The 144,179-nt window shown below is 37.1% G+C and overlaps 1 protein-coding gene and 1 long non-coding RNA gene across 2 annotated transcripts; one reads left to right on the forward strand and one right to left on the reverse strand.

The window, feature by feature from the left end:
- Positions 1 to 21,597: 21,597 nt before the first annotated feature.
- LOC129010674 (uncharacterized) lies at positions 21,598 to 110,671 on the forward strand. Its single transcript, XM_054445207.1, has 3 exons — positions 21,598 to 21,938; positions 26,474 to 26,538; positions 110,464 to 110,671. Exons 1-3 carry the CDS (start codon positions 21,861 to 21,863, stop codon positions 110,669 to 110,671), a joined length of 351 nt encoding a protein of 116 aa, XP_054301182.1. The 5' UTR covers positions 21,598 to 21,860.
- A 5,660-nt stretch (positions 110,672 to 116,331) lies between these two features.
- LOC129010673 (uncharacterized) lies at positions 116,332 to 121,863 on the reverse strand. The gene is made up of 3 exons (XR_008493052.2): positions 121,790 to 121,863; positions 117,362 to 117,530; positions 116,332 to 116,476 (listed from the first exon to the last, which is right to left on the reverse strand). It is a non-coding gene; the product is annotated as an uncharacterized LOC129010673 (long non-coding RNA).
- Positions 121,864 to 144,179: the final 22,316 nt, after the last annotated feature.

Genomic DNA, 144,179 nt, shown 5'->3' on the forward strand with positions numbered 1-144,179 from the left:
ATCCAGTAGAGGGAGATGGCATGTTAACTATTACATTGCAATTTATACGTCCATATTTTTAATAATTTCTTACAGAATCCTAATAGGTAAAATCTGGGATAAGCAAATATTTTGATCTCTAAAAGGCTTTGGAAGTGATATGAACTTAGTTCTCATAGGGAGTTAAATGTAACTCACTTTATTTAATTGTAATAAAGTTATAATACAATATTTCAGATTTACTTGTGGATAAATGGAGAGAGTCTAAAATAATTTCATAGGGAGGTTAGAAAAGGTTTCCGTTACTAGTTAATAACTTTAAACAATTTCACCGCATCCATCTTATGTTATCATAAACAATTTGGAAGGCTCTACTTTAGGTGTAAATCACAGGTATGGCAGCTGTGTGGTGCTCATTGGTGACTGGCATGATTTCTCCTTACAATGTGGAAAATAGTCACCCTCAGTCAGGATTCTTTTATCCTTGAAATCAACGATCAAATGAAATCAAATGGTAGACCTTTGGCTAATAGTATTTCTTTATCTTCATAAAAATTTAAATATCTTATGAAAATTGTAATTGTTCTTGACACAAATCAATACTGAAGTGAAAGTGCCAGAACTTAGACATGTAGAAAAAGACACCAGTATGCAGGAGTTGGAAAAAAAAGAAAATAAAACTTTCAATGAAGTGAAAATACCAGAAGTAGAGTCCTGGTATGCAGTAGCTGATATATATATATATATATTTTTTTTGACCAGTTGAAGAATTTTTTTAAAATCATTTTCTTGGTTCCTTCTTTAATAGAATGATTTTTAAATATAAAGTTGAGATGAATAATTTAAATGTTTTCTTAAATGGCAGTAGAAATATAAATGAGTCATTTAAGAACTCTAGACCTCATCAACCCAATTACAGCCATTTAAGCATTCAGTTCACAGTCTGAAGTAAATTTTCTTCTATCTTCCCCTCTTCTTTCTGGTAAGTGCTCTGCCACCCTCTTCACCTCCCCAAATGCGGCAAAACAAATACTATCAATGAATAACTTTCATTGTTGCTCTCCAACTGAACTTAGTGCAGATTGTATCTGAATAGGATACCTGTACAACTTCTAGAACATTCTAGAAAAATATTGGTAAGGCTACAGGGCCTGGGTGATACCTATGAAGAGTACTCAAAGGCACAGTTTGACTAATTCACCATATCTCACCTGGGGCTACAACTAGAACATTTTATTATTCTTGATTTTATGTTTTTGTTTCTGCATGAAGCTGCTACATAGAGAAGTGATTCTTGCATTGGAGAGCACTGACTCCCAGAATTTTACCATGATACTAAGATGTTTTTAACATGATCTGCATGGATGCTGTTTCTTTGCCTTCCGAGGCTGATTTTACTTTGGCTTTGGGTTAACTTCCAAAAGCATCCACAAAAGACTGGATCACCTTAAGCCTGTTGTGACATTTTTAGTTTTAATAAAAATTTTGTGGGTCACTGAAAGTGTTTATGTCATATAGCAGATAGGATGTCATTCAAGCATGCTCATCAAATATTCTTTTTCCAAAATCTTTTTTCTCTTTTATTTCAACAATCAGAAATTTTCTCTCATTCCCATCTACCCCAAGTGTGCTTCCTATGTATCAAGGGCAAATTAATTTATTACTTTCTTCTTGAAGAACTTTATTATTTTAATACCTTTATTTAACTTATGCTTTCTAGTATGTGTGAGTGTTCCTTGTACTTCCTGGTTTTAACCAATAGTCCGGTATGAAAAGTATGACTGAATATATAAACATGATCTCCTTGGCCTTACACTTGTCTTGGCCTATGAATGACTAGAATTAACTAGGAAGTTTTAAATCAATATTCAGACAAAGCAAAATAAAACAAACCCACTAATTTCGGATGGGAATCATTTTTGTAAAACTAGTTAAATTCCCTTCATGTGTGAATTTCAATTATTTCCCCACTTTCTATTAAATTTTGCATTACGTAAATCATGCCCTAAATGACACAACTCACTTTACCAATTTAAAAAGTGAATTGGGGCTGGGCACGGTGGCTCACGGCTGTAATCCCAGCACTTTGGGAGGCCGAGGTGTGTGGATCACCTGTGATCAAGGAGTTTGAGACAAGCCTGGCCAATATGGCAAAATCCTGTCTCTACTAAAAATACAAAACTTAGCAGGGTGTGGTGGCGGGTGCTTGCAATCCCAGCTACTCAGGAGGCTGAGGCAGGAGAATCACTTGAACCTGGGAGGCAGAGGTTGCAGTGAGCCAAGATTGCACCACTGCACTGCAGCCTGAGTGATAAGAGTGAAATTCTGTCTCAAAAAAAAAAAAAAGGAATTGGAATTTTTAAAACCTTAACAGTACACATAGTTTTAGCAAATTTGATTTATGACATGTAATACAAAAAATCTGGGGAGATATATCTACATTATTCTGAAAGATAATCTGTAACAAACAGCGTGGCATATGAAAGGGGACTTCTGAGAATGCGTAGGCATGAGATTCAAACCTTGATTAAACCCTTTGGTTGTAAATGGTTTTTGGTCTTTTAATGACTTAAGAATTTCTCGTCCTCTTTCTTGTTTCATACTCTTTGCAGTCACATTGTGTCACATAGCATGGAATGGAATGATTTTATTACAATGCTTGTTAGTATAATTGATTGTGCTAGACTTAATTAATGAACAATGCTCTCAGTGGATATTTCAAGTTGATTTATAGTGCTTTTTCTTTTTAAGCAAACATGGAACAAAGTCCATGGAGTTTCCTCTCATTGCTCATAAACGTGGCCTGCTTAACATGTAGTGGAAAGAGCATATAAGTGGAACTGAAAAGACCCAGGCCCAGGATTTATTTATTCCACTGGGTCCTAATTGTGTGGCATTGGCTATACCACTCTGCCAATCAGAAATTCAACTTCCTTTTCTGTAAAATGTGAATAACAATTGCTTGATCTGTTGTCTTAAGTTAGGCTCACATGGAACAGTTCTTGATACACTCTAAAATGCTTTATTATCCTAACTTCAAATTAAGAGAAGCATATTATTCCTGCTTCACTGATGATCAAGATAAACTTACACAATAATTTTATATTCTTGATAAAAGTCACAATTTTTCACCCTGCATACTTAAAACAATTTCCTGTGAGCTGTTAAATTTGAACCATTTAAGGAGTTTTGCTATTATACTCCATCTGGAAGCACTATAGGATTCTTAAATTTGCAAGCAGACATGCCTCGTTTCAAATTCTGGCTCTACCACTCATTAGGTATAAGACTTTGAGCAAATTTCTTAATCTTGTTTTAAGTCTCCATTTTTCTTGGAAAGGTGATCCTAGTACCCCCTTGATGAAGCTGTTATGAGAATTAAGTGACATAGATTTTTAAAAGCACCCAGCACACAGCCAGCATCAGTGAAAGGTGGCTATTTTATGATACTAGGGAGGACAATGCATAATATGACGAAGGCAGATGACTGTTGACACCTGACCAAGGCCATCCAATTATTAGAACCCATCTGAACCACTTCACGGGATGCAGTGGAGACAGATAAGGTCTTAGTAATTGGCAGTTAACTATGTTATCAGTTATTACAGATTTTTTTATGCCAAATATATATAAATCAACAAATATATTCTTTTGTTGGCAAAGACAGCTTTCAAAATGAGCGTGAATATAATAGAATTGTTTTCTGACTTCTTTAAAAAGGAGTTTGACAATGTTTTACCAGTTTAGATTTTAAACTTGGTATTATATAATGTTTAAAACCTCAATTTTATTCACAAATTGCTACATCTGTGGTCATTCCTAAGTAAAGTTAACCTAGTGAGGAAGGTGTTAATCATTAAAAATTGAAATAAGTGGCAAGTGATATCATGATCAGAGTATCTCATTCTTATGGTCAAAGGTTATCTCTCCTCCTCCTTGCCCCTGACCCGCTGGAGATTTTCATAATGCTCAAACATTTATAAACTAACCCAGTGTAATTTTTCTCAAATATGTGTAATATTTGCTCATTTGGAAACTCTCAATCCTCTGGCTCTTGTCTTTGTTTTCCCATTTGCCAGTCTTTTGGAGCATTTAACAGTCATTAGTGTGACGTGACAGGGTGGGGAAAAAACCATAAGAGATCAAAATTAAAATCAGTCTGACAGTCTCATACATCAGCCTGACAATGTGAGTCACCACAAGGGCTTTGTAGGAAAATGTAAAAACTCCCAGACTCTTCGTTTAAATTCTGCTTCTAGTTCTGGCCATAAAGGAGATATTTTACAGGGTGTATGTTCGTTTGGCATAGGAGGAGAAATAAATCAGAGGATGGTCTATTTACTAGGGAGAGGCGCCCTCCCATGAAATCAGTCTTTTCCAGGCTAAACCATGGGATTTCCTGAAGTAGAGGAGCAGAGAACCAAGCAAAACAGGAGTAAGATGGGTGGTGTAAAAGCACTCTGGAGGAGTAGATAGGGAAAAGCAGGAGAAGATCCACAGTGTAGCACTACTCACGGTGCCAGCCTACCATGCTTCATAACTGTGTGCAACTCCAACGAGACTGCATAGAAAAGAGAGAGAGGAAAGAGAGAGAGAGAGAGAGAGAGATAGACAGAAAGAGAGACCACAGAAGACGCACTAACAAGTCCAGAAGAAAATGGATTCAGGAGAATGCAAGACACACAAATCAGCAACATAACCTTAAAAATATAATAGTGCAGCAGCAGCATTGCTGGAAATGGAGAGGGCTAGGAACAGACTGAGATTCACATTTAACCATCTAGGATTAAAAGGTGATCCTGAGCATGCTATGGAAGGATGTGTCAGTGGTCATAGGTTAGGTCGTATTCATTAGAAGGCACTTGGAAGTAGTTGTAATGTTTAAATTAAATGTTTAGTAAATTCACATATTGCTTTTTTCCCATAATATGTACTTAAGTAATAATAAGAAAGTCTTTTATTCAAATTTTAGTCTAAGGATGAGTGAATACATCAAAAATAGGGAGACAGTAGTGTATCCATTTTCTAGTTCTCTGCACCTACTTTCTGTTGCAGTGTTTTTTCAGTGTAAGGTATTCAAATATTTGTTGAACTAAATTGAAGGAGAAATTTCTGAGCTTTGTCGTTTTACCTTTTTGGCATCTGTATAAGTTTTAATTTCATTCTCAGTTGCCTACTGGCTCACTCAGTGTTAGGGTCATCTGGGTCAGATGCTCCTTGTGGGAAGTTACGTAGTTTGGAAGCCTGGAATGTGTTGTTTATGCTAATGAACACGCAGCTATCTTCTCCTCTACGGTGAGATTGTCATTCAACTGTCAAATAGTGCTTATCCTAGAGCTGTTTTTTATGTATTTAAAGTCTAAAGAGATAGCCTAAGCTCCTCTATAAGGACTCCTGAGATGTAATTATGAGTCAGTTAAATTTGTTTTTTGTTTTAAATCATATTTCCCCATATTTTATTTATCTAAGACCAAGCACAATGTTTTCTTTATTCCCTATCTCTTAGATAGAGTTCACTTGCTTGCCAACAGTAAGTCATCAGAGCCCAGTAAACAATATCCGTATTTAGCTTCCTCTCATTAGTTTGTCTGTTTTCTGTCAGTCAAAGAGGTGTCATGTTGCAGACAGATCAACATTGCTACAAGATTCTTTTTACCTTTGATTGCTAAGAGGGGCAGAATAGGGTAATTCAGCAGGGTGTGCTTTTAAAATTATTTACATGGGTAGTTTAAAAGCATTTTAAGAATCTGTTAATAAAGGCTATCAGTGCAACTAGGTGAATAGTAAGTGTATTTATATGTTAGACATGGTGGGTCTTTATTACTATGCTCTTTCTTGTAGACTAGGATTATTTCTGCTATATTCACTCAAGAAACATTTATTAAGTAGCTACTATGAACTAGTTTTGGGCTAAGCCATAAAGATTAAAAAATGAACACAGAAATTCAGAAGATACCTTCCACATACTTCTATAACCAAGTCAAGGGATCTATCTGCATTTTTACATGAATATTCTAATTTTCTTCCAGTTACAATAAATGAATTATATATAATTCTGTCTAAGTCTATCTTGATCTAATCCTCTTTCTTTTTTCAAGAACTTTGTTCCTGCTATTGCCCCTTCTATCATAAATTTTCCTTCTTTATTGCATCCTATCTATTAGAAAACAAACATGCTGTAATATATTTCATGTTTAGAAAACCCACTCCAGACCACTTGTTCTACTTTATAGCTTGTTAAAAGAGAATTTTCAAAAAAGACAAAGGTATGGCTCTTCTACAGATATAAAAGAGCAAATGTTAAACATTTTATTTAATATATTATTATGGGAGGATCAGGAAGATATTACAAGCAGTCATAGAAGAATCCAACCACATCACACTCATTAGTATGGTCACTATCAAAACAAACAAACCAGAAAATGAGAAGCGTTGGTGAGGATGTGGAGCAATTGGAATCCTTGTGTGATGTTGGTGGGGATGTAAAATGGTGCAGCTGTTATGAAAAACAGTATGGTGATTCCTCAAAAAATTAAAGTAGAATTATTGTATCATTCAGCAATTCTACTTCAGGCCATATACCCAAAAGAATTAAAAGCAGGGTCTTTAAGAGATATTTGTATACTTGTGTTCATAGCAGTATTATTCACAATAGTCAAAAGGTAGAAGTGTCCACTGATGAATGAATAAACAAAATATGGTGCATATACACACAATGGAATATTATTCAGCCTTGAAAAAGAAGGCAACTCTGACATATGCTTCATTGTGGATGAATCTTAGGCCATTTTGCTCAGTGAAGTAAGCCATTCACGAAAAGCCCAATACTGTATGATTTCATCTCTGTGAGGTACTTAGGGTAGTGAACTTCATAGAAAGATAGTAGAATGGTGGTTACCAGGAGCTATAGGGAAGGGGAATGGGGAGTTATTGTTTAATGAGTACAGTGTTTCCATTTTGCAAGATGAAAAGGGTTCTGGAAAGGGATGGTGGTGGTGATGGTTGCATAACAGTGTGCATGTACTTAACACTACTGAGCTATATATGTACTTAAAAATGATTAAGACGGTAAATTTTATGTATATGTTACCACAATAAAAAATAAATTTAAAAATAAAAGAAAAAGGAAAGAGGAAGGCAAAAAAAAGTTAAGGAAAAAAAGATGTTAAGGGGAAAAATAAAATGAACAAAGGCATATATAGGGATTAGGAATTTTTTTAACTTTTGAAACTAATTCTTTTAAAAATTGACAGATGACATCATATTTTTAAAACATGTACAACATGATGTTTTGAAGCATGCATACATTGTGGAATGGTTAAACAACTGCATTACCTCACATAGTTAACAATTGCATTACCTCACATCCATCCAGCATACCATTTTTGTGGTGAGAGCATGTAACACCTGCTCTCTTTACATTTTTCAAGAATACAACATATCATCCTTAACTATAGTGACCTTGCTGAACAATAGATCTCTTAAATTTATTTCTCCTATCTAACTGTAATTATGTATCCTTTGATCAACATCTCCTTATTCCCCTTTCTCCCCATAGTCATTCAGCCTCTGGTAACTACTGTTCTACTCTACTTCTATGAGATCAACTTTTTCAGATTCCACATATGAGTGAGATGGTGAGCTATTTGTCTGTATTAAGGACACTTAACATCCATATTGTTGCAAATCGCAGGATTTCATTCTTATGGCTGAATAGTACTTCACTGTGTATATGTACCACATTTTCTTTAGGTCTCCATTTATTGATGGACATGTAGGTTGATTCCATGTCTTGGCTATTGTGAATAGTGCGGCAATAAACATGGGAATGCAGATATCTTTTTGACATACCGATATCATTTCCTTTGGGTAAATACCCAGTATTGGGATTGCTATATCATATAATAGTTCTAAATTTTAATTTTTGAAGCATCTCCATACCGTTTTTCATAATGACTGTGCTCGTTTATATTCCAACCAACAGTGTACAAGCGTTTTCTTTGACCTACATCCTCGCCAACACTTGTTATCTTTAGTTTTTTTGATAATAGCCATTCTGGGGTGAGTTGATATCTCATTGTGGTTTTAGTTTGCATTTCCATGATGCTTAGTAATACTGAGCATTTTTTGTCATATACCTATTGGGCATTTGTAGGTCTTCTTTTAATAGACATTTAATAAGTGTGCAAATAGAGGCAAAAATGGCTTCTTCTGCAGTGAGAGAAGAAAGTCAATAGATCCTCTAAGGGACAGAATTTGTTTCCATCTCCGCAGACAAGAACAATTTTTTGCACTGCCATCATTTATATATAAGAGACGAAGTTGTAAAATAGCCCCCATAGAATCAGAATTAGAGAACCTGGAAGAGTGTGCTCTAACCAATGCAACATTTTCCAGCAAAGCACATTTTTTTCTCTACAAACGAAACTCTTAGAACGAGTAGACTACACTTTCTGTCATTCCCATGTAGGGAAGAATAAAAATGGCCACAAGTTATTTGCAGCTCCTTACGTCAAGAGATGGAGTCCATTGGCCGGGTGTGGTGACTCACGCCTATAATCCCACGACTTTGGGAGGCTGAGGCAGGTGGATCATGAGGTCAGGAGTTTCAGACCAGCCTGGCCAACATAGTGAAGCCCTGTCTCTGCTAAAAATACAAAAAATTAGCTGGGCGTGATGGCGGGTGCCTGTAATCCCAGCTACTTGGGAGGCTGAGGCAGAAGAATCACTTGAACCTGGGAGGCGGAGGTTGCAGTGAGCCAAGATTGTGCTACTGCACTCCAGCCCGGGCGACAGTGCAAGACTCTGTCTCAAAAAAAAAAATAAATAAATAAATAAAAAAAAACCACAATAAGATGGAGTCCATTTTCTTACTCCTTAAATCTAGACTGGCCTTGTGGTTGTTTTGATTAATAAAATGTGGCAGAAGTGGCCTTGTGCAACTTCTGAAGATAGGCCCCAGGAGGCCCTGCAGCTTCCACTCTTGCTGTCTTAGAAAGCTGCTGCCCTGTGAATAAGCCTAAGCTGCCCTACTGGAAAGACCACATAGGGAGGACCAAGGTGCTCCAGCCAACACTCTGCCAACCACCAGATATGTCAATAAGGCCATCTTATACCATTCAGTCCTGTCCAAGCTGTCAACTGACTATAGCCAATAAGTGAGTCTAAGTTAGAGCAACAGAGGAGATGTCTCCCTAAACCTAAGTGAAATTATCAACCCACAAAATTATGAATGAATAAATCACTTTTAAGCCACTAAGTTCTGGGGCAATTTGTTATTCAGCAAATGTGGTAACTGATACAGATTTCACTAAATGGTACCTTAATTTTTCCAGTTCTTCATACCCCAAACTTTAGAGTTACCTTACCTATTCTCCTTTTTTAATATCCAGCATCTGACTTATTAGCAAGTACTCTCAGCTCTTCCTTCAAAATATATCCCAAACCTGACTATTCTTTTTGCTACTTTGGTTTGTTCTAACGGTTTTTTTTTAAATAAAAACTTTTTTTTACAGTACCACCAACAGTGTAAAAGTGTTCCTATTTCTGCACATCCTCTCCAGCACCTGTTGTTTCCTGACTTTTTAATGATTGCCATTCTAACTGGTGTGAGATGGTATCTCACTGTGGTTTTGATTTGCATTTCTCTGATGGCCAGTGATGGTGAGCATTTTTTCATGTGTTTTTTGGCTGCATAAATGTCTTCTTTTGAGAAGTGTCTGTTCATGTCCTTTGCCCACTTTTTGAGGGGGTTATTTGTTTTTTTCTTGTAAATTTGTTTGAGTTCATTGTAGATTCTGGATATCAGCCCTTTGTCAGATGAGTAGGTTGCAAAAATTTTCTCCCATTCTGTAGGTTGCCTGTTCACTCTGATGGTAGTTTCTTTTGCTGTGCAGAAGCTCTTCAGTTTAATGAGATCCCATTTGTCAGTTTTGGTTTTTGTTGCCATTGCTTTTGGTGTTTTAGACATGAAGTCCTTGCCCATGCCTATGTCCTGAATGGTAATGCCTAGGTTTTCTTCTAGGGTTTTTATGGTTTTAGGTCTAACGTTTAAGTCTTTAATCCATCTTGAATTCATTTTTGTATAAGGTGTAAGGAAGGGATCCAGTTTCAGCTTTCTACATATGGCTAGCCAGTTTTCCCAGCACCATTTATTAAACAGAGAATCCTTTCCCCATTTCTTGTTTTTGTCAGGTTTGTCAAAGATGAGATAGTTGTAGATATGCGGCGTTATTTCTGAGGGCTCTGTTCTGTTCCATTGATCTATATCTCTGTTTTGGTACCAGTACCATGCTGTTTTGGTTACTGTAGGCTTGTAGTATAGTTTGAAGTCAGGTGGTGTGATGCCTCCAGCTTTGTTCTTTTGGCTTAGGATTGACTTGGCAATGCGGGCTCTTTTTTGGTTCCATATGAACTTTAAAGTAGTTTTTTCCAATTCTGTGAAGAAAGTCATTGGTAGCTTGATGGGGATGGCATTGAATCTATAAATTACCTTGGGCAGTATGGCCATTTTCATGATATTGATTCTTCCTTATCCATGAGCATGGAATGTTCTTCCATTTGTTTGTATCCTCTTTTATTTCCTACTAATTCAACCCTTGTGGAAGTCAGTGTGGCGATTCCTCAGGGATCTGGAACTAGAAATACCATTTGACCCAGCCATCCCATTACTGGGTATATACCCAAAGGACTATAAATCATGCTGCTATAAAGACACATGCACACGTATGTTTATTGCAGCACTATTCACAATAGCAAAGACTTGGAACCAACCTAAATGTCCAACAATGATAGACTGGATTAAGAAAATGTGGCACATATACACCATGGAATACTATGCAGCCATAAAAAATGATGAGTTCATGTCCTTTGTAGGGACATGGATGAAATTGGAAATCATCATTCTCAGTAAACTATTGCAAGAACAAAAAACCAAACACCGCATATTCTCACTCATAGGTGGGAATTGAACAATGAGAACACATGGACACAGGAAGGGGAACATCACACTCTGGGGACTGTTGTGGGGTGGGGGGAGGGGGGAGGGATAGCATTAGGAGGTATACCTAATGCTAAATGATGAGTTAATGGGTGCAGCACACCAGCATGGCACATGTATACATATGTAACTAACCTGCACATTGTGCACATGTACCCTAAAACTTAAAGTATAATAATAATAAAAAAAACTTTTATAAAATAGAAACAGAAATACTATCATTTTAGCTTTAAATATATACATTTTAGTTATGTTTATAATGCTTACAATATTGTACTATAATTAATTGTATAAATGTACTTTCCCCAAGTCTATAAGCAGTTTGAGGGCAGTAGCCACACCGTCCTCTTTCAAGCACATCACACATTATTTTTGTAGTGGTAGTATTATGCTAGGCACATAGTAGGCTCTCAAGGAATCTCTGCTAAATAAATGAGTGGAAATGAAAGATAATAACATAGCAATTAAAGGTCTTATTGACCCATTTATTCTGGAGGTTGCAGTTTTTTGAATTTTTGCATGAGTGAAAAACGAGACCTTGGCGATGAGCTTGAGCAGTGGGATATAAATAACCCATACATGCGTAGTGTTCCAGTGTTTTGTGCATTTTCTTGACATTGATTTTCCTAAGACTAATAGTGTTATCCTATTCCTAGAAAGCCTCTGCATACCCTTAGGCATATTCTTAGTTCCTCTTGTAGCTTTTGATGGTTTTTTGAGTATATATTTCTCTGCTACACAGATTCCATACTCCTTGAATGATTCACGCTTGTATCTCCTATGTCACTGGGTATAGTACTTTATACAGAGTAGGTGTTAATAAATATTTCCTGAATATCACTGAACTCTGTAAACTCAGTATTAAAGTGGAAAGCTTCACTGAAAGGATGAAAAATATTTTCCAAAGACTTGAATGTCCTTATTAAAAATATGAGACACCAGCCAAATACATACGTTTATATACATGCCAAAAAAAAAAACAAGAAAGCAAGCAAACCAACCAACAAAATACAAAAAAGCAAATGATTTTTTTTTAAATCAGGGAAAAATAAACTTTTTAGAACAGCAGCCTTTTTAAAAGCATGCCAAATACATGTTCTTGAATAGTGTGTTTTGTCTTCTCATCTTGTTTCCTCAACTTCTAAAATATTAGTGTTAAGAATTCATTTCACTATTATTGGAATGTTAGACTTTTGCACTTTAGGAAATATCTAGTAAATTCTGAAAATTGGAGATATGAATTAATTTACTCTTTGCACAGCATGATTACCTCTTCTTAAGAAAGATATGAGTATAAAAATTCTTTAAAAAAGCCTGGTCAATACCAAACTTTCTTGTGATAGAGACAGAATCACATATAGTTTATATTTTTAAGAGTGCATTGGTATCTCTGAAATGTAATTTCCTCAAATCACAAAACTTATAGTTTCAATTATCTTGGAAGTACCCATCTTTTAACTATGTGAGCTTCTGCAAAGCACCACAATGTCTGTAGAAGTGGAATTCCTACCCAAATATCTGTTCTCCTGAAAGGCTGAAGAGGCTTTCCAAGGACTATACTAATACAGAATTTAAGACAATCAATATGTTGATTCTCAGCTTCCAAGTGCACTCTTTGCTATAATTAATAAAAAAAAAATTATGACTCTTCTGTGATGGAGTACAAGCTTTCTCATCTTACCTCGGGTATAAAATCCAACTCAGGGACAAAGGAACATTACACTTACTGGGATTGATGTTGAGAATGTCGATGACTCTGTCGACCCAGTAACAGACACATCCTTTTGTAAGATGTGGCAGTTTCCAATTCTTTGCTTTCAAAAAGTAAGTAAATAAATAAAAGGAGCTCCCACTCCAACTGTTAACTGATTGATCTGTATAAGTTTTGTCAGCTGACTCAGAAAGACTTGACATTGCTCTCACAAAAGGTCTTCTGTTACCAACTTCCATGTGAATAAGTTTTTCAGTGCTTAGATTCAGAAAATAGGAATAAAATTGTTGTATTCTAGCTGTAAGAAATTTTTGTTCAGATACATGAGCTAATCTTTTTTTTAAATGATCACCTATTTGAATAAGATAAGCATATTAACACAATTTTATTTTTAGGTTTAAAAATAGTCTATAATATATGTTATTTTGATTGCATACTATTAATAACTACAGTAACTCAATTCAGAAAAAATATTTTAACCCTTACAGCCTCATGGCTGTTACATATTGTTACGTATGGCTGATATAAACTGTTAAATTTGATATACACATATGATAGGGTTATAAGTAAAATAATTTTAAGCTTAAAACATATTAAAGAAAATAAAATTTGTTGAAGTTGAACAGAAGTATCAAGAACTAGTTTAAGAACCAAAGGAAAAATGCAACACTTCTGACTGTTAAAGAAAAATTATTCATGTGTTTTTAAGTGGATAATTGGTATCAAATCTCTGTGAAATAATTCAGAGGAAACAAGAAATCAGTTGTGTGGAAACAACACATGCTTTGGGACTTCAGTAAAAATTTGAGAGTTCCTTAGCACAAGGACTGCCTCTTACTCAACTTTATGTTCTCATACCTAGCAAAGGGTCTGATGCAAATTGTAGAAAACATTTAAAAAACCTCTCCTCATGAGCATCATCTGTTTCCTACCACTGAAGTCTGGTCAGCCTGCCAGTGCTAGACAACTGTGTCAGGAGACCACTGCCATGCCTGAGCTCAATCTGTTCCTTCAACCTGCAGCCCTGGAAACTTGATCTTCTATGAACCTTGTCACTGATTTTTTTATTTCTTTGATTTTTCTCCAATAGCATTGTTTGCAATGTTGTGCAAAACCCAAAACCAAACCCAAACCCTCACTTTAAGTGCTTGCTAGATAAGTGAAAATGGATAAATAAAAATAAAAAGTGCATGAAGGAATAAATAAATGACAAACATAAGAATCTTTAAAGGAACGTATTAAAATGATATTTTCATAACTCAGCCTTAAGCTGGTTTGTGAAACATATAAGTCATCCCAGAGCCGGCTTTTTAAAAATCCTGTGGTTTTATGTTGCATGGATTCCATCATGTCTCACTGTTGTAAAGACTGCATTTCAGAAGAGGCTAGATCACGCAACTCCAATTTGGCTTTACAAAATTAATGCAATTAGGGTGAGGAGAGAGATGCTGAGGCTATAAAATGAATTTAAAATGTTTTTTTAACTAGGAAAAAATTTCTGAGATCTGTTTAACAACTACAGCAAAAATCACATAAGAGGTGGGAGAGTGAAAATAATCACTAGTTTATATTTTATCATTCAGTGGTTGATTAAAACCATGTTTTGCTGAAATTTGTATTTGCTTAACAGAGAACCATGCACGTTGTGGTAATAAATAAGTTTGTTTTTACTTGCTACCAAAATATTAGTATTAATTTGGAAAAAAAATTTAAAAATATTTCTTTAAGTGTACCATATACTACAGTACAGCACATACAATAGTCACAGAAATGAGATGAAGGAAATCAGTCTCTTGTAGCAATCAGGGAAATCAAGACTAATCAGGTGGAACTACTTTATTTCATTTACTTTTTCAGGACTATTATATTAGAAAATAAATGGCAAGAGAAGAATTGATAGGACCATCAAGATTAGCCAATGTTCTTAGTAAAATAATTGTACACAGAATGATCCATAAATTTAAGAATAAATATATAGGAATTTTAAAATTAAAAAACTATGCCCTATGAGGTTATTATAATAAAATCTGTAATCTTTGGGAAATCTAAAGAAGAAAAAGTACCTCAATCTGGAACAAGAGAAAAGGAAATGTTGGCTTTGGGTACTCTGTGCAAATTGAATGCAAAACCATTAACTTATCAGTAGAAGATTCTATTTCACTATATTTCACTGGGATCAAAGGTATATGCAAACCTTAGTTATTTGTGTCAAAGATGGCTTGTGAGAAGATTTTAAATGTAATGATGATGCTCGTCAAACTTAGAAGCCTTGGAAAAATTGTTAAGTCAGTGATATTTATTTTTGGGAGCTGGTCCCAATCCCAAAAGACACAATCCTGAATGCCATAATTCCAAATTTTCAAATCCTGAAAGATCAAAATGCTGAAAATATAATTCTGGAAAAAATAATTTAAAAATTCCTTAAAAGAGACTGACTTAACTTTTTTTTTCTTTAGAGACAGGGTCTTCCTCTTTGCCTAAGCTGGAGTGCATTGGTGTGATCATAGCTCACTGCAGCCTCAAACTCCTGGGCTCATGCGACCCTCCCACCTCAGCCTCCTGACTAGCTGGGACTACAGGTGTGTGCCACTACATTGACTAGCTGTTTACTTACATTTTTCAAAGGACATTTATATAAGAAACATATGAAAACACAATAGAACATTTAAATAGGCTACTTGACACAACGAAATAGGCACTAATAATATGTGTATTTTTGTAAGCATAAACAGGTAAACTAATGACAGTCACACAGGTATAACATTTATGAACAGACAAACCATATTTATAAATACATAGGTCAAAAACTGAAATGTATAATTGCATATCACAATGGTTGGTAATTGTGTGCACTCAGCTTTGTAACTGCAAGTCATCTGAAATACTGCGATGGACACCTGAGACTTTTGACAAGATTGATCAAAAACCACTATGGGTTACAACTACATTATCACCACACCAGTTGCTTAAAGAGCCAAGATCTTGAGAAATTTTATCTTTTACAAATGCAGATGTACAAAAAGGACATCTCTTCATTTATTATGGAAATTTTAATCTTTTTATGTACATGCACAATGCTTACACACAGTCAAGATTGTGATAATGCATTTTTATTGAGGCAAATTTCTAAAAAAAGTACATAAATCAGAACTCTATAAAAGTCTACACAATTTATACCTCCAGTATTGGAAATGATGCAAAGATGAAATACATAGCATAGTAAATTATAAAAAAATAATGCTGACAATTTAAATAGTGGGGAAAAACTAAAAAAAGAAAAAAACTGAAAAGAAATTTTGACATATGAAAAGTATATTACAGTGACAGATTGCATAGAGATAGTCCGTAGGAGCTGGCCAACTTTCACCTAGTTAGCAGTTAACTATATTTTGAAGTCTTACATAACAATGAATATCTGCTTTTTTCTCTTAGGACATGGTTCTCCTTGGATAATATGTTCACATTCATTTTCTATGTGGTGCTGCTCTTTTTGTAACTCTTCTGATTTGATATACATTGATATTGTGTCCAGAATTGATTCCTTCCAGTGAGTTCTTCGTCTCGCTGACTTCAAGAATGAAGCCGCGGACCTTTGTGTTGAGTGTTACAGCTCTTAAAGATGGTGTGTCCGGAGTTTGTTCCTTCAGATGTTCAGATGTGTCCGGAGTTTCTTCCTTCCGGTGGGTTCATCGTCTCGCTAACTTCCAAGAATGAAGCCGTGGACCTTCACAGTTGAGTGTTAGAGCTCCTAAAGTTAGTTAGGACCCAAAGAGTGAGCTGCAGCAAGATTTATTAAGAGCGAAAGAACAAAGCTTCCACAGCATGGAGAGGGACCCAAGCTGGTTGCCTCTGCTGGCTCAGGTGGCCAGGTTTTATTCCCTTATTTGGCCCCACCCACATCCCACGGATTGGTCCGTTTTACGCAGTGCTGATTGGTCCATTTTACAGAGTGCTGATTGGTGCATTTTTACAGAGTGCTGATTGGGGCATTTACAATCCTTTAGCTAGACACAGAGTGCTGATTGGTGTGTTTACAGTCCTTTAGCTAGACACAGAGTGCTGATTGGTGTGTTTTTACAGAGTGCTGATTGGTACATTTACAATCCTTTAGCTAGACTCAGAGTGCTGATTGGTGCGTTTTTACAGAGTGCTGACTGGTGCGTTTACAATCCTTTAGTTAGACACAGAGTGCTGATTGGTGCATTTACAATCCTTTAGCTAGACACAGAGCACTGATTGGTGCGTTTACAATCCTTTAGCTAGACAGAAAAGTTGTCTAAGTCCCCACTCTACCCAGGAAGTCCAGCTGGCTTCACTTCTTAATATAAGCATTCCCTATTTAATTTTCCCATTTTGTTGCGATGCTTCTGTGTTTTGGCTTTGTGGAAATCCATTCTGCATGCAATACAGAACACAAATTTGGCAATAACAGTACTGGTGATCAAAGAGCAACACTGTTGCATAAGTGTCTTCTTATCCTACTATGCACATAATTATTTTCAAACTAGTCAGCAACTTAGCTGGCTTCCTCAGGTAAATGCAGCTTTAATTTATTAAAAGCTCTGGAATATCATCAGCTGGAAGGAATGCCAACACAGGTAAATGAGGCATTTTTAAACTGACGTTTTCATTCTTGCCGTGTTGTGCAGGCAATCTACTCATTTGATTTTTTCTCCAAATGCATTGAGCTGAATGGAAAAAAGCAAACTTTATTGGTAACACCCTGAAATTCACTCTTGGAAATCTTGATTGCACCTAATTCCAAATCTGTCACTATAGTTGGGGATTCAACTGAAATCCATTTTCTTCTCTATAAAGACAATAACAAGGTAGTAGTTCTGCCTAACATGATGTGACTTTCCTGCGATGGTGATTTTCCAAATTTTAAATGTTTAGAATTTTAGATGATAGGGATTTAGATTTTAGAGATTTTGATCTTTTAGGATTTCAACATTCAGGATTATGGCACTCAGTATTGCGTCTTTTGATATTATGATCCAAACCCTTTAGCTTCATAAAAAACCGAAACAGCTTTTTCTATGCATTAAAGTTTCAAGGTGGAGTTTCTTACATTAAGAGAATCTTTTTAAAGAAAATGTGTGGTGGAGAAATTTTTGAGGAGGACATCTTTATCTAATCATTTCTAGTAAGCAAACTTTCTCTGCTAGGTCAAGATCTAAGCAAACACACAAATGTGAACAACAGGGAAAGAACCCATTGACCTACCAAGACAGGCTGCCAACAGAATTTTGAAGGCTTGCCAAGATGCTTTTATGGAGGTAGAGCGAATGAGATTCCGTAAGTGCAAAATAATACTTTTAAGACTACCCAGAAAGTAATATAAGTGAAATAGTTATATAAGATTGAGTGAGGACTACCAAAACATTGGGAAGAAATGTAGATTTTATCATTCAAGGAAATATAATTTTATTGTAAGATATAATCCTTGTTTTTATAGTCAAATAGAAACATTCATGCCTTAATACAACGTTTGGTAAAAAGAACTAAAGAAGACACCATAGAAGATCTTAACAAACAATGAACTCATTAGGTAAAATATTTGTCATGAAATAATGATTGATTTAGTTGTTTTCTAAAATATTTCTAGTGCCTAATAGATGTTGAAGGAGACTTTGATCATGAAGTGTGTTCTCTGAGGAGCTGCTATTTTTATTTTTATATTTGTTTGAAGTGAATTGTCCTGCTAATTCTTTAACATAAAATATCTTCAATTACATGATTCAACATTTTAAAAAGTGATTAAGACAGAAGAATATGTACTGGGATTTATTTTTGGATCTTTGAAGTAGCAAAGGGTAGCGGAACTCCTTAATCCATAGAGTGGTTATTTTGCTGTATGATGACTCTTGTATTTACTCCCTGAATTACCCTTTCCACTAAACAGTATTAATGAGACATTAGTAGGCTACAGAAAAAAATACTTCTGATCTACTTAGAAATATTCATGAGGTTTTCTCCTGGTGGATTCACATCAAATTTTATTTTTTAAAACCCCAAGTATTTTTATTTGATGATTCATAAGTAAGATGGAAGCTGGCAGGTGGAAATCGCCAGCAGGAAAATAAAATGCTTTGGCTACGCCGACAACTGCTACTGTCCTCCTTTGTACAGACTCTCCTGCTGAAGACTCATGGAGGCTTATTTCAAGTCTTCTTTAGTTCATTGCCTGCATGTTCAAATGGAGCTTGTACTGTGATGCACAGCTTTCTGTCCAAGAATGAGATTTGTACCTCTACAAATCTTCTACACCTTCTTCATCTAGTAAACACTTACGCTACAGGTCTCATCTCAAATCTATTACTATATGCAACTATTGTACATAAGCAAGCCATTTAAAAATGTTAAAGGAAGATATACATTGATATGGTTTGGCTGTGTTCCCACCCAAATCTCATCTTGAATCATAGCTCCCATAATCCACACATGTCGTGGGAGGGACCCAATGGAAGGTAATTAAATAATCGGGGTGGGTTTTTCCCATGCCGCTCTCATGATAGTAAATAAGTCTCATGAGATCTGGTGGATTCATAATATAAAGGGCAGTTCCCCTGCGCATGCTCTCTTGCCTGCCACCGTGTACAGATGGGCTTTTGCTCCTCCTTCGCCTTCTGCCATGATTGTGAGGCCTCTCCAGCCATCTGGAACTGTGAGTCCATTAAATCTCTTTTTCTTTATAAATTACCCAGTCTTGGATATTTCTTCATAGGAGTATGAAAATGGACTAATAGATACATAGAGATACACACACATGTATACATAAAGCCATTTCAAGAGACTTTGCTTCCTAAAGTTTGTAAATGTAAATAAATTTATTGTACCATCATTTAGGTTACTACATTCCTCACTAACATAGAAACAATGTCTAAAATGGGCAGTTATGGGGTTATTAAAATATAATATGAATATGGCTACTGGAAAAAAGTCAAAGATATATTTTGAGGCCACTACTCTACGTCTCTTGCTGTTCTCTTGTACACATTTGATATTGCACAAAAGCCAAAACTTTGGACTCCTTTGATTAAAGGCAAGGTCAAGTAATCCTGCTGGTTCTACCTCTCCTCCCATTTCTTAAGTGAAAGGATGTAGTCATATAAGATGCTGTTTAGTAAAATGGTGCCGTGAATTCAGCATGAAATGTCTGGGCAAGTGTTTTTCAAGTTCTCACATATATACTATATTTCTCTTCCTCCCTTTCCCTCTTCAACCTCAATCCCCATCACCCAGTGTTTCATAAGGTTTTACTTTCTGTAGCTTATACTGTAAAACCAGGAGTTCCCTTCCTCCTCTCCCAAGTATAACCTTGTCTAATAATATTAATTGCACTTTCCCTAACTATACATACCTCCCTGGAGATTTTGATCTGTAATTCTTTGTCTCCTCCATCTTCCTTGAGCATTTTTCATCTAGTGGAATATTTGGTGGCAAAGCTCCATTCTGGAAAAAGTTTAGCCATGCAAGCATAGAAGAAATAAGCCAACAATGGTAAACACAGTTAATGCATGTAGTTAAGTCTTCTAAACATGTCTCTTGAATGATGTCACGTTTTGCTTTTTCAAACTAGGAATCAACAAAATGGAGGAACATTTGAGGTTTGTTAAGAAATTTTGCTTGTTAGCCATAGAACTAAGATATTTTTAAATAAAGAAGGTCATAGTGGGCCATAAATGATGTGCCTTTCTAGGATCCCAAAATGTTTTATTGATTGAATTATATAGAGAGATTTAATGGAACCGTGGTTGAAAAATGCTTTTAAAGTCTTTGATCACTGGGATATCAGTGGAACAAATGAGTTAAAACATTTTCAGAATTTAATCATTTACCTAGGTAACAGGGTTAGGGGTAAATGGCGGGAGAGAAGGGGAGGGCCAGGGCATTAATGAATAGTACTCCCTGTAAAAAGAAGAATTGACTAATAACATCTGTACTATTTAAATTAACAGGCTGGCATATATTGTTGTGCGGGTTTTGCATTGCTCAATTCTTGGGAGGGGGGGCATTCACATTTGTAGTCATTATGGGTCCCTCTATTTATAATGCCAATTTTCTTTTTTTTTTTTTTTTTTGTTTGGGGCTTATTTTATTTTATTTTATTTTTCTTTTATTATTATTATTATTATTATTATTATTATTATTATTATTATACTTTAGGTTTTATGGTACATGTGCCCAATGTGCAGGTAAGTTACATATGTATACATGTGCCATGCTGGTGCGCTGCACCCACCAACTCGTCATCTAGCATTAGGTATATCTCCCAATGCTATCCCTCTCCCCTCCCCGCACCCCACAACAGTCCCAGAAGTGTGATGTTCCCCTTCCTGTGTCCATGTGTTCTCATTGTTCAATTCCCACCTATGAGTGAGAATATGCGGTGTTTGATTTTTTGTTCTTGCGATAGTTTACTATAATGCCAATTTTGTAGCAGATGTTGGTATATTGCCTTAAGAAACTGTTAGATTCCTCTAATTTTTGCAAAGATGCCTTTGGAAAGTTGAAAGATTACCCGATTACTATTAGAAAGTCCTGCTACCAATCAATACATACTTGTCTTGTATAATTTGGACAAAATATAATATTCCTGAACCTTAGATTCCTTGTTTGTAAAATGTTTAAAATATATCTAAATGTAAGAATTGTTGTAGCATATATATGTGAGTATATGAATGTGGCTATCACAGCAGCTGTAAGTGGAAGATATTATAAATATTGCTAAAACATTCTGATGTTTTATTTTAAGCTGATAGTTTTTCTTTATGCTGACTTTACAATGAGTTTTAAACATATACTTGAGTTTATCATTTGTATATAACTACTGATGGAAATCTGATGAAAAGCACTAATAGTAGTTTATAAAAGATTTTTTCAATATGAACGTTTTGTTTCCATTGTGAGAAATTAAATTTCAAAATGTAATTATTAAATGTATGACTGAGTTTCAAATGTTTTTCTATATCCAGCTAATTAAAAATATTATAACGTAATAATAGTTAAATGTCACGTTCACCTTATTAGAAAGAATGCCTTCAAATCAATATTATCATGATTACCATTTATAATATCTTCAGTATACAGGGCATTTATAAAATCTGTAGAAATTAATTTTCTCTAAATGCAACAAGTTTTATGACCAACACTCACTGTCTATAAAAGATGACTTGGTTGGCAGAAGAGGAAACAGTTTCTTCAGACCTTCCAGCCCCAGTCAGCCCTGGTGACATTGCATATCAGGTAAACCCCCAATCCCTGGCCACATTTGATTGGTCCAAGATGGAATGTGACCCAAGCTGAGACAATCAGACTCAGTCTCTTGATAATTAAACTCAAGAGCCCCCGTGACTGAATTAGACAGTAATGGATATTCTACCTATAAGTTAGAGAGAGTTGGAGACAGGAAACTAAACTCACTTGAAAGCTGCTATTATGGAGAAACGAAAAAAACTGCTTTGTAGAAGCTAGCCTGGAAAAGTAGAGAAGTTGCCTGAGAGAGGGACAAATCAGCTTTAAGAGTTTTTCATTTTTTTGTTAGGGCCTAAATATACTTTCTGTATTTGGTAACTCTGAGATAACCTTGTATTCTCTTGTAAATTCCCCCTTCCATTTGAACTTGAATGGTGGATTTCTATTACTTTCAAATGAAAAATACTTGATAGTTGTCTTGTTTCAGGGAAGATTTAATAAGGTTATATCCTGAACAACAACAACAAAAGCCTTTTGTTGAGCTACTGTCCTTCCAGTGAGACACACACACACACACACACACACACACAATCTTTCCAGATCAGTTGAAGAGGATCATGGAGGCAGGTACCGCTTTCTTTTTCTTTTCTTTTTTTTTTTTTTTTGAGGCGGAGTCTCACTGCGTCGCCCAGGCTGGAGTGCAGTGGCGCAATCTTGGCTCACTGCAACCTCCGCCTCCCGCCTTCACACCATTCTCCTGCCTCGGCCTCCTGAGTAGCTGGGACTACAGGCGCCCGCCACCATGCCTGGCTAATTTTTTGTATTTTTAGTAGAAAAGGGGCGTGTTATCCAGGATGGTCTCGATTTCCTGACCTCGTGATCCACCCGCCTCGGCCTCCCAAAGTGCTGGGATTTACAGGCCTGAGCCACCATGCCCGGCCCTGGCAGGTACCACTTTCTTTCCTCTTTCTTGCATACGAATATGAATGAAACTGATTCCATCATTTAGGAGATGAACGCTCAGTGAATATCCTTCTAGTGGCTTCTGGTTCTTCCCAATATGCAGTTTGGAAGACCATTAGGAATAATTTCTAGCCATTTTAGATGCATGTGATTTCCACTGGATAAGGAACTAGAAAATAGGATGATGGTGCCATTTTCCCAGAGGTACCTAGAATAGGTCTTGTGTGGCAGTCTTTATAAGGCACATGATAAAGCTTCATAATTTTGCTGAGTAGAAAAATTAGTATGAAGAATGTCTTTTACATCCATAACAATGGAAAATTTAGAACTGGTAATTCTCTTCTGGATTATATTATATTTTGTGGGATTCATTATGTTTTTTCCTTTATTAATTAATGAGGCAATTGGTCAAATCTGGTAGTATAACACTGAGCATTCCAGCATCCTATGGAACCTACCTTGCTATCCTTGTGGGAAATTTCTTAAGGTTAAAAATTTGATTATGGGAATAATAAAATTAGGCAGACTTTGAATAACAAAATTGTAGACAACGGTTCTAGAAGGCTGAATCCTACAAATAAAATAGATCTTGGCACTTCTTGGAATTCATAGAGAAAAACACTGGCTGCCATGATAAATAGTGTAAGATGGTGATTTCATTGTGTACGATCTCTGATCAAAACCATACACTATAAAGGCCATATACTGGGTGATCATTTGATTATCCTGTGTCTGAGGATACTCCTTTGTCCCCTGTAAAACGAAATACGAATTGTGTATGTGGGCATGTGGCGGTCATTTAACCTATCACTAAATGCAGCTAATTCTGGATAAAAGCAGCTGTTTGACATATGCCCCCCAGACTTACTGAGGCAGGAAGCAGGACTTGGGTTATCCAACTGATGGTTTGGGTTGTAATATGCTGTGCCTTTATTTCCACAAAACAGCCTCATTGTGTTGAGATTGTTTGCCAATTCCTTTCTAGTAAGCCTCATGGTAATGGCATATTACTTTTAATGGGACTTTCAGGACACCAGTCAAATTTTGTAAATTATATTTTAATACTTTGGGTTTCTTTGCCTTCACGAAAAGAGAGAGAACCTAAGGAAAGTTGGGGAAAAAGTAAAATTTTTCCATTACAAAGACTATTGAAAGATGAATAAATTTATAAAATGGTTTGAGGAGGTAAAAAATAACTGATTTAACAACGTTATAACACAAGAAAATGTTGAAGAAAGAAACAAGTATGGAACAATTGAGAGGGATTCTGTGTACTTCATGAAAACAACAATGAGAATGTAACTCGGTTTTATAAACAAAAATTAATGCTTTATAGCCATGACCACATAACATCATTGGGTTCCCTAAAAATATTTCAGCATCCCTACCTTGTTAATTCACATTACAAACTATTACTAACTTAACTATGTTGGGGTAAAATATTGAAATTATAGAGGAATTTTAACAAAAGGCAATATTATATCTTCCAAATACAGAATAATTCACATTCCTGTAACAGGGCCCCTAATAACTAGAAGTCCTGACAGACCTTCAGTAAAGACCAAGAAATGATCAACCATAGTAAGAATCATATTTATAGGCAAACAATGCTTCTTAAAGTACTTGATCACAATTTGTCTATTTAAGTAGTTTAATCAACACCCTATATTTATGCAGTCTTGTTCAAAACTGTGATTTGTATAATCAAACATTGTATGGAGTATAAAGTTAAGCATAAATTCATACCATATAAAGTTTCAATTAGTGGAGGTAAATTATTGGGGCATTGCATTAGTTCAGTCCAAGCCAACAGGCAGAAGAAATAATTGTCAAGGAGAAAGAAAAAAGATAACTTGTTGATTTGTTCAAGGTCATTGAGTAGGTTGGTAATTAAGGTTATTCTTGATCTCTGCTTCTGGTTCTCCAAGAGTACTGTTCTGACCCATCATCACCATAAAGCCACCCTATAGTTGACCTCACCCTACTGTTGAGCAGTCCTTTTGCTCTCCATAAATATAGAATGCTGATTGTAATTTGCTGCTAGATATATTAAGAGGTCAATTTTATTTCAGTTTTTCTAGCTCCACAAGTATATTTGAATACTACAGAGGTATATTCCTCCTGATAATCACTAGGGGTAGATAATATATCAAATTACAATAATTAAAGATTTAGATGTTAAAAGTTGGGGGTATTGATAAGAGGCAGAGAATATACTCTGATTTTTAAAAAGAGAAAAAATGAAAGAGATATAAGGAAAGGAAAAAAGAGAGAAAGCAAGCAAATAATCAAGCACAAAGTCATGACAAAGAGTGAAAATAAATTTATTTTGCTGGTTAAAAATTAACAGGTATCATAAAACCAATGACAGTCTTCTTTGATAATGTATCAACTCAAACCCAATAAAAGTAGTTGAACAGGTCATGCTTCTGCCTTTTTTTTTTTTTTTTTTGCCCTTTTATGTAATGCCATTCTTTCATTGTGATGGTGTTACCCAAAGTCGAAAAAAATTTATGGCTAAATAAAGTAATTAATGTTAACCACCATTTTGTCATGTGAAGGGTGAGGATTGTAAATAAACATCAAAAGGAGTAATTGTTCTTTAGATGACGTCTGTTTATAATAGGAGGCATGAGTTATGCAATGCATCTCAAATAAAAGATGTTTTATTACCATCATTGCACGTTACCTGAGTTAATTATATGATCAATGTAAAGTTAGATAAGTGGAGAGAAATAGTCCACACTGGGGATGGGTACGCTGGCTCACTCCTATAATCCTAGCACTTTGGGAAGCTGAGGCAGGTAGATCACTTGAGGTCGGGAGTTCAAGACCAGCTTGGCCAACATGGTGAAACCCCATCTCTACTAAAAATACAAAAATTAGCCAGGCGTGGTAGCGGGTACCTGTAATCCCAGCTACTTGGGAGGCTGAGGCAGGAGAATTACTTGAACCCAGAAGGCGAAGGTTGCAGTGAGCCAAGATCACTCCGCTGCACTCCAGTCTGGACAACAGAGTGAGACTCCATCTCAAAAACAGACAAACAAAAACAGAGATAGTCCATAGTCCACAATGGGTCTTAGAGGATAATGCATTCTGAGCTACCATTTCAAATTAAAAAAAAATTGTTAACCTGTTTCCAAAGACATTGATCCGTGTTTGACTACAGCCAATAATGCCAACATAATGCCAGGTATAACCAGGATTTAGAATAAAACTAAAAACATATGTACACACACACTCGTAACGAGGGAATTATATGGAAAGTTCATATAGTCACTTCTAACTTGAGTATTGTATGACATTGCTAAAATTTTAAAGAATATGTTACTTATTTTTTACTGTTAATCTTGCTAGATAATTGGCAAGATAATAATATTTTTAATTTGAATATATGTCATTAAACATAACATTTCCAGAAACTTGTTAAGGAAAGAAGATGAGTATAAATGTTTATGGCATGTAAGACAGTGACTCTAAGGTTAATAGGCAAATCAAGTTGCTGTAGGAAAGGAGAATATTACATTTGTTTTGTTTAAACCACTAAATTGGTGGTAATTTGTTACAGCAGCAAAGATAACTAATATTTATCTCATAACATTCTTCATCCTCACTTTTTCCAGCTTCTACAGGGCCTCCCACATTCCTTGGCTTGTGATGTCCCTTCCCCATCATCAAAGACAGCAACGTGGGTTAAGTCCTTATCATATCACATAACCCTGAACTTACTTCTGTCATTACATCTATTTCTCTGACTCTGTTCTTCTGCCTCTCTCTTCTACTTTTGAGCGTCCTTGTGACTACATACCCAGAATAATCTCCCTATTTTAAGGAGAAATCTTGATTCCATCTGCTACCTTAATTTCCCTTTGCCATATACTATAACATATTCACAAGTCCTGGGTATTAGAATGTGGACATCTTTAGGAAGTCATTGTTCTGCCTACCACAGATATATTGGGCAAATAGTTACCAAAGAAAGCTGGTATAGTAATAGTGATACCTGGCAAAATTGTGTTTAAATCAAAATATATTAGTAAGGAAAGGGAGAAACTACAAAATGATAAAATCTACCAAGAAGATATACAATGTGATTGTCAATAAGAAGTAAAGCCAAGACTTGGAGCTAGGTTTGTGTCTACCGGTCCATGTTCCTACCAAGAAAAACCTCTAAAGAACACAGACCTATAAAAACCTCTACTTGAAGCCCACTGTGCAAGTACTGGTAAATTTCTTGCCCAAAATGGAAATAATAATTATAACCTACACCACAGGGCTATTGTAAAGAATACCTTAGGATTGAGACACACTGCAGCTATCATATAAATGTTAAATAAAAATAATGCTTTCTGTATCCTTATTGGGGTTGGGCAAATCCAGATGTATATTATACTTTTCACATATTTCAAAATATTTTCAAATGTTTTGGTTTGGGTTCAACAAAAACCTCAAGTACAAAAAAAAAAAAAATAGAAAGGAGAATATTTTTTCAGACGGAGTCTTGCTCTGTCACCCAGGCTAGAGTGCAGTGGCGCGATCTCCGCTCACTGCAAGCTCCATCTCTGGGGTTCATGCCATTCTCCTGCCTCAGCCTCCCAAGTAGCTGGGATTACAGGTGCCCGCCACCATGCCCGGCCAATTTTTTGTATTTTTAGTAGAGACAGGGTTTCACCGTGTTAGCCAGGATGGTCTTGATTTCCTGACCTCGTGATCTGCCCACCTCGGCCTCCCAAAGTGCTGGGATTACAGGCATGAGCCACCGCGCCTGGCTGAAACTATGCATATATTTTTAAAGAACTAGAAAAACAAGCTGAAGCTAGCCACTGTATTTAAAGCTATTTATTCCTTTCATTGGTGACTATCACATTATTTACATTTTTCCCTTTGTTGCAAACTTACAAATTCATATTGTTCCCTTTTTTAGTATATTTTATGTACTAACTTTCTTAGTCATTTAAAAAGTTTTTTTCTGATAATATAATAGTGATATCTTTATTATCAATTAATGAACTATATCATACTAATTGATTTTTCAGGCAGTTGACAGAACAGCAAGTTATAAATATTTTAACCATTTGAGGAGTATTCTTCCTAAAATATAGTACATAGTTCCCTACTGAAAAGGATATACTGATAAAATATAACTTTTGTTATGTGGGTCAAAAAGATTATGAAGTTGAAATAGTCTATTTTGTTGTCATTTGACTTTTGGAGTTTTATTTAGCTTTCAGTTTTGTGTCATATCTACATACATAGGTGGATATTCCATCAAGGGCAGGGATTAGTACTCTCTGAGTTCAGCATGGTGCTCTGCACACAGTAAGTGGGTGGTAAATGTTTGTGAGTTATATATTATGAGCTAAATTGTGTCTCCTGAAATTCATATATTGAAATCTTAACCCCTAGTACCACAAAATGTGACTGTATTTGGAAATAGGGTCTTTAAAAGAGGTAATTAAGTTAAAAAGAGGTCGTTAAAGTGGGCTCTAATCCAGTATGACTGGTGCCCTCATAAAAAGAGGAAATTTGGACACAGACACATACAGAAGGAAGATGATCTGAAGACTCAGGGAAAAGGTGGTCATTGCTCTTTGATCTCAACCTTCTAGCCTCCAGAACCAGGAGAACAAAATTTCTGTTGTTTAAATCAATCACCCAATCTGTGATACTTTGTTATGACAACCCCCTAGAAAGTACTGATAAATGATAATCCTATGTTGCCCTATGAGAGAACAAAGTTTGCCAACAGAACCTTATGCTTTTATTATTCTTATGTCTTCCTTCCTTCCTTCCTTCCTTCCTTCCTACCTTCCTTCCTTTGTTCCTTTTCTTTTTTTGTCTTGTGCCTTCTTCGTAGGTCTCAAAGTATCAACTATGACCTATTACTTAAAAGTGCTTGAATACTAGAATATTCACTTGATACAAATAATTAAAACTCTCAAAGCCTTTGTGGTTGTTTTTATTTCTGCATTTCAAGTTGTATTCTGAGCTTTTCTTTGGAAAGATTCTAAGTAACTGGAGTTATAGCAGCAGAGTTCTATTTGAAACTCTTTTCTGTACTAACGTTATGACTTTGTCACTTTACTTCTCTGTCAAAGGAGACTGGTGATAATACTTTATTAGGGAGCAGTGGGATTCAAATGAAATACTGCATGTGAAAAATTACTTTGCAGACTTAGAAGTGTAACACAAACACTCATCATCATAACTAGAATTCTGGCCTCCTGACAAATATCTGTTGACAAGTAAGGATTTGTTGTACCAGTCAGTTTATTGTTAACCAATAATAGATTATTTAAAACACTGATAGCTGTAGCCCTATGTTGAATCGGGACATACATCAAATGTATCTAGTCATTTCTTTGAAAATAGAGGATGATGAGGAAAAGTTCTAAATTCATGTTGTGAAAGGATCGTCTGTAGTTTCTTTGGAATTTTTTTAAAAGTTAAAGAGATAAAATTTTTTCTTTTCTCTTTTAATAGTTTTGAATTATATTTTTCCCCTCATTTAAACTTACGTTTTATATATTTTTGATTAGTTAGCATGACATGCCTTTTTGTTGTTTTGTTTTTTTGAGTCTTGCTCTTGTCACCCAGGCTGGAGTGCAGTGGCTCAATCTCGGCTCACTGCAACCTCGGCCGCCCTGGTTCAAGCTTCTCCTGCCTCAGCCTCCTGAGTAGCTGGGATTACAGGTGCCTGCCACCACACCTGGCTAATTTTTGTACTTTTAGTAGAAATGGGGTTTTGCCATGTTGGCCAGGCTGGTCTTGAGCTCCTGACCTCAGGTGATCTGCCCACCTCAGCCTCCCAAAGTGCTGGGATTACAGGCGTGAGCCACTGCGCTCGGCCAGCATGACATATCTTTAAAAAAATTTTTTTTGCTCTCAGCCCAGACTGGAGCGCGGTGGCATCATCACGGGTCACTGAATCCTTGAAATCCTGGGCTCAAGAGATCCTCCCGCCTCAGCCACCTGAGTCGTTGGGATCACAGGTGTGCACCAGCACCACCACGCCTGTCTAATTTTCTTTTTCTTTTTTAGAGGCTGAGTCCAACTGTCTTGCCCAAGCTGGTCTCAAACTCCTGGACTCAAGCAGTCCTCCTGCCTCGGTGCCACCACGTGCTGGGATTACAGTTGTGAGCCACTGCACTTGACCTGATATATCATTTTTTTAATCCTCTTAATTTTTAAAAAAAGTTTTTTATTTTTAAATTGTGGATAAAATTGTGTACATTTATCATGTACAACATGATGTTTTGAAGTACATATACATTGTGGAATAATCAAGTTACATTCTACAGTGGTTCATATGACCACAAATTTATAAAAGTTCAAATGGAATTTTTATTAACAATGGTTAGTTTAGATTTTATTTAATTTGTTGACATACAAGTATTAAATGTGACTCAAATGTGAGTATGTTGCCTAATGTATCTATTTTCTCTTTTATCAGTTATGTTTTATGAAGCAATTTGAAAATAAATAAATTAGCCCCAAACTATATAACCAGTGATACCCAGTTTTAAATGCAATTATTTTCAAATGTGTGGTGGGTGACACCCAACAGTTGTCGGTTAGCAGCAGCCTCATGGTAATTAATGCACCTAGTTTATTTGCCAGATTTGTCTGGCCACTTCATTATTGTCTACTTGTAAAATTCAGTATGGTGCTTTGAAAAGAGGTACAGTATTTATTTTTAGATTAGTTTATGTTCCAATAGCTTTTCAACATATTCCTATCTCTTCTTTTTCATGCTAGGTTCATGTACATGTCACACCTGATGTTAGATCCTCACACCTCTGGGTATGTTCTAAACCCTCTCAGTGAACATAGGCTTGATAGGATGAGAGGATGGCCCTTTTAAAGGACCAAAACCTTAAAAATGACATTAGTCTTTACAGAAACAAAAGGCCTCTTAGTAAAAGTTGAGGATGCAAATTTATAGCAAAAGTCTCCTTCAAGTTAGATTTACTTTGGTAATATTCAGATTTGGGGTTTTTAACACCTGTTTTAGAATCTGAAATGTGAGGTGTAGGATGTGTCTTGTTTTTTTTCTTTTATCTTTCTTACTTTTTTGTGATAAAATATACATAATGTAAAATTTACTGTTTTAGCCATATCCTTTTATTAAGTGCCGTTTTTCTCAAATTTTCTGTACTATTAAAAAAACTTTATCTGAAAAAACTTTATCTAAATGGAAAACACAGCCTATTCTTTAATCCAGTTAGGTCCCAGGAGATGCTCCTATAAAGACCAATTTTCCTTTCCTTGTGATCTGGTGAGACCTGCAGAATTGTATAGAGGATTTCAGCTGCAATCTTTGTATTGTGAACTCGGCCAATAAATTGCTCCATGCTCCAAACACGTTTCCCTTTTAGGTTATTGCACCACTTGTGGACTGTTTTCCTTCCCTAGAGGAAATATCAGTATGGTCGTAAACGAGAAAGTTTCTTCTGAGCATCCAAGAACAGGAGTGGCAGCAGCAGTAGCAGGGAGTGAACGTGGAAAAGTGGAGATACGTGTTTTCATGAATTTGCAACCCATCCCGCATTTTCATTTTCCTCTTTTTTATGCCTTTTCTTATTTCAGAGGTCACTTGATATATTATGAGAGTGAATATTTTTATTTTTATCTTTAAAAATACTTCTTTGCTGATTTATTTAACATGTTTAATACAACAGAGCTTGAGACAAGCGCCAGGAGAGCTTGAGACAAGGGCCAGAAGCCTCCCCGATTTACAGCATAGCATATTTTGAAGAGTCCCTCCTAAACTGTGCTAGAAGACAGACATTTTAGATTCTGACTCTTAAAAAGTTAGACTTTTCATGATAGAGAAAGAGGTACTTACTAAGAGACTTATTCTCTGAAAAAGAACAAAGATCTGCTAATTCATTGAAAGAGTAAAAAGTCAAAAAAAAATCTTACATTTCCTTTGTAGTGTTACGCTTTCCATGAAAAATGATTAAACGAGTCCTCTTTCTGTAGAAGATAAGTCACGGCCTAATACAAATGTGAGTTCCTATTTGCAGATGGTGGTATATTTTTATGGCATGTGCGATCACAGTTGCAGGCACATTTTATTTCCTTCCAAGCATGATGTTGCCGTACCTATGCCTTGAAAACATAACGTCTCTATCTTCACTGACTGAGGTGACTACCACGAAAACTTTACATGCCAGTGTGAATGGGGAGGGAGGGTTGTGAAGGAGGGGAGGGGCAAAATGTGGGAAATGGAAAGGCATTTTACCAAAATTTACCAAAATATGACCATGAGTACATTCTTTTTTAAGGCATCATTTGTATCTCCTTCAGAAAACTGTCCCAAGACTGAAAAATCAAAGAATTTTATTATATTATCTTTTATAATATAAATTTAACTTTAATAAAATTTAATAATCTATTTAAATGTTATTTTTTATAATATACATTTTATTATTTAGTTTTGTTTTTTGGTCAACTGAAGGAAAGTTTACAAATTTTTCATTCAATTTGTGATAATTTTTTGGAATGCCACCAATATTCAAGACTCTAGATTTATTTACAGGCCTACCTGGTGACTGAAAACCCAGTTTAAATTGTTAGTGCAGCCTGGGCAACATGGCGAAACCCTGTCTCTACAAAAAAAAAGGCAAAAAAAAAAAAAAAAAAAAAGCAAAAATTAGCCAAATGCGATGGTACATGCCTGTAGCCCCAGCTACTTGGGGATCCTGAGGTGGGCAGAACCATGAGCCTGGGAGATTGAGGCTGCAATGAGTTGAGATCGCGCCATTGCACTCCAGCCTGCGCAACAGACTGAGGCCATGTCTCAAAAAAAAAAAAAAGTTAGTGAACAAAAATGAATCAGAAATTCAATAATTCAGAATTATATTCTTCTTTTTCTTTTTTCTTTCTATTTTTTTCATTAAAAAACCGAAGCATGGTTTTTAGAGGAAGGAAGGGAGTCAGACACAATAAAACATATTTTAGATCTTATTTGGGAGAAAGAAAGAGTGAGGTTCCTGAAACTGTAATTTTTCTGTGCAATGAACAGTCTAAAAGGATGATGGTATGATTAAATGGATGAAATTCTTTATGTATTAGACTTGCCTTATCCTTATGTTTTCTAAAATTGCTGCCAGGTGTGATTGTTGTCTTCAACTATGTAGTATGTACAAGGCTCACATTAAACCATTTATGGATGTTTTCTCCTCCAAGCCTCAATACCATATCATGAAGAAAGGATTATTGAGCCATTTCATAAATAAGGAGCTTGAGCTTAGCTCAAGTTAGAGCAGGTAATAGGTAGCTAAGCTAAGTTTTTACTACAGTCTAGCTGTCTTAACTTTAAAACCTCAGGTTCGTTTTACACCACCTTTGTCTCATTATCTAAAGAAGTGAATTACTAAGCCTTATTGATAAGATGTCTTCAGAGAGGCAGCATAATGTCATGGTTAACATAACATGTACAGGCTCCAAGGTTTGCTTACTGGGTCAAATTCATGCTTTTCTATTTTAGGGCTGTGGCCAAGTTATTGAACTTTCTATTCCTCTCTTTCCTGTTCAATAGAATGGGAGTGTTAATAATGTCTACTTCTGTGAATGGGAATAATAATTGAATAAGGAGTAAATAAGTTAATAGTTAAGAACACATATTTTGGAGTTAGATGCTGGGGTTTTCATTCCAAGCTCTATCACCAATTAGCTAGGTGACCACAAAAGTCACTTTAATCTCTGAGTATTAATGTGTCAATATATTGCTAAGCATATAGTGCTGCAAGTGTAAGTTATTTTACAGATGTATATATATGCTGTGGTTTGAATGGTCCCCCGGATTCAAGTGTTGAAACTCAATCCTTATTGAAAGGTGGGGCCTTTTTGGGAAGTGATTAATGGACTAGTGCCGTATTAAAAAACCTGGAGGGGACTAGCTTAGGCCCTTTTTGCTCTTCTGCTCTTCTGCCATGTGAGGGCACAGTGTTTGTCCTTCCATTTTTCTGCCTTGTGAGGACACAGCAAGAATGTCCCCACTGGACACCAATGCTGGCGCCTTGATCTTGAACTTCCCAGCCTCCAGAACTGTAAGAAATAAGATTCTGTTATGTATAAATTACCCAGTCTGTGGTATTTTGTCATGGTGGCACAAATGGACTAAGACAATATATAATTTTAAAAATATTATGTTTAAAAGATTAGGGTGGGGTGGCCAGCTTCTTCATGCACTATGCTAATGGCACACCTGATCCAACCAATCTTTCATACCCTATGTAAAACACCACCTCCTCAAGCTCATCTATAAAACCTCCTGCACTTCACTGTGGAAGCAGCAACCCATTTTCTCTTTTCCTTTTATTTATTTATTTATTTATTTATTTTTTGAGATGAGTCATGCACTGTCACCCAGGCTGGAGCGCAGTGGCATCATCTCAACTCACTGCAACCTCCACCTTCCAGGTTCAAGTGATTCTCCTGCCTCGGCCTCCTGCGTAGCTGGGATTGCAGGTACGTACCACTATACCCAGTCAATTTTTGTATTTTTAGTGGAGATGGGGTTTCACCATGTTGGCCAAGCTGGTCTTGAACTCCTGACCTCAGGTGATCCACCCACCTCAGCCTCCCAAAGTGCTGGGATTACAGGGGTGAGCCACCGTGCCTGGCCAGCAGCCCATTTCTCCAGGACTCCTCTCTGTGCAGAGAGCTCTTCTCTTTCTTTTGCCTGTTAAACTTCCCCTCTGAACCCGAAAAAAAAATGTTATTCTTCAACTTACTTTTAATCTTCTTGTAGAACACCCATTTTTTCAGTTTAGGACTTTTTTTTTTTTCATTTTAGGACATAGATTAAGATTAACCTTTTGTTTTAACAGTCTCCTATTTTTTCTATATTTGTGCTCTGATTTCTATTATCATACTACTATTCTAGGTTGAACTTTTAATCAACTCTTGCATAAACTGTTGAAATAGGCTGGTCTCCTGCCTTGAGTTTTTCTTCCCCTGAATCTATCCAGCATACTACTGCCAAATGAGTCTTTTCAAACACCACTTTCATCATTAATAAGCTAAACAGAACTACTCACATGAGTCATGCTTTCCCATATCATGGAGCTACTTTTCCTTTTACCACTTCTTTGAATTTCTTTGAATCTCTACCTCTGTAATTGTAGAGAAAAAACTCTCATCTTTATATTATACTCATGGAGTATCTAGGAGTCAGAAGAGCAGTAAATGAGCTAGAGGCAAGAACGAGAACTGCCTTTATTTAGTAAAACGTTTCAAGAAATGATTTTGATCATAGAAAGACCTAAGAGCATGTCAAAGATGAGACCGAGAGATGGGTAGAGTTCAACATATATATAAAGATGTGGGAAAGGTTGGAGAAAAAATACTCAAAGTAGGGAGGAAGGGAAATTATAGGCAAGAAAAGGGCTAAGCAATATAATGAATGTCTCAAGCTGTATAAGAGATGATGATAGAATTGAAGGAGGAGAGAAAACAATAAAAGGCTTTTAAGAACAGGGTTATGGGCTATAGTTAATAGCAATGAATGTATGGTATTCTTGAGAATTGCTAAAAGAGTAGATTTTAAGTATTCTCACCACAAAAAATGCTAAGTATGTGAGGTAATACACATTGCATATGTTAGTTACCTCAATTTAGCCATTCTACAATGTATTCCACAATTTCAAAACAACATGCAATACATGATAAATATATACAACTTTTTTGTCTATTTAAAAATTTAAAGAAATTTAAAAAAACCTGCTCTCTGATATTGAAGTTACGCTGTGTGCTATAGTGTAACCCTCACTGTTATACCTTAAATATTTAAGAAATCTCTATTCTCCATTTTAACAGTTAAGGTCCTGGCAAGGGATAGTCACTCAAATTTGGTAACCAAGGAGAGTTTTAAAAGGGATTACGTAAGAGATATCATCAGGATTTAGGATAACAGAGAAGGGATAGTGCAGTTGCCTAGACCTAAAGGGGTATAGAAAAGAAGCACTGACTAGAAGGAACCCAGAGAGAGCCTGTCTCTTAGATGGGAAGGCCATTCACCTGATATTATAGGAGCTGTAAGTAGGTGAATGCAGGCAGATGCAGCAATCCACCAAGAAGGGAGCTTAAAAAATTAACTCCTTTACGTTTCTTTACCCCCATACTCTGATCTTGCCAGCATCTTCCATTCACCAAACCCAACTGGAAATCAGTGGGCACGGGAAACCATTGAGCAGAACATACCTTTCAGACTCCCAGGTTACAAGACGAAATGGATAAAGCGGAGAGTGATTTAGAGATGCAAACAGAAAACATCCAACACGTACAAACTGTGTGAGTTATATTTGGGGAGATCAGAGAAAAGGAGGCATGTTCCATGTTTGGGTCAATACATGGTAGACAGAAGGAAGCAGCATCAAGAGTCAAGAAGCAAGATGTTGAGAACTTGGCCAAAACTGGAATTAGAAATAAATAGGCACAATGTAAAAACCCCATCAGAGGAGGCTCACTAATTTTCCTCTTCAATTTGAATGGGGATTTCATTCAGTGTTATTGGAATCTCAAAAGGTAGAGTGAATCATCTATAATATGGGTTATTTGCTTATTTGTATACGTATCTAGCTTTCTTTACTGTAAATCTCCCTAAAGATAAGGGAGGCTGCCCACCTTTATTTCATCCCATACCCGCTAAGACAATGACTTATATATAGTGTGTGTTCCAAAATTATATGCTAAATGGATTAATGAATGAATGCAATTTCCCTGCTCAGAAAACTTCCATGGCATCCTGAGATTGCCTTTCAATACCCCTAATAGTATTGCTTCAATCCAACCTTTTCAGGTACAATGCTATTTTGCTCTAGGTATTTGATTAGTTATTTTATTTTTTTCAATTTTGGAAGAGATGGGTATCTCATACATTGCCCAGGCTGATCTGAAGCTCCTGACCTCAAGTGATCCTCCCACCTTGGCCTCCCAAAAGACATGAGCTCAGCTTGATTAGTTATTATTATTATTAGCTACCTAGACATGCCTTGATTTTTGATATCTCTTTGTCTTTGCTCATTTCGTTTCTACTCACTAACTCTCCAGACCTTATACATGCCTTTAAATGCAGCTCAATTTTAACTTCAGAGATAAATCCACCACTGACCTTAGTTGCTGCCTCTCAACTTCATATTTGAAAACTTTACAGGTACTGTGGAATTAAAAATATTCAAAACTCTTGTCTCTCATTTATCACTTGAAGAAATCAAAACTTGGAGAGGCTAAAATGATTTATTTGTTCAAGATCTCTAGCTGACCCATCCTAATTACGGCAGGTTTGGATGGTGTCTTTCCCTCAGTTTGGTGCTTTCTAATCAAGTATACCTAGATCCCTATGTAATTCACACCTTTAATATTTTCCCCAAAGCTAATGAACTGCATGTGCTTACCCAAGATAAGGCTGCATGGCCCAACTTAAATACCAAATTTATGTTAAGTCAGTGTGGTATTAATTGTGCACACATTTATCTTTGATTGATAAAATGGGGAGGTAAATGATTTCATAAAGCATCCAGTCTGTAGTTGCTGTTTGAAAAAAGAAAAAGAAAAGAGGTCCCAGTGAAAAGTTTGGGAAGTGCAGACTGCCCTGTTGTGAAGTGTGGAGAATATTTAAACTGAAAAGCACCTTAGAATAATTTGATCTAATTCTTTATTTTACCAGACAGATAAACTGGCAGGGAGGCTGAATACCATTGCCTTGATTTGTACAGAGATAATGTTAGAATTAATATCCAGGTGTCTAATTTTAGCCATATCCTTTGTATTACTGTATCCTGTTCTAGAAATTGTTTTAATGTAAATGTTGGTTTCAAAAATGTCAACACTCATGAAGGGCAGTGTTGTATAGATGTGCTAGGTAGGAAAACCTGGATCTGTGCCATCTTGACTTGGTGTCACCTTAACACTCCATGGTTGGAGAGACCAGTATTTCTAGGTTCTTGCTGCTTGGCACACAGCGTAGGTAAACTGTTGCAGTGATGTAGAGATGGAAGCAAATATCACTGAGCTGGCCATGTTCCCACAGACATAGTTTAATTATGCCTATCTGTTTAGAGAGACAACACTCACTTCCCTTAAGTTGCTACTGGTTTTTAAAATTATAATAATCTCAAAAGGTAGAGTGAGTCAGCTAAAATATGAGTTATTTGCTTATTTGTATACATATCTTGCTTTCTCTACTGTGAATCTCCCTAAAGATAAGGGAGACTGCCCACCTTTATTTCATCCCATACCCCCTAAGACAATGCCTTATATATAGTGTGTGTTCCAAAATTATATGCTAAATAGATTAATAAATGAATGCAGTTTCCCTGCTCAGAAAACTTCCATGGCATCCTGAGATTGCCTTTCAAATACCCCTAATAGTATTGCTTCAATCCACCTTTTCAGGTACAATGCTATTTTGCTCTAGGTATTTGATTAGTTATTTTATTTTTTTTCAATTTTTGGAAGAGATGGGTATCTCATATATTGCCCAGGCTGGTCTCAAGCTGGGCAATATATATCCCTTTTATCCCCTAATGAATTTCTACCTAACACTACAATTATAATTTTCATCAGTACAACTTACATTTTTTTCTGTTTGAATTCTCATTAAATTTTAATGTATATGATTGTAATTTAAACAAGTTGTTTCCAAAATTCTGTTCTGTCAATGTATGTTTGAGCATCTAACTTTAATATTAACTTCCTGGAGGCTTTTATACGTTCACATGTAACAAAAAACCGAAACAAGCAGTAACTAATATTAGCTAGTAAATGTGGTTTGAAATGGCTAGGAAAGGTTAGGAAAATGGAGTCCTTTTATCATGTTACATAATGCAAAGTCAAAAGAAACACCATGTTCCTCCTGAGATGGAAACCTCTTGTTAGTTTTCATCACGTATACCTGATTTTGGCTAAGTCATAATACACATTGAGTTAGACCAGAGCCTATTTTTTTTCTTCTTTTAAATTTATGCTTGTATTTCTACAGTTCATATTAGAAGGAAAAAAAACAGGAAATAAAAGTAGTGTGAGTCCTAAACAATCTAAAAGGAAATGGGAAAGCTACCCAATTCCATATTTCATAGTTTAGACAAAAGAAAACATTTTTTAATATCTACTTAAGAATATTTACACAGTTGATTTAAAGTTATATCAGTTTATGCCCTTTGTATGTTTTAGATAACATTGTTGAATTTCCTCTGACTTAACATGAGATGGACTTGCCTGTATGCAGAGCTATGCAGGCAGGCACTCCCTCCTCCATCCCAGCAAAAGCCATTTATTAAGCAGCTGTTTTTATTAGTAGTTTACAAAAGGTTTTTCAACACTGTGTGCTTTGTGACTTCACCTTTCAGTTTGTTTTGAGGAAAGCCACATTCCTTAGATTCTCCTCTCTTAACTCTCATTAGGCCAACTGGTAAGTTTAGATGATGTCGTTTAGAAAAATTGGTCAAAACTATAATATAAACATAACGTGCAATATTCCTGGCTACCTACAAAGCATATTTTGATGCTGAATACAGCAAATCTATGAAATCTGAAATAAAGGAGCTTTGTGCCAAGTCATGCTCTTTAGGCAGCGCTCTGCAAATCTCAGAAAAAGTAGAACCCCAAACAATTTTTGTGACCTGAAATCGAAGTCAGCAAGGTTTCCCATTCAAAGTGGACAAGTAGCTACCTTTTCAACAATCATATATTTTTTGCAGTCAGACAGACTATTGCAGAGAAGCAATAGATCACCTGTCCCACCTATGGACTGGTGCCAGGAGGTGTCTGAGCTCAAACATTCATGAATCAAATCTATTTGTATCTGAGCTCAAACATTCCTGAGCTCAAACATTCATGAATCAAATCTATTTGTATCTTGCTTTATTGACACCCAACACTTTCAGCAAGGTGTGAAAATGGTGTGTGAGTCAAGACAAGTTGAAGAAAATAAACCAACATGTATACAATACCTGATACTTTACTGTTACAGATCATGTGGACTTAAATTAGTGTTATTAAAAATATTTAGGGCTGGGTGTGATGGCTCACTCCTGTAATCCCAGCACTTTGAGAGGCTGAGGTGGGTGGATCACCTGAGGTATAGGAGTTTGAGACCAACCTGACATACATGGTGAAACTCCGTCTCTACTAAAAATACAAAAATTAGCCAGGCTTGGTGGCACATGGCTGCAATCCCAGCTACTCGGGAGGCTGAGGCAGGAGAATCACTTGAACCTGGGAGGCAGAGGTTGCAGTGAGCCAAGATTGTGCCATTGCACGGCAGCCAGGGAAACAAGAATGAAACTCCGTCAAAAAAAAAAAAAAAATTAGATATTAGTTACACTTAAATGGGAAAGATACTTTCAAGTTCTCTCTGGTAGGAGAAATACATACCATAGCATGTCTGTGGTGTATGTATAATTTTGAAGACTGTAAGTACAACTCATCAATTTGCAAATAATTATGTATTAAAAAATTATTTGTAAATCAATTCTTTGAAGTGAAGGGTACATTCCCCTGTAGAAATAACATTATAAATGCTAGGTAGGTTGTCATGACAGTCTTCTAAACCCTATTTAACTCAAACCGTGGCTGCATAGAGCTTGAGTATGGTAAATAAACTACACTTACTTTATGAGAAAACAGATCCTGAGGCACAAAAGATTGAGGCATAATGTCTGCTCATAAAGTAGCCTGGCAAGAGAAATGGGACCTCTTATTTCTGTACCCCTTTCACCAACTCATCAAGGACACTGAGCTTGTTGGGGCTACACTGATAATAGGGAAAGTACAGAAGATGCATGACTAGAGGTCTCTGATCATGGCCAGGAGAAAAGTTCAGTGGTTTTCAAGGGGAAGTGATTTTCAGGTCAAAGCAACTGTTAAACTTAGTGAAATGGAGTTTCCTTGTGAAAATGCTAACTAGCCACTTGATATAATATCTTAGATGTGTAGGACCATATTACCTATGATATAGTATGGAAAAAATTTAAATTTTTTCTCTAAGTGTTTTTCTGTTTATACCTTTTATTTTCATGCTTGCTTAGTACATAGAACAGGGGGCATGAAATAAAGGAAAACCAAACCAAACAATACATTGAGCCCCCACCATCCAGGAGGGCAATTGATGGGTAATGGGTAATATAGGGTATCATGTAGTCTCCGAGTTGGTCTATTGGAGGTCTCCTTTCCTCTCTAATGCAGCCCCCAATCAGGAGATTTCTCTTCACATTGAAGGGAATAGAATATATCCATGCTTAGAACAGGGATGAACAGCAGGATGAATTCATGCAAAATCCAAGGAGAACAGAATATTGATCATGGGGAACAAAGGGCCCCTATGTTATGCAGCAGGGCTGTATCAATGAGCAAACTATAGAAAAGCAACTTCAAGGTAAAAAGTAATAATATAAGAAAGCATAGACGGCCAGGTGTGGTGGCTCACACCTGTAATCCCTGCACTTTGGGAGGCCGAGGTGGGTGGATCACGAGGTCAGGAGATCGAGACCATCCTGGCTAACATAGTGAAACCCCGTCTCTACTAAAAATACAAAAATTAGCTGGGTGTGGTGGCGGGTGCCTGTGGTCCCAGCTACTCGGGAGGCTGAGGCAGGAGAATGGCGTGAACCCGGGAGGCGGAGCTTGCAGTGAGCCGAGATGGCTCCACTGCACTCCAGCCTGGGCAACAGAGCGAGACCTCATCTCAAAAAAAAAAAAAAAAAAAGCATAGACATTTTGCAATTTTGCAAAGCATTTGAGAGGTAAGCAAAGATTGCTTACAAAAGTTTTTTTCAACACTTTGTGCTTTGTGACTAGTTGATATGTAGTAATTGGTATGTAAATTTAACTTTATGCATGTAACAGGGTAAAAGTTCCTCTTATAATAATAAGGCTCTTGAAAGAAGGAAATATTATCGCAATAGAGACCAACAGAGGTCAAGAATTGCACAGACACACAGAAGAGGATCACTAGCCTTGTATACAACAGAAATGCTTCTGAAATATTCCCTTAATTATTCTGGCTAAAGACTTTTACTGGTCCCTTATATGAGGATGACTGGAAAATGTGTTAGAACTCCTTTGGAGATTGCAGTATGTACTTATGCTGAAATTAATGAATTCCAGGCTCTCAACCACTCTACTAATCCTTCCTTCATAATGCCCAGAAGTACAGAATCTAATGAAATTGATATTTGAACTAAGCTGCTTCTATGTGTCTATTATGGTAGGATTTTGAGACCCAGAATAGGAAAAGCCACGTATGTGGAACTCAAATAGAATTTTGTTTGAACAAAGTTTATTTCTGACTGTCTATATTACATGGTACAGTTGTTTTGTCACTTTCAGAGCTGTTTTATTATTCACTGTTGATTCTTACTAAAATACAGTACTAGCCAGATCCATTTGTGGGTTCATAATAAACTTGTTTTTTTATTGTAAATTTGAAGTCGTGACTACCCCCTTTTCTACTTGAGTTTTTATAGCTACTATTACCCAAATAATTCAACTATACCTCAGCTTTTCTTAATTTGCTTGGACAGTATAAGAAAGAAGACAACTGAGGTCTGAGTAATACAAGTTAACGAGTAATACTTGTTAACTACACAGCTGGATGTCTCTAGATACTGTTGATTATATAAAATTATGGAAGTATAAAGTGGTGGAGATCTTAGAACAAAAGCTTGTGCAATTTCTCACTAAATGAAGGAATCCTCTTGTAAGATCTCCACTTGGCCTCCTCCCTTCTGTCTGGATAGTTTCTGGGACACTGATGTCCCATGACGAGATGGTTTTACTAGGGCGGGCTCTTTGTGTGTTCACCTAAGGTACTTTCTTTACTTTCTCACTGTGGTCTTGGGTTAGTGTCTTGCAAACTCAGAATGAGCTTTTCATAAAATAAGCCATCACATATTTGTAGATAATTAGTGAAATTATTATTTTCTCCTTTAGGCTAAATGCTCATGAGCCAACACATTTTGGGTCTCTAAAAATTCATTTGACCTTTTAAGAATAAAGTTCAGCTTGTCAATATTCCTCTTCCAGTGGGTATATTGATACTCTTTTCCACAGGTTATCTGACTTGGAAATTTTAGTGGGATAATCCCTTCCACCAATACCTGGATTCAAATACTGTATTAGCTCATGTAACCGGATAGTACATTTTAGCATTGTTGACAGCTTTATCATATACTGTGGTCAACTGAACTGTCTGGTCTTTTTTCAGATCAAATATTTTCACAAAATGACTATTGTATCCTGTAATTAAAAAATTAAAGCATGATTTTATATTTATGTATGATAAATTGCATCTCTTGATTTCATCATAGCATTCATTCCATTAATTGGAGATCTTTTTAAATCCAGAGGTAATGTATTTGCTATATCCCTCCAGCAAAGTGTCATCTACACACTTGATGAGGCTGTCTCCATGTCTTCCTTCAAGTCACTGGTCAACAGCACATGGTCTTGGCTTCCCTCTAGATTATTAATCTATTGATACGTACCCATTAGTTTGGTTACTGCAAAAAATTTATGTCACCATTGACACTTTTCGAAACGTGTCAAAAGAGTTTGTATCATTACCTTCTTTAATTTAAATTATGATGTATCTATGTCAGTTTTCTATCCACTGTCTAATAACTTTGTTAAAGAAAGTTAATGGGGTTATTTTATCATGACTTTTCTTTTGGAATATATGCTGGCATCACAAATTTTTTTAAGAACCAATACTGAAAACATGTATATCAAACTTACTGAACTCTGGTTCACAGAATCTGTCCTTTCTGTTCTTAGATAACCAGGAAAATGTTTGCTTAGTTTGGAGTTTTGGCATTCCTCCCATCTTTAGTTTTCAAAGATTCCAGATGTTGGTTCTATAGTGAACATCTGTGCTTTGTTTCAGTTCTCTGGGAGGCAATTCAGGTGAGCCAAGAGAAGGGAATTTATTTAAATTAGATATTCTCTGACACATGTTTCACCTTATTGTGCTCTAGTTCTTTTTTTAAAACAAATTTTTTTCTCCCCTTTATTAACTGAAGAGTAATATCTTTATTTTCTAATTTTTTTTTAGAGACAAGGTCTTGCTCTGTCACCCAGGCTGGAGTGCAGTGGTGCAATCTTAGCTCACTGCAGCCTCGAACTCCTGGACTCAAGCAATCTTCCCACCTTAGCCTCGCAAGTAGCTGGGACTACAGGTGCATGTCATCACACCCAGCTACTTTTTTCTAATTTTTTTTTTTTTTTTTTTGTAGAGATGGGGTCTTGTTATGTTGTCCAGGCTGGTCTCAAACTTCCTGGTCTCAAGGGATCCTCCTGTCTTGGCCTCCCAAAGTGTTGGGATTACAGGTGTCAGCCATTGTGCCCGCCTAGAGTACTATCTTGAAACAGAAAGTGGTAACAAAATACAGGAGTAGTAACTTTTCTGATGTTTATTCATATAATATCTTCTTTATATAGTTCATCTCTCTTTTAGAGCATTATCTTTCTTGTTATACATTTAAAATTACCCATATTTTTATCCTTTTTTAAAAATGATTTTTGTTTATCTGGGTCCTTATAACTTTTCAGAAACAATTTTGGTAGGCCAGTGACATACGTTGTATTCATCCTTGCTTACATGTCCTCCTCTATATTTCATATTTTTAAAACATCTCTTCAGGTGATTTTCTTTCTCATTTTAATTATTTGAAATTATGTTGATAGATTGCACTACAATCATTTTTAAGTTTCTGGCAATTGAATTTTGCTTATTTTTCTATCATTTATTTTCTCTTATCAGCTTTATTTGGAGTCTAGCATATGTGTAGTCCTATGCATGATATTCTATTTATTTTTTCCATTTTTACTTGCACTGGTAGTATTCTCAATTCCAAGGCAATATGAGCACTAACACATAAGGATTCTATCATTTCCCCAGAAATAACTCTTCCCCTTAGAGGTCAACTGACTTCTTTGTTCCTGAGGCATCTGCTCCAGTTGGGCAGTGGCCCCTGCAAGGAAGTGTGGGTCCCAGCTCTGTGGTGACCCCTTTCTTCAGGTGACTAAGGCACCAACACCAGACAGACAACAGCCCCGCATCAGAGGCCTCGGTCTCAGTTCTGCAAGGCCCCTCTTCCAAGCTTCTGAGTTTTACTAACCTTCTCTTGTTTCCTCAGATTTAGGGAGTGGTATCTGTCTCCTGCTGTTTCTACTTCCATAATGCCTTACAATCCTTTCTGTCAAATCCCCTCTGTTAATATAACTGGCCGACTTCAATTTTCTGAGTGGTACATGCACTATTGATATCAACATGAATTCACTCTTTCTTCTTTCTTTATCTCTAAGTCACATTCAAATGAAAAGTAGAAATGAACACATCATCCAACTACCATGGGCAACCAGCTTTGTATCTAGAACATTTAAGTCACCAGAGACATCATCCAGAATTTTTTTATTCTAAAATTTATTCTTAAGTATGTCAACAAAAAAGAGAAGGATCACTGCGATCAGTAGATTTTGCAAATTTTTTAAAGCAGTTTCTTTTCTTTCTCTTGTCTCAGTGTTGTTGTCACCAAACTCATTACACTGGCTTTTATTCTATGACTCCCTTGAAATAGTTTTCTTCTGAATTCCCTGCATTATTTCTTTATTACTGTCAAGGACAACTTGTTATTCTTCAGATGCTACAAGGAAAAGTTATGTTTCCTTAATTTTTACACCAGTTTGTCAAGCAGTGATAGCAATATTCACTCTTATAATATATGACTGGAGGTCAGCTCAGGAGGAAGTCTAATATGAGACAATCTGCAGGTTATTGGAACCATTCATAAAGTGTGCAAATTTTCTAACCTTCTCTGGACGATTGATATTTTAAAATGTTTTCTCACTACTCACACTTACAAAACTGTCTTTATGTGTGCCACAATCAATATTTGTCCATAGTATGACCATAAAAATAACCCTAGACTAGGGCAATAGTTCCCAAACATTTTTGTTTCAGGAACACTTTATACTCCTAAAAATTATGGAGGATCTCAAAAGTGTTTTTCTATGTGGGTTATATCTATACATATTTATTGAGTTGGGAGTCAAACTTGAGAATTTAAACAATATTTTAGTTTATTTAAAACTAACACATATCGTAAATTACACACTTTTATGAAAACTGTGTGTTATTTCTGCTTCTTGCAGATCTCTTTAATGTCTGGCTTTAATAGGAGACAGCTGATTCCCTTACAGCTGCTCTGCACCCAATCTTTTGTAACATGTTGTTTTGATTGAAGGAAATGAAGACTCCAGCCTCACACTGATATCTAATTTGATAACAGAAGAATATTTTAGTAACATTTTCAGGTAGTTGTGAGTAGTCTCTTTTGATATTATACAAAAATTCAAGTGATTGTTTCTTAAAGTTCAGTTGCGATGTGAGATCTGAAAGCTTATTAATGAACTTTATCTACTCTGTACATTACAATCTGCTGGTCTCTTGTACTTTTACCCATCCTTGGTTTTGTAACATGATTTATTATTCATTTGGAAACTCTTGATTTGTCGAGTTAATGCAGTCCTCCTAAATGTAGACATATTGTATTATATGTTATTAAAAACAGCTTTCATTAAAATAGCCACTGAGCTCATTTAAAAAGTCCTTAAGTATTGAGAAGTAATCAGACTCACAGTGGCAAATAGCAGTTTTCCAAAATTCTAATTTTTGCCTGAAAACTTGCATTTTATTATTGGCAATAAGCCTGTCAATTGTTTTTCTTGAAGTAATTGGCTTTTTTCATTTTGAAGACATTATCAGCCAAATGGACAAATCTGCACAATGATAGTTTATCTGCATTCTTTGTAGTAAAAATCGTGTTCCTGAAAAAAAGCCCTGGTTCTGTTTGCAACTCAAAATATTGCACATGTCCTATTACTTGAGAAAACCATTGTACTTTGTTATACAGCAGAAATGCTTTATGTGTGCCACATTACATCACATAGAATATTTAAAAGATGTAGACTAATGGACCAAGATTTAATAAAATTGATAATTTTTACTGTTTCATGAAGGAAATTCTAAATTGAAATCTTTTTTTTTTTTTTTTTTTAGATTGAGAGTGTATAGAGAAGTTGTTTGGTGCCTTATGTAGGGCTAAGGCACAAGTAGCTTTGCTCACCTTTGCTTTTGCACGAACAGTCCAAATGTGAACACAATGAAAGAAGTAAATAACACTTTAGTATAATAATAAAAACACTGTTGATCTTTCTAACTCCTAAAAAGTTCTCTAGGACCCCTATGGGTCCACAGAATACATTTTAAAGACTGCTGCCCTAGAGCAATATTTTGATTTCACTCACAATTCAGAAACTCTTAGAAGTAAAATACTAATTCATATCGGTTGGTTTTAAAAGCACACACTTTTTTTTTCTTTTTCCAATAATTAGTTTAACCAATATGAATTTTTTTATTTTTAGTAAGAGTGTTATTTAATACCATATCTCATGGCTTAAATGGTAGTAAATGACCAAAACAGCATAGGAGAAAGTCGCAAATGTACGTTTGGTCTCATCATAACGAAAGAATAGTGCTAGAAAAATAAATGGTCTTTTTCTGTATCATCTGTTGTAAGGACACTTTGCATGGAAAATTGGAAAGACTTTTTCTTTTATATATATTTATTCTCATCATGTTTGCCATTTTACCGTTTAGCTACTCCACTTGTAAATTTTTATTACTAAAATTGCTAAAATTGTCTAATCTCATTAAAATGAGTTTATACCAGTAAATGGTGGTGCTTTTGAGTCTAAACAAAAATATACAAATTTCACTTCATTATATTTTGGTAGGTAGCTCACTCAAGCAATATTTTTCCATTCTGACATGTGCTGTCAGTATCTATGGCCTTTCTCAAGAAAGAAAGAAATTCTCTTTGCAAAATAGAGTAAAAACTAAGCTTCTTTTCTGAATTTGTAAATTATCCTTTCTTGACACTGACATGAACTGCTGCTATCTTAAATCTTGCACTCCCAAAGGAAAGTGCGCCTTCCCACTGTCTTTTTCTTTCTTTAGTCTCACCCCTCCACATATAAATCTAGTCTGCTCATGCTTTCCAGACTGTCTACACTTTTTACAGAATAGCAACAATGGATGAGACTACTGGAAAGGTGTGCCATGTTGGTATAGTAGCTATTATTTCAACAATGCCAAGCAATAGCACAGCAAAGGAGATGCAATCTTCCTAGAATTAGTTTTTTTTAAATGAGAACAATCTTAGTAAATCTGATAAATTAACAAAAATAAAACCCTCTGATTACCTCAGATAAAGTGCAAAGAAAACAAGCTCTTTCAATTTCCTCATTTCAAGTGAAGTTCACAGGGGAATTATTTGACTTTACAACTTTATGATATGTTTAGATGCATTTTTAGTACTTTGTGTATTTTTCATTGTAACATTTTAAATCACTGTTAAGGAGTTAGAGTGACCATCCACAGCACACATGGAAAAATGCTGCTTAGAAGCATGGGACATTAATAAGTGAACTGATATTTATATCTTAGAATTTGTTTACTTTTTTGAGAATCTCATTAGAAACCTATGCTGGGATATAACATTCTTTTGGCAGATTTCACCAAGTAGAGCCAATTGTCCTTTGTTTCTTTTGCTGAACCCAGTATTGCATAAAACTGCCAATGCACAACCAAGCTGTGGGCTGATGGAAAACAACATCAGCCAAGAGATTCACCTAGAAGCCAGCTAACGGAGCTGGGTTCCCTTTTGGTGTGAAGGCATCAGGAGACCATCAGCTCTAGAAATAAAACTGAAAAAAAAAAAGCCCAAAAACTCTGGCAAGCCGTGTAGAGAAAGACTATGGCTGACAACACATAAATAGTCTTTATCTTTCCAAGGTGATGTGAGTGTTCTTAATTCACGTTTGTCTTTTTGGAGATGCCCAGAAAATAGTTCTAGGCATTTTGAAATCATCGCTAATAGAATAACAATACATACAAGTAATATGGTGCTAGATTTTGAATAGCTGTTAGTAAGACAAACAGCTCCACAAAGTCAATTCTTTCCTTAATACCCACTCTCCTAAACATTTTGCATTAGTCTTTCTTGTTCTCAGTACCTTACATAATCACAGTTGCATCCCATCTGTCCCCACCCCCACCATGACTTTTCCCTCCATTTAGAAGGGAAAGTAAAGAAAAATATTTTCTTACAAAATTCTTTTGCTCTCTCACTTTTTCTGCATATTGACACAGCAACCAAGCCAGCTGTCAGCAGAGGCTGCTTGGTGCTTTAGAAATGTGTATCAGCAGAACACATTCTGTCCTTGTGCCAGGGCAAATTAGAGGAGCAGCCAGCAGGGTGGTTACTGGCTCTGGTAAGGGGAGAAGAGTCTACTCAGCACTCACTTTGCTATCCCTGCCCATCTGCCCCTTTCCGTCCTGACTTCCTGCTTGCAGGGATCCTTCTTTCACCTCTCTAGGGCTGGTGCTATGGAGCTCTGAATTGACCAGTTATTATATTGATTGTGAGGTTCCAGTGCTCCTCCTAACCTGCAAGAAATAATTAGAACCTGCTCCTTCTTAACCCTACACCACTAATTTTCAAACACAGGTGTGTTGTGTAAAGTGTGAAGCATCTGAGACTTTGTAGGTAGGCAAGGGATCTTCATTTTTAATAAATATAAGGTAATTTTAACTAAAATAATCTCAAGATTAATTTTGAGAAACATTTAAGAATTGTATTTTCACCTCTTCTTGGGGCATCATGCAACCTTGGATATGGGGAAAGGAGGACATTGGAAAAACTTCCAAGTGAATCTGATTCTGGACCCGTCCTTGACAACCATTTCTCTAGACCAGGAATCCTCAATTCTGGCTCTACCATAGACTCAGCTAGGGAGGGCTTTTTGTTTGTTTGTTTGTTTTTTAATGTAGATACCCAGATCCATCCACCCCCAAAGATTCTGATTTACTATTGGTATTTTAAAAAATCTCCCCAAGTGACTCTAATATATAAGTCTCAAGTAAAGGTTCTCAAAGTGTGGTTCCCAGATCACCATCACTTGAGAACACGTTAGAAATGCACATATTCAGACCCATCCCAGATCTACTGAATCAGGAATTCTGGGATTGGAACCAGCAACCCATCTTTAAAGACCTCAGGTGATTCTAATACATGCTAAAGTTTGAAAACCACTGCTCTAGACCAAACTTCAAACTTAAAAAAAAATAGATATTTAGATAATACAGTTGAAGCTTAAACAACATGGGTTTGAACTGCAGAGATATTTTTTCAACTACATGTGGATGGGAAATACAGTATTTATGGGATATGAAACCTGAGTATATGGAGGGCTGACTTTTCCCATATGTAGATGCCAACTGCGGGGACTTGAGTATATCTTCCATCTCTTCCATGTTAGTATAATATTTGCACACATATACCTTAGCAAATAATCTAATGCCATTCCTAACATAATGGTTGATTTGCTATAGGAAGAACATTTAATTAATTACAGTGATAGAAAATAATTTAACCTCCCCACCAAGAGATGTAGGATGCAGTTAACCTTGCTACTCATTACTGTATCACGTTTAGTGTCAGCATTCTTCTAAAATAAATGTAAGAACTTAAAAAATAAGTAAGATGCTGAAAGAGGATGAGCACAAATTTATAGCATTTCTCCTCTCTCCCCCAATATTACATGGAAAGGGTAGAAAATATGGCATTCAATACGTTAAGCAGCTTTCTAAATGTGGCTTCCTTTCAAATTCATTTTAAAGTTTAATAAATAAAGTTGTGACATTTGTTTGGCAGTTATGCAGTAAGATATTTTTATATACCAATGCACATTCTAAGAGTATACAAGTATCAAATTCCTTAGTCTTTATAATAACATTTGAGGTAGGTATGGCTACAATATAAAGGAGGGAAGCAAGACGAGGAGAGATGAAGTAATTTACCCAAGATGACCCAGCTATCAAGTGGTTGAGCGTATGCCCTTAGTAACTACATTATATAGGGAAAATCAAAGCTGTGGATTGGTTCTTTAATGTCTTAAAACTTTATTTTGGTCAAAACTACTTTTTCTCCATGACCTACATTTTCCTTCTTATTTCCCTAGTGTTTCTTTTTGCATTTGTTTATGATTTTTCATTGTTTTTTGGGGAAAATGTTTTATGTCACTTCTGTTTATGACTTACATTATGATTTTGCTGTTTTTTAATCAGTTGGGGTAAGTAACTGAAAAAAAAATCTGCCCTTTCAATCACAGGATGTTTTGAATCTATTGTTTTAACTAAGTTGAGATATTATTTGCATAAGTAAAAAGAGGTAAACATATTTCATTTTCAAATTTTCCAAGGCAATGTTAGCAGATTCCTCTACTTCTTCTGAGAAAGATGAATTTGACTATTGGAATAAAGTCTCCACTGAATTTAATCATTTTCCCAGGATTTGTTTTTCATATTCTTTATCACACTGATAGGTTTCTACATGTTGTGGGTTTGGCAAGGTATTATATAGAAGGGCCAGAAAGCTAATGTCTTGATATTTCTGTGTCAAAATAGTCAGAGGAATTCAAGCTGTCAGGTGTCAGAGAAAGTCTACACCTTATAAATTCTTGGCCCAGTTTTGTAAACCTAGCGCTTTTGAATAAACCTTCAGTTTTCTCATTTGTGATGAACAATGTGGTGTTTTCTTGCACCATAGTTTACATTTTTCAGAAAAAAGGAAGGATGAAAACAAGGGGGGTAAGAGACGGGTGTTTTCTAAAATTCTAAACTGAGTACATAATAATTAGGAGATATATCAAAAGATTAAAACTGACTAGATGTTACTGAATATTACGAATAATTTAATAGGTCTTATTTCTGCTGCTTTCCGACAGAATTGAGGATGGAGAAGTTTATTTGGACCAGTCAGCATAGTTAGTAAGAGAGTTGATTGATCTAAGGGCCTATATTTTCAACCTCTGTCATTTTTTACCCCTGTACATTTTTATTTCTTATACCTCTGGACACAAATAAGATCTACAGGGCTGTGCAGGGCTGGGCCTAAGCTGGTTGGAGGCCCCACATTTTGGGCAGATCCTCAGGTGTTCACTGCTCTGCTCTTCTGTATTCAGTCCCATGATGCTTGTGTTGAGCCATTTGTAAATCCTGGTGTAGGTGAAAGTGCCTGACGTGTAGAGGGTATAGTGTCTTGGGTGTAAATCCTGGCTCGAAACCACATTGCTGCATTACTTCAGAAAAATGACTTAACCCCTCAACCACTCATTTTCTTCATTTATAAAACTAAAATACAAATATCCACCTTTTAAATTTATGACAAGTCTATGATTAATAACAACACCAGCAGCAGTGATAACATTAACAATAACAGAACAATGCAATAGCCAGACCCTCTTCTGAAATGCCGAGCACAGTATTAGCTCAACAAACATGATCTGGTATCTTCGTCAACTTCCCAAATTGCTAACAGAAGATAGTCTAGATATCGAGCAACATTAGATAAAGTTTTCTGCACAAGCAGATATTAAAGAACAATGTTTGAATCCCTGAGTTGGGTAAGGTTAAAACTTTTACCCAAATTTGCATTTTTGCAACCTCTATTAATTTCTAGTGGGAGTTATGCAAATGTCTCAAAGGATTGAATCTGGCCTTAAATCATTAAAATGTGTGTGTCTGTACTCCTTTAAGTGTTTTAGTATGACATTGGCTGTGCTTTGGGATAGATCCATGCTTTTCAAGGCAGTGTTAGGCTGCATGCCTGATCTCAGTGAACACAAGTGGCCAAAGGCCTGCACATTGTTAGGAATCCTAATAGAGTTTTCTACGAAAATTTTCATGGCGCTATCAGTATTTCATCAGTAGTTGGACAATCTGGTTTTTATCAATTCAGATACACAGCTTATCTGTAGACAGCCAGAAAGTGAGCAGAATATCTCCAGGAAAAAAAATTATACTTTCAGATTAATTCTTTCTTGGAAAACAAAAAATAACAGGAGTTAGTAATTCATGGCCAAGGAATGCAAACACCAGAGAATCAGCCATATTGGGGAAAAGTAAAAGAATATTCAATGCATTGCTTTCTTAAACTTACTGCAAAATGGCACTTGATAAAGTTGTGTCTGGGGCTGACTTTCACGAGACATGCTTTACATTCTAAGTGATGAGAACAAAGGTTAAAAACTTTTATCTGTATCCTTTTCACTAGCGATGCTCCCATTGTTTTGAAGTGTTAAATGTTAGCTATTACCACACATCTGCAAGTGCAGGGTGTAGAAGATTAGCTTGTTTAAATCAGCCAAAAAGTTGGTGATGCACCCTGATGACCCACATCTGTTCTTCTCCTTGAGCCAATAATGTGCATGAGTCAGAGAAAAACACACTGGTTCAGTCAACAGCAGCTCTTTTTCTTCATTTTAGAAATGACTGGGACTTAAGAGCTGGAAATGGCTTAAAAATATGTATCTAGTCCTTTCCCTGCCCAAAGGCAAACATATGGTACACAGTATTTTCATTATGAACCATTTCCTAGAAAAAAAAATTTTACAACTTCCTCGAACACATTCAAGTGTCTAGATTCCACACATTGTAATTTATCAGTTCTTTCTTATGCCACTTTATCTAAACTTTTATTGCTGAAAGTTGCACTTATTTGACATCACTCTACTTTGTGCTGAAGAGACGGAGTCTCGCTCTGTGGCCCAGGCTGGAGTGCAGTGGCCAGATCTCGGCTCACTGCAAGCTCTGCCTCCCGGGTTCACACCATTCTCCTGCCTCAGCCTCCCAAGCAGCTGGGACAACAGGTGCCCGCCACCGTGCCCGGCTAATTTTTTGTATTTTTAGTAGAGACCGGGTTTCACCGTGTTAGCCAGGATGTCTTCTATGTTCTTTAATGCTCTCAGTGACTATGGGGTCTCAGCATAGCATTTAAATCATCATGGTGGCACATTTTTGGTAAAAGAAATATGACTAATTATCTCTTTACAAAAACATATAGTGTTCACTAAGGTGGCCTCCTTATGTGTCCTTCGAAGCTCTTTTATATCTATCAGTGTGTGGACAAATGAAATATATAGTGGAGAATAGTAGAGACTTTGCTTTGCATTTTTCTTTCTCCCTAGAACTAACAGAATTCTTTGTTAGGGTTTGTGCTCCTTTATGTGACATCATCCCACAGTGTACGAGCTTTGTAGCCTAGGGAAAGGATGCCTCCAATACCTTTCCTAAAAATAGATGAACGAGGCTGGGCACGGTGGCTCACGCCTGTAATCCTAGCACTTTGGGAGGCGCAGGCGGGCGGATCACAAGGTCAAGAGATGGAGACCATCCTGGCCAACATGGTGAAACCCCGTCTCTACTAAAAATACAAAAATTAGCTGGGCATGGTGGCCCGCGCCTGTAGTCCCAGCTACTCGGGAGGCTGAGGCAGGAGAATTGCTTGAACCTGGGAGGCGGAGGTTGCAGTGAGCTGAGATCTTGCCACTACACTCCAGCCTGGTGACAGAGCAAGACCCCGTCTCAAAAAATAATAATAATAAAATAAAAAAAATTTAAAAATGGATGACTCTGAAGTCATATGGTTGTTTGTACAAGACTCTCTTCTTTTAGAAGCCTTAAATTAATATTTAGTGAAAAGGAAAAAAAAAAGATGCACAAATGTGGATATAATGCATATATGGAAAGGAGGAGGGAATTTTCCATTCCTAAACACAGTTCCTAAATTTGATACTAAACTTAAGTAAACAAATGCACCAAAAATGACAAGTGTGAAAATAATGGCACCTGTTTGGGATAAGAAGGTATGGTCTCAGCTCACTTTTCCCACATCTTCTGCTTCCTGTGTCCAGCATGTTCCCCAACCTCCTTAAGTAAATTATTTGAAGGGCTAGTGGAAAATAAAGGATAGGTGAAAAATAAAGCCAAGGTCCCAGGAAAAGTATTTACTCCAATCAGCTTCCACTCTCATGAGCAATTACACTGAAGCTTTCATTTATTTGCCGTTGGGCTTAAGGCATGCTATGTCACAGTTATAGAATAATTTATATACATTTAATATAAAGATAGTTTCTGTTTCATTTGTTGGTAACATCTAGATATTATTCTTGGTAATTTTTTTTTTTTTTTTTTTTTGAGACAAAGTCTCGCTCCATCACCTGGCTGGAGTGCAGTGGTGCAATTTCAGCTCACTGCAACCTCTGCCTCCCGGGTTCAAGCGATTTTCCTGCTTCAGCCTCCTGAGTATCTGGGATTACAGGCAGGCACCACCACACCCAGGTAATTTTTCTATTTTTAGTAGAAACAGGATTTCACCATGTTGGTCAGGCTGGTCTCAAACTCTGGACCTCGTGATCCACCCACCTCGGCCTCCCAAAGTGCTGGGATTACAGGCGTGAGCCACCGCGCCGGGCCTATTCTTGGTAATGTTATATAAGTGAATCAGGGTTATTTTGGTTTGTCAGTGATGGAAATTCAATTCAGTCTTAATCTAAACATGAATTTATTGGCTCACATGATCAAAAAGCCCAGGAGGTGGATATAACTTTAGGTATGACTCCTCCAGACATATATTCTCAAACAATGTCTTCAAGAATCTCTGTCTTTCTCTTTGTCTTGGCTCTAGGTGAGCTAGCTCTCTGGGGTCTGTTTTTTATCATCCTAATCATGAAGGTTCTGTCCTCCCAAAGGTCCAACTTCCTCATATCATCACCTTGGATTTAGGATTTCCACATATAAATTTTGGGGAGAATCAAGTGTTCAATCCATAGCATTGCACAAGTTAAGAACAAAGTTTGTCACAAGACTTCTTCAGTTTCAGATGCCAGCCACAAATTTGAGTGCCTCCAAACCACCCTTACCTCTTCCTGGCTGGCTAAAAATGCAGGGCTTTTTACATCCACCTCAGGTTCAATAATTTGCTACAATGACTCAGAACTCACTGAAGGTGCTATATTTATGATTGTAGTTTTTTGAGTAAAGAATATAGATCAGAAACAGACAAATGGAGAGAGGCATAGGGTAAGGTTAGGGTGGAGTGTGAGAAGTACACAGTTCTATGCCCTATTCTCCTGGAATCCAAGCATGTCACCCTCCTCCATATCAATGCGTTTACCAACCAGGAGTCTCCAGTGAGCCCTAGTGTCCAGAGATTTTATTGGAATTGTATTTTGGAGGCATGATTGATTAAATCATTGGCCATGTGATTGGACTAAATCTCCAGCCATTCTCCCCTTCCCAGAGGTTTAGTTGGTGCAAAGTTCCAATGCTCTGATCACATAGTTGGTCTTTCTGGTGACCAGTCCCCAACCTGAAGCTATTCAGGGTCCCACCCTGAGTTCCCCTATTAGCATGAAAAAAACTCTCCTTAGCGCTTAGGAAATTCTAAGAATTTTTGAAGCCTTGTGCCAGCAATGAGCAACAGCAACCAGATATGTATATTTTGTATTATACCACAAACACATTCTTCTAATTTCTGAACTTTGTATGTGACATGGTTAGGAGAGGTTAAATTGGTACACTTTTTTTTTTTTTTTTTTTTTTTTTTGAGACAAAGTCTCACTCTTGTCCCCAGGCTGGAGTGCAATGGTGTGATCTGGGCTCACTGCAACCTCCACCTCCCGGGTTCAAGTGATTCTTCTGCCTTAGCCTCCCGAGTAGCTGGGATTACAGACGCCTGCCACAACACCAGGCTAATTTTTATATTTTTAGTAGAGATGGGGTTCCACCATGTTGGCCAGGCTGGTCACAAAAATTGGTCCACTTTTAGTGAGAAAATTCTGTCTGTATTCCAAGCTAAAAATTGTTCTTCCATTAGGTAGAAATGTGGATGTCATGACATTTCTGCTGAAATAGCTACCTAGTCTTCCTTAGCAGGTCAGGAACTTACTATGTAACCATTTCAGGATATACTTTCAGGTGAGATGAAAAACTGCTTCTTAAAATTGAGTATTTATGTTTTATTGTAGGAATTGCATGTTTTAAGTTACTCACTAGAGGTAAAGCCTTAACTGATATTTAGATGTTTCTTGAGCCTCTGTTATATATAAGATACTTCAGATGCAAATTAAAGTGAAAAAAAAAACAGTTTCTCTTTTCTCTAGCTCTTAAATATGGATTTAAGAGCTGAGTAATAGTATATGTCACTCGTTTTCAAACTTTATTCTCATCCAAGCAGAGCTATTCTTGTTGAACTATAAACTAAAGTTCTTCACATAACCTCAGGACTTGGATTAACACGGCATAAAAAAAATTACCAATAAAGGATACATTACAAAGAATTTTACAAGGCAAAACACAACTGACTAAAATAACTAGGATAGACAAAGTATATGAGAACAGATATGAGAGAGAGACTGTAGAAAGCTGAAGTTTCCTGTGAAGCCTACTCTGGATAAACAAAAATGAATAAAAGCCTTCTGTGTGGGGGGGAATAAAAGAAGTTATAAAATGTGTTTCAAGACACCATAGTTTATTTCCCATTTTAGCTGGAGCATAATGTATATATAGATGAGTAATAATTTATGGTATTAAGATATTCTATCTGGTTGGCAAAGGGGGGAGTTGAAGAGTTTTGTTTTGTTTTGTTTTGTTTTGTTTTAGAGGGGAATTGAATGTTTTTAAGAGGGAGACTTGTAGGATAGATTGGGGCATATAAGACTTGTAGGCTAGATAACTGTTTTGGCCAGGCATGGTGGCTCACACCTATAATCCTAGCACTTTGAGAGGCTGAGGAGGTAGACTGCTTGAGCCCAGGAGTTCAAGACCAGCCTGGGCAACATGGCAAAACCCTATCTCTACTAAAAATACAAAAAATTAGCCAGGCGTGGTGGCGTGCACCTGTAGTCTCAGTTACTCGGGAGGCTGAAGTGGGAGGATCACCTGATCCTGGGAGGTGGAGGCTGCAGTGAGTGGAGATTGTGCCACTGCACTCTAGCCTGGGCGACAGAGAGACACCCTGTCTCAAAAAAAGAAAAAAAAATTAAAAATTAAAAACAGTTTCAAGGAAAATTGAAAATGTTTAGGCAGGAGATGATTTCCACCAAGAGTGATAGTAGATATGGAAGGAAAAGTAGAGAGGGACATTGTAAACTTTGAAAAGGGTGTAGTCACAGCAGTTGACAAGAAGAAATGAAGAATAACTTAGGTGAAAATACCAGAAACTTGAGGAAAATATAAGATCACATTTGGCTGACATCCGATAATACTTTTTCAGGCAAAAGAAGGGTCCATTAAAATCAGGAGGCTCTTCCTTTGTAATGAAATATTTAGGTTTATATACTACTTGGAGAACATCAAAGGAATTGGTTCTATTCACCCATGTATTTAAGTTTTTAAGAACATAAGATGACTCAAGAATGTATTGTAACCACAATCTCTTTGATAATCTACATTATTGTTAAAATACATTACTGCATATCAATGTTACACATGGAAATAAAGACGTGACATTGCAGTACCAAAGAAGCTTCTCTTTGTGTACAGTACTTTGTGGAGTGTATAGAACACTAAAGCCACATCTGGACAATACTTGCTTTATGAAGCCAATTAGGTAAGCAAACATTGTGATGGCATTCTTACAGCTGAAAAGCAGATTTCAAAATAAAACAAAACAGGAAGGCAAGTTTAAGGTAAACATTTTCAGGATGAACACTTATTTCAAACGTTGCCCTGAAACTCCCCAACAGAGTTCAGCCAGCTGAAATCTTTTGCAGATTGCTCCATTCTTGGCTTCTGTGCAGCACCCTATATTGAGGCTGTCTACAGGAAGTCATTGATTCAAAACACTTTGGTCAAACACTTTTTTCGAGGCACTAGCCAAATAATTTTTTTTAAAGCAAAAATATTTTGCAGATAGACTCATTGAAGTACTAAGCACACTGCAGTCTGTGGCTTCTTTTCCCTGAAATCTGAATGAATTGAACAGTCTGGTCTATTTATGGTTAATTACTAGACGCTTAAGGTTAATTACTATGTATTCATACTATTAATTACCTTCACAAAGAGCTATGCTGGTTGGTTTACCACATCTAACAATCAATTTCCACGAGTAGTCAGCCATCCAGCTAACACAAGAACCAAGTGAGGAAGAGATAACCAAATCACTGGCTGTTTGTGATTGTTTTCATTCTCAGGGGCCTGTTTTAAGGATGAGAGAAACTGATTTTCTCCTATTTTTTCCTGGAAGAGTTTGAGATTGTCACATAAAGTCTTTGTGTTCCTGATGAATAAGGAACACTTTTCTTACTTTTAGACTTCAAATTTCCTTTTTAACTTCTTATGTAGAGTTGGAAGCTTCACTGTACAAACTGATTTTATAATTGTGAGTAACTTGACTGATGAGGATAAGCATGTTTGGGCTCAGAAACCAATATCCCAAAATATGGTGCTTTGATATGCTGAACTGAAGGAGCTTCACTATCTGTTTGACCTTCTCCCAACTCATGTCTTTCAATTCCCTGTCTCTCCTGAGAATGGAATAATCACTCCATTTTAAGGTCAGCTGGTTAGCAATCTTAATTCCATCTGCAACCTTAATTTCCCTTTCCCAGGTAAACTATTTACAGGTTCTAGGAATGATGACAGGGAGTGACCTTTGGGAGGTCACTATTTGGCCTACCACAGTCATGAATGTATTTTAAAAATATGTGGCCCAGGCACGGTGGCTCACACCTCTAATCCCAGCACTTTGGGAAGCGGAGGTGAGTGGATCACCTGAGGTCAGGAGTTTGAGACCAGCCTGGCCAACATGGTGAAACCCTGTCTGTACCAAAAATACAAAACTTAGCCTGCTGTGGTGGCACGTACCTATAATCCTAGCTACTGGGGAGACTGAGGTGCGAGACCACTTGAACCAGGAAGCAGAGGTTGCAGTAAGCCGACATGGTGCCACTGCACTCCAGCCTGGGCGACAGAGTGAGACTGTCTCAAAAAAAAATTTTTTTTTGAAAAAAAGAACTTTTAATGTATTAGTTATCTTTCTACTTCTACTTACTCTCCATTCATTAGCATGTATTTGTTGAGTATCTGCCATATATACAAAGTAAAATTCCAGGCTTTGGGGATTCCTGAGAACAATTAAAACATTCTGTATTCCCATTGTAGTGGGGAGGGACAGGTAAAATGGCAATTGCTGTATAACATAATAAACACTCGATAGGTGTTTCATCCAGTCTTGTTGATCATGGAATATTTGATAAAGGAGAAGGATGAATCAAGTATGAGATTTGAGAGGTAAGTGGTTTTAACAAGATGAAGGAGTCAGTGCAGAAGGGAAGAAGGAGTTTGAAACAGAAGAAATAAGATGTGCACATGCTTGGAGGTGTGAAAGAGAGTGGGGGATGTTGGTGGAATTGCAAGTAGTTTCCTACGGCTGGAAGGAAGACTGAGGTGGCATAAGAGTCAGAGAGCCTTGAAATTCAGCTGGATAGTTAAGTAGGGGGCAGATTTTTGTGACTTTTGGGAAGGTGGTTGGTGACCTTTAGAGATGGTGCTTGTACTTTAACCAAGGACAATTGCGAATTCTCAAATTCACAATTCCTATTATACTATAAAGTGTCAAAGGAATTGAAATTACATTATGCAGTATTACACTATTGCTATTACACTATAAACAGAGATTCATTGAGATGTGAGACATGGAGAGATTTTGCCTTAGTACCCAAAAGCACTTCATTGTGATGTGAGTCTAAGGGTACAGTCTGAGTGATAGCAGTAGAGTAATGCCAGGATATTTCAGGGCTAAACATAAGTCACTTTTATGTATTTAATGGCCTTCTATAGCTCCAAATTCCAATAGTAATAAAGGAGTATGAAATGGCCTTTCCCATTGTTTGTTTAAACATAATTTTTAGCACCTTCATCGTCTAGTAAAGAACATTGTAGAAAATAAGTAATTAGTTTGCTTCTTATATTTGCGTTCAAGATTATCAAGTCAAATTATTTTGTAATAACTAGTGTGAATATAACATGTTAAATAAAATCCAAAGTTAATATTATACTTTAATTACAAAAAGCTATTATTTGGGAAAAATAGTCTATTTCGGGGGGTCTACTCCCATCATACTAAATTCAACAAATTCTTCTTCTCTTTTTTTTTTTTTTTTGACACAGAGTCTCACTCTGTCACCCAGGCTGGAGTGCAGTGGTGTGATCTGCACTCACTGCAACCTCCACCTCCTTGAGTTCAACCTCTGCTTCCCGTGTAGCTGGGATTACAGGTGTGCACCACCATCCCTGGCTAATTTTTATTTATTTATTTATTTATTTATTTTTATTTTTAGCAGAGATGGGGTTTCACCATGTTGGCCAGCCTGGTTCTGAATTCCTGACCTCAAGTGATCCACCCACCTCAACCTCCTAAAGTGCTGGGATTAGAGGCTTGAGCCACCACACCAGGCTTCAACAAATTCTTATTAAATTTCTACTTGTGTGTATGTGTGTTGCTTAATGTGACTTTTCATATAGTTAAACGTTCAAGCTGCAGTTTAGTCATGGAGAAGATAATTTTGTGGAGTATCTAGAGTTTTTATTTCTCTAGTTCCATATATTCATTTTTTTTAACAGATATTTATTGAGCATCTGTGTTTTTATTGTTTCTGCTTTGTTTTTAATTCATGTAATAAACAGTGAACAATAACTATGTACATTGCCCTCACAGCTTAGTTAGGGAATCAGGCATGAACTGGAGGAATAAAACTGACCAAAAAAACCCGCTTAGGAATCATTAATACTCATTTAAAGACATGGTCATCAGGAAGAAGATTAACACAAACACACATTTATTACTCTCCATTTTTTATTATTTATCTATTATACTCATTTATATATTCATGCCTTCCATTAAGAAAGACAATTGTAAGTTTTCCTATTCTTTTAATTTACCAAGCTGGATTCAGGTTGTATTTCTGTGGTTAGGAAACACTTTTAAATGACCATAAATCATGTTTAATTGTGTCTTAATTTTCTTTCCCTATACTTGAAAAAATCCAATTCTGAATATATTTCATGACTTAAAGCAGTTCTATATCATTATATCATTTATATATAATATATAAAACTGGCAGGGTCTTGTGACTAGAACTAATGAATACTGATCTTGTAATCTATATGCCCTGGAGACAATTCTATATAAGTCAATATAAGTCTATATAAGACAATTATATATAAGTTTTTCTTATATACAATTAACATGTTGTATAATTTTCAGACAGCTTAAGTCCATTGATCACCATTACAGGCTAATCTAATTCATTTGCTTAGTTACAGAAGTATGCATACATTAAATGATGTTGCAAGCACCATTTGCTTTAATTGCATCATTTGTTCTTCTATACAGTTACATTATACAGAAGCCTGTGGTTCCTGAGGCACTTGGCCTGATTTTTAAAAGTTTTAAGATGGAGTTTTCTTGATTATATTGAACAAAGCCTTTCTAAACTAGAAGAATCAGCTTGCCTTCATGTTTACTGAATTTCTGTTCCATGATAATTCAATGCATAAAATTTACAGAGCTTTCAAAATAAGGAAGAATTGAAAATATATTTATAATTTATGATTTGCTTGGCAGGATAATTATTGTTCTGTTCTCTGTTATGGAATATGTGCAGTAACACTGATAACACCAAGATATATTTTTCCAATAAGACTTTTTGATATGTTGCTAAATGACTATTTGCTTTTAAAGAAAGGGGAGAACAACAACAAAAAAATTAATCCTTTAGTGTTTTTTTTTTCTGTTCTAGTATATTATTGTCAATTTTAGTTTAACCTTGACAGAGAAAGCATGTACTTCTTTGTGACCACTCTGTCGTATTTACTTATAGAGTATGGGAAGGGGGAGTCTGTTTAGATGTTATCCAAGTTCACGGAAAAAAAAAAGTTCAATGTTTTAATCATTATATCTAATTGTACTAGAAAATAAATCACTGAAAGCAACGTGAGAAGTTTTTCAAACCCAATCTAAAATAAAGACTGGTAATAAGAAAACAGGAAACTCCCTGGAACATAATTTAGTAGTAAGTCAAGATGTGATTTAGGACTTGTAGGTCCCAGCCCTGGAATGACGACTGCTTTTCTCTGATGATTTCCGTGCTTTAGTTTCCTCAACTACAAATTGTTAATAGCATAGACTACTTCAGTTACTCTGAGGCCATTAGAGTCCAGTGCTCTTCTCAGAACTGATCAATTAGCTACACTTATTAATGGAGACCAGTTGATTCTATTTATCCTACTTACTCACTTGGCTGGGACACATTACAATCAGTTCACACACGATATTTGGCCATATAGGCAACTAGAACTTTTAAGAGTCATAATGACCTCTTTATATTTTCATACTTTGAAAGATGTTCTTGACATTCATCTAGAGCATTTCTTACTATGAATTCATTATTTGAATAAATATGGTGTTTACATTTACTTGGTTATAATTAGCCATAGTTGCTTTTATAGCAATCATGACCGTAAGTGTACAACGTAGAGAGTTTGGATCATTAAGAATCAACTATCTGGAAACACAGGAATTAGCCATCAAAACGGCATAATTTGTAAGATAATATGCAATTTTCTCTTTCATGTTGGCTTTGGAAATCAGTTTCCTTTATTCTGATACATAAAAATAAATTAAACAAAATTTTACAATTCTGTGACAATCAAAATAAGTATTTTGTTTTTGTTTTTGTTTTGAGATGGAGTCTCGCACTGTCGTCTGGGCTTGAGTGCAGTGGCATGATCTTGGCTCACTGCTACCTCCGCTTCCTGGGTTCAAGCAATTCCCCTGCCTCAGCCTCCCGAGTAGCTGGAATTATAGGCGCATGCCACCACACCCAGCTAATTTTTTGTATTTTTAGTAGAGACCGGGTTTCACCATGTTGGCCAGGCTGGTCTTGAACTCCTGACCTCGTGATTCGCCCCCTAGCCACATATCCACTGTGACTTGGACCATCATATTTCCCTAGGAAATTTTATGAAGAATTATCTCCAAGGCATATAGATTAGAAGATTAGTATTCATTGGTTTTAGTCACAAGATCCTGCCAGATGGGATACCAAAATAACATGAATCCTATGCCTACAACCTGTTTAATGTTCTAGTAATAAATTACCTACTTTTACCGGGCACGTATCATGATTCCACTTTTGGAAAGACAAAAAATTAAATAACGTCACAAAACAAATTTTGTTTACTGGGTTTCTTCTGCCTATGTCTTCTCTTATTTACTAAATGTTCTTTAATCTTAAATCCTCATCCCTGGGAATAAAATAGGGCTTCCTGGGCATATTTTTAGTATATGATTCTTGATAGTTGCTATGTCTTATGGTAATTAGATATTGCTTTGCCTTTTTTGGAATAGAAACTCTATCTCCATAAAAGTCATGTCAAATATTTGAGCTCAATTCTATTTTGGATCCCAACAAGATTTGTGTGTCATTATGTGTCAGATCCCTCTAAAAAGATCTGAAGTTAAATTCACAGGAACTGGTGTAATAGACCAAATAACATTTTGATGAACAATGGCATATTATTTCTAAAAGCTGTACATTATGACACGGTTCTTGAGACACTTAATATGCTGAGTTTTCTTAGGTAATTCATAAACCAATTGTGATGAAAAAATTTAAAACCTCCTTAATCTTCTATTCATTATCCAAGCTAGATCTTTCTAAAATCTAAGGATTTTATAGATATTATATATAACTTCGATCATAGTTATGTGGATTTTTAAATTGTGCCGTTTGTGTGATTCCCTCTAAGGACAATGAAAATTGTTTTCACCAATGACATGAAATAATGCAACACCATGAAATCACCAGTGGTATCCCTTGATAGCAGACTAGTTCTTCCATGTGAGGCACAAACATGGCAGCCAGATTAGTTTTGCAATTGTCCTTTGACACCAGCAAGCTCATGACCAGAATTGGTTTCTTTTTCCATATATAAGGGCTGCAGCCCAAATGGCTCTAAGTCTTTAAAAGTTTCACTCATCCTTATGTATTTATTTAAGGATATTTGTCCTCTCCAAAATATGGAAGGAGTTCCAGCTTGGTTTAATTCTCAAATATAAGTTTAGGTAACTTATCCCTGTTTCTGATTTTGAAAAAACAAACCAACATTTCCTTGTTTCCAGATTTCTGTGTCAAGGTATATCATCATAGGTTGACATCATATGAATGCATATCATTATACAGGCTTTTCTTTCAGTATGCATAACTTCTATTCAGAATTCATTCCACAATATTTATATTGAGAATATTATTTTTAACAACTAGAGATCAACAAAGAAATAATGCAATTTCTAGCAATAAAGTCTGAGTCTGAGAAGTATGATGAGCACCTTTTTTTTTTTTAAACTACTGTGAATTTAACTTGCAAAGATGTCCCCTAGATGGTAATGCCCCTTTGCTTTCACAGTAACACTGTTGAGCTCTCTGTGATAAAGTGATAGTGATGTAAGCCCATCAAAAAGTAATTTGTATTTCAAGATACCTCTTTTTTTGATGAGTAATAAAGTTGGTACAATTGAACATGTTAACTGGAGTTGTGAGAAAGACTGTAGTAAAATCAAGGTGGTTTTGTGTTTCAGTCTTCATGATTACCTTTAACTCCCTCATATTACAAATCTGGAGGAAATGCAGGGAAAAAAGGAGTCTGTGAGAAAAATCTCAGAATATAACCCTGCCCTCACTTCCTAGCAACATCAGTGGCAACAGTGCTTAAATGTGTAACGTATTCTTTGTAAGTCAGATGTTACTTTCATGTAGATCAGTAAAAAACAATGTGAGGGAAAATGAAACCCTCATCCTACTTCCTATTAAAGTCAAAATATTAAACCTAAACAAATAAAAATAAAAAGTCTAAAATACTGCTCAGAACCTACGTTCTGTCATTGTCAAATTTGCTTCAATCTTCAAAATCAATTTTTCCCTCACTCCTCGGTTTGCTAGCTTCCCTCTATCTGTCCTTCCTTCCTTCCCTCCCTCCCCCCTTCCCCCTTCCCCCTTCCCCTCTGCCTTCCTTCCTTCCTTCCTTCCTCTTTTGTTTTCTTCCCTCTCTCCTTCTTTTCTTCCCCTTTCTCCCTTCCTTCCTTCTTCTTCTTTCCTATTTTCCTCCTTTCCTTCCTATTCTTTCTTTCATGAAACATTCTTTGTGTGTCCACGAATGCCAGCTGTTAGTATATACATACAGTGAAACCAGTTCCTGCCCTCAAAGAGCTTGCAGTCTAATGTTGGAAACAGAAGAAACCACAATATGCAATGACAAGAGTTCAGGTGAGGTTGGGAGATGGGGAAGGAGGATAAAGCAGAAAGGAGTAGGACTGTATTCTAGACAATAAGAAAAAAAAATTAAGAAGGTGAGTTTTCAGAAAGGCCTTTCCTAAACTACTTTTCTCACTTTTGAAAAGAAAGATATGCTAGTTTCACTTATAGGGATTTTAGCTGCACTAAAAATAACTTTTTATCCTGTGGTTTCAAAATCAGACTAAAGTATCTCCTTGGTTGCAGTTGTTTTGTATTTTTGTGTTCAAAATGGCGGGAGTCACTTCATCCCAGATGGCATTTCACAAGACTGCAAGCTCCTTTTTCAGAGACAAACCACCTTGGACAGGAAAACTTACAGCTGTTGGTTCTGTTCTCTGGGTGAATTAGTGTCCTATGTTTCTTTTATGTAACTTGATAAAGAGATTGAATTTCAGCTGCATAAAGCTATAATTACATTGTCACTACTTTCATGTTCTTTTATCTAAAATAATTAAGGCGGGGGGGGAGGGAAACCCAATTCTATTCAAAGCGTTTTAAAGAAAATGCCTGCTTAACATCAGTGTGACTACAGAATATGAAAATTTCTGGAAATGATTGGTTAGGGCTAAGCTGTACTTTAATGATTAAACACAGTGAGGAGTGATACATTTAATAAACATATTAACTCTAGGGACATGGGCATAGTAATGTCACATAAAAGTTATTATGTGGGTCAGTTAAATTTTTGTTTATAAAAACAGTATTTCCATTTTTTAGGACTTCAAAAGTTTCTGGAAATTTTGAAGTTCCAGAATGGTGGAGTTCCAGAATTTAGGTAATTGTGCAATTACCTAAAATCTTTTTTTTTTTTTTAATGCTCTAAGTTCTGGGATTTGTGTGCAGAATATGCAGGTTTGTTACCTAGGAATACACATGCCATGGTGGTTTCCAGCACCCATCAACCCGTCATCTACATTAGGTATTTATCCTAATGCTATCCCTCCCCGAGGCCCCCACCCCCCAACAGGTCCCAGTTTGTGATGGTTCCCTCCCAGTGTCCATGTGTTCTCATTGTTCAACTCCCACTTATGAGTGAGAACATGCAGTGTTGGGTTTTCTGTTCCTGTGTTAGTTTGCTGAGAATGATGGTTTCCAACTTCATCCATGTCCCTGCAAAGGAAATGAACTCATCCCTTTATGGCTGCATAATATTCCATGGAGTATATGTGCCATATTTTCTTTATGTTCTTTTTCTTTATATTCTTCTTTATCCAGTTCTATCATTCATGGGCATTTGGGTTGGTTCCAAGTCTTTGCTATTGTGAACAGTGCTGCAATAAACATATGTGTGCATGTGTCTTTATAGTAGAATGATTTATAATCTTTTGGTATATATCCAGTAATGGGATTGCTGGGTCAAATGGTATTTCCAGTTCTAGATCCTTGAGGAATCACCACACTGTCTTCCACAATGGTTGAGCTAATTTACAGTCCCACCAGCAGTGTAAAAGCATTCCTATCTCTCCACATCCTCTGCAGCATCTGTTGTTTCCTGACTTTTTAATGATCACCATTCTAACTGGCATGAGATGGTATCTCATGGTGGTTTTGATTTGCGTTTCTCTAACGATCAGTGATGATGAGCTTTTTTTCATATGTTTGTTGGCTGCATAAATATCTTCTTTTGAGAACTGTCTGTTCATATCCTTTGCCCACGTTTTGATGGGGTTATTTGTTTTTTTCTTGTAAATTTTTTAAAGTTCTTTGTAGATTCTGGATATTAGCCCTTTGTCAGATGGATAGGTTGCAAAAGTTTTCTCCCATTCTGTAGGTTGCCTGTTGACTCTGATGGCAGTTTCTTTTGCTGTGCAGAAGCTCTTCAGTTTAGTTAGATCCCATTTGTCAATTTTGGCTTTTGTTGCCATTGCTTTTGATGTCTTAGTCATGAAGTCTTTGCCCATGCCTACATCCTGAATGGTATTGCCCAGGTTTTCTTCTAGGGTTTTTATGGTTTTAGGTTTTATACATTTAAGTCTTTAATCCATCTTGAGTTAATTTTTGTATAAGGTGTAAGGAAGGGGCCCAGTTTCAGTTTTCTGTGTATGGCTAGGCAGTTTTCCCGACACCATTTATTAAATAGGCAATCCTTTCCCCATTGATTGTTTTTGTCAGGTTTGTCAAAGATCAGATGGTTGTAGATGTGTGGTGTTACTTCTGAGGCCTCTGTTCCATTCCATTGGTCTATATATCTGTTTTGATACCAGTACCATGCTGTTTTGGTTACTGTAGACTTGTAGTATAGTTTGAGTCAGATAGCATGATGCCTCCAGCTTTGTTCTTTTTGCTTAGGATTTTATTGGCTATATGGGCTCTTTTTTGGTTCCATATGAAATGTAAGGTAGTTTTTTCTAATTCTGTGAAGATAGTCAATGGTAGCTTGATGGGGTAGCATTGAATCTATAAATTATTTTGGGTAGTATGGCCATTTTCACGATATTGATTCTTCATATCCATGAGGATGGAATGTTTTTGCATTTGTTGGTGTCCTCTCTTATTTCGTTGAGCAGTGGTTTGTAGTTCTTCTTGAAAAGGTTATTCACATCCCTTGTAAGTTGGATTCCTAGGTATTTTATTCTCTTTGAGGAAATTGTGAATGGGAGTTCACTCATGATTTGGCTCTCTGTTTGTCTGTTATTGGTGTATAGGAATGCTTGTGATTTTTGCACATTGATTTTGTATCCTGAGACTTTGCTGAATTTGCTTATCAGCTTAAGGAGATTGGGGCTGAGACCATGGGGTTTTCTAAATATACAATCATGTCATCTGCAAATAGAGACAATTTGACTTCTTCTCTTCCTATTTGAATACACTTAATTTCTTTCTCTTGCCTGATTGCCCTGGCCAGAACTTCCAAAACTATGTTGAATAGGAGTGGTGAGAGAGGGCATCCTTGTCTAGTGCCGGTTTTCGAAGAATGCATCCAGCTTTTGCCTATTCAGTATGGTATTGGCTGTTGGTTTGTCATAAATAGCTCTTATTATTTTGAGATATGTTCCATCAATACCTAGTTTATTGAGAGTTTTTAGCATGAAGGGGTGTTGAATTTTATCGAAGGCCTTTCCTACATCTATTGAGATAATCATGTGTTTTTTGTCATTGGTTCTGTTTATGTGATGGATTACGTTTATTGATTTGCATATGTTCAACCACCCTTGCATCCTAGGGATGAAGCTGACTTGATCATGGTGGATAAGCTTTTTATTGTGCTGCTGGACTCGGTTTGCCAGTATTTTATTGAGAATTTTTGCATGGATGTTCATCAGAGATATCGGCCTGAAATTTTCTTTTTTTGTTGTGTCTCCGCCAGGTTTTGGTATCAGGATGATTCTGGCCTCATAAAATGGGTTAGGGAGTATTCCCTCTTTTTCTATTGTTTGGAAAGTTTCAGAAGCAATGGTACCAGCTCCTCTTTGTACCTCTGGTAGAATTCAGCTGTGAATCCATCTGATCATGGGCTTTTTTTGGTTGGTAGGCTATTCATTACTGCCTCAATTTCAGAACTTGTTATTGGTCTATTCAGGGATTTGACTTCTTCCTGGTTTAGTCTTGAGATGGTGTATGTGTCCAGGAATTTATCCATTTCTTCTGGATTTTCTAGATTGTTTGCGTAGAGGTGTTTATAGTATTCTCTGATGGTAGTTTGTATTTCTGTGGGATCGGTGGTGATATCCCCTTTATCACTTTTTATTGTGTCTATTTGATTCCTCTCTTTTTCTCTTTATTAGTCTGGCTAGTGGTCTATCTATTTTGTTAATCTTTTCAAAAAACCAGCTCCTGGATCCAAATTCTTGACTACCTCACCAAGTTATTCTAGGGTGGTTGTTTGGGAAAACGGAGGCTGGAAAGGAGTTGGAGAGGATAAAGGAAGATAAGTTCTGCCACTGAATTATCCTGTTTTACTGTAATTATTTAAATCGCCTAAGTCTTTTTCTGATTTCTACCTTCTTTCATGTAGGCCTGACTTTTGGGAGGGATTTCCTTTCCAGCAACTAATATGTCTTCTCTGAGTCTTGTTTATTATTAGTACCTAATCCACATATCATACTATAGCTATTCACAGATCTGGGTTATCTGAGTGAATCACTAAACTGTGCTCCTACAAAGCCGTCTTTTCCCTTTTACCACATTTATGTAATTCCATTATAGTTATTTTTTTTCTTGCCAAGACTAGGTGCCATTTGTCTTTTCTTGCTCACTCATACATCCCAGAGCATACAAGAACATTTGGCATAATACATTTCTGTTCAATAAATGAATAAATGAGTTTGCTTGAATACACACAAAAAAAGTGTGCTCAGAATAAATACAGCTTTTAAATGTCATTGTCATACAGTTGAAGAAATTTTTTCATGTTGTTTTTGCTTTAAGTCTAATGGCTTATATGCAGAATCTTAGGGCTTACATTTTGCAAAATTTACATTGAGTAGATTATACTTGTTTTTCAGGAAAATATGATTATTAAACACCGTGGCAGATTTTCTTTTCAAATATAGCCTATTCCTGTGCTTTTCTTGCAGTGTGATATTGACATTTCTCCAAAGAAAGAAGATATTTTTATATTCCCAGTACTGAATATGTGCTAGCCTTAGTGACTTGCTTCTAAGGGATGGCATGCACTGGAGACAGGAGGTGACTTCTGAGAGGCTAGGTCATAAAAGGTGAAACAGCTTCCACCTGGCTGCCTCTTCTCTCTCTATTGAGACATTTGTCCTTGGAACCTAGCCACCATGCTGTGAGAAAGCCCAGGCCATGTGGCAAGGCCATAAGAAAGTGCTACAGACAACGTCCCCAGCTAAGGTCTCAGCCTTAACATGTCAACCAAGCATCCACTGCCAGACATGTGAATGAGTGAGCCTGCAGATTATTTTACCCCCTTGAAGCCTTCCAGCTGAGGTCCCAGACATCACAGACCAAAGCCATCTTACTCTGTCTTATTTGAATTCCTGAACCATATAATACATGACCAAAATAAATGGTTGTTTTCCGCCACCACGTTTTGAGGGTAATTTTTTAATGCAGCCTTGGTGACTAAAGATCTAGCTTTTGTTTTTGTATTACTTGTTGAAATTATTTTTATTAAGCTATACTTCACATATCATAAAAACTCACCATTTTAAAGTGGACATTTCAGTGGTTTTGAGTATATTCACAAGGTTGTGCAACTATCACCATTCTCTAATTCCAGAACATTTTCATCACTCTGGAAAGAAACCCCTTTACAGTATTAAAGTGGACGACTAAAATCCATCTCCTTCACCTATTCACGGAAAACCGCCCCCACTCTTGAGTAGTTTCATCTTGCCAGGACTGTGAAATCTTATGTGCATATCTAGGGCTGACATTCCGAGGCTGCTGCCAGGGATTTAGCATTTGGAAGCACTATAGGAACCACACATATGACCACTGTGAGACAAAAATGTTGGCAGGAGAATGACCCTGGAAATTGTGACTGATTAGTCAGATGAAGCTTATGAGATAACATAGAGCTTCCTCTCTACCAGGCACCAAAGTAAGGACTTTACGTATATTAACTTATTTAATTCTCATAGTAAACCTGCACAATAGATCAACTGGATATTGGGGAAAGGCTGAGAGTTAACCTCTGAAATCCTTGTTATAGATTGTCATTAGCCTCAGTTTGTTCCAAGGAGACTCTTGGTCTCCATACTGGCCAAAATCTATGGCTATTCTGCAATTTCATGTGACTAATGAAAGAATCACCCCTATCTCCTACAAATATACTCCAAATTGTTTGATGACAAAACACTTTCTTTAGTGCACAAGTATCTATCAACCCTAAGAAAATCTAGACTTAAGTTTAGAAATATTTAAGAGAATTGGCCAGGCACGGTGGCTCACGCCTGTAATTCCAGCACTTTGGGATGCCAAGGCGGGTGGATCATGAGATCAGGAGATCGAGACCATCCTGGCTAACACGGTGAAACCCCGTCTCTACTAAAAATACAAAAAATTAGCCGGGTGCAGTGGTGGGCGCCTGTATTCCTAGCTACTCGGGAGGCTGAGGCAGGAGAATGGTGTGAACCCGGGAAGCGGAGCTTGCAGTGAGCCAAGATCACGCCACTGCACTCCAGCCTGGCCCAAAGAGACTCCATCTCAAAAAAAAAAAAAAAAAAAGAGGGAATTAAACCTTTATATCATTATGTTTGTGTTAAGGAACCTATTCATATTTACAGATATTTAAGATAATTTGGACTTTGAATAGATCAGTCTTGGAGTTCTCATTTGCAAGTTTTACTAAAATGTATATACAATATTAAAATATTTGAAGAACTATATATGTATTTATATATATATATGTTCCTAGAATATATATATTAAAATATTTTAAGAATATACACACATACATATATAATACACCATATTTTAAATTTTTTTTCATTAGTTGCATAAAACTACTTGAGTACCTGAGAAGGTTCCTTAGTCAGTCAAATGAAGTACTCAAAAGAAAAAAAAAAAAAGAAAGAAAAAAGAAAAGAAATATATTAAATTTACAGATGCAGAGTTGATTTTGCCTTCAAATGGCAGAGTCTCTACTGTTGCTTCCCTAGAACTTAAAAATGACTTCCTCACATGCTATCTCTTGTTACTGGTCTATGGTGAGACTCAGGTCAGTTTTTCTTTCCAACCTAACAATGCTACTCCTTAGTATTCTGTACTACCATATCTCACACAACATGTATTAAAAATTACAGATTTATCATCAAATATTGTAGTGTAAGTTGATTATGCAGTTTCTGAAATTTTAGCGCAAAGTTATAAAACTCTTAACTGAAATAAGTGCAGTTGCAAAGATTGCATTTCTTTTACTAAAGCACACACACATAAAACTAATTTCAAAATCATGAACTGTGAATGTTTTCATTTTCTTTACTGAATTGGCCCTCATGCAAGAAAGGATGCTCATGAATGCTAACTTGAGGGCTACAGTGTAGAGAAACATTTTTTCACATTATGTGTGTTTTGGGTTGATACACCAAATTACTTTTTTTTTTGTAGAAAACGTGGCCAAATATAAGCAATTTCAATGGTTCAATCTACTAATTAGGTAATTCTATGCTTACTAGTGTCTGTAAACAGAAACATAGTCATCATTGTCACAATTAATTGGTTTTTAAACTATATTTGCATTTCTAAATTATCTTTAGAGAATATTTTGAATTGTACAAGGCTTATTGTTACTATATTTGGAAGAATAAAATGGCAACATATCTTTTGTAAGCGTAAATGACCCAAGAAATTAAGTAAAAAATTACTCTTCTTTGTATTCATTGTAAATTATAAGTCAATCTCTGTATTAGTAAGGATTAGATTTAACTATAAGTGTCAGAAAATCCAAATTAACAGTGACTTTTGACTTTAACTCAATATATTTAGTAATCAAATGAAAGTAAACTGGCCGGGTGTGGTGGCTCATGTGTATAATGCCAGCACTTTGGGAGGCTGAGGTGGATGGATTGCTGGAGCCCAGGAGATCGAGACCAGCCTGGGCAACATGGAAAAACCCCATCTCTACAAAGAATTAAAAAAAAAAAAATAGCCAGGCTTGGTGGTGGGCACCTGTAGTCTCAGCTAATCAGAAGCTGAGGTGGGAGGATTGCTTGAGCCCAGATCATGCCACTGCACTCCAGCCTGGGTGACAGAGTAGACCCATCTCCAAAAAAAAAAAAAAAAAAAAAAAGAACAAGTATTATTTATTTCCCTTTAAAGTCAACAAATCTAAATAAAAACAGGAACAACTCTAATATTTTGTGTTATAATGTAATTGGTATGATCATTTTGGAAGGCAATTTGGGAATTAGGGTGCTCTTGCACTGTTATAAAGAAATGCTTGAGACTGGGTAATTTATAAGAAAAAAGGTTTAATTGGCTCACACTTCCGCAAGCTCTAGAGAAAATGTTGTGCTGACATCTGCTTCAGGGGAGGCCTCAGGAAGCTTACAGTCATGGCAGAAGGTGAAGGGGGCGCACGTATCTCCCAGTGCAGAGCTGGAGAAAGAGAGAGAGTGGGCAGGGAGGTGCCACACACTTTTAAATGACCTGCTCTCTGGAAAGTACCCACTATCAGGAGACAGCACCAGGCTATGAGAGATCTGCCTCCATGATCCAAACACTTCTCCAGGCCCTACCTCCAGCACTGAGGATTATAATTCAGCATGAGATTTGGGCAGGGACAAATATCTAAACTGTATAAGGCAATATGTATAATATAGACAAACATTTTGATTAAGGGAATTTGTCCTGTGGAAATACTCTAAAAGAAATAAAAATGTATAAAATAACATATTTATTGTAGCATTTTAAATAGCAGTCCCAAATTAGAAACCACCCAAATATTGAACTATAGAAGAAGAGTTATGTAAATAATGATACATCAGTAAAGGAATACTATTTAACTATTAAAAGTGGTAATTGAGAAATTTTATAAACAACATTAAAAATTATAGTAGTATATTAAATTAAAAAGACACAGACAATTATACATAAAAACCTATATGGGGACAGGACCAAGATGGCCAACTAGAAACAGCGGCATTCAGAGGCTTCCATCGGAAAAAACCATAATAAGCATGTGAATCCTTCACCGGCAACCAAAGCATCCAAGTTTTCTCATCAAAACTGACTAGAAGGCTGGTGTGACCCACAGACGGAAGGAAGAGCAGTGTGGTGTGGTGGCCCACTTGAGAACCACTTGGGGAAGAGGAACTCCCTCCTCCCAGCCAAGGGAGGTGGTGAATGAGCATGCTACTCAGATGGGGAACTGTGCTCTTTCCACAGAACTGTGCAACCCATGAATCAGAAGATCCCACTAGCGAACTCACACCACTGGGAACTAGGATCCCAACCCCGGAACATGCAGATTCTTACAGCCTTTCAGCTGGAATCTGCTTAAGCCTATGGAACTCCCGGGGGAGGGGTGACCAGCACCAGGCATGTCTGCCTGCTATCTAAATCATTTGAGCTCCTTGGGGAAGCAGCAGCCAGCACCGGGACTTGCAACTGCCTAACAAGCTAAGCTCCCTGGGTTGGGGAAGGGCGGCACCCATTTCTATAGCTCCAGGCTGGACTTTTCCCCTGCTGGAGCCAGGGAGGCTGGACGGCTTGGTCCCAAGACTTGTCCCCACAGCCCAACACACCAGCTGTGGCAATCTGTGGCCAGAGTGCCCCTTCAGGCCTAACCCTGACCCATCCTTCCTCATTGGATGGGGCTTCCCTGCAGGATCTCCAATAACCCCAGCCAGAGGCTCAGGGAAAGAATTTGAATCTCCCTGGGCTTGAGCCCCCTAGGGGAGGAGTAGCCTCAGTCTCTGCAGACCAGCAGACTTAGCCTCTCCTCCTGGTTGTTCTGAAGAATCTGGGGAGCCCAGGTGAGTGGGTTTCCCCGCAGCAAAGCACACCCTCTCCACCAAGGGACAAAGTGCTTTGTTAAATGGGTCCTGCTCCCCATGCCACCCAACTAGGTGAGACCCTCCAACAGGGATTGTCAGACACCCTATACAGGAACGATCCTACTGGCATCAGGTTGGTGACCCTCAAGGTCAGAGGTCCCAGAAGAAGGAGTAGGCACCCATCTTTGCTTTTCTCCAGCCTCCTTGAGTGACATTTCCAAGCACAGGAGCAAATCAGATGAATAGGGCCTGAAATGAACCACCAGCAAACTGCAGCAGCCCTACAGAAGAGGGACCTGACTATTGAAAGAAAAATAAACAAGCACAAAGTGACCACAACAGCATCAACAACAACAACAACAACAACAAAAGACCCCCACAAAAACCCCATCCAAGGATCAGCAGCCTCAAAGACCGAAACTAGACAAACTCATGAAGATGAGAAAGAATCAATGAAAAAATGCAGAAAACCCAAAAGGTCGGAGTGCCTCTTCTCCTCCAAATGATTGCAATGTCTCTCCATCAAGGGCTCAGAACTGGGAGAGGATCAGCTGGATGAATTGACGGAAGTAGGCTTCAGAAGACGGATAATAAAAAACTACACTGAGCTAAAGAAGCATATTTTGACTCAATGCAAAGAAGCTAAGAACCTTGATAAAAGGTTAGAGGAATTGCTAACTAGAATAACCAGGTTAGAAAGAAAGATAAATGACCTGATAGAGCTGAAAAACACAGCACGAGAACATCGTGAAGCATATGCAAGTATCAACAGCCAAATCGACCAAGTGGAAGAAAGGATATCAGAGTTTGAAGACCACCTTACTGAAATAAGACGTGCGGACAAGAATACAGAAAAAAGAATGAAAAGGAATGAACAAAGCCTCCAAGAAATATCAGACTTCATAAAAAGACCAAACCTGTGATTGATTGGAGTACCAGAAGGACAGTGGGAGAATGGAAACAAGCTGGAAAACACACTTCAGGATATTATCCAGGAGAACTTCCCCAGTCTAGCAAGACAGGCTAACATGCAAATTCAGGAAATACAGAGAACACCGTTAAGATACTCCATGAGAAGATCAACCCCAAGACACATAATCGTCAGATTCTCCAAGATCAAAATGAAGGAAAAACTATTAAGGGCAGCCAGAGAGAAAGGCCAGGTCACCTACAAAGGTAAGCCCATCAGACTAACAGTGGGCCACTCAGCAGAAACTCTACAAGCCAGAAAAGACTGGGGTCCAATATTTAACTTTCTCAAAGAAAAGAATTTTCAACCCAAAATTTCATATCCAGGCAAACTAAGCTTCATAAGCGAAGGAGAAATAAAATCCTTTCCGGACAAGCAAATGGTGAGGGATATTGTTACCACCACGCCTGCCCTGCAAGAGCTCATTGAAGAAGCACAAAATATGGAAAGGAAAAACTTGTACCAGCCACTGCAAAAACACACCAAAATATAAAGACCAATGACACGATAAAGAAACTGCATCAACTAGTGTGCAAAATAACCAAATAGCATCACGATGACAGGATCAAATTCATACATAACAATACTAACGTTAAATGTAAATGGGCTAAATGCCCCAATTAAAAGACATACAATTAAATGCAAATTGGATAAAGAATCAAAACCCATAGATGTGCTGTATTCAGGAGACCTATCTTACATTCAAAGACACTCACAGGCTTAAAATAAAGGGATGGAGGAAATTAACCAAGCAAATGGAAAACAAAAAAAAGCAGGGGTTGCAATCCTAGTCTTTGACAAGACAGACTTTAAACCAACAAAGATAAAAAAAGACAAAGAGCATTACATAATGGTAAAGGGAACAGTTCACCCAGCAGAGCTAACTATTCTGAATATATATATGACCCCAACACAAGAGCACCCAGATTCATAAAACAAGTTTTTAGAAACCTACAAAGAGACTTAGACTCCCACACAATAACAGTGGGAGACTTTAACACCCCAGTGTCAGTATTAGATCAACGAGACAGAAAATTAACAAGGATATTCAGGACTTGAACTCAGCTCTGGATCAAGTGGACCTAGTAGATGTCTACAGAACTCTCTACCCCAAATCAACAGAATATATGTTCTTCTCAGAGCCAAATGGCACTTTTTCTAAAATTGACCACATAATTGGAAGTAAAACACTCCTCAGCAAATAAATGCAAAAGAGCTGTAATCATAACAGTCTCTCAGACCACAGTGCAATTAAATTAGAACTCAGGATTAAGAAACTCGCTCAAAACCACACAATTTCATGGAAATTGAACAACCTGCTTCTGAATGACTCCTGGGTAAATAAGGAAATTAAGATAGACATCAAGAAGTTCTTTGAAACAAATGAGAACAAAGAGACAATGTATCAGAATATCTGGGAAACAGCTAAAACAGTGTTAAGAGGGAAATTTATTTCCCCAAATGCCCACATCAGAAAGCTAGAAAGACACCCTAATATCACAATTAAAAGAGCTAGAGAGGCAAGAGCAAACTAATCCAAAAGCTAGTAGAAGACAAGACATAACTAAGATCAGTGAAGAATTGAAGGAGATACAGATATGAAAAACCCTCAAAAAAATCAATGAATCCAAGAGATGGTTTTTTGAAAAAAAATGAAAAAATAAATAGACCGCTAGCTAGACTAATAAGAAAAGAGAGAAGAATCAAGTGGACACAATAAAAAATGACTAAGGTGATATCACCACTGACCCCACAGAAATACGAACTACCATCAGGGATCACTACAAACACCTCTAAGCAAATAAACTACAAAATCTAGAAGAAATGGATGATTTCCTGGATGCATACCCCCTACCAAGAATAACCAAGAAGATATTGAATCCCTGAATAGACCAATAACAAGTTCTGAAATTGAGGCAGTAATTAATAGCCTACCAGCCAAAAAAATCCCAGGACTAGATGGATTCACAGCTGAATTCTACCAGAAATACAAAGAAGAGCTAGTACTATTCATTCAGGAACTATTCCAAACAATTGAAAAGGAGGGACTCCTCTCTAACTCATTTTATGAAGCCAGCATCAGCCTGATACCAAAACCGAGAAGACACAACAAAAAAATAAAACTTCAGGCCAATATCTCTGACGAACATAGATGCAAAAATCCTCAATAAAATACTGGGAAACTGAATCCAGCAGCACATCAAAAAACTTATCCACCATGATCAAGTCAGCTTCATCCCTGGCATGCAAGGCTGGTTCAACATATGCAAATCAATAAACGTAATCCATCACATAAACAGAACCAAAGACAAAAACCACATAATAATCTCAATAGATGCAGAAAAGGCCTTTGATAAAATTCAACATCCCTTCATGCTAAAAATTCTCAATAAACTGGGTATTGATGGAACACACCTCAAAATAATAAGAGCTATTTATGACAAACCCATAGCTAATATCATTTTGAATGGGCAAAAGCTGAAAGCATTCCCTTTGGAAACCAGTCCAAGACAAGGATGCCCTGTCTCACCTCTCCTATTCAACATAGTATTGGAAGTTCTGGCCAGGGCAATTAGGTAAGAGAAAGAAAGAAAAGGTATTCAAATAGGAAGAGAGAAAGTCAAGTTGTCTCTGTTTGAAGATGACATGATTTTATATTTAGAAAACCCTATCATCTCAGGCCAAAAGCTTCTTGAACTGTTTAACAACTTCAGCAAAGTCTCAGGGTACACAATCAATATGCAAAAGTCACGAGCTTTCCTTTACACCAATAATAGGCAAGCAGAGAGCCAAGTTAAGAACTCCCATTCACAATTGCTACAAAGAGAATAAAATACCTAGGGATGCAGCTAACCAGGGATGTGAAGGACCTCTTCAAGGAGAACTACAAATCACTGCTCATGGAAATAAGAGAAGACACAGACAAATGGAAAAACATTCTATTCTCATGGATAGGAAGAATCAATACCACAAAAATGGCCATACTGCCCAAAGTAATTTATAGATTCAATGCTATTCTCATCAAACTACCATTGACATTCTTCACAGAATTAGAAAAAACTATTTTAAATTTCATATGGAATAAAAGAAAACCCTGTACAGCCAAGACAATCCTAAGCAAAAGGAATAAAGCTGGAGGCATCACACTACCTGACTTCAGACTATACTACAAGGCTACAGTAACCAAAACAGTATGGTGCTGGTACCAAAACAGACATATACACCAACGGAGCAGAACAGAGACCTCAGAAACAACACCACACATCTACAACCATCTGATCTTTGACAAACCTGACAAAAACAAGCAATGGGGAAAAGATCTCCTAGTCGGTAAATTGTGCCGGGAAAACTGGCTAGCCATGTGCAAAAAACTGAAACTGGGTCTCTTCCTTACACCTTATACAAAAATTAATTCAAGATGGATTAAAGACTTAAATATAAAACCCAAAACTATAAAAACCCCAGGAGAAAACCTAGGCAATACCATTCAGGACATAGGCATGGGCAAAGACTTCATGACAAAAATGCCAAAAGCAATTGCAACAAAAGCCAAATTTGACAAATGGCATCTAATTAAACTAAAGAGCTTCTGCACAGCAAAAGAAACTGCCATCAGAGTGAACAGGCAACTTACAGAATGGGAGAAAATTTTTGCAATCTACCCATTTGACAAAGGTCTAATATCCAGAATTTACAAGGAAGTTAAACATATTTACAAGAAAAAATAAACAATCCCATCAAAAAGTGGGCAAAGGATGTGAACAGAAGCTTCTTAAAAGAAGACATTTATGTGGCAACAAACATATGAAAAAAAGCTCAACATCACTGATCATCAGAGAAATAGAAATCAAAACCACAATGGGATACCATCTCACGCCAGTCAGAATGGCAACTACTAAAAAGTCAGGAAACAATAGATACTGGTGAGGCTGTGGAGAAATAGGAATGCTTTTACACTGTTGGTGGGAATGTAAATTAGTTCAACCATTGTGGAAGACAGTGTGGCAATTCCTCAAGGATCTGGAACCAGAAATACCACTTGACCCAGCAATCCCATTACTGGGTATATATCCAAAGGAATAAAAATCATCTTACTATAAAGATACATGCACACGTATGTTTATTGCAGCACTGTTTACAATAGCAAAGACATGGAACCAACTCAAATGCCCATCAATGATAGACAGGATAAAGAAAATGTGGTACACATACGCCATCAAAATCTATGCAGCCAAAAAAAGGAATGAGATCATGTCCTTTGCAGGGACATTGATGAGGCTGGAAGCCATCATCCTCGGCAAACTAACACAGGAACAGAAAACCAAACATTGCATGTTCTCACTCATAAGTGGGAGCTGAACATTGAGAACACATGGACACAGGGAGGGAAACAACACACACCAGGGCTTGTTGGAGGTGGAGGGGGAGGGGAGGCAACTTAGGGGATGGGTCAATAGATGCAGCAAACCACCATGGCACACGTATACCTATGTAACAAATCTGCACATTCAGCACGTGTCCCAGTTTTTGTTTTTTTTTTTTATTAGAAGAAACGAGAGAGAGAATCACATACCTCATACATAGCTAAGGCCTTTGTAAGTAGGCTAGTTTTTGGTAGTATAATCTGAATGGTTCATCAGATTTTATATGTGTCCTTTATTTGTTGACCTAAAAGGGAGAAGCTGAAGCAAAATTAACACGGAGAGAGTATTTGGGACAAGATTGAGGACCATGGCCAGGGACACACTTCCAAGTTGCCTTGGGAAGTGCTCTGGCAAACAAAGGAGGGGCTCAAGTTTTTAAAGAAAAGGCAGGCTGGGCACGGTGGCTCATGCCTGTAATCCCAGTACTTTGGGAGGCCGAAGCAGGTGGATCATGAGGTCAGGAGTTCGAGACCAGCCTGGCCAAGATGGTGAAACCTTGCCTCTACTAAAAATACAGAAATTAGCCAGGCGCGGTGGCGGGCACCTGTAATCCCAGTTACTCAGGAGGCTGAGGCAGGAGAATTGCTTGAACCCGGGAGGCGGCGGTTGCAGTGAGCCGAGATTGCACCACTGCACTCCAGCCTGGGCGACAGAGCAAGACTCTATCAAAAAAAAAAAAAAAAAAAAAGGCAAATCAGGAGAGGGGGCAATTATAAAAGTAGTTCATCAGGAATTCTTACTCTGTTACAGAAATAGCTTTGATTAGCAATTGGTTATACATTGTTAAACTAAGAGTAAGGGTAAGAGTTATGGTGGTAAGAGTATGGTATTTTATGGCTACTTGCCATCAGTAGTCACAAAATGCCCACAGAGCAAGTGGTTTCAAGAGGTAATTAGTTCAAGGAAGAGTGAGACTTGTTACATTTTAAATGCCTCTTTGGGACTGATAATTTAAAGGAGCTCTCATTGCTCAGATAATGTTTTTCTTTCTCACATTCAATATTTATTCAACAGTTGCCTGTTGAATGGATGGATAAATGGTGAATGATAAAATGAAAAAAAATTCAATGGTATGCAATTTCAAAGAAACTCTGATAGCATGATTAAAACATCAGCTTATAGCCAGACATACAGGGATTCAAATCTGCCACTAATGAGCTGTGCAATCTTGGGAAATAACTTAGATTCTCTGAGTTTCACAGTTGTTTTGTGTATGTGTGTGTGTGTGTATGTGTGTCTGTAAATTGATGACAATAATATCTGCTTTGTAGGTTGCATAGGAATGCTAAATGAGCTAATATGCCCAAAATAAAATACCAACTACTACGCTTAAAAAAGAAACCTATATAAACTATAGTTACATGCTAATACATAAAAGCAAAAAATGCATTGAGTATTATTTTTTTCCTACATTTTAACTTATTGAAATATATTACTTTTATAATTTATTGGATTGGATGTATATGCACTTTAAAATCACTAATAGAGATGCACTTTAAAATCACTAATAGAGAGGCACTAAAGCACTATATTTGTCTTCAAGGAATCTCATATATTTTTATGTAATATCTGTACAACTAATGAAAATACCTAAAAGGAAGCATTTGTTTGCTCAGAAAGCTAGTTGAGACAGGTTGACGTAATACCATTAGGTAAATTAACTTTAATGGTCTACTTTGTTGCAAAGTTTTAGTTCTCTGTATTCTAGGCAGGTGTTTTGGAACTCATCCATGTGCAGAATGATCAGTTTGTACTTTGACCCTCTCCACCCTTCTCATACAATATTGCTTAAATCAAAAGATTCATAATAAGTACTTTTAGTCTTATTTTTTTCTGTCTTTATGTTTAAATTTTTAAACATGAGAAGAAAATAAACAATAAATAAAAACCAAAAATTCCTTCCACCTGTATATTTAGTAAAAGTAGCCCTTCCTATGTTCCCCCCTCATTCCTACACACACAGTTTTCCTGAATATTTTTTGCATTATGGTACAATACAAATAATATAAAATTTGCCATCTTAGCCATTTTTATAAACAGCATTGAAAATTATAGTTCAGCTCAATGGTATTAAGTACATTCATCCCTACACACATTTTAAAAAATTACAAGAAGGACTTTCTATGACCTTAATACTTTGCTAATTTACTCAGCAGTGGGCTTAAACTGGAGAAAAGCAAGTGTCAAAAGGTTTCATTCTATGAGTTTCCAAAGGGTACTTATCTCCTTTGATGTCGAAAACTAGCCAACATTTCAGGAAGATTTCTCCTATTTCATTGAAACTAGTAGACAAATCCTTCAAAGACAGTCATTCTGCTTTTACTAACTCTTTCTTGAAGAGCAAAGGCAGGGTTGAAACTTTCCCAACCACATCATTTACATTTAAGTACCTACTATGTGCCAAGTTTTACCTACAAAGCCTAATTATAGCAACAGTCTTCTAATTTAGGTGGTATTACACGCACTTTGTAGACAGGGAAATTGAAGCTCTATTTTAAGAGGCTTAACTAGAGCATGGTAGAACTAGGATTACAATCTAAATCTTTGGTCTACATGCCACTGCTGATTCTACCCACCACAACTACCTTCTGAATGTTTGCAGCATCTTTCATACAAACCCAGAGGACCTGTGGATATCCCACAGTCTGACTCCCAAAATACCACACAATGCTGAATGTTCCTGATACAACTATTTATCTCAACCACTCTTTGGCATTCATTGCTTAAAAAAAGAACTACTCTTGAGTGGAGATGTGTTACATTCTTATGATTATAATTTAGACACAATTCCGTTCTGGGTTATATTATTGGCTCTGGTAGATGATTTTCTTGTTTGATGGTGTACCTGCTAAACTAGCACATTAAGAGCAAGTCTGCAGTAAATAGGTATAGGTATAGTGTATATAATATACAGACCATATCTAGAGAGAGTAGAGTATATAAAATGTATAGAAGGTTAGTGCCAGTGCTAGGGCTGGGGTGCTCACACTTACACTGCAGTTCCTCAGATGCTAGAAAGACCAAAGCCTTAGAGCAATAAGGAAGAATTCTTCAGGATCTGAAATTTGTTGAAAGGATAGAGTTTAAATAGTTCTGTGAGTGAATACAAAGAAACAGATAGATGATAGAGGATAGATAGACAGACAGACAGACACAAAAACGCAGCTTTGCTATTGGGAACCCTGAGAAAAACTGACTTTCATTTGACTGAGGGATTGGGATTGATCCTCTTTCTTTCTCTCTCTTTCCCTCCCTCTCTTCCTTCCTTCCTTCCTTCTTCCTTCCTTCCTTCCTTCCTTCCTTCCTCCCTTCCTCCCTTCCTCCCTTCCCTCCTTCCTTCCTTCTCTTCCTCTCCCTCTCCCTTTCCCTGTCCCTCTCCCTCACCCTCTCCCTCACCTTCTCCCTCTCCCCTCCCCTCTCCTCCCTTTTTGGACAAAAATCTAAAATAGACTGCATATTTCCTTGTGTTCTGTTAAACTAACATTTTTCAATGATTATGATATGTCTGTCACTGAGCTAAACACACTAACTGTACTCACATTTCATCCTCACAGTCAACCTATGGAGTAGGCATGGTCAACCTCATTTCACAAAAGAACCTGTGGCCTAAAGAAGCCCAGAAACGTGGTCCAGTTCTCATAACTAAAAGGAAGAGGTGAAGCCAGGATTGAAATGCAGGTCCTTCTGACCCTGTCACCCCAAAACTTGTTTCATTACCTCACTATATTATCTCTCTGAATAATTTAAGTCTTTGTGATAATTCTGTATTCTAAACTTTAATATTGAATTGACTTGCATCATAATAGAGTGGGCCATCTGGTCCCATTTATATATATGTAGTATTGTAGTCTAGGACCACTGCATACATATGTATTATCTAGGCCACTGAATATAAATACAAATGGTATTGTGGAAGACAGTGTGGTGATTCCTCAAGGATCTAGAACCAGAAATACCATTTGACCCAGCAATCTCATTACTAGATATATACCCAAGGGATTATAAATCATTCTGTGAAGACACATGCACACGTATGTTTACTGCAGCACTCCAAAGACATGGAACCAACACAAGTATCCATCAATCATAGACTGGATAAAGAATATGTGGCACATATACACCATGGAATACTATGCAGCCATAAAAAAGAATGAGTTCACGTTCTTTGCAGGGACACGGGTGAAGCTGGAAACCATCATCCTTAGCAAAGTAACACAGGAACGGAAAACCAAACACCACATGTTCTCACTCATAAGTGGGAGTTTAACAATGAGAACCCAAGGACATGGGGAGGGGAACATCACACACTGGGGCCTGCCGGGGGTGGGGGACAAGGGGAGAGAGAGCTTCAGGATAAATGCCTAATGCATGTGGGGCTTAAAACCTAGATGACGGGTTGATAGGTGTAGCAAACCACCATAGCACATGTATACCTATGTAACAAACCTGTACACTCTGCACATGTATCCCAGAACTTAAAACAAACAAAAACAAATGGTAAGTGTTTCTACCTGTATTTAGTGGCACAAGACTACAGTGCTTTTTTGGGTTCGTGACAGTTAATTTTTTTCTTTTCTATGCCCCCTTTCACTGAGCAGGCAGCCTTTTTTGGTCAAAGAGATGTGGTTCATAGAGTTAGTGAGGTGTATTCAATTCTAGCTCTGACACATACTATCATTGTGATCTCATTTTCTCCATCTTTAAAATGGATGTAACATTGCCTACTTTGAAGAGGATGCAAGGGGTAGTAGTTAAGTGTCTAACACTGCGACTGGCAATAGTAAGTTCTCGACGAATGTCAGTCATTATTATTATAGCATATCACTGCTGTCAGGTGGCTAACCATATTTTCTCACTGCTATCAGTGTTCCTGTTATATCTGGCTCTTTAATAATTTGCAGAGTCTAATCTGTTTGGGCTTAGAAAACAGTTCCTGTATTGGTAACACTGCAAAAGGGACTTGTGCAGGGTATTGGCACACGGATGGGAGTACAAAGTCAAGCCAGGAACAAAACAGGGGTGGAAATGCTGAGAAAACATGGTCACTGTTCCAACGCTCAGTCTGTAGATTTGAAACAGAATCAGAGACATGACTGTGGCCAGATATTGGGGTAGCACAAGAGATAACAATAGGAATGCCAAAGTCCATGGCTCCGTCTGGGTTTGCAAGCTGACAGGAGAAAATCAGAAGACAAAGCCCAGGGGCTCAGGAAAGACAGGCTTGCCTGGGAGCACTTCTTGTAGCCACTAGTTTGTGCTAATCCTCCTTTTGGAGACTGGAATTTTCCCACAGCAAGTATACTTTTATATTTTTTTGTGAGCACAATTCTCCAAAACTAGCATCTCTTACTCAGAAAATAAATTGTTGAGATCTGAAGTTAAGGTTCATAGGTACTGAGTGAAGGCATAGGGAGCCTTTCCTTTAGCAATGACCATGAATTTTAATGTGTACATTTTGTTTGACTGACTTAGGTATCTTAGTCTTTATCAATACGTTCTTAGCTAAATGATAAATAAACGAATTTTCTTGACCACATTTATGTGTAAATAAGGTTGCCAGATAAAAGGCAGGATCTTTACTTAAATTTGAATTTCAGATAAACAATAATTCAATTTTTAGAATAAGTATGTTTCAAATATTGCATGAGACATACTTATTCTAAAAAAGTATTCATTGTTTACCTGAGATTCAAATTTAACTGGGAATTATATATATTTTTTTCTAAATCTGGAAACTCTACATATGAATGACTACAATAATGTGAACAATAGTAATTATTGAGCACTTTCAGGAACAGTGATACTATTTTAACACACATTATCTTACTTAATTTTTACAACAACGGATCAACACAATTATTATTCTCATTTTCCAGTTATAAAACTGGGACTAGAAAGATTAATTTCTAACAGTTTGCAAATGGTAAAGCTAAAATTCAAACTCAGATCTGTCTGACTCCCTAAATAACACACACACACGTACTCTGTGTATATGGATGAGAAGATAAATGCACCTGTCCTGGCATTCTGTCATTTTTGGATATTTGGATTCAAGATGCAATTGTCATTTATTATTCCTTATGGTAAATTCATAAAATGCAACCATTTTATCTCTCTGTATGTTTTCTTTGATCAAAAGGAGAAAACCCATTTTCTATTACTTGAGTTCAGACAGGCATGCGGCTGAGCTTTCTCAGCAGGTGCTGGTTTTCCTGTGCAGTTTGAAGCTGTGTTTAGGTAACTCAAAGAAAGCCTTCTGGCCACCCTGTTTCTGATGGTGTCCTGCGAATACCTCATAGCAACAATGTCAGTTTCTTATTCATTTTTGTTACTTACCTAGCATTAGGAAGTTTGCTGAGGTGAACATTATTTTAATGTTGTCAATTGGCCACTCTCCAGGAGCTAATTGTTGACAATTCTCCTTTGCCATTAAATAGTAAATATTACAAATAGGCGAGGCTAATAAATCACTTAAGAAAATGAATGTCATGTTATTGTGACACCTAATGATGAATGTCTGAAGCTATGAAGGTTCCTAGACTTCTTTGCATTTTGGGATTTGAGAAGTTTTGCTTTTTTACCTCAACTAACCTCTTCTAAATGGTTACTTAATCACTAGAAACTAAACTACTGCCATCTAAATTAGAAAACTGTATTGACTTTTAGAGGATATATTATCAAGGACCAGAATGGAAAAACTATAATTTACATTCCCTGTCGCCTCTTCTGTGGTTATTGACCTTCTATTGGCAAAACGTTCTGGAAGCATTTGCTATTAACACGACCAAGGCAATTATATGAGGCTTTTAAATAATGTCCAGCAACTGTATTCTTTATTGCATTTAACATTAAGAATCTTTGGCAACTCAGGAGCTTATTATCATTAAATAAGAGATCCTTGTCCTCACATATTATACAGAAATATTAGTTCTAAAATATTTTTTAAAAGAAGTAGTTTTTAGCAAATTCTTTTAAAAATAAAAGCAGTAGAAAAATGTAATCTGTTAAAAATGATCTATGGTTTTTGTCTGCGTGATATTCATAACCATTTAAATCCTTTCGTATAAAAGTTGGTCAGTATTCCAGTTATCTTATTGCTATTGTCTGTCTTTATATAGATCACAACAAAAATATCAGAATTTTATTTCTTGAGTTCGGATTTCATGTTTGAAAATATATGTAATTGAACTGTATTATTTTCAACTACTTGAGTCTTGTATGGAAATATTCAAATGATTCATTGAATTTTTCACTTTTCATCTGGATGTTTGTGTTTCACGTCAATACAGTCACAGCTTGAATTTACTATGATAAACTGTGGCAAGATGCAATTATCTCTCATATGACTCAAAGTGTTTGAAGGGAAATGAGTGTACCAGTTGCTTTGCAAAATCTGCAAAAAAATTTGCAAAATTTGCAAATTTCAGATGCAAAAATCTGACTGGATCTGAGATAGCAATTGTGAAATATTCAAAATGGAATCGGGGATCCCATGGTAAAAGAAAAATAATTTCTCAAATTCTTGAGGTACAAAGTAAGCAATAGTGTCTTGAAACTTGTCGGCATGATTATCAGGAGATTGGGAACACACGTATTCCTGTTATGATTACCTCAAACCTCACAGAACAGCTAACAAGCTTCTCAGAGGTCATCCCCTGCATTCTTCTTAAGGTACATTTTTATACTCTGAAGACAATGATGTTTACACACTAAAGCATATGACATTAGTTTCATTAGGTTAACTTGACACAATCCAGTGGAAAGCAATACTTTTTAATAACCAGCGTATAAGACTTTAAAGAAAAAATTACCAACTGGTGCCGATATGAGAAAATGGAGAATAACAACAACAACAGCAACAGCCAACACCACTGTGGTTACAAGTCAGTAATAGAATAATATTAATACTTTCTGAGAGTTTACTATTTTTTCTCTCTTCTCTGCCTTTTATTTTAAACAATATCTTTATGAAATTGCAAATTGCAGGACCATAGATATTATTACAGTTTTTGGAGAAACCAGAAAGATAGAGAAAGGATATATAATAAACTCCTGCCATGATCTTAATTTTTTCAATGTAACCTTTTGAGATAAACAAGTCTTAACCTATAGATCATGTTTTATTTCACATAGAATGAATTAAATACTCAAGAGCTCTCTATGAAGGAGGCAAATATTCCCACATACTTAACCTCATGTCTTTATTCTCTCTTTGTTTTCATGAAATAAGAGTGTGTTTTTAACAACAATTAGAACATCTTTTTAAAATTGTGTTATGAAGAATCTCAAACATATACAAAAGGAGAGAATTGTATAGTGAACTACTATGCACTAATTGTGAACTTCCCTGTTGTCAATAGGACATTACTATTTTGTTTTTATTGTCAATTACTTACCTCCTTCTTGCTCCCATTAGGTTGAGTTCCTGACATCATACTGGCTTTTTTTTTTTGGTAAGCATTTCTTTATGAATTTGTAAAAAGTAAAGAAACCCATAATTCTATTATCACACCTTAAAAATAACATTAATTTGCCGGTATTGTCAAGTTTCCAGTTAGTATTCACATTTTTCATTTTTCTCCAGTTTGTTTATTTGAAAAAGGGCCACATAAAGCCTATACATTGTGGTTGGTTAATTTGTCTTTTAAATTTTCTTTAGTGTAATTTCTGGAATAAAGATGATCATTGATATATATTCTTCTATAGTGACCATTGCCTTACTGTGAGGGTAGTTAAGGTGTGTAATACCAACTAAAACTATAAGTAAAATGGCCAATTTTATGAGATCTAGGTCTAAATATTGTTTACTTTAAAATCTGGTGATTTATTTCTTTCCATTTTTATTTCACATATTTTCTTATTGTGTACATGTAGCAATGTTCTAAATATAAATTTAAATGTTGACATTTTAAAAGTTTGCCATTGATAGTGATCTTTAAAAAAACAACTTTCGGATTGAAATATTCAATTAAAGCAATAATCGGTTGCTGTTGGTTCTTTGTATGACATGCTAATTACAGATTTTCTCCTACTTATATCAAGATGTTTAATTTAGTTCCTAGTTTATCTTGATTATAAATTTAGATTCTTTTCCTGAACCATGGAAGTTGACTATAAAACTGTCAGAAGATATTTATGTACTTTATTTAGACATAATTTATATAATTAATTGTAATTGGTACTATAGTTGTTAGAGAGAAGCTAGTTAAAAGCAAAATAATCCACCAATCTCTTAATTTACTTTTTATAAAATAATCACATTATACTTGAATTTGTTCTAAATATGCGTTTGATTTAAAAATGTCTTTTGATTGCATAGTTTCTACTCACAAGAAATGACTTGAGATAATTTTCCCCTTGAATTATTTAATCTACTTGTCCAGGGCATTTATTATGAAAATGACATTTAAGACTATCCTGTCTTATTAATGATGCTTACTTTTTTGCTCATAAGTATGAAGAGTGAGAATTGGAGTAGATAATATTACTGTTGTTATCACTTAACAGGTACCTAATTTACGTAGAACAATGGAAAAAAGTTAGAGTTTTCTTGTTTGCTTGCTTGTTACAGAATGTGCTAAACAATGCAAACTACTTTTTTTTGCTCTTCTGAATAAACAGGTGCTCTTAATAACCCTGATTCTCCAATAAATATACATTTTTTTGCCTTTGTAAAGGAAGTAGAATTGCAACTCATACCTTCAATTGACTCTTATAATATGCTTAGCAATTGAAGTTGCTTTCATAAATAAATTTTCTGTTAAAATTCTGTACACGGAAAATAATGAACCATGCTATCATTATTGCCTCCTTCATCTAACAATAGGTCTCTAAGCAAAGTTCCTGTGGGCAATGGACGTCTTTACCCTAGGAACACAGCTAAAGCCTATATGTCACTTAATATGTGCTAGGCACAATTATAAGCACCTATGTACATTAACTTATTTAATCCTCCTAACAACCTTAAAGGAAGTTACTATTATTATGATATCCATTTTACAGAAAAGGAAATTGAGACATAGAAAGGTTAAATGACATCTTGGCTGGCACACAGCTAGCTGTGGTGGGACTAGGGTTTGAATTGAGGCAGTCTGACTCCATAGATTTATTTTTATCCACTATGCTATACTGCCTAATAAGCATAGAGCATGTCAGTGGTTGCCTGGAAGTTAGTTGTTTGATGTAAATAATGGAAATTTTCTAAATCTTGATTGTGGTGGTGGCAACATGAGTGTATTCATTTGTCAGAACTCATCAAACTGTGCATGTAAAATGGATGCATTTTATTAGATGTAAATTATACCTCACAAAAGTTGATTTATAAAAAAAAAAGTGTTAAGACTCACTTGACAGTCCTTCATACAGTGAATTTTGGTAACCTTTACTGGATGGTAGATTTTGTTAATTTTTTAGTACAGTGCACTTTATATGACCTAACTGATACATAAAGAATAAGGTACTCAAAAATTAACAAATACACATCACTTTGGAATGGTATGGAATAATTAGTGAAATTTACTACATAGGGGGATCATACAGTGTGTCTACACTATAGATTAACTTCAGATCTTTTATATCCTTACTAGTTTTTTGTCTGCTTGCTCTATAATGACACAGAGACCAATATTAAACTAGGTATGTTTGTTTTTTCTTTTCATCCTCTTTTGTCTTCCTATAATTTCAATCATTTTTATTAGTTACAAATAAAAGTTGTATTAGTTACAAACAATAGATTTTTTAGCATTGTTATGTTTTATACTGGGTTGATTTCTTCATCAAGAATAATTAAAAATAATCTCTCTTCTAGTCATGCCTTTTGACGTAAAGTCTTTTAAAATTTTATTAATATAGCCACACCACCATTCTTTGCTTAATATTTGCATGGCATATCTTTTTCTGGCCTTTTGTTTTCAATCTGTTTTCTATTTTTATTAGGGATATGTGCTTGTAATTTTTTTTTGCTCTTGTTTTTGTTTTTCATAGTGCGGCAGTCTCTCATTTATTTTTATTCCGTTTCATTGCTGATGTAGTTGAGTTAAAACCTACCAGCTTTCTATTCTTATTTTTAAATTAGTTCTTTAGAGAACTAATTTAAAGATGTAAAGATGGCATTTCATCGGGAGTACTTTAAAGATGGCATTTCATTACTTTCTGGCTTTCATCATTTCTGTTGAAAATTCAATTAGTTTTATTGTTGCTCCTTGTAATAATGTATCTCTCTCCAGTCTCCCCAACCCCCTACCTCTGAGTGCTTTCAAATTTTCTCTTTGTTTTTGGCTTTGAGAAGTTTTGCTGTGATATGTCCAGATTTCATCTCACCTGTATTCATCCTGAGAGTTCAAAGAGCTTCTCGAATCTGTGGCTTGATAGCTTTCATCAATCATTTTCTCTTCAAATACAGCTTTTGCTTGATTCTCTCTCCTCTCCTCTGGTATTCCAATAACATGTGTCTGACATTTGGATTATTTTTCTTATATATATTTTTGCATTTTTAAAATCCTTTATCCTTCTGAGCTTTAGTCTAAAAAATTTTATGTTAATCTGTGTTTCAGTTCACAAAGTCACGATTCTACTCTGTCTAATCTGCGATCATGTCCCTTTTTCAAGTGTGTTATTTTTTCATTTCTAGAATTTCCATGTGAAATTCTTTACTCACTTTATTCATTTTTTATTGTTTTTCAACTTTTATTTTAGACTCTTGGGGTATGCGTGCAAGTTTGTTACCTAAGGATACTGCATGATGCTGAGGTTGGGGTATGAATGATCCCGCCACCCAAGTAGCGAGCATAGTACCCAACAGTTACTTTTTCAACTCTTGTCCCGTTCCTCACCTCCCCCCTCTAGTAGTCCTGAGTGTGTATTGTTGCCATGTTTTTGCCCTGTGACTTTTTTATTGAGATTTAAAATCTCTGGTAAAATTTTCTATCTTTTCATCTATTTTTCATCTTTCTCTTTGTTTTCTTGAGTGTATTAGTTATAATGATTTAATGTCCTTATTGAATAATTCCGATATCTGGATCACCTGTGGATCTCTTTTTATTGACTGTTTTATTCTCGTGTTGTTAGGTCATATAGTCCTGTGTTTTGGTATGCCTGGTTCTTAGTCTGTTTAGGCTGTTATAAGAAACTACCACGGACTGGGTAGTTTAAACAACAAGCATTTATTTCTTACAGTTCTGGAGGGTGGACGTCCAAGGTTAGGGTTCCAGCGTGGTTGGGTTCTTGGTAAGTGCCCGCTGTTGGTATGCAGATGGTTGTGTGCACACTGTATTCTCACATGGAGGGGAGAAGTAGCTCTAGGCTTTTCGTCCCCTTATAAGGATCCTAATTCCATCATCATGACCTAATCACCACCCAAAAGCCCCACATTCTTATTCTATGACATTGACGGTTAAGATTTCAACATACAAATTTTGAAGAATACAAACATTCAGTTTATAACAGCTGGTAGGTTTTTTATTCAACGTCTGACATCATATATGAAAAATTGTAAAAGACTGATCATATTATCATCTCCAAAGAGCAGAAGGAGTGAGGGCCTGATCCTCTTAATCCAGTCAGAAACTAAATAGAAGGCCAAATTGAAGTCATGTTAAGGCTCTATCTAGATTTCTTTCATCCCGGCTTCTAGAATGTACTTCCCAATGTGTTCTGATTGAGGTCCAAGATGCTTCCTGGGTTCCATCCCTTCATGTGTCTAGAACTTAAAGTCTGTTTCCTGAGCACTGTGAGACTGCTAAAAACTCCTCGCTTTCCAAAAGCATTTTGCTTGGCTTCTTAGATTCCTTTCCCCACATAGCTGTAGAATTCAACCAACATCATCAAGGAAACCCAGCAATGTACTGGATGTTGTTCACTGCCCCCCTATTTCTCACTAGAATCCCATCCCCTCAAGCCTCTAAATTGTGTCTGTCCAACCTCATGAGATGGCCTGAAGTTCTGATGGTCTTTCTGCCTCTTTAGCAGGGGCAGCTTCTTGGCCTTTTCCCTGAATCTTCAGCCTCTTGCTCTATGCACAAAACTGACAAGTGCACTAAGGGGGAAAACAAAACAAAACAACAACAACAACAACAACAACACTCAGCTGTGAGTTGTCCACTTGGCTCCCCAAGCCATTTGTCCTTACCAAGACCTCGAACTTTCATGTCCTGTTTGCCCTTGGCAGCAGTCTGATGGCCACAGGCTTATTCTATTGCTTGGCTATCTAGTTGTGTTCAGCAGAGGCTTTGGTTTAATGCAAGGTGCTCCATCATGCCCTATTATGAATCTTTGCATTCCAGAGAAAACAGCATCAAACAATTCAAAGCAGCAATATATAGAATAACGAACAATTCAAAGCTGCAATATATAGAAACAATAATAGTAGGAGATTTATAATTCACCTCACATGACAGGCAAATGAAATAAGAATATAGTGGATCAAAATAATGGAATTAATTAAATGGAACTAATAGATGTGCATTTGGCTATATTTCAAAATAACAGTATTTTAGTCAGGGTTCTCCAGAGAAGCATATATATAGCTATACACACACACAATCTCCAATGTACAGTATTTTGTTACAGCAGCCTGTGTGAACTAAGACAATGAAGAAAAGTTAGCAAAAGATGAAGCAATTTCCTAATCATTTAAAATTTCAAAATATAACAATAAGTTTGTAACTTTTTTCATTTATTAAACCAAAACAAATTTCAAGTAGATCCAAGATTTAAAGAAAATTTGAAAATCACCAAAAAAGAGCATAGAATATTATTTATAAGTGTAAAAATCATTACTATGCATCATGAAATAATCAGGAAAGGAAAAGATGGATGCGTTGACTATTAAAAATTGTAAACTGTTCAATTGTAAAAATTATAAACAAAGTCAAAGCAAAATGACAAAATGGGAACAGTTATGTACAGCACATATGATGAACAAAAAGCTAATTTTACTTAATATACACAAAACTGAAAAAATTAACAATCATCCATAAAATGGTAAAAAAAAGTATGAACAGATATTTCACCAAAAAGGGAAAGAAATACTAACAGTCAAAAAACATATAAAAGAATTTTTTTAGTCTAGGTTTTTAAAAAAACTAAACAAGAATATATTATGATGCTCAAACACTTAAAAATTAAATAAAATAATTCAACTTTTTAGAGAGCAGTTTGCCAAAATTACTCAAAATTAAAGGCATATATTATTTGACTCAGAGATTTCCCTTCTAAGAATTTATCATGCAGATATATTCCCAGAGATTTCCCTTCTAATAACTTATTACACAGAAATATTCCCGTAATTCTACAAAGTATATTCAAATATTCCAATTACAGAGTCATGTGAAACAGCAAATGAATAAGCAACTTATATATCTACCAATAAGAGACTGGTTAATAAATAATAGTATATTTATTAATAGAATATCATGCAGTTAGTAAAAGGAATGAGAAATGAGTCACTGAAGGAAACTATCAAAGCTAAATTGTTAATAAAAAAGCAAGTTGCAGAAAAATTTGTATACATGTTTTCGTTTTTTCTTTTGGCAACAAAAATAAAAAAACCTTATTAGGCTTATATGTGCATAGACATTTTCTGAAAACAAGCATGAAAAATTGTAAACACTGCTTTTTGGAGACTGAGCTTTGGGGTTCAATAGTGGAGGACGATATCTTCTTTTGTACTTTGCATTATTCTATAGCATTTGAAATTTTCTAAAACACATATTTACTTTCATGATTAACTTTTCAAACTATCTTAAAATGATATGGTAATGCTAAGTTTCAAGTTTTATGCTAATTTTAATCAATAATTTATTCCTTTCATCATTATTCTTGCTTTAAAAGAAATCTCAGTGCTCCCCACATGTGTGAAAAATTTCTGATTTAAAAAACATGAAAATCAAATGATGTAAATGGAGAAGTGCCTTTAAAATTTTAAGGGAAGAAAAAGAGATATGTTGATTTTATTTAAGTTTACACACATTGCCAGACAGTTTTTAAATAATTGGATGACATTAGGGCTTGCCTGTTATTGCCATGTCTAAGACCACCTAAAAGATTAGAGCCTTCTGAGAGCTAAGCAACAGCAACTAAGGTCCTTAGTAAACTGAGGGTTCCAGTAGATAACTCTTGTCTTTATCGGAGTCCTAGCTATGAGGGAAAATTTTTTACTTATTATTTTTCATTTATTTAACCAATATGCATTCAATGCTTGCTTGTGTAATATATTAATACTAGGCCAGGCACTGGGTATATAGTGCTGAATATTAATAAAGGTGTCTATATTAAGATCTCTGACAAAGTCTACAAAAATAAACAATGGGGAAGAATATCCTATTTAATAAATGGTGCTGGGAAAACTGGCTAGTCATATGCAGAATGAAACTGGACCCCTACTTCTCACTATATACAAAAATTAACTCAAGGTAGATTAAAGACTTACATGTAAGACCTCAGAATATAAAAATCCTAGAAAAAAAAAAAACAGGAAAAACTCTTCTGGACATTGGCCTAAGCAAGGAATTTATGACTAAGACCTCAAAAGTATAAAAATGGACAATTGAGACCTAATTAAACTGAAGAGCTTCTGCACAGCCAAAGAAACTATCAACAGACTAAACAGACAACCTAAAGAATGGGAGAAAATATTTGCAAACTATATATCTGACAAAGGTCAAATATCCAGAATCTGTAAGGAACAACATAAACAAATCAACAACAACAACAAAAACAAATAACCTCACTAAAAAGGGGGCAAAGAACATGAACAGACACTTCTTCAAAAGAAGATATACAAACAGCCAACAAACATGAAAAAATTCTCAACATCACTAATCATCAGAGAAATGCAAATCAAAATTACTGTGAGATATCATCTCACACCAGTCAGAACGGCTATTACTAAAATGCCATAAATTAACAGATGTTGGTGAGGATGTGCAGAAAAGGGAATACTTATACACTGTTTCTGGGAATGTAAATTAGTTCAGTCCCTGTGGAAAGCAGTCTGGGAATTTCTCAAAGAACCAAAAATAGATCTACCATTTGACTCACCAATCCCATTTCTGGTTATCTACCCGAAGCAAAATGAATTGTTCTATCGAAAAGACACCTACACTCAGCTGGGCGCGGTGGCTCACACCTGTAAATCGCAGCTCTTTGGGAGGCCAAGGTGGGCGGATCACGAGGTCAGGAGTTTGAGACGAGCCTGACCAATATGGTGAAATCCCTTCTCTACTAAAAATACAAAAATTAGCTGGGCGTGGTGATGCGCGTCTGTAATCCCAGCTACTCAGAAGGCTGAGGCAGGAGAATCGCTTGAACCCAGGAGGAGGAGGTTGCAGTGATCCGAGATTGCACCACAGCACTCCAGCCTGGGCAACAGAGCAAGACCCCATCCCCCGACCCCCCTCCAAAAAAAAGACACCTATACTCATATGTTCATTGCAGCACTATTCAAAATAGCAAAGTCATGGAATCAACCTAGATGCTGATGAATGGTTGACTGGATAAAGAAATGTCGTACATATACACCATGGAATAGCCATAAAAATCATGTCCTTTGCAGCAACATGGGTGCGGCTAGAGGCTATTATACTAAGTTAATCAACACAGAAACAGAAAATAAAATACTGTCCAGTTATAAGTGGGAGCTAAACAGTGGGTACACACTGACATAGAGATGGAAACAGTAGACACTGGGGACTCCAAAAGAGGCAGGGATGGTGGAGAGAAAGGGTTGCAAAACTACCTGTTGGTTACCATGTTTACTATTTGGGTGATGGGTACAACAGAAGCCTAATCCCAAACGTTATGGAATATATCCATGTAACAAACATCCTTATGTATCCCCGAGTCTAAAATCAATCAAACAAAAAAAAAATCAAAAAAATTAAGCGTAGTATTAAGCATATTTCATATATTATCTCATGTCTTCTCATAATGATTCTGTGATATGGATTCTATTTTTACACTTTTTAACAAAAAAAAAATTAGGGCTGAGACAGGTTGTGTAGGTTGCTCACGATTACATAGTTAATAAGTGATGATCTTGGAGTTTTGACATCAAATTCCAGAACATGTGCCTCTAAATATTATTATGCACCATCTTCAAAAGTGCAAGTAATCTCCCTGAGTAAGAGATGTGGCCTAGAGAGTACATGTGCACATGATACTAAGGGATGTACAGGAAGGTGAGTATGCACAGGATAGTAAAGGATGTACAGGTTGGTGAGTTTGCAGAGGATAGTAAGGGATGTACAGATTGGTGAGTTTGCAGGGGATGGTAAGGGATGCGCAGGTTGGTGAGTTTGCACAGGATAGTAAGGGACACACAGGAAGGTGGGTTTGCACAGAATAGTAAGGGATGCACAGGATGGTGGGTTTGCACAGGATAGTAAGGGATGTACAGGTTGGTGAGTTTGCAGGGGATGGTAAGGGATGCACAGGTTGGTGAGTTTGCACAGAATAGTAAGGGATGCACAGGATGGTGGGTTTGCACAGGATAGTAAGGGATGTACAGGTTGGTGAGTTTGCACAGGATAGTAAGGGATGCACAGGTTGGTGAGTTTGCACAGAATAGTAAGGGATGTACAGGTTGGTGAGTTTGCACAGGATAGTAAGGGACACACAGGAAGGTGGGTTTGCACAGAATAGTAAGGGATGCACAGGATGGTGGGTTTGCACAGGATAGTAAGGGATGTACAGGATGGTGAGTATGCACAGGATAGTAAGGGATGCACAGGATGGTGGGTTTGCACAGGATAGTAAGGGATGTACAGGTTGGTGGGTTTGCACAGGATAGTAAGGGATGTACAGGATGGTGAGTATGCACAGGATAGTAAGGGAGGTACAGGATGGTGAGTATGCACAGGATAGTAAGGGAGGTACAGGATGGTGAGTTTGCACAGGATAGTAAAGGATGTACAGATTGGTGAGTTTGCAGAGGATAGTAAGGGATGTACAGATTGGTGAGTTTGTGTAGGATACTAAGGGATGTACTGGATGGTGGGTTTGCACAGGATAGTAAGGGATGTGCAGGATGGTGAGTTTGCACAGGATAGTAAGGGACATACAGGAAGGTGGGTTTGCACGGGATGGTAAGGGAGATGTACAGGAAGATAGGTTTGCGCAGGATAGTAAGGGATGTACAGGATAGTGTGTATGCACAGCATAGTAAGGGATGTACAGAAAGGTGGGTTGGCACAGGATAGTAAGGGGTGTACAGGATGGTGGGTTTGCACAGGATAGTAACGGATGTACAGGATGGTGGGTTTGCACAGGATAGTAAGGGATGTACAGGATGGTGGGTTTGCACAGGATAGTAACGGATGTACAGGATGGTGGGTTTGCACAGGATAGTAACGGATGTACAGGATGGTGGGTTTGCACAGGATAGTAACGGATGTACAGGATGGTGGGTTTGCACAGGATAGTAAGGGATGTACAGGATGGTGGGTTTGCACAGGATAGTAAGGGATGTACAGGATGGTGGGTTTGCACAGGATAGTAACGGATGTACAGGATGGTGGGTTTGCACAGCATAGTAAGGGATGTACAGGATGGTGGGTTTGCACAGGATAGTAAGGGATGTACAGGATGGTGGGTTTGCACAGGATAGTAAGGGATGTACAGGATGGTGGGTTTGCACAGGATAGTAAGGGATGTACAGGATGGTGGGTTGGCACAGGATAGTAACGGATGTACAGGATGGTGGGTTTGCACAGGATAGTAACGGATGTACAGGATGGTGATTATGCACAGGATACTAAGGGATGTACTGGAAGGTGAGTTGACACAGGACAGTAAGGGATATACAGGATGGTGAGTATGCACATCACAGTAAGGGACGTTATCTCCCTAAGTGGCAGAGGTCACATAGTCGTATGCACTGAAACCCATTTCCTTGGCCTTCAGAGCTCATAGCTAAACACCATTTCTCAACCTCCTGTACAATTAAATGGGGCCAACAGAATGTGGGCAAAATTGACAAACTCCCCTTCAATCCCTGGTGCTGCCTCTCTCCTGTGACCCTCCACACATTTTTGCCTCATATCCCTGCTGCATACAGCAGATACAGTCCAGGAATCTGAGGGCTTGGAAAGTGATGGAGCCACTTCATTAGAAGAGGCTGGGCCCTGCAATCCCCATCAGGAAGTCTGCCCCTACAAACCTGAGCTGAGCTAATTGGACTGTGTATGCCTGTGAAAGAAACTTTTTTTAGTGTGTGATAAACCTCTGAGATTTTTGTGGTGTTAGGGCAATTAGCATACCTGACAAATTAAACGCTATTATTTAAGCTGAGTCTCGAGGGATGAGATGGAAGTATTATGTGAATGGGTGTTTTAAAGAGAGGAAACAGCGTGTGCAAAAGATCTGAGGCAGGAAGGAAACCACCATGTACAATAAGCTGAAAGATGCCAGTGTGCCTGAAACTTTAGTGAGTGAGGGTGATGAGACTGGAAAGAGAAGGTTGCTGCCTGACCAGGCAGGTCTTTGCAGATCATAAGAGTGAGGAATTTATTCAAACGCAATGGAAAGAGATTAAGGGATCATGGTGGATGGGAGGCAGGACTAGATTGCAGCTCCGGACAGAGCAGCATGCGGAGGCTTGCATTGTGAATTTTAGCTCCAGATTGACTGCAAGAACAAACCAGCAATCCCAAGAGAACCCACAGACCCTCTGAAGGAAGTGGACTGCTCCTGCATGACCCAGGAGACATCCCAAATACTGTGAGTGCCCCAATTGTGGAAGTGGGAAAGGGATGCCCTCCTCTCCCACACTGGAGAAGCTGAAGCTCTGTTTGTGGGAGAAGTTTCCACTTTACCTGGAGCTGAGTCAAATTCGAGAGCTGAGCAAAATACAGGAGTAGAAGAAGCAGCAGAAAGGCCCCGGGAGCTCGCTAGGTCCCCAGGCAGCCTGTTTCTGTCTGGCACCACAGGGATCCATCGGAAGGGTGGCCAGAGGATCAGCAGGTAAAACTCCACAGGGAGAAAGAATTCTTTAGTGAACTTTGTAACATTTTGAACAGGGTGAGAAGCCTCCTGGCCAGAACCTGGGGGAGGGTGTGAATCTGAAGCCCTTTTCTCTCTCAGCTGGGAGGCAGATAGCCTTGGGCAAGTTTTCAAGCCCGTCGCCCTCCACCTGGAAATAGACTTGAGGCTCTTGGGGGAGGCCACGGTGGGAATGAGACTGGCCCTTGGGTTTGTGTGGGAGCTGGGTGAGGCCTGTGACTGCTGGCTTTCCCCCACTTTCCTGACCACCTGCATGGCTCAGCAGAGGCAGCCATACTCCTCCTAGGTACACAACTCCAGTGACCTGGGACTCTCACCCCCGTCCCCCACAGCAGCTGCAGCAAGACCCGCCCAAGGAGAGTCTGAGCTCAGACATGCCTAGCCCTGCCCCACCTGATGGGCCTTCCCTACCCACCCTGGTAGCAGAAGATAAAGAGCATATACCGGGGAGTTCTAGGACCCTGCCCATTGCGGGTTCCTCCCCATACTACCACAGCTGATGGTTTCTGGAAAGCACCACCTCCTGGTAGGAGGCCAACCAGCACAAAAATAGAGCATTAAACCACCAAAGCTAAGAACCCTCATGGAGTCCATTGCACCCTCCACCACCTCCACCGGAATAGTTGCTGGTATCCATGGCTGAGAGACTCATAAATGGTTCACATCACAGGGCTCTGTGCAGACAGCCCTCAGTACCAGCCCAGAGCTGGATAGACTTGCTAGGTGGCTAGACCCAGAAGAGAACAACAATCACTGCAGTCTGGCTCACAGGAAGCCACATCCATAGGAAAAGGGGGAGAGTACTACATAAAGGGAACACCCCATGGGACAAAAGAATCTGAACAACAGCCTTCAGCCCTAGACCTTCCCTCTGACAGAGCCTACCCAAATGAGAAAGAACCAGAAAACCGATGGTGGTAATGAGAAAACAAGGTTCTTTAGCACCCCCCAAAATCACACTAGCTCACCAGCAATGGACCCAAACCACGAAATCCCTGACGTACCTGAAAAATAATTTAGGAAGCTAGTTATTAAGCTAATCAAGGAGGGACCAGAGAAAGGCAAAGTGCAATGCAAGGAAATCCAAAAAGTGATATAAGAAGTGAAGGGAGAAATATTCATGGAAATAGACAGCTTAAAGAAAAAACAATAAAAAATTCAGAAAACTTTGGAAACACTTTAGAAATATGAAATGCTCTGGAAAGTCTCAGCAATAGAATTGAACAAGTAGAAGAAAGAAGTTCAGAGCTCGAAGACAAGGTCTTTGAATTAACCCAATCCAACAAAGACAAAGGAAAAAGAATATGAAAATATGAACAAAGCCTCCAAGAAGTTTGGGGTTATGTTAAACGACCAAACCTAAGAATAATCAGTGAATCTAAGGAAGAAGGGAATTCTATAAGCCTGGAAAACCCGATTTTGGGGAATAATTGAGGAAAACTTCCCCAGCCTTGCGAGAGACCTAGACATCCAAATACAAGAAGCACAAAGAACACCTGGGAAATTAATTGCAAAAAGATCTTCACCTAGGCACATTGTCATAGGTTATCCAAAGTCAAGATGAAAGAAAGAATCTTAAGAGCTGTGAGACAGAAGCACCAGGTAAGTTATAAAGGAAAACCTATCAGATTAACAGCAGATTTCTCAGCAGAAACTCTACAAGCTAGAAGGGATTGGGGACCTATCTTCAGCCTCCTCAAACAAAACAATTATCAGCCAAGAATTTTGTGTCCAGTGAAACTAAGCATCGCATTTGAAGGAAAGATAACAGTCTTTTTTCAGACAAACAAATGCTGAGAGAATTCACCATTACCAAGCCACCACTACAAGAGCTGCTAAAAGGAGCTCTAGATCTTGAAACAAATCCTGGAAACACATCAAAACAGAACCTCTTTAAGCTTAAATCACACAGGAACTATAAAACAAAAATGCAACTTAAAAAGCAAAAACAAAAACCAGAAAACCAAAGTACACAGGCAACAAAGAGCACAATGAAAGCAATGGTACCTCACATTTCAATACTAACATTGAATGTAAATGGCCTAAATGCTTCACTTAAAAGATACAGAACTGCAGAATGAATAATAACTCACCAACCAACTATCTGCTGCCTTCAGGGGACTCACCTAACATATAACGACTCACATAAACTTAAAGTAAAAGGGTGGCAAAAGGCATTTCATGCAAATGGACACGAAAAGGGAGCAGGGGTAGCTATTCTTATATCAGACAAAACAAACTTTAAAGCAGTAGTGGTTAAAAGAGACAAAGAGGGACAGTATATAATGGTAAAAAGCCTTGTCCAACAGGAAAATATCACAATCCTAAACATATGCACCTAACACTGGAGCTCCCAAATTTATAAAACAATTACTAATAGATCTAAGAAATGAGATAGACAGCAACACAGTAATAGTGGGGGACTTCAGTACTCCATTGACAGCACTAGACAGTTCATCAAGACAGAAAGTCAACAAAGCAACAGTAGATTGAAACTATGCATTGGAACAAATGGACTTAACAGATATATACAGAACATTTCATCCAACAACCACAGAATACACATTCTATTCAGTAGCACATGGAACTTTCTCCAAGACAGACCATATAATAGACCATAAAATGAGCCTCAATAAATTAAGAAAATTGAAATTACATCAAGCACTCTCTCAGACTACAGTGGAATAAAACTGGAAATCAACTCCTGAAGGAATCTTCAAAACCATGCAAATACATGGAAATTAAATAACCTGCTCCTGAATGAGCATTGGGTCAAAAACTACATCAAGATGGAAATTAAAAAATTCTTCAAACTGAATGACAATAATGACACAACCTATCAAAACCTCTGGGATATAGCAAAGGCAATGCTAAGAGGAAAGTTCATAGCCCTAAATGCCTACATCACAAAGTCTGAAAGAGCACAAACAATCTAAGGTCACACCTCAAGGAACTAGAGAAACAAGAACAAGCCAAACCCAAACCCAGCAGAAAAAAGGAAATAATCAAGATCAGAACAGAACTAAATGAAATCGAAACAAATAAACAAAAAATGGTACAAAAGATAAGTGAAACAAAAAGCTGGTTCTTTGAAAAGATAAATAAAATTGATAGACCATTAGCAAGATTAACCAAGAAAAGAAGAGAGAAAATCAAAATAACCTCAATAAGAAATGAAACAAGATATTACAGCTGACACCACTGAAATACAAAAGATCATTCAAGGCTACTAAGAACACTTTACCCACATAAACTAGAAAACCTAGAAGAGATGGATAAATTCCTGGAAAAATACAAGCCTCCCAGTTTAAATCAGGAAGAATTAGATACTCTGAACAGACCAATAACAAGCAGTGAGACTGAAATGGTAATTTAAAAATTACCGACAAAATAAAGTCTGGGACCAGACGGATTCACAGCAGAATTCTACCAGGCATTCAAAGAAGAATTGGTACAAATCCTTTTGACACTATTCCACATGATAGAGAAAGAAGGAACCCTCCCTTATTCATTCTTTGAAGCCAACATCACCCTAATACCAAAACCAGGAAAGGACATAACCAAAAAGGAAAGCTACAGACCAATATCCTTGATGAACATAGATGCTAAAATCATTAACAAAATACTAGCTAACCGAATCCAACAACACATCAAAAAGATAATCCACCATGATCAAGTGGGTTTCATACCAGGGATGCAGGGATGGTTTAACATACACAAGTCAATAAATGTGATACACCACATAAACAGAATTAAAAACAAAAATCACATGGTCATCTCAATAGATGCAGGAAAAGCATTCGACAAAATTCAGCATCCCTTTATGATTAAAACTCAGCAAAATCGTCATACAGGGGACATACCTTAATGTAATAAAAGCCATCTATGACAAACCCACAGCCAACATAATGCTGAATGTGGAAAAGTTGAAAGCATTCCCTCTGAGAACTATGACAAGACAAGGATGCCCACTCTCACCACTCGTCTTCAACATAGTACTGGAAGTCCTAGCCAGGGCAATCAGACAAGAGAAAGAAATAAAGGGCACTCAAATCAGTAAAGAGGAAGTCAAACTGTCACTGTTTGCTGATGATGTGATCATTTACCTTGAAAACCCTAAGGACTCTTCTAGAAAGCCCCTAGAACTGATAAAAGAATTCAGCAAAGTTTCCAGATACAAGATTAATGTACACAAATCAGTAGCTCTTCTATACAGCAACAGCTGCCAAACAGAGAATCAAATCAAGAACTCAATCCCTTTTACAATAGACGCAAAAATACCAAAATACTTAGGAATATACCTAGCAAAGGAGTTGAAAGACCTCTACAAGGAAAACTACAAAATGCTGCCAAAAGAAATCATAGATGACACAAACAAATGTAAACACCTCCCATGCTCATGGATGCGTAGAATCAATATTGTGAAGATGACCGTACTGCCAAAAGCAATCTACAAATTCAACGCAATTCCCACTGGAATACCACCATCATTCTTCACAGAATTAGAAAAAACAATTCTAAAATTGATATGGAACCAAAAAAAGAGCCTGCATAGCCAAAGCAAGACTAAGCAAAAAGAACCAATCTGGAGGTATCACACTACCTGATTTCAAACTATACTATAAGGCCATAGTCACCAAAACAGTGTGGTACGGATATAAAAAGAGGCACATAGACCGATGGAACAGAATAGAGAACTCAGAAATAAACCCAAATACTTACAGACAAGTGATCTTCAACAAAGCAAACAAAAACATAAAGTGGGGAAAGGACACCCTTTTCACCTAATAGTGCTGGGATAATTGGCAAAGCATATGTAGGAGAATGAAACTGGATCCTCATCTCTCTCCTTATACAAAAATCAACTCAAGATGGATTAAGGACTTAAACCTAAGCCTTGAAACTATAAAATTTCTGGAAGATAACATTGGAGAAACCCTTCTAGACATTGGCTTAGGGAAGAGTGTGAGGGGGATGAGGGATAAAGACTACAAATATGGTGCAGTGTATACTGCTTAGGTGATGGATGCACCAAAATCTCACAAATCACTACTGAAGAACTTACTCATGTAACCAAATACTACCTGTACCCCAATACCCCAATAACTTACAGAAAAATAAAAAAAAAAGACAAATGCAATGGAAAGCCATCGGTATGTTTTACACAGGGAAGTGTCATGATTAACATTACTAAAATATTACCCTGACTTCTAGCATAGAGTGGATAAGAAGAAACAAGACTACAAATGGGAACAGGACAAGTTGCATAATTTGTGAGTTCTAGCACAAAATGAAAATGTGCTCCCCTTGATCAAAAATTATTAAAAATTCAAGACAACAACAGCAGAGCATTAAACAAAACTCAGGGCTCTTTTAAGTGCAGGGCTGGGGTGACTGCACAGGTCTCATGCCCATGGGGTTGTTCTGAATAGGTAGCTCAGTTAAGAGGCTCATAGAGAAATCTAGAAAAGAGATGTTAGTGACTTAGGCTATCTTGTTGGCAATGAAAATGAAGAGAAGTGCATGGATTTAAGACACATTTTAGTGAAAGAATAGACAGGTTTTTTAAATTCATGAAATGGTGACATGTCCTGAGAAAAGGAAGAGTCAGTGATGACGTTCCATGTTTCTGTGGCCCGGCTTTGGGTGTTTATGCATTGGGAGAAGTAGGCACCTTTGCCAGTCTTTACAGACTGGCTTTGGCAGGAAGAGCCCTTCATCTGTCAGCTCATCTAGAGATTCGAGGTAGGTTAGCTGGCAGGGACCACGAGCAAGCTTGCTTTTGGAGTTCTTGGGCAGGCTGGCCCAGTGTCTGGGTCAGTGGGCAGGTAGGCCTGGAGCTTGTATCCACAGGGGCTGGCTCGGTGTTGGAATTTTCTGGGTCTGGTGCTGGGTGGTGAAGTTGGGTACTCATTTCACTCTTTTTTCCCCATGAGAAGGGTACGTCTCTCTGAGCTGCACTACATGGGCTTGGAGGAGGGGGTGACATGGGTAATGTGAAATTGTGTCCCCTACTATATTCAGTGTTTCTTTTCTTATTTCTGTGTTCAACTGAGGTGATATAATCTCTCACCTGGAATCCTTAGCTCTCATGAAGGTACAGCCTGCATGGATGCTTATTCAAACTGGTGCTTCCGTTAGGGGATGAGCACCAAAAACTCCTATGCTGCCATCTGATTGAGGTCATTTTCTTTAGAATCTTATTTGTATGTGGAAGCGGTGGTGAAGGGCTGAAGAATTTCCCACTGGCCATTCTTACTTTCTCTATTGACATATAAGGCGAAGTCTTCAGCTGAAAAGATAACCAAGAATACCTTAGGATGAAGTTTGAGGAGACAAAACAGGTGTGAAATAATCATCTTGGGATAGAAAACCAAGCCTATTAGAAAAACACAATAGATTGCTCTTGTTATTGAACAATCAACTTGTTATTGAATTTGACTTTTTAAAAGAAAATGCACTTAAAATAAAAATAGTCTTACTGCAGCACTATTCACAATAGCAAAGATATGGAATCAACCTAAGCATCCATCTATGGATGACTGGATAAAGAAAATGTGGTGTGGTGTGGTGTGTGTGTGTGTGCGTGTGTGTCTGTGTGTGTATAATGAAATACAATTGAGCTGTAAGAAAGAATGAAATCATGTCTTTTGCAGCAACATGGACAAACTGAAGGCCAGTATCTTAAGTGAAAAACTCAGAAACAGAAAAATCAAATACTGCATGTTCTCACTTATAAGTGGGAGCTAAATAGTGTGTATATATGGACAACAGAGTGGAGTAATAGACACTGGAGACTCAGAAGGGTGGGAGAGTGGGAGAGGGTGAGGGATAAGAAATTACTTAATGGCTATAATGTCCATTATTCAAGTAATGGTTATAATAAAAGCCCAGACTTCACCACTATAAAATAAGTTTACATAACAAAACTGCATTCACACTCCTTAACATTATTACAAATACAAAAGACGAAAAAAAAAGTAAAATAAAAAGTCAATTTGATCATGTAATTTTTCTGTGCAATATTCACTGGCAAGGAGAACATAAACGGTTTAATCCATACTGGATTAGAGTTTTAGTAAGCTGGTACATAAGGGAAAAGTGGCAAAAGGGAGTTAAAAATAATTGTGAAAGATAATTCATAAAGAAGGACCACATCATCTAAGATAGAGAAGGAGGAAATTGAAGCGTGGAGGGGGCTGAAGGTAACTGCAAAAAATGGTAGATTGGCTCATTGACATCAAAGGGTGACGCATCTAAGACATATGGGTGGAAAGCTAAATGGTAGTCGTGAGAGAAGGGAACATCTGCGATCAAAGTTTTAGGGATGGGCATTTTTGCGTAAACAAGTGAAGAATGAGCTCTTTGAAGAAAGTGGCCAAAGTGGACCAGAAGGGAATTATTGGAGGGAAAAGCTCAAGAAACTGAGAAGCCAGACTGCTGAGTGAGTCATCTATATTGATGTTGGAGTCATTGTGCATGATGAGAGCTAACCGGAAGTTAACATCTTCAATAAATGAGGGGTGACAAATGGGAGACCGGTAGATAACAGCCACGATAAAGGAGTTGGGTATTTTTTCCAGTTGGCGTGAAACTAGAAGAAGCAGGAGATTTACAAATGAAATAATGGTGTGGAGACAGCAATGGTGTTTGCAAAGATGCCTATGGTGGTTGCAAGGATGCCTTTAGTACTCCTGAGAGGAAAACAACCTTCATGTGAGAGGGCCACAGGGAGGCTGAGCCCATAGACGAGATCCAGAATTTAACAAAGGCAAGGGGCTTCAAGGACTTTCAGGGGAGAGATTTGGGATATAGGTTTGTTTGCTGATCAAATTGTGGGAATTCAAGAGGGCACAGTGTGATGGTAATGATGGTAACTGACATGGTGGCTAACGCAGGACATTCAGCTTTTGTGACCGCCTCTTGCATTCTTTCCTTGATGGTATATCAGTGGTGAGTGTGGTGATGACCATAGTAAAGAGTGTGTCTCCTCATATTAATATTGGCTCTCTTCCCAATTAGATTCCAATAAAGCAGCTAATAATCCTAAAGCAGAGGGGACACTCTATTTAGAAGGTTTGATTATTCCCAGAATCCTGGATAAGGTGCTTATCTAGGACAACACTGGACCTCCCATAGTGACAGAGGCTTTTATCTTCCTTTCTCAGTGCTTCGGTGGCTAGTGTCTCCTAGACTTCTGAGGAGCATTTGGTTCAACCAAAGTGTATTTTCAAATCTATTCCTAAAACAACTTTGAAGACTCCAAGTTATGACTTTATAATCTGATAGAAACAAAACAAATTTGATTATTTTCTGAGTTAGAGTACACCTTTGAACCTGTACATTATCTCACAGAAAGAAGGTAAATCTGTACTAACCCAAAGCAAAATTCAATATGCAGATAAAATGCTGGTGAAATGCTATTTTGCATAGATCTAAATAGTGTAATTTGCCAGTTTTGTGAGTCAGGCAGATGCAGTTCATTTTGAAGCAGGCTTTGGGTCTTTTCACATGATTTGGCTATTCTTAGATTTCTGAGTCATTCTGTCCTCCATGCTAGTCATTTTTCAATTCCATATTCTCTATTCATGAGGGAGATACAGATACAACATTAACGTATCCAAATTTGGCTATGTAGCTTAATACTCCGAGCAAACAGGCTATATATTCATTTCTATTCTTAGCAATACCTTGGGACAAGTTGAATGTAAATAAAATATTTGGGCAATACACTGTAACACTGTAGATTTCTGGTAAGTGATGCCAGGAAACCTTGGCACGCACATTATTGCATAATTGTTTTGATTCTATTTGACTATCCTCTTAACAACTAAAATCCCAAAGCAATAGGAATACTTACAAAAGGAACAGAAATGTGGATAACATGGGATGAGCCAAAAGACTCTGCCAATGTTTTATCCAACAGAAACAGCATCTCTTAAAGACTAATGCAGGCAGTACATTGATACCCATAATAATAAATTTACAGAAAATGAAATTTCCTTTAACAAACTGAGGATAGTAATAAAATCTTCATCCAAGGTATCATTAGGAAAGCTCAGAAGCACAGGTACAAATAGGATTTTCAGGGCACCGAGGAGTGTAATTGGGTTGGTGAATTCAGCAGAGAAGAATGGAGAGTATCCACCAGATGAGTTAAGGATCCTGATGTTTCACTGGAGAGGAGCCTCTCTGATCCTCACCTGATGAAATCAAGTGTTCACCAAACTGATGCTCCTTGAGGATACAGGTTGTGCCTTCCTTGTCTTTGTGACCCTATTGCCCATCAGAATGCCTGGCATATAGTGGACATTCAAGGAATACCTGTTGAACTGAAAGAAACTTCATTGGGAGGGTAAAGCAGATCTGACACTTACCCTTCCACTCAGAAAAGCCAGCGTATCATTGAAAGCACCTCGTTCCCTCCAGCCAGCCTTCAGCACTGCACCTCACATCAACCACTCTGAAAATTACAGTGGAGACAAAGAATTGAGCCTGTCCAATTTTTCACTTCTTCCTTCATTTTATTTTTCTTTTTCTATCAGGAAACTTCAGGCTACCATACCTGTTTCAACTGCAGGAGAATCTCAGCTCTGGAGAGCTGACCCTCCAGGTGAAGCATTAGGCTTTGACACAATTTGTCTGGTACAGGCTGTAGATCTGGTTTGGGCCCCAGACTATCTTCCGTGTCCTCAAGAATCAAAACCAATTTGGAATAACTCCTGGCCCACTCAGCCAGCACCTTTCCGGTAAAGTGAAACAAGTAGATATTGGAGACCAACATGTAGCACGTGTCTGCAGTTTTTGCTGTTTGTACTCAATGTGTAGTACTATTAAGAAGCTTCATATTACGATCTTCCTACTTTTATGAATGTTTGAGATAATTTTCATTTGTACTTAATGTAATTATTTTTTTCCAGGAAGCCGGAAGAACGAAGTGCCACACATATCATCAGAGAGAATTCCAAGAAAGAGGGAATGGTCTATAGTGTCTCAAGCCACAGTGAGTTTGAAATAAATTCACAAGAGTATCCCCTGGAGCTAGTGATGTGGCCAATGGCATCCTTAGCAAGAGCAAGCTCTTTGTGCTGCTGGGAACAGAAGCCAATGTTCTGGGGGTCGTGAAATGGAGACTGAAGTTCAGGCTATATTTTCAAGGAGCTTGATTAAAAAGAGGAGATAGCGGGATTGAACCTACAGTAGGAACTTAAGTAATGAAAGGTTTTTTTAGATGAGACAGACTGAAACATATTTAAAAGCTGTAAGAAAAGATTCAGTTTCTGCTAACTCCATATGTGGATAAAGAGTAAAGCGGGGCCATGGACAGGCCAGGCCCTGAGGTGAGCCCGAGACCCAGAAAATAGTCAGCAGAGTGAGGGTGAGACTGGCCTCTGGGCTGCAGAACAAAGGAAAGAGTCCTCCAAGAGGGGAGAGAACTAAAAGGCAGGTGGAGTTTTCAACTGTCAGGTATCTAAAGGGAGACCCTCAATTGGAGGCGATAGGAAACAAAAACAAACAAGAGTAAATAAAGCTATTATGAAAGGCCTCAAAGTGAACCCTAGGAGGTAGATCCTGAAGTTGCTTATGCATTGAGAACGTAGCCACCACTTTTCCTATAGAGCTTCTGTTGCCCACAGAGAAGAAACAATTAAGGGTGCCAGTCTGCCTGGGTAAACAGAGATGTTGAAGGTATTGGAGAAAGAGTTTGTAACAGATAGAATAAGGTCCCTGAGGTCATGGGGGTGGGTTCGCATCCTGACCACAGGTTTGTAATTAACTTCATTAACATCATACATACTATACACAGGATTCTGAGCCAAGAAAGAGGGTAACTTGAAGGCATTTTGTATATGCATATTTACATATCTGGGTGGAAATTTAGTTTGCTTTAAGAGTCTGAGGGGAAAATACATATACGCATTAAAAAGTTTGCATATTGTGTTTTAAAAAAATCCCCAAAAGTCTTAAGCCTTCCAAAAACTATGGTCAAATAGACTTAATATAATATTTGTATTTAAATGACCTTGAATAGTTTTTAAATGGTTATTATTCTTTTCAACTGAAAAGACACTTTTTAACCCGGCTTTCTCTGTACCAGTCTCTCAAAGTACTCCTCTTAATTTCAGTTTAATGAAACTCTCTACACTTATGGGTTTGTGTTTTCTTTGGATTTCAGTTAATCCTTCAAGAACAGTGTTAACTTTCTCAGGCTACTGGAACTCCACTTTTTGGAACTGTTATGTTTACTGTTGGGGAGTGACTTTGGCACCAAGAGAACTTGGCTCAGTAAGTATTTTCAACAAAATTACTAATATTATAAATTTTATATTTATGAATTATATTTTATTATTCCATTGTGTTTCTCTGAGAAGTCCTGATACATTGTTATGCCTGTTTAGAATCACTGGTTCCGTCAAATCCGGCATTATTTGAAATTAAAATCTTTTATAATGATGCAACCATTTGGCTTGATGAAGTTAAATACCTGGACTCAAAAAGAAAATAAACTGAGTGAAGAGAACAAAAGCAACAAAGAAATAAAAATTGTACCAAGGGTATTTTCTTTCCTTTTCCTTTCCTTCTTTTTGGGTAAAAAGTAATAAAAAGCAGGAAATTTTTCTTAAAAACTGTCTTTTAATGGATCCTTTGTTATGGGATGCTCATTTACCTACGTTATTACATTTTTGGAAGTAGTTATTTACTAAGTGAAATTAGAAGCTAAAATATTTAATCAGACTTTGAAATTAGTTATTTACTAAGTGAAGTTAATAAGCTAAAATATTTAATCTGACTTTGAAATTAGCTTTTCAAAATCATAAAGTTTTTTTTTCAAAATTTGTATCAGGACCTTCTAAGAGTCTCCCATATTTGCCAATGTCATTCTGCTTGCTATCTCTCTAGAATAAGACAGCAGAGTTTGCTCACTTTGTAAACATCTGTTATGAGATTCTTTGGGGTGTTACTTCACCAGCTGGAAACCTCTGTAGCTGGCAGGGCCTTCTGCCTGAGTATTGCTGGGTCTCGCTGGGCTCCTTCCGCCCACTCTGCCTGGCAGGCTGCACTCAGCTTGCACTACTGGCCTGAATTCCACACCTGCCAAGGGTGAGCCAGGCATGGAGCGGCAAGGGGTATGTGGGTGAGTGAGCACGGGTCCGGCCACTGCGCACAGCCAGGCATGCTGGCTGCTGCGGAGGGGTGGGCAGCTCCAGGTGCCAGCACAGGTGCTGGCTCACTGATAGGCTGTGGCTGGACCAGATGTACCACATGTGGCTCCCACTGTGGGCACCTGCATCTGGACAAGGGGAACACAATGTTGCCTGGAAGCTTGGAGACATCAGGAACTGCAGAGCCCCAAAGAGGGTGCCACAGCCCTGGCTCCGGGAGCCCTTAGGTCTGGGCTCCCCAGAGGGCTGCAGCTCTTGTCTCCTTCTCATCACCTGCAAATTGGTGAGCTGGGGGGCATGTTTAAGCCCTGTTTGAGTTACAGCTCTTTCAGTCCTGCCCATTTGGTAGGTCCCAAGTTCTTGTCCCGCATCCAGGAAGAATGAGGTATGTGGACAACTGGAGGGTGAGCAAGGCGGAGAGGAGCTTCATTGTGCACAGGACAGTTCGCAGGAGACCCAAAGTGGGTAGCTCCTTTCAGCAGGCAGGTTGTCCCAACAAGTACCCAGCTCTCAGCAATCAGTGGAGAAGAGACCGCAGTGGGTAGCTGTTTTCTGCAGGCAGATCATCCCAACAGTCAAAGAGACCTAAAATGGGTAGCTCGTTTTTGCAGCTGGTAGTCCTGACATCTCTCTGAGTTTGGCTGAGTCTGGGTTTTTTTAATGGGCTCAGAACGGAGGAAGTGCATGTCGATTGGTTCATGGGTGGCCATGGGCGGCTGGGAAAAAGCACCATAAGTTCTCACTATGGGCTGCAGCCTCCTCCTGGAGCTGGCAGCCCAGCCCCCAGGCTTCAGGCCATCCCTGGCTTGAGGGTGGGGTTTCACCAGGAACTCACCCCTTTCTACCCAGGAGTCTGTGTGCCTCCTGTTGTCCACCATGCCCAGGCTGTTCATACAGAGGAGCACCTGCAGGCCTGCGCCGAGCCGCCCTCAACCCCCAACTTGGCCTCCCTCCCATGCTTGTTAGTGCCCAAAGTCCGGAGGGGGCCAAGGCAGCAGGGGGCTGGTGTGTCAGCTCCACCCCAAGTGTGTGCATAGCCAGCAGGGTTGCAACAGTGCTCAGGCTCAGCCACTATTTCATTCTGTCCTGGAGCCGGTGCCAGGGAGCAGGAGCAGGTACCTCCAAGCCTGCCTAGGAAAGAGGGCTTCCTGGCCCCTAAGAATGCAGGGATGACTGGGTCCAGAGCCACAGCTGAGCAGCTGCAATTGTGCCTGGGAGTGTGGGGCTCCCACACTGCCAATTGGGTAGGGGGTAGGGTTCCACCTATTCCCGGCCCTGCCAGCTCCACAGAGCATGCAGCCCCAGCCATGCCTCCCCCTGCTGTAGTCCACGTTTTTGCAGAGGCCACTCTGGACGGGACACCGCTACCATCACTTTGACCTACATATGTGTGGAAAACATGTTATGTATTCATTTTGTATTATTTCCAAAAATATTTTTATTATTTTGTCTTAAAGTTTCAATAGGATCTGAAAAGAGATAGTTAAGAATTTGGATTTTTGGGCTGGGCGCGGTGGCTCACGCCTGTAATCCCAGCACTTTGGGAGGCCGAGGCGGGCGGATCACGAGGTCAGGAGATCGAGACCATCCTGGCTAACACGGTGAAACCCCATCTCCACTAAAAAAAAAAATACAAAAAAAAAATTAGCCGGGCATGGTGGCGGGCGCCTGTAGTCCCGGCTGCTTGGGAGGCTGAGGCAGGATAATGGCATGAACCCGGGAGGTGGAGCTTGCAGTGAGCCGAGATCGCACCACTGCACTCCAGCCTGGGCGACAGAGCGAGACTCCGTCTCAAAAAAAAAAAAAAAAAAGAATTTGGATTTTTGAAAAAATGCTGCTTGTTAGATAAATCTGAGCTCTTGCCATTTCCTAATCACACTGATAATTTAGAAAATTAGTAGAGAATCTATAGACGGGGTCACACTCCTGTCACCCAGGCTTGAGTGCAGTGGTATGATCATGGCTAACTGCAGCCTTGACTTCCTGAGCTCAGGTGATTCTCCCGCCTCAGCCTCCCGAGTAGCTGTGACTTGAGGAATGTGCCACCACACCCGGCTAATTTTTTATATTTTTAGTAGAGATGGGGTTTTTCCATGTTTCCAGACTGGTCTCAAACTCCTGGGTTCAAGTGTTCTGCCTGCCCTGGCCTCCCAAAGTGCTGGGATTACAAGTGTGAGCTACCGCACCCAGCCATATTTTTATTCATTCATATAATGAATGGCATCTGATTTATGTTTCATGCCAGACCAATGTTCCAGGGTCTTGCACTGATTCCCACATACATTATGTCAATGTCTGGCATAATAACACTGTCTTATAGTAACAATAATAGAATCTATTTATGAGGATATTTTAGAAAATCAGTGAGCTATAAAATCTACTTGATTGAAGCAGATTGTAAACCACAGCTATTGTTTTGTTGGGTTAATCAAAGCATCAAAAATTATAGATTAAGGACTTCTCTATTTTCTGTCAAAAGGGAACTAAGAATATGTTCTCATGGGTATGAAGTGAACAATAATTCTCTCTCTTTCTCTCCCATATTCACTTTTCTATTTGTCTCTAAGTTGAAAATTATCCAGTAGACACTAATGGTCTACATGGCTGTTTAGATAATTTTTTTTTTTTTTTTTTGAGATGGAGTCTCACTTTGTCACCCAGGCTGGAGTGCAGTGGCGCAATGTCGGCCCACTGCAACCTCCACCTCCTGGGTTCAAGCGATTCTCCTGCCTCAGCTTCCCAGGTAGCTGGGATTACAGGTGCCTGCCACCACGCCCAGCTAATTTTTGTATTTTTAGTAGAGGCAGGATTTCACCATGTTGGCCAGGCTGGTATTGAACTCCTGGCCTCAGGTGATCCGCCCGTCTCAGCCTCCCAAAGTGCTTGGATTGCAGGTGTGAACTACCGTGCCCAGCCTTAGAGAAAAATTTATGCCAATTGACTACAAAATGATCAGAGGTAACACCATCAACCAGAGACGAGTAACATGTGAAGGGCATGAATTCTATCTGGATGGATTTATTGGCTCAACCAATAAATTACAATTACATATTTGGCATTTACCGTGCATTCAGTGTGGGAGCACTTATAATTTACTGACCCTATACTTGCAACTTATTTGGACAGATGAATGTGGTAAGATGCCTTAGTCTGTTTTGTGTTGCTTATAACAGAATACCTGAAATATGGGGTAATTTATAAAGAAAAGGAATTTATTTCTTATAGTTATAAAGACTGAGAAGTCCAGGGTCTAAGGGCTGCATTTGGTGAGTGCTGTCTTGTTGGTAAGGACTCTGCAGAGTCTTGAGGGGATGCAGGGCATCACATGGTGAGGGAGCTGAGTGTGCTAGCTCAGGTGCCTCCTCCTCTTCTTACGGAGCCACCAGTCCCACTCCTGTGAAAACCCATCCATTGACCCGTTTATCCATTAATCTATGAATGGATTAACCCATCCTTCATGACCCAGTCACCTCCTAAAGGCCCACCTCTCCATACTGCCACGTTGGGGATTAAGCTTCAACATAAATTTCAGAGGCGACAACCACTGAAACCATAGTGTAGGATAATGTGCAAACAACCAATGTATTTCCCATTCTTCATTCACTCTCATTTGTATACTTTAGACTTGTGACTCGACCGCATTTTGGCCAGCCAGAGGTTTTTCAAAGGGAATCTGTCATGAATAGCTTTAAGACAGGAAAAAATTAGGAAAAGAAGTGATTGGGCAGAAGCAGCCACCCACTCCACCACTGTATAAGCTAATCTTGTTAAGCTGTAGAGGGAAGGAGGGAGTTAGACAACCATAATCTTAGAAAACATAGAAAAAGGGAATATTACAGCATTTCTTATTAAATGTAGGAATGTAAGTCTGAGAGTAGAGAGACTAAATGGCTGTTTTCACTGGAATGCCAGAAAGTGTAGTCTTACAGATGTGTCCTTGCCATAGACGTGACAATAGGCAATGAAAAGAGCTGTTTAGAAACTATAAGTGGCAGAGAGAGCTAAAAATAGCCCTAAATATCTTTTCATCCCAAGAGAGCAGCTAAATTTTCTCAGTACTTTAGTAAAAGGTGTAGAAGTTTGCTCAGCAAGAAATCCTACTTCCCAGAGAGGCGTTACACAGATGACATGGGTTATAGAATTATATTCTGTCAGTCATCTATTGCTGCGTTACATTCCTGCCCTCCAAAACCTAATGGCTTCAAACGACAACCGTGTATGTGCCCATGATTCTGAAATTTTGCCTTGGGTAAGCCAGGCTGTTTTCCGCAGGCCTCACCTGGGCTTACTCATGTAGTAGCAGTCATCGGTGGCTTGACTGGGGCCGGGTAGGGAGGCTGCATCGAAGGTAGCATCCCTCTCATGTCTGGGGTGTTGGTGTTGGCTATTGCCTTTATAATCAATGATCTGTGAAATCTCTTATCCTTCAAAAGCTGGATCCAGGCTTCCTTAAACAACAAGGGTAATTTCCAAGCATGTAAAGAAAAAGTTGCAAGTCCTATTGAGAATGAGGCTCTAGAACTCATACAACACTTTTTAATCACATTCTGTTAGTCAAAACAAGTCAGAAGGTAAGCCTATTTTCAAGGAATAGGGAAGTAGATTCCACTACTTAATGACAGGAGTTGCAATGTTTTTGTGGCCATATTTAATGTATCACAGTCCTCTCTCTGGCTACCATTATTTACATTCTTCCCAAGCAACACATGCTGATCCCTCCTACAAAAGTCTCATCTCTTGAAGTGTTTAGACTTGTACAATGCATTACCATGGCTATGTGCCACATGTGGCTACTGAGCACTTGAAATATGGCAGGTATGAATTGAGTTGTGCTGTTATTGGAAATGCACACAGGATTTCAAAGACTTAGTAGGAAGATTGTAGAATATCTTTTAGATGCCTTTTTATATTGATTATGTGTTTACATCATAATTTGGACATATTGGGTTAAATAAAATATATTTTAAAAATTATTTTCACCTGTTTTTAAGTTTGCTTACTTTTTTATGTACCTACAGAAAAAAAATCACATAAGTGGCTTGTATTATATTTCTATTGCATAGCAGAGATTTAGACCAATGGTTGGTGAACTTTTTCTGTAATGGACCAAATAAGTATTTTTGGCTTTGTGGGCCACACAATTTCTGTTGCACCTATTCAACTCTCATTGTCATACAAAGCAGCCATAGATAATATATAAACAAATGAGCATGGCTGTGTTCCAATAAAACTTTATTTACAAAAATGGGTGGCAGACTGGATTTGGCCTGTAAGGCAGTATTTTGTTTCACTTGTCTGAGATCATTAACATTTAATGTAATTATTAATATGGTTGGATTTCAGTGTACCATTTTGGGGAACGGGAACGTGCTTGTTTTTTCTGTTTTTTGTTTCTTTTCTCCTTTTTCTGCTTTCTAGTGGATTGACAGTTTTTGTTTTAATATTTCATTTTAATTTATCTGTTGTCTTTTTGGTTACATCTCTGTATTTTTAAAGTGGAATTATGAGGATTATCATATACATACTTAAACTTTTATAAATATCTAGGGCTAAATACACGTCTTAGATCTTTTTATGTTAATCCATAGATCCTTTAGGCTATAGATATTTAAAAAAACATTTTTTCTCTCAGTTCTTCATATGGATACTTTTTATGGACATATCTCCAAATTCACAGAATCTTTTCTTTGTCACTTCATTCTACTTTCTTTTTTTTTTTTTTTTTTTTTTTTGAGAGGGAGTCTCACTGTCGCCCAGGCTGGAGTGCAGTGGCGCGATCTCGGCTCACTGCAAGCTCCGCCTCCCGGGTTCACGCCATTCTCCTGCCTCAGCCTCCCGAGTAGCTGGGACTACAGGCGCCTGCCACCTCGCCCGGCTAATTTTTTGTATTTTTAGTAGAGATGGGGTTTCACCGTGTTAGCCAGGATGGTCTCAATCTTCTGACCTCGTGATCCACCCGCCTCGGCCTCCCAAAGTGCTGGGATTACAGGCGTGAGCCACTGCGCCCGGCCTCATTCTACTTTCAAGACCATTAATTCACATTTTTATTTCAGGCATTGTATTTTTTTAGTCCTTAAGTTTTCACTTCTCTTTTTTATAGTGTATATATCTCTATTGTGATTTTCTATTTTTCATTTATTTTTTGTTTTCCTTTTTGTATGGATGTAGTTATTACAGCTGCCTTTCCGTTAAGAATGAGTCTTTGGGGCTGGGTGCGGTGGCTCATGCCTATAATCTCAGCACTTTGGGAGGCCAAGGTAGGCTAATCACGAGGTCAGGACTTTGAGACTAGTCTGGGCAACATAGTGAAACCCCGTCTCTACTAAAACTACAAAAAAATTAGCCAGGTGTGGTGGTGTGCACCTGTAATCCCAGCTACTCGGGAGGCTGAGGCAGGAGAATCACATGAACCCGGGAGGCGGAGGTTGCAGTGAGCTGAGATCGCGCCATTGCACTCTAGCCCAAGTGACAGTGCAAGACTCTGTCTCAGAAAAAGAAAAAAAGAATAGGTCTTTGTCAGGTAATTTGGATTTTATGCAGCACATTGTAAATGTTATGAGTATAGACTCTGGCTTCTGTGAGATTCCATTGGAGGATGTTGTTTTTGCTTTAGCAGGTAATCAACCTGATTAGTTGCACATTATGAGCTTTGACTCATTTTCTGTGCATGGTACCTTACATCTCTGTTCAGTTTTCTAAGCCTTTGCTACCCTGATTTCTGTCTGTCCTGTGCATGTGTGGTTCAGAACCTAGGACAAGACTCTTGTGAGTTCATAAACAGAATTAGGAGAAACTTTTTATGGCTCTGTCTCTTTTACTCTCCTGCCTGCTAGAGCTTTTTTTCATGACTAATCTGGAAAAAGAGAAGGTGGGGTTTTGAGTTTTAGATGTCTGCATTGTACTACTCTCCAACGGGGGTCCACTCTTGGAGCAAAAATGGAAGAAAAAAAGTGAAACTTACTCCTTTGTGTCGATTACTTCTTCAAGTTTTGTTTTGTTTTGTTTGTTTTGTTTTGAGACAGAGTCTCGCTCTGTCACCCAGGCTGGAACGCAGTGGTGCGATCTCGGCTCATTGCAACCTCTGCCTCCCAGTTTCAAGCAATTCTCCTGCCTCAGCCTCCTGAGTAGCTGGGATTACAGGCACATGCCACCAAGCCCGGCTAATTTTTGTATTTTTATTAGAGGCGGGGTTTCACCATGCTGGTCAGGCTGGTCTCAAACTCCTGTCCTTGTGATCTGCCCAACTTGGCCACTTCTTCAAGTTTTAACTCCCTTCCCCTTTATGTTTCAGAGAGCCTCAGACAGTTCCCCCTGCCCATGCAGAGTTTTCAGTTATAATCAGCAGAAAACGGGCTGTAGGAAACTTACACTGCCTCTTGAAGACAACATCAACTTTGATTATTGTTTGATTTTTTCATTCTTCATCAACCTTCATGTATTTTCATTTATATATGTCTTTAGCTAAAAAGAATTGTTCATATCTACTCTGAAAAATTTGTCATTTCACTGTAGCGTTGTTTACATTTAATGTAATTATTTATTTATACATTTAGATTTAAATCTACCATCTTATTTTCTAGTTTCTACTCATCTCCACTGTTCCTACTATTTCATGTCCCTTCTAGCTCAGAAGTTACTTATTCATTTTCTACTTATTTGGCATTACACTTGAAATTATAAGTGCTATATTGAACTATCAATTCACTTTTTTATTTTTTTAGACGGAGTCTTGCTCTGTCACCCAGGCTGGAGTGCAGTGGCGCGATCTCGGCTCACTGCAAGCTCCGCCTCCCGGGTTCACGCCATTCTCCTGCCTCAGCCTCCCGAGTAGATGGGACTACAGGCGCCCGCCAGTACGCTCGGCTAATTTTTTGTATTTTTAGTGGAGATGGGGTTTCACCGTGTTAGCCAGGATGGTCTCAATCTCCTGACCTCATGATCTGCCTGCCTTGGCCTCCCAAAGTGCTAGGATTACAGGTGTGAGCCACCACACCTGGCCAGCCCTTTGATATTCTTGAGAAAAATTTTGTCTATAGTTCTATGATTATCATTCCTCCTCAGGTTTACATGTAGCATAATTTTACTATCCTTTTACATCATCTTCAGGTTAAGAATTCCATTTATAACTTGAAAATTTATGATAAAATTTAGTGTTAGGGAAATATCACAGTGACATTGGTATCCAAGTTCACAGAATTATTTTAATTAGAGAGCTTCACAAACATCTTTATTATGCACATCTGTTTGTAAGATTTCTTTCTAAGAATTGTTTAAAATATTGAACAATCTAGAATTTATGCAAAAAACTGAGACACTGGGATGTAAAATTTCACATATCACAGATTCTTTAGGAAGGCAATGAGTAGATATTTCTAATAAACTATCATATATTAAACTAAGTTTCTAAATTCAGAATTTTAGGCATTCTTATTAGCTTTTCATGACATTTTAGATCAATGCATTGGCACATTTTTAGATATTTGAATGAATTCTCTTTCCCTTTTTGTGTTAAATCTATTTCTTTCATTCTAAAGGAGCTTAACTATAAGATTTTATCCCATTTTTTAAAAAACTTGAATTTAAATTCTATCATAGTAGCAACATATCAAGTAAATTGAATTTTGAGAAGAGTTTTCACTATCTACTTCTAATGGGCAAAATACTGCAATGCTACCTGGACAAAGCAAAAAACCAGAAAGCTACTTACCATAATAACAAGCGAGGATTAAGATAGGAGCTTGGACTTGCCACTGCTTTTGAATAACACATACGGTGCGTTCCAAAGGCACTGTCTCTTTTAGCAATTCTTTAGCAAAGGATTGTCTTGCATAGAAGTATATTGTAAATGATACATGATTCCCAATATAGCATCAAGCTACAGTCCTGGAAAAGCTTCTATTTATATCTTTTAGAAACAGCTTTTATCAGGAAATGGTTTCCCTTCCTCGTTTGCCTTCTTATAATCTTCATGAAAATATATTTTCTTCTGTGACACAGAGAAGGCCTAGAGCTTGCTTGTTAAATAAAACGTATGATAGAATGATTAGATACATATACTGTAATTAGGAAATTTAAAAAAAAGGTAGAATGACTGCCAGCTGCTACAGAACCCCAAACTGAGAGATCTAAACTGAGATACCACATTCATTTAAAACAAATCTTACTCTGTAGTGGACTCATGAGAGCATTCAGTCCCATGTTTCTCTTGCTTGGTCTTGGTGAACTCCTTTAACTTTTTTCTTACTGTTCATTCCCTTAAACAAAGCTCAAGTCAACTACTGAGTTCTGAGGATAACTTTGTACCAAAAAAGTCATGTCTTAATTCAATCAGGCAAGAAGAAAAAAAAAATCACTTTTATGACATTTGGTTGGCCCTGTTGGATTTTAAATAGACTAAAAACCATAAGTCAAATTCTGCTGGTTCCTGATAATTATAATTTTACAAGAAATGTAAGCACAATATATTTAAAATAAAAACTTGCACCAGTGTTTGTTTCTGACCCATTTTCCCTTTACTGATCTGGATTTCTCTTTCTTTTAGAATGAATGGTTTTGGATCACACATCTTCGTGATTTGGGAATGATATGTGTGTTTATTTTATGAAAAATGTTAGTAATGAAGCATTTAAAATATATCAAAAGGTAAGAGTTGAAAACAGAATGGAAATATCCTTTTAGAATTTAACATTGAATCAGCATAATTAAAAACTAAGCAAGGGGAAAGATACAAGGGAATAAAGAGTTAAACTCTGACTCCAGTTTGGATCAATCGTGCACATACTGGAGACTTCCAGAGAAGAATGTTTGTCTTATGTATAAAAAACAGTTGGGAAGAGGGGGTGAGCAGGAGCAGCCACTAGGGAAGGAGGGCTATGTGATATATGCACCAGTGAAATTTTAGCATGTAGAAAGTGCATAACCATTCTTAATCACGTAAAATAAACACTTGATACTCAGGCCAAGACAAACCCTTTTAGCTTTAGAGAGAGTAGATCAGCATGGCACTTTTGTTTTTTCTTCGTCTTTCTGCTTTAGTGGTCTTATTGGAATTATAAGCCAGAATATTCAACATATATTAAGAGCTTTCCATGTCCCAGCCAAGCTTTAATGTATCAGTTCTTTAACTCTTCGTAACAAACCTATGAGGCCAAAACTATTTTGGAGGTGATGAAACTGAAGCATATGAGAGGTGAGGGTCTCTTCCCAAGATGACATGGCTACAAGTGGTATCCTAGCTCTAGAGTCTGTTTCTTCACCACTTACGTCAGACTCCAGGCAGTGTACCCTACTTAGCCTCAGTGACTACAGGATCATGTGGGTCATTCTTGCCACATCTTTCAGAATTGCCTAGAATCCTTAGGACTTAAGATTTAGAGAACCCTTTAGCCTTAGTGAACAAAACCTTACTTGCCTTTGTGTTTTGTGACTTAAAAACAATTGAATACTTCATTCGTATTCTATTATAAGGAATTTTATGGTCTTCTATAACATGTCTTACACAAGAGGAATAGTATTCCTCTCATGGGAATCCTATTTCCATACCTTCCTTTACCCTAAGAAAAGGACAAGAAGGTAGACCAGCCTACAGTTAAACTTAATAGATAAATATCTTCTTCCCTCGGGTGTAGAGTGCATTTCTGATATCACTATTCTCTCAGTAAAGAGATACTCATAGGAGACACTAGTGGTGATCTTAATTATGCTCAGAAATCTACAATACCACACAAATACGCACACATGGAGGGAAGCACTAAGGTAGTAAGAAAAGAAAAACTCAGATAATCTTTAGAAGATAATTGAAAGCAAAGGAGAGTCAATGCACTTGAAGTCTCAGTATTGACTTTCTTAAAAAGCTGTTGGACAAAAATGGGGAATGACTGTCCTGAGAGAGAGTGGTATGAATTGTATCAAGTAGATTTGGTGGCAGAAGCTCAACTGTTGTGTAGATGAGTCAAAAAAGAGGTAAAAATAGAGTTGCTAGTGCGCTTCAGAAAAAACTGATTATGAGGGAAAACTGTTAGCTTTTGGTATAATATTTGTTGCCAAGATTATAGTTAGATACTTTCAACAGCCCAACTCTATCAACAAGTCAAATATTGCATCAGGAAAACGGGCCAAGTTATGATAAAGGCACTGTGGGCTTACCTTCTACACAGATAATGAAATGAGAATACAACAGGGAGATGTTAGAACCAACCATATATTTTTTTTTCAGAATATATGTTACCATTAGAAGAAAGGGACTATAGCGAGTCCTATGAAGGGGTCAGGGAAAAATCCTGTATCACAAGTATCTGTGCCTTTACTCACATTGCTCTCTCTACCTGGAGTGTCCTCCCTCCTTTGTCTACCTGCAAAACAACACTAATTTTTCAAGTCTATCTTCTTGTGACACTTCCTTTATGAAGCCTTCCTATTTTCCCCTTGGACATTCTCTTCCTTGTACCTCATGATTGCCTATAAATACTTATGTTGAAATGTTACTGCTTGCTGATTCTTTACTAAAGATCAGGCAGAATGCAAAATACTTTTCACAGACATACAATCCTACAAAACCCAACAATTTACTCCAGATTACAGATGGAGAACCTGAGAATCTCACAGACATGATGTAACTTCTCCAAAGTCTGGCAGTTAGAAATTTAAGGCCTGGGACCGAATCTACATATATCTCACTCCAACATTTATGTGGTTCTAAAACCACCTAAATCGTTCTATATACAGGTTTTTAAAAAAATAAACATAGAAATTGACCATATTTAAACATGGAAATAATTCTGGTCTTAATGCTTGAAATTTACATTTGTTTTATCTGAGTTCCTTCCTCAGGAAAGGACTACTAGATGTCTCAAAATGTATCAAAGAACTGAAACTCACCAGGTCCTCACATCCAGACCATGAGAGGCCAAGCCCCTCATTCATCATGATTGCTTCCTGCCTAGTTCCTGTTTTACCACAAAGAGTTACATTTCTTCCCTACTACATAAACCCCCAATTTTGTTTGGTCAGGGAATGGAGACTGATCTTCCATCTCCTCAGCTGCAGCACCCAATTAAAGCCTTCTTCCCTAGCAACACTCATTGCCTCAGTGATTAGCTTTCTGTGTAGTGAGCAGCAGGACCTAGGCCAAACCCCTGGTGTTTCAATAACAGCTTTCTAATGCCAAATTGCTCTGTTTCTTTCCTATATCTTATACTGTGAGAAAACTGAGAACCAAAATGCCACCTATACATTCCTATAATGTCTAGAAATTTTAAAATGGGTGTTCAAAAACTATTTTTTGTATGAATGAGTGTTTGGAGCAGTACTGCTATTCCAGGTAGGTACTGTAGGAGCTGGAATTCCATATAACTGAAATGGGGCAATGTATGGTCAGATCAACTGTTTTAAGAATATATTGAGGAAACATGACAAAATCAGTTTCAATTATAGAATCTCAAGAAAGAAGAAAAGAGTATAATGGCATACATTGTAGCACATCTTTTTAAGGACAGGGCTATCTGAAATATAAAAAGTTTACCATAAACAGTCTAAAGAATCTGAAAATATTGGATGAAATCTCTAAGAAAAAACACCAACTGATATTGTTTAGATCTGTCTTCACCCAAATTCCATGTTGAAATGTAATCCCCAATACTGAAGGTGGGGCCTGGTAGGAGGTGGTTAGATCTTGGGGGTGGTTTCCAATGGTTTAGCACCATCCGTCTCATGGTAGAGCTTTCATGCGATCTGGTTGTTCAAAAGTGTGTGGCACCTCCCCACCTCTCTCTTCCTTCTGCTCTGACCATGTAAGACATTCTTGCTTCCCCTTCACCTTCTGTCATGATTGAAAGTTTCCTAAGGCTTCCCTAAGTGTTATGCTTCCTGTACAGCCTACAGAACCGTGAGCCAATTAAGCCTCTTTTCGTTATAAATTACCTAGTCTCAGGTATTTCTTTATAGCAGTGTGAGAACAGACTAATACATCAACTATAGTAACAGAGTGGCAAAAATGCATTATGCTGAAAAACGTTCAAATTAAGTCACATCTTTATTTAAATTATCATATAAACACTACTTTTAAATATCAGTTTACTATGTCAACATTTAAATGCCTACTCTATGACAGTTGCAACTAAGATTAAGTCTCCTACATGACAGTCTGTATTAGTCAGGGTTCTCTAGAGGGACAGAACTAATAGGATAGGTATTTATAAAGGGAAATTTATTAAGGAGTATTGACTCTCATGATCACAAGATGAGGTCCCACAAAAGGTTGTCTGCAAGCTGAGAAGCAAGGAAGCCAGTCCGAGTCCTAACATCTCAAAAGTAGGGAAGCCAACAGTGCAGCCTTCAGTTTATGGTCAAAGGTCGGAGAGTCCCAAAGCTGAAGAACTTGGATTCTGATGTTCAAGGGCAGGAAGCAGCCAGCACAGGAGAAAGATGTAGCCCAGAAGACTAAGCCAGTCCAGTCTTTCCACATTCCTCTGCCTGCTTTCATCGTAGCTGCGCTAGATGGTGCCCACCCAGATTAAGGGTGAATCTGCGACTCCCAGTTTTCAAATGTTAATCTCCTTTGGTGACTTGCTCACAGACACACCCATGAACAGTGCTTTGCTGTTGTAATCTGATCAAGTTGATACTCAATATTAACCATCACAAATGCAAATATAATTCTGCTTTCTAAATGACAATACCTACAATATAAATGATTACATATATGATTGTATCTACTAGATGAGTTATATATATGACCATTACAAAGTTAAGTGATAGATTTCTTGCCGCTAAAGAAATTAAAGTTTTGTAATAGATGTCAAACATACAAAGTAACAGAGGATGTAGGCTAGAGTTGTGTCTTGCGCTATTCTGAATCTGTATAGAATAGAAGAATGAGATTATCCTGATTTAAACCAATTATTTGGGGTGACATTAATGTTGGTCAGTCATTCACATTGTCACAATATCTCCATAGGAGAAACTAACAGAGAGCATCACCAAGGAGGCACCATTTGACCTGAAGAAATTGGGGAAGGCAAAATACATTAGGATAATTTAAGTAGCTGAACAAATTTGTAGAAACAAGAAAACCCTTGACATGTTCATGGAAGACTGAGTGGTTAACTATAACTGGAGAATAAGGTACAGATGTGGAATTCTAGGAAGGGCTAGAAGGGCTTGGATCACAGAGAACAATATATCACATGTTAAGTGAAATTGAAATTTATCTTGTAAGGTGTCACTCAAGAATTGTGTGTGTGTGTGTGTATGTACATGAAGTTAGTTTTTCCTTTTAGAAAGTTTGTCTATGTTAAGGAGGATTTATGATGGGAGGATTGGTAAGGGTTAGTTGATTTGAGCCTATGTTGCCTCATTTCAGTTATGTGGAATTCTAGCTCCTGAAGTACCTACCTGGAATAGTGGAATTGCTCTACACACTCATCCATTAAAAAATAGTTTTTGAACACCTGTTCACCTGTTATTTAATTTCCAGACATTATAGGAATGTATAGAAGATTGATGATGGAGGGGAAGAGGAGAACTTCAATTGGGGAAAAGCATAAAGACTTTATCTAACATGGTGGAAGAAGAAATGGAAATAAAGGGTCAGGCACCAGGAATGTCAAAAAAGTAAACTCAGCTCTTCTGAGGGCCTAATTATAAATGTCCTCTGAGGGAGAGAGAGCAGTCTCAGATGGTGTCTTAGTCAGTTCAGGCTGCTTTAACAGTGTACCATGGACTAGGTAGCTTATAAACAACAAAATTCATTTGCTACAGTTCTGGAGATTGAAGTCTAAGATCAGAGTGCCAGCGTGGTTGGCTTCTGGTGAGGGTTGCAGACTGCCCTATTCTCATTGTATCCTCACATGGTGGAAAGAGTGAGAGAGCTTTCTGGGGTCCCTTATATATGGACACTTATCCCACCCATAAAGGTCCACCCTCATGACCTCATTACCTTCCGAATAGCACTGTATGAAGGATTAAATTCCAACATATGAGTTTTGAGAGTCACAAACATCCATTCCATTAGAGAAGACTTTTGGTTTTCTGACTTGAGGGACTTAGTAGATTAGGTTGCTCCTCACTTATATAGAAATATAAGAAAAGCAGTAGGATATGGGGAAGGCGGGGACAGTGTGTTGATGGAATTCTGTCTCATGTGGAACGTGCAAGCTTTTCAGTTATACAGATCTTAATCCATTTCTAGGTTGTTGTTGGCTGTGTGACCTTGGGAAAGTTGTTGAAGACATTGAGTCAAATTGAGACAGACATCAATTCAGCATTTTAAGGAATAGATACAGTTATCAAGTTACCTAATGAAACATTGAATAATTAGAGAAGAATTTAGGTTAATAAGATTCTTTTATTGAGCCCTTAACACTAGTTTGTATATGTCCACAGTCTAATTTCATAAGCGTTCTCTGTAGACTAATATTTAGAGAAATTCAATTCCAGAGTGTCAATCTTAGGAAACCTTAATTAATTAGCTATTTGGAACATTATAAAATCACTACTGTCTACATTAATATTAGTAGATTGGTATAATATAAACATGTCTATATTAATCTGCATAATCTGCAGAGGCATACTAAACTGATGAATTATGGTTTAAAAATATTTTTTGTTATAATGCAAAATACAACCATAAATATGATCATTGCCCTCAAGTGAAAATAAAGCAGATAAACAAAAAACAGATATATGCTCAGAACAATGAAAAGAAATCACAAATTCCATTCCTAAAAAAGTTTTCCCTTTTCCAGGAAACTATAGTAGAAAAGATAAAAGGAAATAAGACCATCTCTTTAAAAATATTAGGAAAAGTTATTGCAAAGTCAATATTTAAAATAGCAAAAATTGACCGGGCGCAGTGGCTCACCCCTGTAATCCCAGCACTTTGGGAGGCTGAGGCAGGCGGATCACCTGAGGTCAGGAGTTCTAGACTAGCCTGACCAACATGACGAAACCCCATCTCTACTAAAAATACAAAAAATTAGCTGGGCGTGGTGGTGCACGCCTATAATCCCAGGTACTGGGGAGGCTGAGGCAGGAGAAACTCTTGAACCTGGGAGGCAGAGGTTGCAATGAGCGGAGATCATGTCACTGCACTCCAGCCTGGGTGACAGAGCGAGATTCCGTCTCAAAAATAAATAAATAAATAAATAAATAAATAAATAAATAAATAGAAATAAAAATAAAATAAAATAAAATAAAATCGCAAAAATAAAGGAATTTGTCCTGAAAGCCTATCTGAACCTGTCAGGAGCAGGTATTGAAGTTCTCATTAAGTACGTGGTAGCCAGATAAAGACAGCTTTACAGGAGAGTAGATTCATTTTAATTGGAACAGGTCCCTGAGGAAAAAAGAAGTACGTCACTGAAGTTACTATCTAGACCAACAGTGGCTTTGAGTCTAGACTACTCAGTGAAGCAATCATTTTCTTATTTCATTAATTCTTCTTAAAAATAAACTTAGTCTGGATTTTCTGGAAACAAAAACTATAAAACTTGTGTATTTAACGGGAAGCGAATGTGTATGTTATGAATTCATTTGTCTGGAAGTCTGGAAAGTATTACTGAATGTGGTGAACATTTATCAGTTTCAGCAACAACAAAACAGCACACAAGATCAGCAGTGAATGAGACAAAAATCTTTTAGGGAAGAGATTAGATTTCATCACCTATTTATGATCATTAACTGGCTACAAATTGAGTTAAGTCTAGCATATAGTAGATCTTCAAATATTCATTGAATGAATGTAAGATTTTTAAAAATAAGTAAAGGGCAGTGTTAATTAAGCTATATGTGTGGCATTTGATTATTATTTATTCACAGAAACCTGTTCCTTGGCTGTTATCCCATTTATTCAGTCATGACTTTTATCTGGCCATTAGTCATGGATTGATCTCATGTTTCAGAGCTTATAGCATATCTAGTATGATACATTAGAAAGACACCTTCCATTTATAATCATGTGTTTATGTCAGAAATTTATGACTGCCTTATCAAATAATAAAAAAATTATAATTTTCCTTTTGTTTCAATATGTAAATCCTTTTTCCTTGCTCCAAATAGTATAGGTTATAAATCTGGTAAGACGTGTATACATAAGTGGGGGGTGTGCTTGTTTTCTGGGTTGAATTAGTTTATGTAACCATCTATATTTAGAGATTTGGGGGGCCTCCTTAAGAAGGAACATTCTAAGCAATCATTTTCTTGTAAATAATTTTCCAGGAGGCAAAACAAGGTTTTGGCCTGTCCTGTACATAATAGATAAATTATGTTTTGACTAGAATTTTTTTTTTATTCATCAACTGGTTCTACCTCCGGAGTTATGACTTTTAAATATTATCCATGCACTGAATGTTCTCAATATTCAAAATAAAATTTAATGAGATACAACGTATAAGTTTCTGGTTTGTAAGCTGTAGAGCAGTTATTCTCATTGTTTCTGAGAGAACAGTCTTATTGCTCATGCCTTGTGTATTCCCATTTCACTCATTCTTTTGGATTTATATTCCTTTTAGTCTGTGTTCTTTTCTCCTGTCAAAGAAGCCGGCAAAATAAAAACAAGCAGTGACTGATTTCATTTTAATATAATTCTTACACCAAAAAGCATGAGAAACATTTAAATGAGGAGGCAAAAAAAATCAACCTTGCTTTGACAACATAGGAAAGTGAATTTGAAAGTACATGGGGCTGTGAAATCAGTAATCATATTTTATTGTTCTCAGGTTCTCAAATCATTTTATTTCTCAGACCTAGGACTTAAAGAAAAACTTCTCAAAGCAAGTGGTAAGTTGTCTTGCTCTCTAGCCTGTTGACCTCATGAAAACTGTGAATACAAAATTCAAATTGCAGAGTGTCCCAAATATTTGGATTCTGTAACTATTAAGATGCCTTCCAACCTGAAATTCTGTGATTCTACAGTGGAACCACTTGAATTTGATTTGAGAAAGGAGATATCTTTACGCCTTGTATATGATGTATTAAGTTGATAGTAAGTAGTTGTTGTTTGATAAGGGGACGTGTTGACCATGAGTGTGTCTGGAGCTATATTTGAAAAAACGAGTTTGTGCTGGGATTCCAAGTATATCTGTTCTGGAATCAGTAAGTAGTGTGACTGTAGTTATATTAATTTACATTGATTGCAGATTTATACCACAGATCGTCCTCCTAAAACATAGCCTGAGGAGGAAAAACACTTAGCTAAAATTAATAGCTTGGGAAATTGTCTGTGGTTTTTGTCACTTAAGGGGTAAAAAAGGCAAGGTGGAAAAGAAATCTCCTCTCATTCCTCCACCTCCATCACTTCTCACATCCAAACAATGACAAAGTCATGCTAATGCTTCCTAAACATTCCATAAATCTGGCTTTCCTTTTTATTCGTCACCTCTACAATTACTGTTCCAGTTCAGTCTCTTATCCACCTCTCCGCTGGACTCTGCACTGTCTATATAAGTTCTCACTTCTTTTTCTTTGCTTATGTTTCTTTCTTTGCCTAGAATATTTCGTTCTTTCTAATTACCTCATCCTGTGTCTGATTAATTCCTTTAATATTTTAAGTCTCGATTCAGGACATTCCTCTGAGACTTACTGTCAGTTCTTTTGCAAAAGACTCTATGTCCCTTAGGAAGTTTGGGGGCCCCTTTTCCGTTCAATATCATGGGTATAGCATGCTCACTGCACTCACTACATTGCATTCGACTCTTCTGGAGAAGAGGGGATCTATCTTAGTTATCTCTGTGTTCTCTGAACATAACAAAGTACTTACTCCATAATAGTTGCTCCATAAAATATTTCTTGAGGGCCTGAAGTGTGCTCTGAATTTCCACTCTACAGTATCACTAGAGTCAGCTGTTCTTCCACAAATATTTCTTATCTAAGTTGCATTATCATTCATCTCTACACTGTTATCTAGCCATATCATCTCTCTATTTTCATTACCTTTTCATAATTTTCAAGGAACATTCAGGGTGAATTTACAACTCTGGTTTACCCCTTATAATACCCGTGGATCTAGTCTGTGCCTATTTCCCTTTCCAGTCTCCTCATTCTTCACTCTTCCACATGCATCTCTGACACAGATAAAGAGAACTACTAGTGCTTTCTCATAAGAAACATGTGTTTCAAGCTTTTATGACTGCACATACAATTTCTCTTTTGCCTAAAACACCTTCCTTCCAATGCCTCCTTCCTTCATCTAAATCCTGTCCCTTTCTTGAATTATCAACTCTCTTGGGAAAGACTTCCCAGAGCCACTTCCACTCACATCACCTCCCCAAATCTTAGCTACTGCTCTCTTGTGTATTCTTATTTCACACTGTGCTTTTTCTATGAAATGCCTATTACACTTCACCAACCTTGTCAGTTTCTGTTTCTGTTTCTTCTATGTAAGTATAAGCTCCTCAAGAGAAGAGACTGTGTCTGCTTGGATCTGTGTTTTTGGCACTCAGTACAGTATTTAGCATATACTATAAGCTCAATTGCAAAGGACAGAATAGGAACAGAGAAAAAGAGAAGGAGAAGAAGAGAGAGGAAATGGCAGTAGGCATGCACTAATTTCCAGATATTTGAAATCATTCCAAATAGTGAATTTTTTTTAAATAAACAAGAATCTCAGTAGCTGACTGAATACTGTTCTCTCTGTTTCTGTAATACTTCATAAAATAAAAATTAGTTTTATAATCAAAATATATTTGATCGTCACAAATGAGTACAAAAATTTTGATATTCCTATCGTTAAAGCTCCTAGAAGTTCATGAAGCTAGGAAGTAAGAAAAGCAGAATGTGAATCCATCTGATTTACACAAATTGGGATTATCTGATAGCATAAATAGGACCAGCTATGTAATTTGTGGGGCCCAGTGAAAAATGAAAATGTGAGTGCTTTGTTCAAAATTATTAAGAATTTTAAGACAGCAACAGCAAAGCATTAACAAGCTTAGATACCTCTTAAGTGCAGGGCTCTGTGCAATGGCAGAGGTCATACACTAGTGCAGTGGCTTTGACTTGCCTTTCCATAGTTCTAAGGTGCTCTTCTGTTGAGTGCTAAGAATGTCGCTGGCAGCACATTTGCCAAAAGCAAACATTTTCTTGTTGGATTAGGCAACATCTGCCTTGTTGGACTAAAGAGCAAACGTATTAACAGTTAAGGACCAAGCACAATGTGGGATAAATGTTTTGATTATCTCATGAAGCCTCACAATAACCCTGCACATTCACTATCCCTTCTGTCTAAGCCACCTTTCTTTCAAAATCTTCTTCACCCAGGTGAGTCCTATACCTCTCTTAAAGCATCAACTACTCTGGGAAAGACTTCTTCAAGCCCATTCTTCTGCCTGGTCTAAATCATTGCCCTCCTATATATTGCACCCTCTTCTGCTCTAATGGGTTACTCATGTTGATTTTACTCTGTTTATGTAAGAGTAAATTGAGGCTAGGAGAGTAACATAGCTAGGAAATAAATATCATTGGCTTCTAGCTCCTTTCATGACTAACTCAGCCTTCTTTTATGCTACTCTAACCTGCTGGAGGTCACTTGTCTACTTAGTGTTCAGCATTAGGCATCCTTGCCATCTTACCTTTTATGCCCCTAGAAGAAACACACTGAAGGCTGATGGAATAATAGCTATTTTCTAGGTAGAAAGTGACACACCATCACACATATGTATCTGACTTGGGCTTTGTGATCTGGTGAAGGTATACGACCCAGTGCATCCGAGTGTAAGTAGGCATCATTCTCTCTCCAGAGTTGGGAGCAAAAAGATGAGCTTAGAACACTCATCTATCTCATTTATCTAAGAATAATACTTACCAAGCTTTCACATGAATCTGAAAAGGAAGGCCAATATTCCACACTTTCTGGGAAGCTAGAAGACAATATTTGCATTACTTACAAGACTTGATTTGCTGAAACACTAAGTGCTCTTTTTTTCTTTACTTTTTTAAAGTGACAAATAATAATTGTACATATTTGTGGGGTTCATAAGGATGCTTTCATACGTTAATGTTATATTGCAACTGTTTCAATGGCAAAATAGGCATTTTACTATGATATAATTTTTAAAAAGCTTGACTACAATTTAAATGTAAAAAATACATATTAAGATGTAATGTATGGGTCTCTACCTTTAAAAATTAGGATTAATATAGAAAGGATCGGGTAGGGATTAGTACTTGGCATGTAACAGAAGATATGTGAAAGGCAAAACAGCTTCTTGAAATGTGTTAACTGTGGAACCATCATCACATGAACATTTTTCATAGTTTAATTGGCTTAATTAATTGAAAATGAGGTCATTGATTTTTAGGTGTTTAAAAAGTATGGTTAAGGATGGAAATCTTATAAAATGAATTCATAAATCTTTGATAATCTTTAAACAGAATAAGGAAGTGTTGGTTTCATTAAACTTCCCATTAATCCTGTAAGCCCACATGAGGTTAAAACAATGAGACCGTTGTTCGTAACCAGATGTTAATTCTCCATAAGCGGTAGTGTGGTTTATAGTAATACAGAATCTAATATGGAATTAATTTAAAAAATCAAAACAAATCAATTATCTGAGTATATTGGGAGGAAACCTCAATGAAACGAAGGAGATTTTACGTGGGTAGTCCAGGGAATCTCACTAGTTGTTAAATAACCTGTCTCTAGAGGTTTTTCAGCACTTATCTCCATTGTGACTAGAGGAGGAGCATTTGCATTTTAACTATAAAGATATGTGTGCAGCTGAGACTGACACATCTAATAAAGGACTGCTTCGCTGCATCTGCCAAGGTCTCTTGGCAAGGGCTTTGGATCCAAATACTAAGATTTCCTAATATTTCCTGAATGGGTACTCTTTCAGAAGCATAGCAATATTATCGCCTATCCTTCCAATTCAACCACTTAGCTTCTCCTTCAGTATTAGTGTAATGGGGGTCATACTTTGAAAAATTGAACTATGCATTCTTCTTTAGCTTTCCAAGCAAATAACATTTATTATAGTTGTCCCAAGAATTTATGAAACCTAGAGAAGATTAAAGTATGTTATTGCAAATGGAATGATGTAATAGCTTCTGACATGGAAAATAAGATTTTTAAAATTTCTTGTTTCATTTCAGTGTACCAAGAACACTGGTGGATGAAGACAAAGGAAAGATGTTACTAATCCAGCCAAAAATGTGTGTCCTTATTTTTCCTTCCTTGGGCTGCTGCTCAAAGACCTAAAAAAGAGTAAATAAATGAGAGTAAATGAGGCCAGAATTGGATTTTTATGCCCGCTTCTTACTTGAAGCTCTGAGCTTTGCAAGTTACTCCTTACATGATCTTATGAGATAAATGTTATTCTTATTTTTACAACTGAGGCAAGCGGAGATGAATAATTTATTCAAGATTACACAGATGGCACAGAACCTGGATTTGAACCCAGGACAGTTTGATTAACCACTCTTAATCACAATACCATATTGCTTCTCTGTGCTGCAGTGGGGTACACAGAGTTGCTAAAATTTTTAAAACTTAATTAAAATTATTAAAAAATGGAAGTCCATAAATTTTCACACTTTTATATTTATGAAATAAGTGAATTTCTGATCATATTTTTTTTTTAGCTGGTATGATACCAGGGTATAGCATTTGCTATTCTGGTTTAGTAATGTATTATAAAATCTATTGTGTGTAGTAGAATCAAAAATTTTAAAATGTAACTTGGACTTCTGTGTATCATGCTAAAAAACGATTTGAAACATACTTTTGCTCAGTTGCATCTAAGCTAAAAGTATTTTTTTCTTATGTGACTCTCTTGAATAGTTTTGTAATTATTGATGATTGTTAATGATGATAACATTTCTGGTCTTGATTTATCAAGTACCATAAACATTCACAATAGATTTGTAATTTCCTCAGAGTTTCAGAAATTAAATTAATTGCCACTATAAAAATGATTTTTGAAGCTCTTCTAGGTAGGGTACTTTGTTTATATTCTAGCCATTTCCTGAGGAATGGTGTAAATATTTCATAAATGTTTTGGGAACCAGACTTTTTACACCAAGTCTCACTATCCAACACATAAATTATCTCTTTCGTCTAGATATTATTTTTTACTTTTAGGTACTTAGCTCTTTATTTACATGTTTTAAAGTATATTATTTCACAGTAGTTTATTTGAACTAAATGAGATATTTCTGACATCAACTTTTAAAACTTGATGTTTTCTCTTGGATTTTTTTTTTTTTTTGTAGACTTGGTGTCTCTAGTTCAAGGCTTGCTTTTGCTTGTAAACCTATAATGTTACAATTAAATGATGTAGCAGTTCAAGTAATGTTAACCACCCTGGATTAAAATGCTCTCAGGCAATTAAACGGCAGTTGTAAATCATTGGAATTTGGAAAAATAATCAGTGTCATATGATAGTTGCATGACACACGATGGATCTGATTTTTAATACATGCCATCTTGATTAGAAAATGAAGATGGGCCTTCTATAAAATGTCATGCATAAGACAGAATTAAGTAGAGGAAGGAAAAAAAGAACAGAGAATATGTGAATTTTTATTTTCCAGAATAGTTAGGGGAGGCAAAATTTAACTCAGAAAAGTGATAAAACTGCAACAATTCCATTAAATCAGTTATGATCACTGTGAAACACAAGTCACAGTTTTCGTTTTACTGCGGTTAAATGAAATAAACATTGTATTTGATAAAAGCAAGTAAAAGTCATACACAACTTGAAATGACTCAATTAAATACTCCAGCATTGCCTTCCCCGTGCTTAGCTGGTATTGGTGGGGCTTCCTCTTACCTTTTTAGCTGTGTATCTCTCCATATAGATATTTTTATTATCACCAGTCGTTTGCTATTTTGTTCAAGATTGATTTGGTTTATTTCTATATATCTGTGATTATATACAAAGAAGGTCATAACAAACATTGGTGTTTTTATTTTTCAGGAAAATCTCCAAGAGTTGGTGAATCATGCTATTGCCAATAATAGTCATGTGACATAGTTGAACATTTCATCATCTTCAGTAAATAATCAAGATGGTAAGAATTATACCGGATATACCATAGATTGTTAAATTTGTGAAAGTAAGTTGTAGGCTATGTTAGTTAGAATTAGGTTTGCCTGCTACTGACAGAAAACTCCAAATAACAATGTCTTAAACAATATGGATGTCTTCTTCTTCAAATAGAATCTAATGTCACCTGTGCAGAGATGACATGCTGGGTCTGTGATCACCAGGGATCCAAATGCCTTCTATCTTGATTGCTGGGCCACGATCACCAAGTGGCTTCCACCTCACAGTCTGCTGTGTCTGATTAAACTCCAGCGTCTTATTGATGTTCTAGCCGGCAGAAACGAAAAAGAACCCAACAAGGGCAAGGTTGAATTACAAAGGAAGGAGAAAATATCCATTGGAGGACTACTATCAACCTCTGCCACAATTTCTACATTTTCTCAACGTATGAAATTTTAAAGTATACTACTAAATTTAAAAAATTATTCATATTCATATTTTCAATGGTAAAACTATCAAGCATTCTGTTGTTTGTGCCAATTGTTTTACCAAAAATTTTAGATATAAGAAGAGACATTTATAACACAAGGTGTTTCTAATTGGAAAGTAAGCCCTGGAAAAATTTAGGAAACAAGAGAGATGTGAAATGTGCTTTATGTTATTGTGATTTTGAAATCTATTTTTTGGAAAAACTATGCTTATAAATAATTGAAACTTTAAGAGAGGTTGAAGACAGTGGAGCACAATTAAATTTTGTGGTTAGAAGGTTGCATTTCTAAAAAAAAAAAAATGTTTACTATTGAGAGGACATGACAGTGCTATGAGGGCAGGAATTTTCGTTCATTTTATTCACTTATATTTTTTGCAGCCAGAGTAGTGTGTCGAACAGAGTAGGGGCTAGATAAATGTTGAATTAATGATTGATCAATTGGTGGGTTAAATTAGAGTAAAAGATGAAGAAACATTTCTTTTTATTTGTTTATTTATTTATTTTTATTATACTTTAAGTTTTAGGGTACATGTGCACAACGTGCAGGTTAGTTACATATGTATACATGTGCCATGCTGGGTGAAGAAACATTTCAACAGATGAATTGCAAGTAGATTTTTACAAAAGAGCATACATTTAATACTAAATTTGAAAATTCACCAAACATAGTAATAACATTAGTTTTTCCTTAGCTTATTCAATAATATGAGAAAACCATGTAGCAAAAGAACAACTTGAGTACATATAAAACCCACTGAAGATGTCAAAATGTATCCAAATTTAAAAGAGCCTCTTAAATTTTATCAAGCTAGGAGAGAAGTCTGGGACTAAGCAAGAATTTATTTGTAGCAAGTGACAAAATAAAAATAAATTATGTGGCCTAGATTGCAACAGTCATAAAATTGTGGGAATTTTAATGAAGTTCTTTCTGAATTTAAAGAAAACCACAGAGGTTTCCTTATCATTATGCATGCCTTTTGCATTTATGAGTGATAATGTTTCATGAGTAAGTAAAAAAGTTGTAAAAACCCTAAATACTGTATGTCTTTATATGCTATCACTCAGAAATATGCAAAAAGATAAACACTTCCTCACAATATGTAAGCAGAACAAAGGCATTAGAAATAAGCTATGCAAGTTGTAAAACATGGGTTGACATGTACTTAGTCTTATTTTATTGGTGTAATTGAGACACATCTGGAGATTACTGAGTCTTGAAATATGCAGATGAATGATGAATTAAGTGTTTGGCTGACAGATTTCAAATTTGAAATTATAATTTCTTTAAAATGCTTTTTTAAAAAAAGTCTTCTGTTGTGATTAGAATTCTTTTTCAAGGATAGAAATGTAAATATATTATGGATCCTTTTCCTTGTCCTTCAACAGAGAGCCATGATTTCATTTTTTTGTCAAAGAGAGACAATAAATATTTTAAATATATTTGGGAAAGAGAGAAACTATATGTCACAAACCAATCTCTATCTAAATCTTTCAAAGTACACATGCCCTGTCTTTAAAACAGGCCATTCATAATGAATTTTTCTTACTTCAAGGAATGAACTCATATCAAGTAACGTGTAGATGTTCATTGAGAGCAGGGTTCAGTCTGTTTATTCACTGTATTCTCTGTACCTGGAACAGGTTCCTGGCACATAACAGATGTGATTGAGTGAATAAATTGATAAAGAATGAACAGCTAATCATATGCATATGTAATCCCAGAATTCCAATTTTACTAAAATTCTGCAAATTATGACCTCATCTATTATGTCAACATAATTAAGTTTTTCATTTTATGTATTTAAGGTGGCATTCATCATAACACTCAGAGCTGGCATTTAATGTTTTGAGTTGGCATTTAATGTTTGAGTTGGCCAGTCATTACAGCAAGAACAAATGATTCACTTCCATTCTACTTTATCCTTAAGAGTACTTTAAGAATACTATAGAGAAAAATAAAATTAGTGCCTGCCATTAATGGATATTGGGAAATAACTGGTAACTAAACTGATGAACTCAGAAGGGCTCAGTAGCTCTGAGGTGAGACTTGCCACATGGTGGATGCTTCATTAATCATACCTCTAATAACTTATTGTTGCAATTTCATATATTCCCATAATTCACATTTCTGATTTTAGCCGGTCACTTCTAATGTATATTGCTTTGGTTATAAGTTGATGCTATAATAACACTGTTGCTGAGAATGACATTAGAATGACATTAGCATGATTTTATTAAAACCTTCCAGTATTATTAAATTAATAATCTATTTGAAAGATATTAGCCAGAAATTTCTCATAAAGCTTTTGTTTTGTTTAAAGTCCTTGCTTAGAGTAACCACTATTACCAGTTCCAAGCAATCACCACTATCTCATGGACAAACTCGAATTTTAAGTATTACGGTTCAGCCCATTAGGCATCTTGGGGATGAGAATATAATCATTTTAAATTGGTTGGAGAATTAAAGTTACAGAATAAGACTGATGGCCAGTTTCTGGAAAGTAGCATACCAGGATACCTAAAGGAAACCTAATGAAATCGTGGTGCAGCCCTCTGCTGAAATTATTCTCCTGTCATTATCAATGGATGCTGTGCCAATTTCCCTCACTTCTAGTCATTTATAAAGTCTCTGTTAATTTTATAGTATTGCACTTCCACTTTCACTCAAGATTTATGTTCTTCTTGTTCCTTTCTCTCTGGCAGCTTTTACTTTTATCCTTCACTTTTGGCACTTCTGTTTTTTTAGTAGTCAGTATTTTTTGGTACTCAGTTTCTGGCTCCCTTTACATGTGTTTTGGGTTTAGAGTGTTCCTTTCTTCTTCTGAACTCCTTCTCCTCCTAGGATAGTGTGGGTCTCACCCTGAAAAGGAGAGGCTATGTATCCTTCCCATCTCATAACATTTTTCAAATATACATCTTCTCAAGTCACACTCCTATACACAATCCTTTCTACCTCCTCAGGATGAAGCTGAAATTCCTTAATATTTTCTTTCTTTCTTTCTTTCTTTCACTCTCTCTCTCTCTCTCTCTCTTTCTTTTTGAGATGGAGTGTCGCTCTGTTGCCTGTTGCCAGGCTGGAGTGCAGTGGTGTGATCTTGGCTCACTGCAATCTCTGCCTCCCGGGTTCAAGCAGTTCTCCTGCTTCAGCCTCCCTAGTAGCTGGGACTATAGGTGCACACCACCACGCACAGCTAATTTTTGTATTTTTAGTAGAGACAGGGTTTCACCATGTGGGCCAGGATGGTCTCTATCTCTTGACCTCGTGATCTGCCAGCCTTGGCCACCCAAAGTGCTGGGATTACAGGTGTGAGCCACCGCGCCCGGCCTAATATTTTCTATAAAGCTTTTATGATAGGTCAAAGCTCACCTCTCTCAGACTATGTCTCATCATTTAATATCTAACGATGTTGAAATATCTTTAGTTCTCCAAACATACTCACTTTTCTCTCCTTTCACATTCTTCTCCTTGTGCTGAGAACACTCTCCTTCCTGATGGATAATGCTATTTACCCTCAGGACTTAGTTTATGTAACTTGTCCCTCAGCAAACCATCACTGCTGCATTATGGCTGGTAGGGGGTCCAGCTACCTTCTCTCTGTTGCCTGTACTTATTACTGTCAGGGAGCTTATCCCATATATTTTAATCATCTAGTTACATAAAGGAAGTAAATAAATAATAAATCCTTGCTGAATTTAAATTTCTTGAGCACAAGACCTGTGAATCTTGCCTATTTTATGTATAGAAAAATGCTGAGCACAAATTAAGCAGCCAATATTTTTTTCATAAATAAATGAAAAGGTAGGTATTTTGATTTATCTAGAATTGTATTCCCAAAACTCCAAATTATTAATATTTTCTTTCTGATTTCCTTAGATTTCTATGGATTGTTTTCCAAATTCTTGGATTTCAATTTATGAAATAAAAGACAAATAATTCATTTTAAACGATTTTAAATCATAATTAAAAACAAAATTGCCTTGACTATCTCCTGAAAATGTTGGAATAGGGGTCACTCATCATCATTAGTTCCTGAATAGTTTATAATTGTAGATTGATATTTTTGTTCCAATATTTAAGAAATGTTTCAAATTGTCAACTGACTTGGGTCTTTCTTCAGCATTTCATCTGTAAATATCTAGTTTTACTAGAGAAAGAATATAGGTAGTACATTTTTAACACTTTGGAATTTATCTAGTTTTTTTTGCAGATCAATATTATATTATATAATAAATAAAACATATCATACATAAAATATAATATATAACATACTATATGTTTTATATATTATTTTATATATAATACATATTTTATAAACTATATATAAAACTATATTTTTATATATATAGACCTTATTATTATATATATAGTTTTTTAAGGACTATGTGCACGGTTAACTCGTTTAAATGCTTACAAAATTTGATATATATAAAATTCTGAATTTCATTATTCTAATTTTTAATATATATTCTGTATAATTGTTTAAAGGACAGAAAATATGGATAAAATTGAATAATTCTATGTCAAATTATTGCTAAATACCAAGAATTTTGCTTTATGAATTTTGATATATTTTATGAGTTTTACCTCATATTATCTTAATGACCCTTTTTTTACTCATGTGAAAAAAGCTACTTTCAGTTCTACTGTCTTCAAATAATATGGCTATTGTTACATTTTTCTTGATTTTCCCTAATACATTGTGGCCAACTGCTTTCTGTTTACCTTTTCATGCTATTTAGTTTTAATTATATCTCTTTAAGCTGAGATTACTTGAGTTGGACTGCTGTGAAATGTCTCCTTCAACTCCCCTCCAGCTGAGTAAGAGGGGATTCAGGGTAAGAGGTTGCTTTGTGAGCCTGCGGTCATGGAGCAGAAATTGCTGCTAGAAAAGCCTAAAGGCACAGGCTGCCCTGACCAGCCCTTCTGCAGTTGTCCAGGGAGGAGGCTGGTTGCCTCAGGAACAGCCTGTGTTGCCAGAGGTCTTCGGAAGGAAGGCTCCTGAAGGCCAAATGGAAGAGAGAAACACACCTGAAGTCACCTTGGAGTGGTGATTGTCTCCTTGGAGAGTGTAATGGACCTCAAAAAATCAGAGTGAAGTCGTAAGTGGCCAGGCAGAAGAGACCTCAGCTGTATTTAAAGAGCAACAGTGGGAGAGGAGATTCCATTGCCAGTGACAGGGTTCCATAGGAAGTAAAAAATGCTCCAAGAATCAGGAGAAACCAAATCCAGACCATATTGGTGCATGTCAAGTGAGAACTTTCTTGGACCTTACTGCTTTTTAATATGCCTCCCACAGATCTAGATGATCTGAAACCAGTTGTTGAGAGAGGGAGGTGGGGTGAACGTTTTAGGCAGTGAAAAAAACACCTAAAACTTAAAAAAAAAAAAACAAAAAAACCCAAAAACGTTGCCCTTTCCACTCTGCAGTCTAGCAACCTATTCCTTAGCCTAAGCCAGGAGACGATAAACTTTAAATGAAGTTTGGAGCTTTAACTATTACTTGAGAATATTTTGAATACCGAAATCAAGCTTTTTGCAACTAAAAGTGACTAGAGGACTTTATATTTTCTGAGTGATCAGAAGAGACATGGCATCTACTTAGGTTTTGTTAAAATGATCCAAAGAGCCTCAGAAAACAGATTTGCATGGGCACCGAGGGAAAATAATAGTTTTCTGTTCTATCTTTTGGGGAATAATTACAGCTATTGGTGACATTATGAGTTGTCCCTCTGTGTATTTTTCTGAATCCCTGGCTTTCAAACTTTAGTACATATCAGAACACCAGAACTCAGAAAGAACAGAGAGGGGCAGGCTTATTGAAGAGGATAGACCTGAGCCTCTGAGGGCTCTACCAGGTTCCCAGGCGATTCTGATTTCAGCTAAAATTTGAGGACCACTGTCTTGGCTATCTTAGTGGTAAAGTGGATGAAGCTGTGTCGTGAAATGCTTGCCAAATGCAGATTAAATTAGAATACGTTATGGCAGAGGTCTTTAATTCTATTCATTTGCATGTTTCTCATATTGCTGATTCTTCCTGTTTATGTTTCAACAATCGTATTCCTGTTTCTCATTTCTTTACATCCTGAAAAACTACTGCCCTTCTTACCATTCCAAATTCATTCTACTTTATTTTATATCTAGTTACTGCAATTAGGACACCTCGTATTTCATTATAATCCCGTGTGTCATCAGGCAGTACAATGAAAGCCACAGAAAGATTACTAGCCTTGATACTGTGATGTCTTATTATTATTTTTTTTTAATTTCGAGATGAGATCTCACTATGTTGCCCAGGCTGGACCCAAAGTCTTGGGTTCAAGTGATCCTCCAGCCTCACCTTCCTGAGTAGCCAGGACTACAGGCATTTCTTTTTTTATATATTAAAATAACCCACTTTATTGAGGTACAATTGACATACAAAAAGCTACATATATTTAATGTATACAACATCATACATTTGGATATAAGTAGACACTGCAATCTGCCATAAAGGTATCTATTAACTCCAAAATTCCCTCACACTCTCTTCACTTATTACTACTACCATTATTGTGATGAGAACACTTAAGAACTACTTTATAGTTTTAGTAAAATTTTAAGTATGTAAGACAGTATTGTTAACTAT

The sequence above is a fragment of the Pongo pygmaeus genome, chromosome 10, assembly GCF_028885625.2.
Source record: "Pongo pygmaeus isolate AG05252 chromosome 10, NHGRI_mPonPyg2-v2.0_pri, whole genome shotgun sequence".
Classification (NCBI taxonomy): Eukaryota; Metazoa; Chordata; class Mammalia; order Primates; family Hominidae; genus Pongo; species Pongo pygmaeus.

Coding starts and splice junctions, on each gene's coding strand:
- LOC129010674 (XM_054445207.1), top strand. CDS start 21,861: ATGACTTGGTTGGCAGAAGAGGAAACAGTTTCTTCAGACCTTCCAGCC. Junction 21,939..26,473: donor CTGGTGACATTGCATATCAG/GTAAACCCCCAA, acceptor CACTTTTTCCAG/CTTCTACAGGGCCTCCCACA. Junction 26,539..110,463: donor CCATCATCAAAGACAGCAAC/GTGGGTTAAGTC, acceptor TTTTTCTATCAG/GAAACTTCAGGCTACCATAC.